The 121,896-nt window shown below is 38.0% G+C and overlaps 1 protein-coding gene across 3 annotated transcripts; it reads left to right on the top strand.

The window, feature by feature from the left end:
* TTC21B (tetratricopeptide repeat domain 21B) lies at window positions 1,723-83,976 on the top strand. Of its 3 annotated transcripts, XM_021074790.1 has the most exons (29): window positions 1,723-1,878; window positions 5,998-6,127; window positions 6,218-6,328; window positions 9,939-10,105; window positions 12,692-12,814; window positions 18,250-18,407; window positions 21,780-21,864; window positions 23,235-23,333; window positions 25,805-25,997; window positions 26,415-26,512; window positions 26,821-27,021; window positions 30,864-30,993; window positions 34,728-34,885; window positions 36,868-37,089; window positions 39,264-39,502; window positions 41,083-41,155; window positions 42,105-42,215; window positions 42,972-43,110; window positions 48,890-48,996; window positions 51,668-51,856; window positions 55,705-55,815; window positions 57,191-57,272; window positions 63,490-63,640; window positions 64,217-64,378; window positions 66,481-66,676; window positions 73,498-73,722; window positions 77,608-77,728; window positions 81,384-81,451; window positions 82,848-83,976. In XM_021074790.1, the coding sequence occupies exons 1-29, from the start codon at window positions 1,858-1,860 to the stop codon at window positions 82,923-82,925; spliced, it is 3,948 nt and encodes a 1,315-aa protein (XP_020930449.1). In that variant the 5' UTR covers window positions 1,723-1,857; the 3' UTR covers window positions 82,926-83,976. The 3 variants fall into 3 exon arrangements, with proteins under 3 accessions (XP_020930449.1, XP_020930450.1, XP_020930451.1); XM_021074791.1 differs by lacking the exon at window positions 51,668-51,856; XM_021074792.1 differs by lacking the exon at window positions 18,250-18,407 and having other exon boundaries at window positions 1,749-1,878.

Here is a 121,896-nt window from a genome sequence, read left to right as displayed (position 1 = left end):
GGAAAAGTGGCTTAATCATCTATTCTTTTAATTATGATCCTCAGATATTTTCTTTCAGGTAAACTCTTAATACCAGAAGTATCAGTTTAAGCTTGTATACTCGGACTGTTGCGGAAACCGCAAAAAACTGTGGCAATGGAAGGAGACAAACAGCACTCAGAGATAGGGAAAAGCAAGGTTTATTCAGCACTGGTGCAGGCTCAGAGGAGTCACCTCCAGAGTCTGAGCACCAGGTCTTTGTTCTCAGTAACTTTTACACACTACAAGGTCTTGATTTTCCCATGTAAGCATCCTGGACCTCCCCCCCCACCCATCCCCAAGCAGACAGTGTTCCTTCCTAAGAAACTGAGCAAGCAAGGTTACAGAAGGAGAACTGATAAGCAATGCTGGGGGTACATGATTAGCAGGGCTGCTGGCTTGGACAGAGGGCACACAGTTGTTACATTATTACAAGAAGGGTGGTATAGTGAGGAACATAGCTGGAAAGGCTTGCAGCTGCCTTCTTAGCCAAGGGGGGGGGGTTGTTCTTTAGTTAAAACTCCATTTCAGGACAAGCACCTTGGTTTGTAGTATTCTGTGTTGCATATCAAGTGTAACATTAATCCACAGGCTTTGAAAATGAGACCAGCAGGCATTACCAGTTGCTTATCACCACAAACATTTAGCTTGACTATGAATGATGGAAACAAACAAAAAATCCCAGTCTTCATGAAAAAAATACATTCCTCTTTGAGTAGAATGCTCTTCTAAGGGAAAGCGGTGAGAAATATTGCCGAGCATTAAAGTCTGTGTTAGTAGTCATCCTCTCCTTCAAGGTTGTTATTACCTAAACTGCTGGCGTGAAAAAAGGTTAATGTTTGTTGATGGCTTAACAAACTTCAAGTCTGATTAAGCGACTACGAATAATATCAACCAAAGTAAGATAATTAGAACTAGGATTGGAATTTGGAATCTATGTAAAAGATTCTACAAAGATTAAACTTTAAATCTTATTTTTAAAATGTCTTTAAGCAGAACTAGGAAATCTCTTAGTTCATTATACGTTAATTTAATTCACTAAAATAACTGAAGAAATCTGTAAGCAACTGAAGGTTACCTGATCAATATAAACACAAACTTTTGTAAAGGGATTAATTTCATTCTTAGTTTAAAATTAGCAGTATTTTTAAAAACTGAAAAAATGTGTTTACTTAATTTGTTCCTCCCATTATCCGGGGTGGGGGAAAAAAGGACTAATTTAATGTGCATTTAAACAACAAACATGGGATTGCAGCAATGCCTGCAAAGATTGGCCCAAGAAGCTTCTCTTTCTGTTAAGAACGCGTGATTTTTCTGCGCCACCTTGTGGCCAAATACAATACTACATGTGAAAGGTAAAGGCTTTTCTCTTGAGAGGGTCAGGCTATCAAACAGCCGCATTGCGGGAACCTGTCTTTACACAAACGTGTAGAAAATGGTGCCTTCCTTTGTAGACTGTAATGGGAAACACTTGTACTTTTTCTATTTCCTTCGTTCTTTAATTCCTTACCCTCGGGCCCGCCCACCCGCGGTCCGCCGAAGGTCGTTTCCCTGTTTGACCTCCCCTTCCATCCCCAACATCCGATCCGGCCTCAACCCCTTCCACGTCCTCTGCGCTCCTCCGGGTCCCCGCCCCCGCCGGGACCCCGCAATCCCTGCAGCGAGGGCCCGCCCCCTCGCGCCGGCAGCCATTGGCGGCGCGACCCCGCCCCCCCCGCCCCTCCCTCCGCGTCCGGAGCGGGTTTGGGCCTGGGCGCCGCGGCTCTGAGCTCCGGTCTTCTCTGCTGGGTAGTGCTGGGCGCTCGCCCAGGAGGCCTGCGGCCAGGCCTCGGGGAAGCCATGGACTCGCAGGGGCTGCAGGTGAGCGGGCAGGACCTGACCGTGTGTTGCTGTAGGGGTGGCGAGGGGTTGGGGGGCTTGGGGAGCGCGCGGGCCGACTTGGCCAGGCCGTTGTTACCCTGCGGCGTATGCAGCCCAGGTTGGCGATCAGAGCCCAGGCCCGGGGCGCAGGCCTGTAACCTGGATCACCTGCTTCCGTCCGCCCCGCCCTGTAATCCTTAGGTCGGGATCAGTCTTCCCCGCGCGCTTCTTTCCGAATTGTCGTTACTGTGTTTGTCCCAGCCTCCCACTCTGTTCATTGTGTTTGCTTTTACTTTTGTACCCTGTTGGCTCGGAAGAGTTGGTCAACATTTGACTCAAAATCCCCCTCCCGGGTGCGGATTTTCTAGGACTTAGAGCATAGTAGTGCCACCCCCACCCCCCACCCCTGTGAGAAGGTAAAAGGAGCACGGAAACAGTATATGAAGTCAATTAAAGACAGAGGCTTGAAAATAGGGGAGTCTTTACTTGAGGGAGATGGTCTTCTCTATTTGTTTATCAATGATTCATCCATTCAGCAAATATTTAACGACTTTCCACTTAAGAAATGATGATTCGAAAGCAATTAAGGGCATGAGATTTAAAAATGAAAGTTACGTTTTAAGATGATATTTATTTAGTCACTGTTTCCCTTGTTCAATCCTGATGGAGGGCTCACTGCGTGTCCACTGGAGCTGGAGATCATGATGAACAGAATGGAATAGTCCCTGTCTTCACAGATTTTATAGCCTGATGCTGGAGAAAACCTTAATTGAATTAATTTAACAAATGTTTATTGAATGCCTCCTGTGTGCCTGGCACTATTCTAAGTCCTGAAGGTAATAAACCCTGCCGTAACAAAGCTAAGAAAAACCCTCCCAAATCTTTCTACATTTGAGTAGGAGGAGTCAGTCAGTAAACAGGTAAATAAAATGTGCACCATATTAATTGCTGATAAGCAGATGGAGGACAACTTGGCAGTAATGGAGAGTGCTGGAGTGTCTTTTGCTTTTTTGCCTGAAGTTTTACATCATCTTCCTGTGAAGACATCCCTCAACCCCTTAAGGATTTTCATCCCCTTAAATACATGCTTTGTACTGCCTGCCATACAAATTAAATAAACTTTTTTTTTTTTTTTTTTGCTTTTTAGGGCCACACCCGAGGCACATGGAAGTTCCCAGGCTAGGGGTACAATTGGAGCTGCTGCAGCTGCCGGCCTACACGACAGCCACAGCAACACTAGATCCTTAACAGACTGAGCAAGGCCAGGGATCGAATCTGCATCCTCATGGTTACTAGTCCGGTTTGTTACCATTGAGCCACAGTGGGAACTCCCCCAAATGAACTTTTTTAACAAAGACTTTCATGCTACAAGCTATTATTTAGCTCCTCATCACTTAGACTAGAGAATCAAGTCACTATGAGGTCCTTCTTGACCCTCGCTTTCTCTCCAATCTCATCATCCAATAATCTGTTTTCTACTTAAAACTCTAGGACAGGAAATGGCAAACTTTCTCTATAAGGGGCCGGTTAGTACATATTCAGGCTTTATGGGCCATAGAGTCTCTGTGGCATCGGATCTGCCATCATTGCATGAAAGCAGCCATAGACAATACTAAAGCAATTGAGTGTGGCTTTGTTCCAATAAAACTTAACTTAGACAAGGGAGTTTGAATTTCATGTAACTTCCACATGTTATACTTTTCTTCTTTGGCTTGTTTGGTTTTGTCCTCAACTGCTTGAACATGAACCAACTGTTCTTGACTTGCTGGCCATATCAAAACAGTCTGGCAGGCCAGACATGGCCCACAGACCATAGTGCACCCATCTCTTCTCTAGCGAACAGGATGACTGAGTCCTCTCTACCCCCACCCCAGCCCCTGTCTCATTGCTCATTTCTTACCTCTGTGTTGTTGCAGTTTCTGAATCATGAAAGAGGAATAGGAAGAGTCTGTATGTGTGGGGAGCAGGAGTTTGCAAAGCGAGTCAGTTCTGAAGTCCTCCCCAAGAATCTTTTCCTTAATTTTACTCTTCCACCCTCCCACACCCCAACCTCGTTCCCTTACATTCCAAAGGCAATTAATAAGTTCTTTCCTGGCATTTACTTTGTTAGACTTCAAATGGTCTTTAGATTTCTAGTCTCAGTTGAAAATTTTAAGCTTTTCTGGGACAGCATCCATATCTCACTCCCCTTCATATTCACAGCACCTAGCCCAGTGCCTGGCACTCATAGGCAGGCAGTGAATGTTTGTTGGACCAAATAGCCTAGCCTGATCCAAGGCAGTGGTTAACAGGTGCAGGAGTATGAGGTAGACTAGAGAAACAGAAGGACCTCCTGACTGATTAGACTTAGGGGGACTGACTATGCAAACAGGAAGAGAGGACTCCTGACTGGTGTCTGGCTTGGGTGGCTGGGCAAATGGAAATAAGAGTTGGAGCTGTGATGAGAGGTCTTGAACAGATATATGGTTTTTATGTCCTCAACATATGGGGTTTGGAGAAACATCCCCCCCCCCGGAGTTTTGGAGTATAATGTCTTAATTAATCCTCACAATGACCTATGAATGATCTAACAGCATTTTACAAATGAGCAAACTGAGGTGCTGTAAGATGAACCAGAAACTTGAAACCAGGTCTTTTCACTGTAAAAATCCATGTCTTTTTTGGTAATACCATCCCACTGCCTTTCTGGAGAGTTAGAGGAGCTTAGTGCTACTAAATGCTGGAGAGATGTCAAGTAAGATGATATTAAAAGTGTCCTTAGTTGTGGCAAACTAAGAGGTCACTTGGAGCCTTAGGGAAGGGGCTCTGGTGGAAAGCTACACTTTACTGAGGTGTGGGGATTGGAATTGGTGTCTGGGTCACGAGCTGAAGTGGCTGCGAAGAGACTGGAGAACAGTAACCGCAGGAGGGAAGCAGAGTGAAAGTTAACAGAGGACATTTGCCTAAATGTTCTAAAGAAGCACATGGACTACAGCCCTCCAGAAACAATAGGCTGTAAAAAGGAGCTGTCATGATACTCATTTTAATACTGTCAGCCCATGCTTCATCTGTATTTCTCACCCCCCGCTGACCAGCTGAAGAGTCCTTTCAGGTAACTGTGGAATGGCCCCGATTTGTTCATGGAGATGAATCAGTTCTGTCACGGTGATGAGGGAAACAGTTTCCCTGTTTGAGTAGGTTAGCAACTAAGCTTTAGATATGATCCAGAGAAAAAATTGTGTAAAGCCTAGATCCATTTAATCAGAACTTCATGTGTCCTGTTTTCTCCCTCATGTAGAAATAATACAATTTTGAAAAAAGCCTAAAGATAGTGATGTCCATTAAGAAAGATCATTAGGGGAGTTCCCTTGTGGCTCAGGCTCAGTGGAAACAATCTGGCTAGTGTCCATGAATGCAGGTTCAATCCCTGGCTTTGCTCATTGGGTTAAGGATCTGGCGTTGACATGAGCTGTGGTATAGATCGCAGACGCGGCTTGGATCTGGTGTGGCTGTGGCTGTGGCATAGGCCAGCAGCTACAGTTCTGATTCGACCCCCTTTCCTGGGAACCTTCATATGCTGCAGATGCAGCCCTAAAAAGACAAAAAAAAAAAAAAATCATTTGTTTTTACTAGCAATTATTTGTTAAAGAACCCAGAAAACAAGATAATCTTTGACAATAAATTTCTGGGTTTAATTGGTGATACTTTGTGATGCTATAAAAATAGAAGCAAAGTTTTTTTTTTTAAGGAACTCTAGTATGGCAATGGAAGCCTCTTGTCTTTTTTATTATTTTATCCCTGCTTTTTTTAAAAAAAAGTATTCCTGTTTTTCTCCCATTTTCTAAAACTTTGAAGAAATTGTGGGCAAGGAAAGAAACAGGTAAAAACAGCCTAACATCAGTATTGTTAAGAAATGGTTAAAAAAAAAGATTGAAATTATTAGAAAACATTGAGTTATGTCAATAATTTTGTATTCATTGTGTTCTTTAGTATTATGTGCTAGCCTTTAACAGTATTTTAAGGAACTTGGAAGAAAAAAATATATTATCTGAGCTTTAGATTATTCAAGATCTTGGGTTATATCTGCTCCTTAGAGTATTTCAGAATGCCTTTTAACATTTGGTCTTTATTTCCTTTTAGACTTTGATTAATTACTATTGTCAAGAAAGATATTTCCACCAAGTGTTACTTGTTGCCAGTGAAGGAATTAAGAGATATGGCAATGACCCAGTCTTCAGGTTTTACCATGCCTATGGTACATTAATGGAAGGTATGTGCTAATTATTAAACATGTCTCATAAGTTTTAAATTCTTATTTTGCACCAAGAACAATTTTTCACTTTGTAATTTTGATTTTTAGGTAAAACTCAAGAAGCACTTCGAGAATTTGAGGCTATTAAAAATAAACAAGATGTATCACTCTGTTCTCTAATTGCACTGATAAATGCTCATAAAAGGAGTCCCAATCCAGGTAGAGTTTTTAAGTACAATGCTTAGACAGTTTTTCCAACTTGACTCATTTTAGTTTTTCTCAGTTACCTTAACATTCAGTCTAATCATGCTGTATTATATACTCTCTGTAGATGCTGTTTATATCCAGACAAGATTGTAAGTTTATCAAGCACAAAAAGTGTGGGTCTGGAGTTCCTGTCGTGGCGCAGTAGAAACAAATCTGACTAATAACCATGAGGTTGTGGGATCAATCCCTGGCCTCTCTCAGTGGGTTAAGGCACCAGCATTGCCATGAGCTGTGGTGTAGGTGGCAGTTGTGGCTCACATCACGCATTGCTGTGGCTGTGGTATAGGCCGGAAACTGCAATTCCGATTAGACCCTTAGCCTGGAAACCTCCATACGCGAGTGCGGCCCTAAAATGCAAAAAAAAAAAAAAAATCTGGGTCTGATATTGCCTTCATATTCCTTATGTCCTATGGTAGAGGTTTCATTAGTATGTGGGGATCATTTGAATGAACATAAAGATGAATGTATTTTAGCAGTGGTTAAATAAACATAAGGACAGTTCAAAAGATGTATATCCATAAATTACCCTGTAACAGCTAACTTTACAACTTAGTGGATACATGCAGTTTCTCTCTTCTACTTTGTCTTAAGCATCTTGAAAGCCCTTACATCCCCGAAAGGGGCTAGCTCTTTAGAAGCTTGGCAGTAAATTTTTATCAGTAGTAGGTCAGAACTATGATTAGATTATAGAAGGAACTTTATGTATAAACCAGCAATGAAAACTGTGTGAACAGCCTTAACATATAGTGTATCTTAATGGATAAGGCAGAAAAACATTAGAATTATAGGTAATAAATAGGAAATAGTAGGAGTTCCAAGGTAGCTCACTAGGTTAAGGATTCTGTGTTATGATTGCTGTAGCTCTGGTTATAGCTATGGTGTGGGTTTGATTCCTGGGCTGGGGACTTCTGCATGCCACAGTAGTGGCCAAAAAAAAAAAAAAAAAGGAAGGAAGAAAAGAAATAGTTTTATATTCATCCACATATATCAGAAACAGCTAATAGCATAATAAATACTCACCTTATTTCAAATAATTAGACAATTACCAAATGCCACAGATTTTTTTTTTAATATTTGAAAACAGTTTTTTTTCCTAAGCAAAGTATCACTTACCTCCTTTACTCATATATTCTTACGCAAATCAATAAAAAGTTATTTAAAACAATATGTTTAGCTCGTAAACAAATCCAATGACTAGATGCTTACTTTCCACAAGGGACTAGTTAGAGAATATAGTTAGAGGATACTAAAGAATTGTAAGAAGTGATCTGTGACATCAAGTGTATAGTCTAGTTGGGAAAGACAACATAAGACCCACCAAGATTAATTATAATGTTACTATTGAATAAAATGATATGAAATAAAACAAATGAATCCATGATTAATTGAAAGTGGCATGAACTATTGATCCATAGTAGGCTGAGAAAGCTTTGTAGAACTGGGGACTTAGTCTTTTCGTAGAGGGCAGCTAGGATTTGAGTACAAAGCCTGCTTGTCGGACAGGAGGAATACATGGAAATGGTTCCAAATTAGGCTTCTCTCTGGAGCCCCTTTCTCTATGCTCCAGCAGGAGTGTGTTTAGCTAGAATAGAGAATGTGCATGGGAGAGCTGAATTCAGTATTAAAAAATTTATACAAAATATTTTCTTCCTCGAATCAAATTTTCCTTTAATTGGTTTTTCCCAGGAGTATTGGTTCTGTTGGAAAATATGATTTCCAGGACGCTAAAGAGAAAGCAGCAGAAGTATAGTTTAGAGACACCCAAGTACTCACTCTGCTTTCCTCCACAGATGATGTTGAGTGAGCGTGAGCCCAGGAGAGGCCCACATGTGTGTCAGTTTTGCCTAGAAAGGGCCTAGATTGTTCTTATGCATTCTTCCTGAATGCTGATAGAAGCCCTGATTATAAAAGGGCTGTAATGCACTAAGAACTTGAATATCTGGCAAGAGCTGGCTTTGTGCAGATGGTGTCACAGCGAACTGATGCCCCTCTAGGGACTTGATGGAAATCTGGGCAGGAAGGTGCAAGGCCTCCTCCTGCCCTGATAAGTTCTGCTTCTGTATCAGGACTCTTTAGTGTAAACTTCTGAAGGTGGTCCAGTGGGTGTGGGTGTGGGGAGCGTGGGGCAGAAGGGATCTCTTGCTAAGCCATCTCTAGCCCTCCAGAATACAGTTTTATTTCCTCAACTCATAAAGTTGCACCTTAGAAATTCCACATTTAAATTTAAATATTGTTAGGGGTAAAAGGAAGAGTCACATAACTCTTCCTTGGTCACCATTTCCAGAAAGGTGGTCCTTTTGGAAATCTCAGCCCTCAATTTGGGCATTTCTTCTTCCTGTTACCTACCTGATCCTCATTCCCATTCAGATGTCTGATTGACATTCGTGTCCTAAACATGTAGGTAACAGATTAAAGCTCTAGAAATAGACCATCTTTTTAAAGGAGCAGTGAAATAGTATTATTAAACTATGTCAGTAGCAGCAATTACATTGCCTTTCACAGGCCTGCAACAGCAGCCTAGCATGTTTAAATATTTTAGAATTGGATTAGGAAGTAGGATAATTTTACTCCTAGTCCTGGATTTGCCCCTAATGATTGTCTTGTTTTAGAATCATTGCTAATTTTTTCAAGTCTTATTTTTTTAAAAAAATAAATGCATCTGTAGCCTTTATGTCTTGAGAATGACATCAGCTATAGAACTCTAGTATGGACACAGTGGTCATTGGCCACAGGTGGCTGCAGAGAACCTGAAATGTGTCTCCTTGAGGACAGGAATTTGAAAATTTTTTTTTTTTTTTTTTGTCTTTTTTGCTATTTCTTTGGGCCGCTCCCACAGCATATGGAGGTTCCCAGGCTAGGGGTCCAATCGGAGCTGTAGCCACCAGCCTACGCCAGAGCCACAGCAACGCGGCATCCAAGCCGTGTCTGCAACCCACACCACAGCTCACGGCAACGCCGGATCATTAACCCACTGAGCAAGGGCAGGGACCGAACCCGCAACCTCATGGTTCCTAGTCGGATTCGTTAACCACTGCGCCACGACGGGAACTCTGGGAATTTGAAATTTAACTCTAATTAATTTAAGTTTAAAACTGATACTTGATTTGGTTATTAGCAAAATTATGTTTAGAATGAATGTATGATTCTCCTTTTTCCAAAATAAATTTTATGAAATCTAAGTATATTTTCAAATGTTCTGAAGAAAATTTAGCATCTTAATTGAGATGTGCTTTGTGTGAAATACATACCAGATTTTAAAGATTTAGTAAGGAAAAAAAAAGAAAGTATCTTCTTAATAATTTTCACATTAATGATGTATTGAAATGAAAGTTAGGATATATTGTGTTAATTAAATGTATTATTAAAGTCAATTATACTTGTTTCTTTTTAATTCCTATGTGGTTAGTAGGAAATTTAAAATTACATGTGTGGCTTGTATTGTATTTCTCTTAGTGCTGCCCTAGAGAGAAAGACTATGTTCTCTCTGTTAATCATCTGACCTATTATAAACTCTTGATTAGAATTTAATTTTCATGTAATTTTTTTTTTTTTCCTCTCCCAGATAGAGAAGCTATTCTGGAATCAGATGCCAGGTTGAAGGAGCAACGTAAAGGAGCTGGACTGAAAGCCTTGTATCATGCAGGCTTATTTTTGTGGCACATTGGTCATCATGATAAGGCGAGAGAGTATATTGACCGAATGATCAAAATGTCAAATGGTAGTAAAGAGGTAGCTGGTTTTCTAATTTTCTTATTTTGTAAAGTTGTGGTTCTCTAAGATTTTTGTGTTAGTGCTATTTATTTGGCTTTTGACAAGGTCCCTCCCTCCCTGGTTGCTTTCCTCTCTTCTTCCTTTTCTTCTTCTTTCCCTCCCATTCTGCTTATTGAACTGCTCTAGAGACATGGCACCATTATTTGCACTGTTAGTAGAAAGACAAGAAATACATAGATAGGACCTTCGTGAGTGGATCATCTAGAAGTGTTCTAGAGCACACACCTAGTTAATACTGTGAGAAAACTGACAAATGGAATGTGAGAGTGTGATTAAATGTGCAAGAAAATAATAGTTAACATTTGTTGCCCATTTACTTTGTGTCAGGCACTATTTTAAGTGCTGAAAGAGAGAGCACATCTATAAATATTAGCAGAATGAAGAAGAATGTCTTGAAGGAAATTGCACTTGGGCTTAAAACCAGAAAGATGGATATAATTTCCATAGGCAAAGATTATGGAAAAGAGAAGTTGATATTCCCAAGGCGGGAAATAATAGATGGAAATGAGAAAAACAAGGAGATTTGTTGGTTCTGGGTACAGTGAGAACCTCACATTCACTGATGGGAATACAAGGTGCAGAGAAGAAGATGGTGGAACCAAAGCTTGGAGAAGTAGATTAGGACAAATTGAAGGATCTTGATGGCTAGGTACAAATATTTGTTTCTAATTTCATGTGCATTGAGGGTCAGTGAATATTTTTAGATGTCAGTGATATTATTAAAGTGCAAACTCAGAAAATTAATTTAACAAAGGTTTACAGGATGAACTGACCTAAGGAGAAACCAGAACACAGCCTCCAAGAGGTAGTACTTCCCAGCAGAAGGTTTTAAGGAAATATTACTCAGTGCGTAGAAATTGGAGAATTATCAAATACAAGACTTTTCAACTTAGGATAAATAGTAGGGGAAAGATGTTGAGGTGACAGATATCAAGCATGTCTCTCTGAGGTTTGAAGCCTGGACAATTCTGAGACCAGTTAACATGAATAGAAAATATCTTGGAATGAGAAGGTAATCTTGGGGGGAGGTAATGCTTTTGGTTTAAGACATGCTATATTTCAAGCTTTGGTGGAACAGTGAATTGGAGACAGTGGATGAGCTTTTGGAAAAAGAAAATATTAGAAGAGGTATTAGACTAGAAATATAGATTGGGAATCTTAGTTGAAATGATTTAAATAAGGATGATCTAATGAATAGAAGTAGTGTTGCTTAAGTATTCTTACCTGTCTTTTCAGGTGAAATACAGCGAAGTAAATATGATCTTAGTTAAAGATTTAGAAGGTTGATTAACCTATAAATTTTTTGACAGAAGGAAAGATTTCATAATTTTTTAATTTGTCATTAAAAGGAAAATACTCATTGTGTATCCATCTTCTTTCTAATCCTATCAACCTTACAACCCATTGGCTCACTAACATTTCTGAAGGTAAACATTCATAGCTTCTTCATTTCTATTTTTTTGTTTGTTTGTTTGTTTGACAGGAAAGTAGGATTTATTGTTCAGCATTAAGGAAGGGATGCCGCCGCCAAGGCTCTCATGAGTGCAGGGCCCCCATTTGTCCAGGGGGCCGCGATTAGGGATGTATTTGACCCCGCAGCCATTGGGGATAAGCCGCTTTTCTGCCACCATGTTTTCAAATTCATCTGCGTTGAACTTAGTGAATCCCCACTTCTTAGAGATATGGATCTTCTGGCGGCCAGGGAACTTGAACTTGGCCCTGTGCAGGGCCTCAGTCACATGCTCCTTGTTCTGCAGCTTGGTGCGGATGGACATGATGACTTGGCCAATGTGGACGTGGGCCACCGTGCCCTGGGGCTTTCCAAAGGCACCACGCATGCCTGTCTGGAGCCTGCACTGGGGACAACATGCCAGTCGTGAATGCCCACTGGAAAGGGCTGTCTCCAAAGTCCCTTAGGGCAGCCTATAAGGCAACAGGCTGCATACACTACCGAGGAGGCTGCTGTTTGCAGCCATTGCACACCGGGCCCCCATGGGGAAAAGAGCACGGTTGGCTTAATTGGCTGCAAAACTTCTTCATTTCTTATTTGCTGAGGTCATTTTATCCTTTCATTTGAAATTCAGCGGTCTAGTCAGAGATGAGGGAGATGGTTGCCAAATTTTCTTAATTTTTAATAAATGTGAAGCAAGGCACTTCCGTTTTTCCATCTTAGTTCATTTTGGTCTGTTTCCTCCAAAAGAGGTAACAAATTGTTATTTATATATTGAATTACATGTTTAACAATTATTAGTAGTGACTTTTTAGCAAAGCCTCAGATTAAAATATTGTTTACTTAATACTGATGGAATATTAGTCAAGCTTCTTAATACTGACTACAGTAGTAATCTTAAAGGCTGAAATTCATAGTAGTCCCTAAGACTAGACCGGCAAATGTTTGAAAGTGATCTTATTGCACAGAGTTTTATTATTTGGTAGAATGAGTCATTACAAGTAAAAATGATGCTACGTTTACCTCCTTCATCAACATTTATTTCTTTCATTTCCAAAAAATGGAAGTATGCTTAGAATTATTCATTTTTACAGGGACAGATTTTGAGAGGATGGCTTGATATTACAAGAGGAAAAGACTCTTATACTAAAAAAGCACTAAGATATTTTGAAGAGGGATTACAAGATGGAAATAATATTTTTGCTCTTCTGGGTAAGGTAAGTTGAAATTAGGTTAATAAAATTTTGTAATGTATCTAAAACCCAGCAAAACTAACCAGCTCAAAAAGATAGTTTTTGTGTTACTTTTTCAACTCTCAACTGTAGGAGGGACTTGCATTTGTATAGGACTATGAACAGAAAACTAGGGGAAGTATTCCTTGCCAAGTTTCTGAATCCTGGATCAGTTTTAGTTGCTTTTGTTGTTGATGTTGCTGGAGGTGGTGGTTCCTATATTATTTACTCACCAGACGTCTACATCTATGGTGTGTCCAAATATGTGAGGCATCACTTGACATACTAGGGACACCCTGAGCAGAATAAAATCTCTTGCTTTTATGGAATTTATGTTCTTTTGGTGGAGACAGACGTCAGTAAACAAAGTCAATTACATAGGGTATTAGGAGGTGATAAGTGCAGTGGAAAAATAAATCAAGGAGAGAGGAAAAAATACAGCTAGATAAGAACTTTTAATTTTAAATGATGTGGTCAGAAAAAGTGACATTTAAACACAGACATATAGGAGGTGAAAGTTAAAGCCCTGTGGGCACCTGAGGAGAACATTACAAATAGACAGGATGAGAGTTGAAATACTTGAGGCATGCTCAAGGCTTTGCTAGGAGTCTTGGAGACTAAAGCGGAATGAGGGAAGGGGAGAGGAGGTGAGGGCTAGAGGGAGAGGAGATGAGTGTCTGGGCAGGTGGGAATGGGAATGGGGATGTGGACAAGGAGAGGCCACCTGATTCTGTAAAGCCTTTGGCTTTTGCTTTGAACCAGATGGATGGACAGCAGGGGAAACAGAAATGACATGGTCTGACTTACACTGGGTGAGGTGATCAAGTGGCATTGTCATTAGAAGTCATCGGTAGGTGGAAATGTTCTTATTTGGACCCTTTCTTCAGTCCTACTGATGCCTTCTAAATAGCTTAAATTAAAAAAAAAAATTATTTCAACCAAAGAAATTAAATTCATATTAGAAAAATAGTCTCTTAAATTAGCAATAATTTGGGGAGATAAAAAAAGAAAAAGAAGAGAAGGTTATTAGTACCTTGGACATTGTGAGTTTCTGTGGATAGTGAACTTGTTCAGATATTCACCACCAGTGCAAATAGTACCTGTGCTGGTTGGCCTTGGGTTTTACCTAATGGCACTTCTAGAGGTTATGGGCATTTAGTAAGTTTTTTTAAAAAGTTTTTCTTGATCATGTCTCCTTCTCTATTCCTTAAAGAAAAGCTAGTTGATAATCTTCTAGGATAGGGCTATTTCAAGTGTTAACATAAGCAGCTTAGGAGGGATTTACCTTTTTCCTTCAATACTCAGGATTGGTTTAAATTCTTTTTCTGATAAAACCCATTCCATTTATGTATTTATTTCTTACTTTATTCAGTAAGAGGCTTGCATTAGCTGAATTCCAACTAGTAATGATATGGACCAAATATATAGCAAATTTAATTTCCTTTAATATGGTATTATGCTGCATTCATGTTTATGTGAAGTGCTCTAAGGAAGTATTAGATGTGGTCTTTTAGCATGAGTTTAGTATTTTATGTTGCCAGCTATTTAGGCAGATTCCAAAGGCATATGGATTTTTTTAAATTATCTGCAGTAATGTTTCTGCCATTATTGTGAACTGTTGAGAAATTTAAATAATTTATTTTTACATAGTGGCATTTTTGGATGGTTCTCATACTTTAATTATATGGGAGTATCATTTCAAGCTGACCACAAGAATGTACTGCAGTTTACTGTACATCAGTTGAGGCTGGATGCTTATTTTGAATGGAGGTATTCCAGGACTAAATTTATTCCTAAAGGAGATTCAGAAGCAAATTTTTAAAAATCTGACATATGGTTATTGAACATAGTATTGGAAGTCCTAGCCACAGCAATCAGACAAACAAAAGAAATAAAAGGCATCCAAATAGGAAAAGAAGAGGTAAAACTGTCACTATATGCAGAAGACATGATACTATATATGGAAAACCCTAAGGACTCAACCCAAAAACTGCTTGAACTGATCGACAAATTCAGCAGAATAGCAGGATATAAGATTAACATTCAGAAATCAGTTGCATATCTGTATACTAACAATGAAACTTTAGAAAAGGAATACTTTTTAAAATTTCACCCCAAAAAAAATCAAATGCCTGAAAATACACCTGACCAAGGAGGTGAGAGATTTATATGCCGAGAACTATAAAACATTAATTAAGGAAATTAAAGAGGAGTAAAGAAATGGAAATATATTCCATGCTCTGAGTTGGAAAAATTAATATTGTAAAAATGGCCATACTACCCAAAGTAATCTACAGATTCAATGCAATCCCTATCAAATTACCCATAATATTTTTCACAGAACTAGAACAAACAGTGCAAAAATTTACATGGAACCACAAAAGACACCAAATTGCCAAAGCAGTCTTGAGGAAAAAAAAACAAGCAGGAGGCATAACTCTCCCAGACTTCAGGCAATATTACAAAGCCACAGTAATCAAGACAGTGTGGTATTGGTACCAAAACAGACATACAGACCAATGGAACAGAAGAGAGAACCCAGAAATAAACCCAGACACCTCCAGTCAGTTAATCTTCGACAAAGGAGAAGAGAATATAAAGTGGGAAAAAAGTCTTTTCAGCAAGTAGTGCTGGGAAAACTGGACAGCTGCATGCAAAATAATGAGACTAGAACACACCCTCATACCATGCACAAAATAAACTCAAAATGGCTTAAAGCCTTAAATGTAAGACAAGACACCATCAAACTCCTGGAAGAGAACATAGGCGAAACATTCTCTGACGTCAACCTTACAATTGTTTTCTCACGTCAGTCTCCCAAAGCAACAGAAATAAAAGCAAAAATAAACCAAGGGGACCTAATCAAACTGACAAGCTTTTTGCACAGCAAAGGAAACCAAAAAGAAAACAAAAAGACAACTTACAGAATGGGAGAAAATAGTTTCAAGCGATGCAACTGACAAGGGCCTAGTCTCTAAGATACACAAACAATTTACACAACTCAACAGCAAAAAAGCCAACAACCCAATGGGAAAATGGGCAAAAGACCTGAACTGACATTTCTACAAAGAAGACACACAGGTGGCCAACAAGCACATGAAAAAATGCTCAGCATCACTGACTATTAGAGAAATGCAAATCAAAACTACCATGAGATACCACCTCACAGCAGTCAGAATGGCCATCATTAATAAGTCCACAAATAACAAATGCTGGAGGGGGTGTAGAGAAAAGGGAACCCTCCTGCACGGTTGGTGGGAATGTAAGCTGGTATAACCACTATGGAGAACAGTTTGGAGATACCTTAGAAAACTATACATAGAACTGCCATATGACCCAGCAATCCCACTCTTGGGCATATATCCAGACAAAACTCTACTTAGAAGAGACACACGCACCCGCATGTTCATTGCAGCACCATTAACAATAGCCAAGACATGGAAACAACCTAAATGTCCATCAACAGAGAACTGGATTAGGAAGAAGTGGTATATGTACACAATGGAATACTACTCAGCCATAAAAAGGAATAAAATTATGCCATTTGCAACAACATGGGTGGAACTAGAGACTCTCATACTGAGTGAAATAAATCAGAAAGACAAAGACAAATACCATATGATTTCACTTATAACTGGAATCCAATATACAGCACAAATGAACATTTCCACAGAAAAGAAAATCATGGACTTGGAGAATAGACTCATGGTTGCCAAGGGGGAGGGGGAGGGGAGGAAGTGGGATGGATTGGGAACTTGGGGTTAATAGATGCAGACTACTGCCTTTGGAATGGATAAGCAATGAGATCCTGCTGTGTAGCACTGGGAATTGTATCTAGTCACTTATAATGAAGCATGATAATGTGAGAAAAAAGAATCTATACATACATGTGTAACTGGGTCACCATGCTGTACACTAGAAAATTGACAGAACACTGTAAACCAGCTGTAATGAAAAAAAAATTAAAATAATTATATATAAAAAAATAAAAAATAAAATGAATATCTTTGTCAAAAAAAATCTGACATATGACAAATATCCCATCATCTGTTCTTAAAGTGCTATAACTATATAGTATTATATTTTCTGACTATGAAAGTAGTACATGGATATTGTAAAAAATTTTCAGAATATATGATATTTGAATTAAAACTTAATTTCACCATTGGAGATCACTAAATAGCTAAATAAACAATCATTGTAAATGATATCCCTTCATGTCAATAAATTTACATAATGATTTTTAATGGCCACCTAAAATTTTATTAACTAAATATGGTATAATTTATTCCTATGTGGAATTATTCTAATTTTTCCTATTATAAATAATTCTGACAAATACGTGCTTCTTTTTGGTCTTATCAATTATTGCCTTATGAAAATTACTATAAGTGGGAGTTTCTCTTGTGGCTCAGCGGTAAAGGAACCAATTACTATCCATGAGGTTGTGGATTCAATCCCTGGCCCCACTCAGTGGGTTAAGGATCCAGTGTTTCCATGAGCTGTGGTGTAGGTCAGACATGACTTGAATCTGGCATTGCTGTGGCTGTGGAGTAGGCTGGCAGCTGCAGTCCAATTTCGACCTCTAGCCTGGGAGCTTCCATATGCTTTGGGTGCCACCCTAAAAAGACAAAATTAAAAAAAAAAAATAACTAGAAGTGAAAATGTGATAGTTCTGAACTTTGTTTTGCTTATTCTTTAAAACTTTATCTTCTTTAACCTGAAAGTAATTTTTTAAAAAAATATACAAAATCTCTTAGTATTAGATGCTACTTGCAAATATCCTGGAAATATTTTATATTCTAAAAGGTAGTTTTTCTGTTGTAAGTAGAAAATTCTTTATTTTATGATGTTTCTAAAAATATTTTAAAATTTTTATGTAATTATATTTCTCAACTACTTAAAAGTGGATTTTAAAACAAGATCACTTAAAATATTTTTATTCTGTGATGTTTTAAAATTTTGTTTTAATAGGAGTTCCCGTCGTGGCTCAGTGGTTAATGAATCTGAATAGGAACCATGAAGTTGTGGGTTCGATCCCTGGCCTTGCTCAGTGGGTTAAGGATCCGGCGTTGCTGTGAACTGTGGTGTAGGTCTCAGACGCAGCTTGGATCCCTCGTTGTTGTGGTTCTGGTGAAGGCCAGCGGCTATAGCTCCGGTTAGACCCCTCGCCTGGGAACCTCCATATGCTGCGGGTGCAGCCCTAGAAAAGTCAAAAAAATAAAATAAAATTTTGTTTTGATAAAAACTTGTTTTTCTGATTATAAAAGTGATAACTATTCCTTACAGAAAAGTCAGAAAACAGAAATATAGAAAATGTTAAACACTAGTATTCTGCCTATTCCAGGATAACTGCTGTGAAAACCTTAGCATTTGCGATCACAGTTTTGATGTCACTTTTTTCTCTTTTCTCCCGTTAGGCACAATGCCTTGAAATGCGCCAGAATTATTCAGGTGCTCTGGAGACTGTGAACCAGATAATCATGAACTTTCCAAGTTTCCTTCCTGCCTTTATAAAGAAAATGAAACTACAACTAGCCTTGAAAGATTGGGACCAGGTGGTTGAGACAGCACAGAGGTTAGGTCAAAAAGGATGATATAAGTATCATGGGATCTGGTTATAATTTCAAGAAAAAAGAAAATCTGTGTGTATTTTTTGGCCACATTCAAAGCATGTGGAAGTTCCTGGGCTAGGGTGGAACCTGAGCCATAGCAGTGACCTGAGCCACAGCTGCAACAACACCAGATTGTTAACCTGCCACAGGATGGTTAACTTTTGAGCCACCAGGAAACCACTGGGGATGTTAGTTCGATCCCTGGCCTTGATTTTTGTGTCAAGGATCCAGCATTGCTGTGAGCTGAGATATAAGTTGCAGACATGGCCCAGATCTCTGTTGCTGTGGCTGTGGTGTGGCTATAGCTCCAATTGAATCCCTAACCTGGACACCCCTATTTGCCACAAGTGGGCCCTCAAAAGCAAAAAAAAAAGAAAAAAGCAATCAGAAAAACCTGAATATATTGATTTACATAAACATCTGAGTAGCTATTCAAAGATAGACATTTTATTTTATTTTATTTTTTATTATTTTTTTAATTTATTTTTCCGCTGTACAGCATGGGGGCCAAGATACACTTACATGTATACATTTTTTTTCCACCCTTTGTTCTGTTACAATATAAGTATCTAGACATAGTTCTCAATGCTACTCAGCAGGATCTCATTGTAAATCCATTCCAAATTGTATCCGATAACCCCAAGCTCCTGATCCCTCCTACTCCCTCCCTCTCCCCCCAGGTGGCCACAAGTCTATTTTCCAGGTCCATGATTTTCTTTTCTGTGGAAATGTTCATTTGTGCTGTATATTGGATTCCAGTTATAAGTGAAATCATATGGTATTTGTCTTTGTCTTTCTGATTTATTTCACTCAGTATGAGAGTCTCTAGTTCCACCCATGTTGTTGCAAATGGCATAATTTTATTCCTTTTTATGGCTGAGTAGTATTCCATTGTGTACATATACCACTTCTTCCTAATCCAGTTCTCTGTTGATGGACATTTAGGTTGTTTCCATGTCTTGGCTATTGTTAATGGTGCTGCAATGAACATGCGGGTGCGTGTGTCTCTTCTAAGTAGAGTTTTGTCTGGATATATGCCCAAGAGTGGGATTGCTGGGTCATATGGCAGTTCTATGTATAGTTTTCTAAGGTATCTCCAAACTGTTCTCCATAGTGGTTATACCAGCTTACATTCCCACCAACCGTGCAGGAGGGTTCCCTTTTCTCTACACCCCCTCCAGCATTTGTTATTTGTGGACTTATTAATGATGGCCATTCTGACTGCTGTGAGGTGGTATCTCATGGTAGTTTTGATTTGCATTTCTCTAATAGTCAGTGATGCTGAGCATTTTTTCATGTGCTTGTTGGCCACCTGTGTGTCTTCTTTGTAGAAATGTCAGTTCAGGTCTTTTGCCCATTTTCCCATTGGGTTGTTGGCTTTTTTGCTGTTGAGTTGTGTAAATTGTTTGTGTATCTTAGAGACTAGGCCCTTGTCAGTTGCATCGCTTGAAACTATTTTCTCCCATTCTGTAAGTTGTCTTTTTGTTTTCTTTTTGGTTTCCTTTGCTGTGCAAAAAGCTTGTCAGTTTGATTAGGTCCCCTTGGTTTATTTTTGCTCAAAGGTAGACATTTTGTATGCGAACAGACGGATGTAATAAGCAGAACAAGTAAGAAATTACATAGTATGTTAGGAAGTTATAAGTGCAATGGAGAAAAAATAAAGACGGAAATAGGTAGTAGAGGAGAGGCTTTGATTTAATGGGCTGGTCTGGAAAGGCCTTTGAGAAGATGGCTTTTGAACAGAGGGAGCCAGCCATGCAGAGTGCAGTCTCCACCTCAGGTGTACACATTTGACATTTTGATAAACACTCCCAAATTGTTAATTATACTTATTTATATTCTCAACAATAGTCTATTGAATGCCCCCATCCCTGCCCTCACCAATTTCGGCTATTATCCATGTGGGGTTTTTTTTAAGACAATTTGGTAGAATAAGGATGGTACCTTATTTTTTTCATTTCCTTGATCATGTTGAGATTGAGCATCTTTATGCTAAAAGCTATTTTATCCCTGTGTACTTACTGTTCCTTTCTTTCTTTTTAACTGGATCTGTTCTTTCCTATACTTCTGAAGGATTTTGATATCTGTTAAGGGAAGTTTTCCACCTTGGTTTTTTTTTTTTTTTTTTTTGATAGTTTTCTTGGCTCTTCTTTTGCAGCTGTCAGAATAACTTATGTTAAAAAAAAACTTATAAGATATTGGGTTGAATTGCATTAAATCTGTAGATTATTTGGGGAGATTTTTTTGACCCTAAATGAGTATTGCCATTAGGGAGCAATGGATGTGCAGCAAAACCCCACAAATCTTGGGGCACCTGCTATAATATGCATTCGTTTCTCACTTCAGTGTGGGTCATCTAGGGTCACTGATCTAGACCAGATTGGCTGGGGCTCTTATTCAAGTTTCAGCTGGGAGGGCATGACACCTCACTGCAGTTTGAACTCTGGTCTGCTCTAAGCGTGTTCTTTCCTGGGCTCAGGCCAAAGAGCACTGGCTACCTAGAGGAAGCCCATCTCATAGTCATAGCAGAGATGCAGAGGACAGGCAGAAGTATGCTATTTCTCTGAAGCCAGCGTGGCCCACTGCCATTCTTGTTCACATCCCAGGGGCCAAGAAGGATGTCCAAGTCTGTAGTCAGGGGTCCATGAAGTACAAGTTAGCATTTGTAGGAGGAACTGCTCAGTTTCATGGCAGAAAGCATGTATGTACTCAGGGAGAATGAAAAATTGGCTCTAATAATTCAGTATGGCACAATGCATGATGAGAAACCTAATGTGTTGCCACATTTGTTCAGTTCCTTTTTTGAATACCCTTGAGTAAAGTTTTATATGAATTTCTATAACTTTTGCATATTTCTTACTAAGTTTGTTTTTTGTTCCTATCAAAAAAAGGATTTTTAAATAATATTTTAAAATTTGTTTTTATTACATTGGAATCTATTTTAATGTTGTGAATTATTTTAATAGATATTTAAATATTCAACCCATCTTTACATTCCTGAATTCTTGTAATAAATCCGTATAGTCAAGGTGAATTATTCCTTTATATTAGCTGTTGGGTATGGTTAACTAGTACTATATTCAGGGTTGCTACTGGATTTAATGAGAGTGGTAGAATCTTTTGCTATCTTTCTTAAATATACTAAAAATAAGGTCAAGAGATTCTTTTTGGTTTAAATAATGAGATTGATATTTTTCATAAAGGAAATGTTATTTTACTAATTAATATTACTTATTTAGACAGTGGAATGGTCTAGACCAGAAAACCAGCATTTCAAGCCATCAAATTAAAAAATGCATAAGTTTATTTCAGCATTAACTGAAATTTTTTTGCAGGATATTGCTTCAAGATAATCAGAATGTGGAAGCACTAAGAATGCTGGCCCTTTACCATTTGTGTAGGGATGGGGATATAGAGAAGGTAAGTTGTATTGTATTATTTATGTTGACTATATTAAATGTATATTTCATTACATACACATGTGCGTGCATGCAAATTAGAGCCTTGAAGTGCTCTTTTAGAATGTATGTCATGGTAATTTTTAGTTGATTTCTAGAAATATACCTTAACAAAGAGGCGGGCTTCTTAAATCACCTAGTAAAGCAAAAACAGTATATAATTAAAATTACCCTGGAAAACTTGTAAAATTATTAATTACAGCATGTGCAGTTTCTTTGTAAAACTCATGTGCAGTAATGTACATGATTAATGTAACATGTGATACTGGGTGTGAAAGAGAACATATACAAAATATAATTCATAGTGTTTTTGCAATTTTATATTGAGTTTGCATAAATTAAATGAATTTAGGATGAAATCCAATGGGACCGTATAAGGCATGTGTTTTTCTAGTAATGCACACATTGACTGTATAGAGAATTGTGGAATGCCAGAATCCAGTCTGAAATAAATAGTATCATAACAAGTATTAGATATAGACTGGTATTTATCTTGGTTAAATTGGTTAATGTGATGGTACCGAGTAAATACTTCAGCAAATACTAGAAGAATCTTAGAAGGAGTAACTCTTCTTTAAATTTTCCAGGCATTGAAATTATTTATGCTAAGTATTGTAATGGTTTTTCTATTCTAGAGAATATTTTATTTTATTTTTGTCTTTTTAGGACTGCACCTGCAACATATGGAAGTTCCCAGGCTAGGGGTTGAATCGGAGCTGTAGCCACTGGCCTGCGCCACAGCCACAGCAACATGGGATCTGAGCCATGTCTGTGACCTACACCACAGCTCATGCCAACGCTAGATCCTTAACCCACTGAACAAGGCCAGGGATCAAACCGGCATCGTCATGGATGTCAGTCAGATTCGTTTCCGCTGATCTACGATGGGAACTCTTATGTTCTAGAGAATATTTTGAATATAAACCAGGCTATACAGGCAGTTTAGGAACTATCTCATATAATATTAATGTTTGTAAATATGTTATCATTCAAATCTCATGTGAATCATGAATTAATTATTGGAGAGGGAACTTGGCAAGTATAGTTAATTGAATACTCTGGGTATCTTTACCCACCTAAAGGTTTCACCATTCAATAACAACTATTAAAGAAACATTTTAAAATGTGATTATTTATTTATAATTGTTGCACTTTTTATAAAAGGACTTTTTATACCTCTTGCAACATAAAAGATTTCATTGGAAGAGGGGAAATTTATAAAAGCAAAGATATTTAAAATATTAATCAAAATATTTATTAGTGTACATGTCATGTATTACGTTCTTTTGTTCTTATTTTACTCTAAGATTAAACTGGATACTTTTGCTTTAGGCTGCCACCAAGCTGGAAAACTTAGGAAATGCACTGGATGCCATGGAACCACAGAATGCTCAGCTTTTTTATAAGATCACAGTAGCCTTCAGCAGAACTGTAAGAGTGCCAACAGAAGTCTGTTATTTGTAGCTGGAAATATAAAATAAGTCACAAAGGTTGAAGCACCAAAGCATGACCTTGATTGAAAATGTGATATGTTTATAAATATGCGATACATTCTTAAGAAAGGTAGATCAGAGGAGATAGTTTCCAACTATCAGAAACCTTCATGGACGAAGTGGCACTTGTGGATCCTTTAAGCATAAGGAAATGCCTTGCAGACAAAGGAAGTGGGAAGTGGTTTATTTTAACCAGAGTGTAGGAGTTATGACTCAGATTGTTCTTTGTGTTTTTGAAGCTATTTGTTTTAAAGTGGGTAATAGAATATTTTTGATGAGGGAAATGGTTGCTATTTTTTATTTATTTATTTATTTATTTATTTTTTTTAGGGCTGCACTCGTGGCATATGGAACTTCCCAAGTTAGGGGTTGAATTGGAGCTGTAGCTGCTGGCCTACACCACAGCCACAGCAATGCCAGATCCTTAGCCCACTGAGCAGGGCTGGGAATCAAACCCACATTCTCATGGATACTAGTCAGGCTCATTACTGCTGAGCCATGATGAGAATGCTTCCTTTTTTTTTTTAATAATAGTAAAGAAATGATTTTATTATGCACACTAAATAAAAAGAAGGTAATCAAGACTGGAATAGAGAGGGTGTTCCAGTCATGGCTCAGTGGTTGTGAACCTGACTAGGATCATGAGGACATGGGTTCCATCCCTGACCTTGCTCAGTGAGTCAAGGATCCGTCATCACCGTTACCGTGAGCCGTGTAGGTTGCAGATGTTGCTCACATCCCACATTGTTGTGGCATAGGCTGGCAGCTGCAGCTCTGATTTGACTTGTAGCTTGGAACTTCCATATACCACAGGTGTGGCCCTAAAAAGACCAAAAAAAAAAAAAAAAAAGAATGGAATAAATATAACAGAATCTTAAAATTGTACAAGAAATGAGAGGATTAAAAGTTAGCTAAATTAGAAAAAATAAAAATAAGGAAAAAGCCACACAAAGTAAGTAAAATAAAATTGAAAGAAAATAATCAAGGATATTAATTGTTAAGTGACATGAATAGTCTGAATTCGTTTATTTAAATACAAAGATCGTCAGATCATGTGAAATTTAGAATAACTGCCCCTCTATCCCCCATTATAAAAATTTGAATTAAGGAGATATTTATCTTTTTTATTTACCTACTTTCAGACATATGGTTCTTATTAGTTGACAACAAATCAGTTTAGTAACAACTCCTAAAAGTTGTTGTGTTCAAGGGTTATTATACATATTCTAACATATTCTAACAGCATTACCATTTCTTGAAATATTTTTGAAGGTTTTTTGGTTTTTTTTTTTAAGAAGATTCTAAGGCATGCTTCTCACTGGTGATACACTTGTCTTTAGAGGTAAAGAAGATACTTATCCTGGTTTTTGATTCAATAATACACAAACACACATCTGTGTATATTTTATATATATGTTTTATGCTATACATATATATTTACACAAACTCACTTATATATATAAAAACTTAAAGAAATGATTGTCTTTTCCCAATTGTAAGGCAATCATGAGGCAGTTGAAAAAAGCTCTAAAAAATATGCTTGTGAAACATCATTAGAAGCAGTATACTTTTTAAGATGGCTGGTTTTTTGTTTTGTTTTGGGTTTTTTTGGCTTTTTAGGGTCATACCCACACATATAGAAGTTCCCAGTCTAGGGGCTGAATCAGCGCTCCAGCTGCTGGCCACAGCTACAGCCATAGCAATGCCACATCCAAGCCACATCTGTGACCTACACCACAGTGCCCGGCAATGCCTGATCCTTTAACCCTTTGAGCAAGGCCAGGGATCAAACCCACATCCTCCTCATGGATGTCAGTTGGATTTGTTTTCGCTGAGCCAGGACAGGAATTCCCAGCTGTTTTTTTTTTTTTTTAAAGCACTACTTAAATTAGGATATTTAAGTTCTTTTTTTTTTTTTTTGTTGTTGTTGTTGTTGTTGTTGTTGTTGTTGTTTCTATTTCTTGGGCCGCTCCCGCGGCATATGGAGGTTCCCAGGCTAGGGGTCCAATCGGAGCTGTAGCCACCGGCCTACGCCAGAGCCACAGCAACGCGGGATCCGAGCCGCGTCTGCAACCTACACCACAGCTCACGGCAACGCCGGATCCTTAACCCACTGAGCAAGGGCAGGGACCGAACCCACAACCTCATGGTTCCTAGTCGGATTCGTTAACCACTGCGCCACGACGGGAACTCCATATTTAAGTTCTAATAGCATATAAACTCTTGCTTGCTGCGTTGTCTAGATAGTAAACAGAGCAGTTTTATTTTTCTTTGGTTATAAAATTATTTTGTTCTACATTTTGCTTCTGTGAAGTACAAATAATGTGTATGTATACACACACACATAAAACTAATTCTCCCATCTGAGTAGAAGTCTTTGGTCTAACTTAATTCTTTTTTTCTTTTTAGTGTGGACGTAGTCAACTCATTCTTCAGAAAACTCAAACATTAGTAGAAAGAGCTTTTAATTTAACTCCTCAGGAATCAGAATTTGCTACAGAACTTGGATACCACCTGGTTTTACAAGGAAAAGTTAAAGAGGCATTGAAGTGGTATAATGCTTCCTTAACACTAGGAGAAAACAATGTCTCTGCACTAATCGGTATGACAGCTTTCTATGAGTATTCCTCATACAGATGCAAGTAATAGTTGCTTTTAATCTCTGCCTTTGAGAAAAGACGTATTTTGCCATGTTCTAAAATTAACCTATTCTCCACTGTTTACAACAGAAGAAAATCATGTACCTTGAAAAATAAAACTTTTACTTCTTAAATAATATCTTGAGAGAATAGATTTTTATGAGATAATTCCCATAAATTATGAATTCCTTAGTAACTGATTTTATATGACTACAAAGCTATTCATTTTGTTTTCTTTCACTCTTTTTCTTCTTCCTGTTTTTTTTTTAATCTAAAACTTCAAGGTATTATGGCCAAAAAAGCCTTATTTAATATTGTTTGTGAAGTGTACATGCCTGAAATGATGTGGACTTTGACTGCTTTTGTTCATTTGGTTTTAGGATGCATTCAGTGTCAGTTGATAGAAGGACAGTTACAGGAGGCAGAGCATCAGCTAGAATTCCTTAGGGAAATTCAGCAGTCTATTGGAAAACCAGCGGTATAGTATTTTATTTTATCAGATGGTAGATCCTAGGTGCTCTTTATAAAATGTGAAATTTTAAATGTCTTAATATTTAGTAATGGTCTTAGAGTACTAAGGTACACTAATTTTATATGTAATTCATTTATTAATTTACCTCCATGTAAAATTAGACTTTATTCTTCCACAAGATTCTAAAAATCCATTCAAGTTAATAAAGTTTGAACAAATATTTCACATAAATAACACTTCATATACATTTGAAGTCTAAGTTGAATTGCCTTATAACTGAATGGGGTCATTTATGAAAACTACTTACTTTTCAGGAATTAACCTATTTACATGCAATTCTTGCTATGAAGAAAAATAAACGACAAGAAGAAGTTATTAATCTGTTAAATGATGCCCTGGATACTCATTTTTCACATTTAGAAGATTTACCCCTTGGCATACAGTATTTTGAGAAGTTAAATCCCGATTTCTTGCTAGAAATTATTACAGACTATTTGAATTTCTGTCCAATGCAGGTAAGTGATTCTGGGACTTAGTCTCAAGGATGCAGCTACATGATGTTTCGTAATATGTGCCAATAAATTGTGTTCCACATGTTAGACTATAATCAGCATCTTAAAATGAAAGTATTTGTATCTGTATTAAGTGAAATAATTTCAATCAAAATATTTGTAGTAATGACTGCTATCAACTAATAAGTATATTGGTTTACAAATACTCATTTGTAATTCATAAAATCTTATAGTCTTGAATTTAAACTATTAGAAGTCATTTAATTCAGTTGCTACGTTGTATTTGAATCTCCTCCATAACTTCTTCAATTAAGTGCTCACCCCATCGCACTCAAAGATGGAGTTCTTATTATATGACTGATTGTTAGACTATATGTCCTATGTTAAGTCAGTCTGTTTTGGAGTTCCTGTTGTGGCTCAGTGGTTAATGAATCCGACTAGGAACCATGAGGTTGCGGGTTCGATCCTTGGCCTTGCTCAGTGGGTTAAGGATCCAGCATTGCTGTGAGCTGTGTGTAGGTCACAGATGCGGCTCAGATCCTGAGTTGCTGTGGCTGTGGTGTAGGCCAGCGGCTATAGCTCCGATTAGCCCCCTAGCCTGGGAACCTCCACATTCTGTGGGAGTGGCCCTAGAAAAGGCAAAAAGACCAAAAAAAAAAAAAAAAAAAAGAAAAGAAAAAGAAAGTCTGCTGTGTGCTTAAAAAAAAAACTCACCCATTTACTGTTCTTCCTTATCTCTCTGGAATGACCTGGAGCAAGTCAAATTACTTAGTCTAGGCAAGGATCATTCCTCATTCATAAAATAGACCTTCAGATTTTGGAAATTAGTTTTGATGTAACTCTAAACAATTCCAGGTTCTCAACCATTCATTTGTTATATGACATAGTTTTAGAACCCTGGTTATGAGCCTGAGGCTATTCTTTATTTTGTCGGCGCCTCATTGAGGTCACTCTTCCTAATATGGATTTGGCCTGCAAGACTTAAGATTAATTCTGGATGTTCATCCAGCTTTTTGTGAATCACATTACATCATCGAACCCTGTTGAATGAACTGTTAACTAAAATCCTTAGATATGTTATTCACTCCAACTTTGGACCCAAGTGTAGGATTCCACATTTAACCCTATGTGGGACATCTCCTCAGAGTTGTTTTCTCCTCAGCTTTATCCCATGACTCCAGATTACTGTATTCTTTTGGATCCTGATCATCATCTAGTTTATGTGGATTTTTCTTGTCAAATATCATCTGCCTTATCTAGCTCCCAGGTAGAACTGAGAAGGGAACCCTGTATTGGGTTACCAGGGAGTTCATTCCGAGTTGATGTAGATCCACTAGTCAACACTCTTTTATTATGGACAGGAAGCAGATGACTTTATTATACACAACTCACAATTCAACACAGTGATAGCGTGATGGGTGCTATCAAATACTTCACTCCTAAAAGCCTAGTTATTAGCATTCTCCCTGATTTACAGCCCCACTAAAAAGGAAATGAGAATAATGACCTTTCCTCACAGAGCCTATGCTGCCTTTCATTGATTATCATGTCCGTTTCAAGACTTTAATATCTATTTTTTCCAACTAACCCCTCTGGAATCACACCTGGCGTTGATCTCAGTCTTAGTCTGAGATACTCATGCAGTATTTAAAATTCATCAACAAAGGCTTGTAGGTACCCAGCACACTATTCAAAGCTGGGGAAATAGTGGCATAAAGACAAACTACAACCCTTGCCTTCTTGAAGCATGAATACTAGCAGAAAGAGACATTATCAATCATATACTGTTAGAACATCACAGAAGAAAATAACAGGGCGGAGAGAGGGAATAGTAATTTTAGATAAGGTGGGCTGGCTAGGCTTCATGAGATGGTAACATTTGAAAAAATGTGAAGGTCATGTGGAAATATGGTAGAGAGTGTTTTAGGCAAATGGAGTGTTATGTGGTGGCCCAGAGGGACACAAGGAGATGAGTGTGGCCACGACAGAGTGAGGAGGTGGGGAGCATTCACCACGAGGTCACAACACAGAAGACCTGTTGTAACTTCTCTGGCTTCAGTTCTGAGAACAGTTGGGAGCCTCTGCAGCACTTCCAGCATGATCCAGTTCAACATTTTTGCAGGATTGTGCTGGTACCTGTGCTGAGACTATATTGTACAAGGAGCAAGAAATAATGTCTTAAGTGGTGGTTGGGTCCTTGGTCCACAGACATCTTATTTTTCCACTATGTAACCTTTAATCAGCATGGTAGAATCTAATTAGCGTTTATAATTCCCAATTTATATTTCAGGGGGAAATATCAGAAAGGCAGACTTGTTTCTCTCTCCAGCTCTGTTCCTACTTCTTTGGCCCTTTTATGTATGGAGTTTTTTAAAAATTAGACAGATGCTGTCTTAGAGATTTGCCATATAAGTCCTAGGTTTTTTCCTATTATTCAGTCTAAAATTACAGTAAAAATGATCGTTGTTTTCCATAAGCAATTCTTAGCAAGTGGTGAAGAACATTATCAGAACCTCACCCTATTGTCTATGCATTCTTTTTTTTTCATTTTTTAAAAATTTTATTGAAGTATAGTTGATTTATAATGTTCTATTAATTTCTACTATACAGCAAAGTGATTCAGTTATACATATACACATATCCATTCCTTGTCAGATTATTTTTCCATATAGGATATCACAGAATATTGACTAGAGTTCTCTGTGTTATATACTTTATTTTCAGTTACAGTGAAAACATAAATATTTTTAAGAATATGCTCTCTATAAAAGAGGCAAAACTAAATGTGAAACTACTATAGAATAATATAAGACAAAGAATGCTGAATTTTACTACATAGGTTATATGTGCTCTAGACATTTCAAGAAGTTGGAGTATTCTAGGCACCAGTATACTCTGAAAATCCTTCTGAGCACACATTTTTTGGTGCCTTAATGTAGTGAGAAGATGTCACACTTTCTTGTTAGTAACAATGGCTTCTTGTAGGAGTGATTGTCAGTAAGAAAGAGAGGCTGTACTCCGGTTAGGAGTCTGTATGTGTGGAGTGTAAGGTTGAGGGGATGGGATAAAGGAAAGAGTAAGGTAAGTAAGTAAGCCAAAGCCAGGAGAGTGAATATTGGATACTTAAACTCTAATAATCACATTTCTAAGTTGTGAGTGGATAACCACTGGACAAAGATTGGTAGACAGCCATTAAAAGAGTAGAAAGGGCTCTACTACTGCTTTAGTTAGTGTATTTATTTGCTATTAATAAAAAGAGCAAAAATTTGGGTGCCTACAGCATGCCAGGTGGAAAAAAGTGGGGAGTATGAAGGTTTGAGACTTTTGGTGTCATATACATTAGTGTGTTCTACATTCAGATTGTACTACAATGACAAAACCTGAATTTTCTAAAATCTGACCTTAAAATATTCTAGAAGGTGGTACAAGTTATTGAATTGAATAAATCAGAGGGCACGTTGAAAGTTGGAACTGCCATTGCCTTGGCTGTCAGTTCCAGCAAGAAACTACCTCTCATTATCTACTCCTTTGAATAGATATAGTTCCTTAGTGAAGCTTTGGAACAGATATGGTCCTTTCACATAATATCAAATGAGTAATTGTATAATAATTTCACAATTATTTTGCTGAGCAAAAGCTGTTATTTAAATAGTTTGTTCATAAATCCCAGGGAGATAAATTAGTATTAGTCTGGTCATAGTAAAGATAAGGGGCAGTAAATTGAATAAGAAAAATTTTAGGAAAATATGTGGGTTTTGCCTTTCACTTTGTAATTAATATGTGTTTATTTTTAGCGGAATAGTGTTATAAACTTATAAAATCATCTACTGATTTGCTTTATTTAGCCTGCAAGTCCTGGGAAGCCTCTTTCTCCATTTCTCAGACGTTGTACCTCAGTCCTAGAGACTATAGTAAGGACTGTACCAGGTCTTCTGCAAGCTGTCTTCCTAATAGCAAAAGTGAAATATCTGTCAGGTAAGATATACATTAAAAGCTTAAAATCACCTTTATATTCTGATGTTGATAAGAACAGATATGAACAAACTAAACACGCCACATATATAGAGAAGAGTCACATATAATCCACATTCTCCATGTGCACAGAGAAGTAATTTTTATCCAAAATAAAACACATGACTTTCTTTACTATTTAATTCTTAAAAGAAAATTACTGTAAACTCTTGTGGGTCAAGTGAATTTCTGGGAAAATACAGTTCTACCGCTTAAAAGTCCATCATGTGGTAGTAGGGCCTGACAAGAAGAGTATATAGTCTTTAATCTTTCCTTTGAAGAGATCATACTCCATAATTGTTGACTCATTGGCATAACCAAATGTGATATTTACCAGGTTTCAGGCCCTTAAGAAATTTATTGATTAATTCCTATTTAGTTTCTTGCTGTACAGAGCTTAAAAAAAATGACCTTAGTTATAACCTTAGCTTTTTAGGACACACACAAACATATATGACTATCATGTGGTATTTATGCATGTACTTTTGCTGGCTGAATGCTATGCAGAGTAAATTATTTTGTAATGTCCTAGAGGGCAGAAGCCAGCTTAAAGATATTCATTCTTGCGTACAGTTACTTCTTATACATAATGGAAAGAATTAAGAGTGACTTTACCAATTTTTTGGTTCTTGGTTTTAACTGTTAAAAAAAAAAGATCTCAAAAGCTTGTTTCACTTCAAAAGTAAATACTGTAGTTGTAAGAAGTGACTCTGTAATACCTTCTTTTGATTGAGTTCTATTGAGCCACACGAGATTTCTACATTCTGCCCAGTTGGAATGGGTGTCACCTACTAGGTCTAGGTGGTCAAACTGGGACTTGGAGTCCTGTGACTACTTTATTAAACACTATTTATTTTCAATTTTGATATAAATCAGTCTCAGTATAGTAATACTTAATTGCCCAAGTCTCTAGGAATGAAAGTCTTGTATATAACCCCATTTAAAAAAATAGAAGCCTGAAATAATGTGAAACAGTGTTGGCACCTGTCTAAATAGCAGTATTCTTGCTAAATTGCCAACTGCAGTGACTTTTGGCACCAACTACCTGGAGTGGACCAAACTTCACAGGTTAGGGGCACAGTGCTGCATCTGTCTACCCTCACATTAGCCAGCAGCCACAAGGTGAGGGATTGCCAGGGCCACCTGCACTTGTGGCTACAAATTTAGGGTTCCTACTCAGGAAAGCGCTGTATTTAGGATTAGAGTGGTATGATAGCAAAGGATATTAATCTGGACCAGCAAAAGGAGGAGATGCAGAGGGTGAGCTCTGGGAGGGCCCCAAATGTGAAGCTTCCATTGTCCTCTCCCTGTGGAGTCAGGACATAACAACTTTCCAACACTGACGCCTGACTACAGCTGTAGGACATTAGCAACCAGGGAAGCTCACCCAAGATTCAGTATCCAGAGTTTTTATTAGGGTTTTATTACATAAGCATGGATTGAATCTTTACCATGTGATCAAACTCAGTCTCTAGATCCCATCGTGCAAGTCAAGCTGGTATATGTGTGGCTCAAAGCCCCACTCCTCTAATCACAGGATTGCTTCCTGGCATAGCCCAGACCCCATCCTGAGTCATGTCAGTAGCATAAACTGTCAGGGCCCACCGTGAGTAACAAAGACATTCCTGTTGCTTGGGAAATTCTGAGCTCTAGAAACTGTCTCCCTGGAACCTGGGATACAGGCCAAATTCTTTTTTTTTTTTTTTTTTTTTGGCAGTCAGATTCTTTATTGCACAAGATCCTGACAAAGGCACAGCTGCAGGACAGAAATTTCTTTCATTTTTAAACCCAAGAGAAGTTGGGCTGTTCTTAGATAAGAATGTGATGTGATCTTTGTTTATATGGGCCTGTTTTTCACACCAATGATAACCCATTTCTCCATTTTTAAATACTTAGTGACCTTCAGAAGTTAACCAGACATATTCTTCCCCATGACCTTTAAAAGGAACAAAAAAGATTACCATCTCAATTATTCATACTGTCTTCACTTTTTCTTCAGTCTCTTATTTGCAACCTAAATTCTTTTCTATGTACTCGCCCGTTAGTAATAACCTCTTTTTTTCAAATTATCTCCTTAATCCTCTTCCTTCCTAAAAGAACATGGGGTAGTAATTTGCATGCAAATTTATTATGTTTAACTTTCCCATTTCCTTTTTTGTCTGCACAGTTCTGAGTGTTGGATTGCAGCACAATGAAGTGAAAATGAACAATGAAAAAGCATGTTTATTATGCTTGATGGCTAATTGACAAATTTTGACACTGTAGTTAATAAGTTACTGTGCTGCCTTAGACAAATTTTTGTTCATTAATTCTCTCTAAGAAAAGTGATTTCTGTTTAAACGGATTTCTGTTAAAAGAAGGTTGAGCCTGTGGGAACTGAAGGCCTGACTGTAAGCTTTATTTTACCTGTTGAGGTGTCAGGTAATGTTACGGAGAGTAACTGAGCAAATGATAACTTAGCATCTTCCTCCCCCCAGCCCCATTCTCCTAGCAGAGTTACATAGGGAACTGGCCTAGCTATACCTGCTTAAGGCCAGTTTATGAGATGGCTAAATGCAAATCAGTGTGGGTTACAGCATGAGAAACTTCTAGCATCTGGAGTCTATGCTGCTATTTCTCTGAAAAGCCTTCTCCTACATTATCTGTAAGCCCAAGGTAGATTCCAATATTCTGTTCTCTTTAATCTTAATCATTTCCTCCTATTTTAAGACTCCCACATGTACTTAAAAACCTATAATAGAATACAGTCTGCAAAAATACTGAGTTGCTAATGATTTACACCTGAAACTAACATAAGATTGTAAATCAACTATACTTCAATTAAAAAAAAAAAAAAAGGAGTTCCCGTCGTGGCGCAGTGGTTACCGAATCCGACTAGGAACCATGAGGTTGCGGGTTCGGTCCCTGCCCTTGCTCAGTGGGTTAACGATCCGGCGTTGCTGTGAGCTGTGGTGTAGGTTGCAGACGCGGCTTGGATCCTGCGTTGCTGTGCCTCTGGCGTAGGCCAGTGGCTACAGCTCTGATTCAACCCCTAGCCTGGGAACCTCCATATGCCGCAGGAGCGGCCCAAGAAATAGCAACAACAACAACAAAAGACAAAAAAAAAAAAAAAAAAAGACAACTCCCAGGTATATAGTGGGTGTGTTTCCAAAACATTTGATATTTCAATTAGTATTTAAAGGCATTTTAAATCTGTAACCCACGTTTCTAAACCTCTGGAATATATCCTTATATCTTTTTTGTTATTTTATGTATGGTAGTAAAATTTCTGGCCAAGAATGATTACTAGACTAAATATTCTTTGTTGGTATTGCACTATAACATTCTAGCTATTTAAGTTTCTGTGTTTTACATAACTTATTTTAATGAAATTGTAAATTAAAATTTTTTTTTTGCCCGGGAAAATAAAGGTACATTTATAGGGCTCTTAGTAACTGTGGTGATTGGATTCTGATCATTTCACATAGTTTTCTTGATTTGCTTCTTGTGGCCAAGGAGTGGCCTGACTTTAGGGGTATTCTTTCATGCAAACTAAAAAGCAGCTGACCAGTGCAGATAGAGGTTAAACTGTGACCCTATGAATTGAGTTCTTTAAGTTCAAACACCAGAACTATCCATAAACTAAATACTTTTTTTCCTTCTTCTCTCGAATTTCTGTCTCTTAGTTGAATTAAAACAGTGCTTTGTTTCCTCATTAGGTGATATTGAAGCGGCTTATAATAACCTGCAGCATTGCCTAGAGCGCAGTCCTTCTTATGCAGATGCTCACCTCCTGATGGCTCAGGTTTATTTGTCTCAGGAAAAATTCAAATTGTGTTCTCAGGCTCTTGAACTTTGTCTGAGCTATGATTTTAAGGTAAGTGTTCCAGGCTCAAGTAGTTAAAAGATATATCACCCTCCTTGAACCTTTAGCAAATGTTTACATATTCAATTATTTTGCATTTTAGTCTGTAATATTTTGCAAATAAAATTTTTAATGGAAAATATTTTGAACTCATGAGCAATAGGAGAAAAAATGGAGGCAACTGTGGTAAAGAATGATAGAGACTTGGTAACAAAAGACCTGGAATTAGTGTCTGGTCTTTTCACTAATATCTCTCTGAACCTCAGTTTTCTTTTCTATAAAGCCAATATAATAATACCCTACAATTATAGTGAACATTAAATGCAATAATGAACTATGTAAAGATAACTGTATCCTTAGAGCATTATGCCAAATATTTTTATGTTTAAGGATTTTATTTTATTGCTTGTTTCTATATTGGACCTTGGTTTTTAATAACTTTTTAAGGTACATCATCAAAGAATGCCTGGTCACTTTGAAAGCTGGTATTTGGTTTGAGGTTAGAAACATGACGTTTCTATCCATGATATTCAGTGTGAACATGCAATATCCCTGAGTCTTATGGAAAATCCCAGGTTTGGGTGCTTCCTCAGCAACCCAGGGTCATAGAGGAGCTCCTCAGACTTTTGCTTTGGTTGGCAGTGTCTTAGACCCTGTGATGTGAGAACCCTTTAGTGCACTGAGGAATTCAGGTTCCACGCATGGTTTGCAGAAGATAATGCCTGCTTCTTAGGATGATAGTTCTCATGATTGGTGGTGCACTGTGACCCCGGTGCCAGTGCCCCACCCTGTGAATCAAAATCTTTGGGAGAAGAACACAAGGTCCAAAGGTAAATGCAATGCCTCGCTGGGGCTCAGGTCCCAGGCTTAGAAGGACTGTAGCCATTAGATGGCTGCCATATCACCTTCTTTTGTGTCCATCTTCTTTGGTCTTCTCTTTGACTCCTTTCTCATTAATTTTATCATTCTTTTTTCTTTTTCTTTTTAAGGCCAGCTGCAGCATATGGAAGTTCCCAGGCTAAGGAAGAATTGGAGCTGCAGCTGCCAGCCTACACCACAGTCATAGCAATGCCAGATCCGAGCCACATCTGTGACCCACACTGCAGCTCGCAGCAGTGCAGGATCCTTAACTCATTGAGCAAGGCCAGGGATTGAGCCCACATCCTCATGGATACTAATCAGGTTCTTAAACCACTGAGCTACAACAGAAACTCCCCATTTTGTCATTCTGTTTTTCTGTATATGCTGTCGATAGCTAAAATAAACAGAGACTTCATTAATATGTATTTTGGAGTAGTATCAAAGGATGAAGTCAAGGTTTAATTAAGATGTTGAAAGCTTTAATCTTCAAAATTGAAAAGAAAGGAGTTCCCACTGTGGCCCAGCAGGTTAAGAACCCAACTAGTGTCCATAAGGATACAAGTTCAGTCCCTGGTCTTGTTCAGTGAGTTAAAGATCTGGTGTTGCCATGAACTATGGTATAAGTTGCAGATGCAGCTTGCATTCCACAATGCTGTGGCTGTGACATGGGCCAGCAGCTGCAGCTCCAATTCGACCCTAGCTTGGGAACTTCCATATGCCGCAGGTGCAGCCCTAAAAAGGAAAAAAGAGAAGAAACTGTGTTTGTAGAAATCTGATAACTTTATATTAGTACTAGAAACTTCAGATAAATTCATTTCCTGAAAATTAAAATAATTACGGAGAATACATTTGCTAGCCTTATAAACTTTTTTGTACCATTTCTCTTCTTTCATGGTCAAAGCACTAATCAGTGTGTCAATTACAGGGACACTAGGTAGTGGCAGGTTACCTGAATTCTGATTTAATTCTGATTTAAGTGATCAGAATGTAAGAGGACAACATAGACCTCAATGCATACAATCAGTGTAGACTGTCCTCAAAGATGCTATTATTTTAATGTTTGATGTATGATAAATTATGTATTTATTGTTGTTAGCATTTCAAGGATGTATTTGTGAATTTTTTTTTTTCAGGTGAGAGAATATCCTTTATATCACTTGATAAAAGCTCAGTCACAAAAGAAAATGGGAGAAATAACAGAAGCAATTAAAACTCTGCGTATGGCAATGAATTTACCAGGGATGAGAACTGGTGCTTCCTCAAAATCAAAATGCACAAAAACTGAAGTTGATGCAAGCCATCGTTTATCAATCTTTCTTGAGTTGGTAGAGGTTCACCGCTTAAATGGAGAACAGGTACATTAAGTTTAATTCAGTGGCTCAGTTATGAACTTTGGTATTTAAGTATATGTAGTATTAGGAAAAGAAAAAGCTAAAATTATTCCCATGGCCACATGATAAAGTTTAGAAAATTTATTTCTCATCACTTGGCACCCCTAATGTTAGATGTAGTTTGCACCTGGATGACTTTATGTGTCAGTGTACTTACATTGGCTACCGTGAAATGTAATAATAAATATATCTGTAATGTTATAATAAGATGTACCATGCTATGTATTTATGTATTAATATAACGCATATAAGGAGTTCCCACCGTGGCACAGCAGAAATGAATCCAACTAGGAACCATGAGGTTGCGGGTTCAATCCATGGCCTTGCCCAGTGGGTTAAGGATCCGGCATTGCCGTGAGCTGTGGTGTAGGTTGCAGACAGGGCTTGGATTTGGCGTTGCTGTGGCTCTGGAGTAGGCCGGTGGCTCTGATTAGACCCCTATAGCCTGGGAACCTCCATATGCCACAGGTGCAGCCCTAGAAAAGACAAAAAGACAAAAAAAATATATCTGTATATAATGTGTATAATAATATAATGTATAATTACCTTGCCTATCATGAAAGGTAATAATAGGACATGAAAGGTAAACTCATAGAACAATCGTAAAATCAAATACTTAAAATACAATTTTTCCCACTGTGGCACAGTGGGTTAAGAATCTGACTGCAGTGGCTCAGGTTGCTGCATAGGCATGGGTTCAGTCCTTGCAATGGTGCACTGGGTTAAAGGATTTGACACTATTGCAGCTACAGCTTGGATTGCTCCCTGGTTGGGAAACTTTCATGTGCCATTAGTGTGGCTATTAAAAAAAAATTAATAAAATAAAAGAATAAACATAGAGGAGTTCCCATTGTGGCTCAGTGGGTTAAGAATCCAACATAGTGCCTGTGAGGCTGTGGGTTAGATCCTTGGCCTGGCTCACTGGGTTAAGGATTTGGCATTGCTGCAGGCTGCAGCATAGGTCACAGGTTTGGCTCAGATCTGGTGTTGCCATAGGTCACAGCTGCAGATCCGATTTGACCCCTAACCCAGGAACTGCCATATGCCACAGAAAAAAAATAAAAAATAAAGATAAATCATTAAAATCAAATAATTTTAAAAAGAATAATACAGATAGAAAACAAGCATGTAATTCTGAGAGAAGGAACCTTGTAGAAGGAATTTAACATCATTTATATCTGTTTTTTAGGTTACAGGAGTTGCTAACCAGTTATTTTCATATTTTACATTTTACTGGGAATTAAGGCTATGTCTGTGATGGAGGATAATGTGAGGAAGAGAATACATATGTATTTGTATTTCTGGGTCACTTTACAGCAGAAATTGACAGAACATTGTAAAGTAACTATAATAGAAAAAATGAAAATATAAAAAATAAATAAGGCTATGTCTAGATACATGCCAAATCTCAAAGAATTTCTATTTCACTGATAAATTGATTCAGTTCTACCATAGATAGTTGATTCTAAGATGCATTTTTTTCACATTTTAACATTTCTTAAATCAGAATGTCTCAGAATCTCTAAAGTTGAGATGAATGAAAACAACATTTTAGATTGGTTGAGGTACAGATTTGGAAATCAGGAAATATATTCACCTGAGGTAATCACAGGGACTAATCTGCCATGTAATGAAGAGCCATGGAGCACAGAAAGTGACTGTGGACTGGATCCCACCAATGATGCACTAATGAACATGGCTACGAGTCAGGCTGCCTGAGTTAGAATTCTGGTTCTATCATTTGTTAACCTCTTAGCTCTCTGTGTCTCATTTTCCTTACTACAAGGCTAGGGTTAATAATAGTAACCTTAGGGGGTTGTGTGAAAATTAAATGGGTTAATACAGCACTGGGTGCAAAGTAAATGTTTATTAAATTACAGTAGCAGCAACACTTGTGTAGTGAATGCTGTTGTGGTAGTTTTGAGAGGACTTTTCAGCTAACAAATATTTACAATGTCATCTGAATTTAGTCTCTGTATTTAGTTTTAAGTATTTGTATTTTTAATAAAAATATCAATATTTCATGAATGTCATAACTGGGCTATATCATGTGTTTGTTCATTCTCTACTAGTAGAAAATCTTCATTTCTAATGTAACTTGTTGAATTTTGGATGTTATTTTAATTTTGTCTTTACAGCATGAGGCGGCCAAAGTTTTACAGGATGCCATCCATGAATTTTCTGGGACATCTGAAGAGCTGCGTGTTACTATTGCTAACGCAGACCTAGCTTTAGCTCAAGGAGATGTGGAGCGGGCTTTAAGCATGCTTCGGAATGTCACTGTGGAACAGCCTTATTTCATAGAGGCTAAAGAAAAAATGGCAGATATCTATCTGAAGCACAGAAAAGAGAAAATGTTATATATCACTTGTTATAGGTAAGTGGTTCTTTCAACTCATTATGTTTTGTATATTTCTCTCCTAAAATTAATCCCTAAGTTTTTCTTTTAACTGCATTTCAGATACTGTACAGATCCTTCCCTTAATGTGTTCCTGCCTCATTCTACTACCACCAACCACAATCACTCTAACCAAGTCTCCTTCTCCCTAAAACAGAAATCCGAGTAATTATGATTATCTCAGCCTGTGGCTGACTCTTGCTGCTCAACTCCTCCCTCATCAGATGTTATTTTTGGACCTGAATCTTCCTGTTTGGGAAGATTCCTGTTTGGGAATCTTCCTGTTTGTGTGTATTCTAATAGCTTAAAAGCATTATGTAATGTAAGAGTTCAGGGGCTCAACAGTCATATTTAATGCTCAACATTGTAGTTAGAAGAAAATTACAGCTTAGTACACACTACACTAAGGTGTGCGTTACAGAAATGACAGGAGTTTTAAAAGTGTCATACACTGAGGCCCTTAGGAGTTGCTGGGATATACAACAGACCTACACAAATGTGTACAGATATACACATATACACAGATATGTGTGCGTTCACACATCATACACAGACATGCTCATATCCTGGCAGGCACAGGTTGCTCTCACTCGTCTCCTCAAAGCAAAAGATAAAGATACAAGCACACACTCCATGTGAGTGAAAATATTTTCATTCTTGAGAACATAGTAAAATATTATGAATTAAGTCGTATTTGTTCATCTATATTTTGTAAATATCAAAGCCCAGAAAGCTGCTGAGATTCTTTGTAGGTGTGAAGTGATTCAGAGAAACTGAGCAGCACCTCCAGTAATAGATGGATGGACTGGAGTTCCTAGATAATATTTTCTGTGATGTTTCTAAGAGGTCAGCACTATTGTCTGTGATGATATAAAAAAGTTTTTAAATGGGGTTGATGTGTTTGGATGCACTATAGTAGTTATAAGCATAGGCTTTTGTTTCAAGTAGATGTCACAAATTAGCTATAGTAAACTCTTAGCATCATCTATAAAATTGTAATAATTTTCTCATAGAGTTTTTGGACCAATTAAATGAGATATTATATATTAAAGACAGCATCACATCATTATTTCAGCAACTTCGGTATTTTGACTTTTAATAGTCTACGTTTTGCAGTTAAAATATAATCAGCAAATATTGAAGTAGAAGATTTTATATTTTTTTAAGGTACCTCATTACATATATATGACTTAGCCATGAATATTGGGGTTCAAGATGCATAGGAGGATAATAAGTGTTTATCATTTCAGAATTAAAGAGAGCAAAACATATATATATTTCTGGATGATGAATGTTTATATTTACTGTGTACCTGTATATACTCTTACTGGCACTTCAGAAAATGGAGAGATATAATAAAAAAAAATGGTTGACCTAGCATAAACAATCTGGGTGTGGGTGGGGTTTTTTTTTTTTTTTTTTTAATGTGACACTATTGGATATGAAGAAGGTACTCTGGAGACTGTTAGTTAATTGAAATAAAGTTTATCTTTTATTTAATTGGTGTAGAAGAAGAAATTTATATTCAATGTACTAAGTAGAGTTGGTCTGATTTCCAGAGAAATTGCTGAAAGGATGCCCAGCCCTCGTTCTTTTCTTCTCCTTGGTGATGCATACATGAATATTCAAGAGGTAAAGTTTCTGATTCTACTGCACTTAGATTTAAAAACTGAAAAAAACAAAACTCTTCTTTATGATTTGTATAACATTCTATTGAAAGGAATTTTTTTTTCCTTCCAATATATTTATCGAGATATACGTGACATACAGCACTCTATAAGTTTTAAGGTGTACAGCATAATGACTTACATAATCATGAAATGATTAGCACAGTACGTTTAGTGACTATCCACCATCCTACATAGCTACAAAATTAAAGAACTAGAAAAACATATTTTTATTTGTGATGAGAACTCTCAGGATTTACTCTTTCAACAGCTTTCTCATATGCACAGCAGGGTTATTTGTATTGATCATGCTGTACATTACATCCCTAAAACTTATTTTATAACCGGAAGTTTGTCCCTTTTAACCACCATCATCCAATTCCTCTCCCCTTGTTTTAATAATGTTTACTTAATATTTGAATATCCAGTCATCACATTAAAAAGGAGACAACCATTTCAATTAAAAAGTTAGTTGTTTTAAATTGAGATCCAAGTATTCAGCACTATCATTTGAAGTAGAGATGATACCAGAAGTAAGGTCAGAGTCATTAAAAGGATGAAGGGAGCTACTGGCTAAGATGGTGTTCTCTTCAAAGGGAAGCAATCCTCTGACCCTCTGGTTCCAGCTTTTATAGTGACTGCCACATGAAAAGTCAAGAAGCTGTCTCATAGTTCTCATGTGACTATGTATGAAGACGTGGGTATATGTGACATGGGTGGGATTATACTAACAAGTTATACTTGTGCTAGTGAGTCACCTCTTTGAAATAGTTAAGGCTTCTAGACTTAATATGTGTCCTTTTAGTCTTGTTAAGTATTCCAAATGTAGAGTTCAATTGTAGAAATGTTCCCATTGAATGCGAGCCAGCTAAGCTGTTATTTTATTGCTTATTTTTTCTATCTGCCAACATTAGCCCGAAGAAGCCATAGTAGCTTATGAGCAAGCATTAAACCAGAACCCAAAGGATGGGACCTTGGCAAGCAAAATTGGGAAAGCGCTTGTCAAAACTCACAACTATTCAAAGGTAAATACTTTAAATTTTGAAATATGTTTGTTGGATCAAATTTGCAAACACTGTTCTACCTGCAACCTCATCATTCCTGGTCAGATTCATTAACCACTGAGCCATGACGGGAACTCCCCATTTGTATCTTAATGGTTGTAAACTCCAGATTTGTCTCTACAAACTGAAATTTGAATTAAAGACTTTCTCAGTGTTTCAGATTCTTCTTTGCTGCATTTTGCAAAGACTGAACCCTAAAGTTTACTTCAGGTTTCATTTTACACCAAAATTCTGCCACCAAAGAAATGATAAACTTACTATTATTTACATCTCTTTCATGATATGACAGAGCATGGTAGATGTACTTTCTCTTGAACCAGATTTGTAAACCATATGCTTTGAGGGGTTTTTTTTTTTAATGGTTGGCTTGTTTTCTAGTAAGGATAATGGATTTTCCTTTAGTTCTTATAATCCTTGTCCTGTTCCTAGTAACTATAGAACAAAAGTACAACAGCTAGCAAAGTATTTACATTCAATAAAGTTCACTAACTTCCGGAATAAAACTCGTAAAGATTTTTGACCAAATACTTTTCTTTAACTACTTGTCACAAGAAATACTAGCCCTTGCATGACATTTGATTCTATAAGAAAAATGGCTTCCTAACCTAGAGTGCAAGTATGTGCATAAGCTGCTTTAAGTCATAATGTATAGAAGTATCTCTGCTTGAATGCCACTCTCATTGCCTCTTTTCCCTAACTGAAATGGATTTTGTTTAGGCAATCACTTATTATGAAGCTGCTCTGAAGAGTGGACAGCAGAATTATCTTTGCTATGACCTGGCTGAGCTCTTACTAAAATTGAAATTGTATGACAAAGCAGAAAAAGTTCTTCAGCATGCTCTAGCGCATGAACCTGGTATGAAAATTTTTCTGATTTGAAAAAATATACTTGAGACATCTTTTTTATTTTTATATTATAGTAATATGAATTTGTATCCTCAGCATGTGAGGTTGGTTGTTCCATTTATCAGAATGTCACTTTACTAAAATATGATATTTAAAAAATCTAAAAACAGATTTATGAAATAGTTAATTAATTGGGTTAAGAAAAGTACTTTCCTAAGTGACATAAAGGATATTTCCTTTACCTGTTTAAATACAAGATGTATTTGCAATTTAAACGTCTTTAATTTTTTTAGAGGTTTTTTTTTTTTTTAAATCAGCACAATTAAAGAATATAATGTGCAAGTCTTCAGTTTCTCCTGTGAATTTTACTTGCCCTGTTATTAAACCTCCCTAGAAGTAACCATTTCTGTATTTTAGTATATGTGTCTTATATATTTATGTATATATCTAAATGTTATCTGCATATTATTTTTTAATATTTTTCCATTATGGTTTATTACAGGATGTTGAATATAATTCTCTCTACTATACAGTAGGATCTTGTTGTTTATCCCCTCTGTGTATAATAGCTTACATCTGCTAACCCCAACCTCCTCCCCCTTGGCAACCACAAGTCTGTTTTGGTCTCACAGAGAGGTTCATTTGTGTCATATTCTAGATTCCACATGTAAGTGATATCATATGGTATTTTGTCTTTCTCTTTCTTACTTAGTATGATAATCTCTAGTTGTATCCATGTTGCTGTGAATGCCATTATTTCACTTTTTTATGGCTGAGTAGTATTTCATTGCTTGTCTGTACCACATTTTCTTTATCCATTCCCCTGTCAGTGGACATTTAGGTTGTTTCCATGTCTTGGCTATTCTAAATAGTGCTGCTGTGAACATAGGGATGCATATATCTTTTTGAATTATAGTTTTATCTGGATATATTCCTAGGAGTGAGATTGCTGGATCATGTGGTAGTTCTATTTTTAGTTTTCTGAGGAACTTCCATACTGTTTTCCATAGTGATTGCACCACTTGCATTCCCACCAACAGTGTAGGAGGGTTCCTCTTTCCCACACCCTCTCCAGAATTTGTTATTTGGAGACTTATTAATGATGGCCATGCTGACCAGTGTGAGGTGGCACCTCACTGTCACTTTGATTTGCATTTCTCTGTTAGTGATGTTGAGTATCTTTTCATGTGCCTGTTGGCCATTTGTATGTCTTCTTTGGAAAATATTTATTTAGGTCTTCTGCTCACTTTTCAATTGTGTTGTCTTTTTGTTGTTGAGTTGTATGAGTTGTTTGTATACCTTGGAGATTATGCCTTGTCAGCTGCATTGTTGGCAGCTATTTTCTCCCATTCCTTAGGTTGTCTTTTTTTTTCTTTTTTTTTTTTATGGTTTCCTTTGTTTTACAAAAGCTGTAAGTTTGATTAGATCCTATTTGTTTATTTTTGTTTTTATTTCTGTTGCCTTGGGAGACTGATATAAGAAAACATTGGTACAATTTATATCAGAGAATGTTTTGCCTATGTTTTCTTCGAGGAGTTTTATGGTGTCATGGTTTATGTTTAAGTCTTTAAGCCATTTTGAGTTTATTTTTGTGTATGGTGTGAGAATGTGTACCAACTTCATTGATCTACATGGAGCTGTTCAGCTTTCCCAACACCACTCACTGAAGAGACTTCTCTCTCCCATTGTATATTCTTGCCTCCTTTGTTGAAGATTGACTGTAAGTGTATGAGTTTATTTCTGGGCTCTCTATTCTGTTCCATTGATCCATGTCTTTTTTTTAACCAATGCCATGCTGTTTTGATTACTGTAGCTTTGCAGTATTGTTTCAAGACTGGGAGGGCCATGCCTCCTGCTTTGTTCTTTTTTTTCAGGATTGCTTTGGCAGTTCTGGGTCTTTTATGGTTCATATACATTTTAGGATTATTGGTTTTAGTTTTGTGAAAAATGTCATGGGTAATTTGATAGGGATTGCATTAAATCTTTAGATTGCTTTGGGTAGTATGGCCATTTTGACAATATTCTTCTGATCCAAGAGCATGGGATGTCTTTCCATTTATTTAAATCATCTTGGATTTCTTTGATTAATGTTTTATTCTTCTCAATATATAAGTCTTTCATCTCCTTGACCAGGTTTATTACTTAAGTATTTTATCTTTGGAGGTATAATTTTAAAGTTTTTTTTTTTTTTAACTCTCCCTCTCTGCTGTTTCATTGTTAGTATAAAGAATTGCACCTGATGATTAACATTAACAATATGTTGATCTTGTATTCTGTTAACTTGCTGAATTCATTTATCAGTTCTAGCAGTTTTTGTATGGAGTCCTTAGGTTTTCTATATATAGTATCATATCATCTGAATATAGCGACAGTTTTACCTCTTTCCTTCCAGTTTGGATACTTTTTCTTTTTCTTATCAGATTGCTGTGGCTAGGACTTCCAAGCATATTGTTTTTAAATGTATCATTCTTGCAGTCTTTTTCACATAGACTATGTTGCAGATATGGTTTGAGGTCAATACATACATGTCATTCTATTGAATAGACTCACAACATTTTATAACTTCATAAGCTATCTAACTTTTCCCCAATTTGTTTTCCATTCTTTTGCTATTATAAACCATGTTAAAATGAGTATCTTTGTATCTCATTCTTTGGTGTACACTTGCTTATATTTCTTAAAAGCACAATAATAAGTTAAAGGTATGTGCACTTAAAATTTAATTGTACACTCGCTTGTTTTTCTTAAAAGCACAATAATAAGTTAAAGGTATGTGCACTTAAAATTTAATTGTATACTTTCAAATTGCCTTCTTATAAATTCATACAAATTTACTTGTTCTGTACTTCTTAATAAAATCTAGTGCTTGCTCATTGCAAAACTTTAAAGATTATAGAAGTAAATGAAAGGTGTGTCCCTCTCCCACTTTGCAAAGAAATCCACATCCTGATCCATCACTCTGCCCCTGTCTTTGTGTGTCTCTCTCACACACAATTAACATAATACTTTTTTCAACCAAAAGTTCCTATTTTAAAAGATAAATCAATTTAGTAATTATTAAATTACAATTAGATATGGTTTACCTTTTTTAAATACTTTATATTGATATAATAAACTCATTCTTTTTTAAATTTTATGTTGGAGGAGTTCCCGTTGTGGTGCAGTGGAAACAAATCCAACTAGGAACCATGAAGTTGCAGTTTCGATCCCTAGCCTCGCTCAGTGGGTTAAGGATCTGGTGTTGCCGTGAGCTGTGGTGTAGGTTGCAGACACGGCTAGGATCTGGCGTTGCTGTGGCTCTGGTGTAGGCCACGGCAACAGCTCAGATTCGACCCCTAACCTGGGAACCTCCGTATGCCATGGGTGTGGCCCTAAAAAAGTAAATAAATAAGTTTTATGTTGGAATATAGTTGTTTTACAATGTTGCGTTATTTCAGGTGTGCAGCAAGGTGATTCAGTTACAAGTATATCCATTCTTTTTCAGATTCTTTGACCCTGTAGGTTATTATAGAATATTGTGTAGAATTCCCTTTGCCATACATTAGATCCTCATTGATTATCTATTTTCTATATAGCAGTGTATATATGTTAGTCCCAAACTCTCCTCTTTACCTTTTCCATCAAAAAGGGGTCATATTATACTTACAGGTCTGCAGTATGCACTTTTTCACTTAAAATAACTTCTCTCCATGTTGACAAATGTAGCACTTTTTAATTTTTTCAGCATAGGCTGTGTATTTTACTGTATGTCGATATCAACTTATTTGAAGAATAAATACACATTTATACGGAAGAAAAGTTGGAAATCTTACTGAGATAGAATCTTTGTGTACCACTGTGTACTGCTTAGAGTTGAATCTTGCTCCATTGTTCTTAAGGGTAAAAATGTCCCAACATTGTATAGTATTAATTATAGAGAAAAGGCCTTTTAATTTGCATTTCTTTGATGATTGATAAAGTTAGGTTTTATTTTATATCTATAGATCTTATTTTCACTAGGAACTTTTCATTCCTACTCATTGTCTTTAATAAAAAATAGGTAAAGGATTAATCTATTATTAATTATTCAGTGTTAATGTTCACGTTAGTTTCTGAGGCAAATAGAATTATCTCCATTTTTAAATTAGCAATCTAATACTCAATTTTCTTGACATTTCCAGGTTCTCCTAGCTGATAAATTGTAGCACCCATGTTCTAATAAACATCTTTAACTTGTCTGAAACTGAATTCCTGATCTGCCTCCCACATCTGTCTCAGTGCAGCCTTCTTTATCTCAGTAATGTCATCTTTCTTTTCAGTTGCGAAGATCCAAAATACTCACCCTTGTCTTTGCTCGTAGGAAATCCTCTTGATTCTACCTTCCGGAGGTATTCAGAATCCTCCTCTGTCTCTCATTATTTCCACTGCTGTCACCCTGTCCAAGCTGCATCATCTCTTAGGTGGATTACAGCAGTTGCCTCCACTGGTCTCCCTGTTTCCATCCACAACCCCACACCCTGACACAGCCTTTCCCCACCCAGCAGCAGAATTGGACCGTTTAAACAACGAAGTCCAATCATGCCTGCCCAAGCTCACCCTTGCCTCCCATTTCAGAGTTAACCAAAGTCTTATAAGGACTTAAATGGCCCTTCCCACCTCTTTGCCGATTTCCTCTGACGTCTCCACCCTCCTCTCACCATTGTCATAACCTCCCTGGTGTTCCTTGTACCATCCTAGAGCTTTTCTTACTTGTAAAATAGCAGTAACAAAACCTGCCTCTCAGGTTGAGGTTTTAAAGAAATAATGTATGTAAACCACTTCAAACAGAGTATGGAACAGACCATGCACTCCATAAAAAGTGGAAGAAACATCTTTTTGTTAATTATCTAGGGTTCTTTTATTACTCTTAGATTACAAAGTAATAATACCAAATATTTAAATAGCACTGTGCACAAGACTTTATTTTAACTGCTTTGCGTATGTTAACTTATTTAATAATTTGCTAACTTTTAAGTTTTACCACCATGCTGAGTGAGGTAGGTACAATTATTTCCCCTATTTTACAGATGAAAGGGAGGCACAGAATGGATAAGTACATTGTTCAACTAGTACCTTATTAGCTAGTAAATGATAAAGTTTAAATTTAAAACCAGACAAGTTGGCATTAAAGTCAGTGTTCTTATTAACTGTAACTGTATTGCTTATTAATGTCTATTATTTATTTTATTTTTTAATGTCTATTATTTAAAAAATAACATTTACCTTCTTAACTGCATGTATCAACTACCCTGTCTTGTTTTTTGATTCAGTATACAACATACAAAAATTCTTATACACCTAAGAATGCAAATTGAAATTCTTATCCGTGTTGTTATATTGTGATCTCTATATGTCTAAGAAAACCCTCTAGTTTTTATCTAGTTCTTTCATTTTTCTTCTAGCCAGTTTTTATGCTAAATCTTTTTTTTTTTCCAATTGGCCATTTTTCAGTTAATTTACTGGACATTTTAAAACTTTATTCACAGTTTTTCAAAATCAAAGTTTAAAAACCTGTAGAGAAATGTAAACATTTTATTTTTTATAATGATTTTTATTTTTTCCATTATAGCTGGTTTACAGTGTTCTGTCAGTTTTCTACTGTACAGTGAGGTGACCCAGTGACACATGCATGTATACATTCTTTTTTAGATCCTGCTATATAGCACTGGGAACTATAACTAGTCACTTATGATGGAGCATGATAATGTGAGATAAACATTTATTTTAAATGAGGTTTTTTTTTTTTCTTAATACTTTTTATTCTTTCATAGTAAATGAACTTTCAGCTCTCATGGAGGATGGACGTTCTCAAGTTCTTCTAGCAAAAGTTTATAGTAAAGTGAACAGACCTGGTGATGCAGTCACTTCGTTACAACAGGTAAACAAACAGCTTTGTTTGGGAGGGTTAAAAGTGGGAAATGGCCACCAGCTGTCACAGGAAATAAGTCAGATAGAAATAATACTTGAATGTCAATGGATCGTACTGTTTAAATATATTATTGCTAATTATTATAAAAATTATGGAAGGTTGATATTCTTAATCCTATTTTATAGCTAAGGAAGCTTGGTTTAATGACTTGTATAAAGTCATAGGACTAGTGTCATAGGATTTGAATTAACTTTTTTTCTTCCACTTTTTTTGTCCGCTTTAATTTCTCTTAATATTTTGTGGTTTTTAATGTAGAAGTTTTACATATCCTTAGATGCATTTAAGTAGCTGATGTGTTTTGATGATTTTTCAATTTTTGGTTTGCTGCAATTTTATCTAATGCACTCTCTGCATCTATCAAGACGGTTTTAAATTTTCTCCAATTTTTTGTCAATATAGTGTATTGATTTTTCAAATGATAAACCACTCATATTCCTAAATAAATGTCACTTTGTTACAATTTTTTTTAAAAAGATATTTCTAGAATTTAAAAATATTTCCTAATATTTTGTCCAGGGTTTGTGCATATATATTCATGAGAAGGATTGTTTCTAACACATGCTATTTCTTTAATGTTTGGAAAAATTCACTATTAACACCCTATGGAATTCCTGTCATGGGTCAGAAGTTAGCGAACCTGACTAGCATCCATGAGGATGCGGTTCCATCCCTGGCCTTGCTCAGTGGGCTAAGGATCCGGCGTTGCCATGAGCTGTGGTGTAGGCTGGCAGCTACAACTCTGACTAGACCCCTAGCCTGGGAACCTCCATATGCTGCGGGTGTGGCCCTAAAAAGGCAAAAGAAAAAAGACATGTACTGATGCAGATCAGTATTAATATCTTATCCTTAATTATTGTTAGTGTTTTACCCCTCTTTTATGTATCACATAAGAGAATTACACCTAACCTGAGGTTAGCTACCATTAGCCACAAGGAAAGTGTAATTTTTGTAAATTTAAACTTTCAAAACATTTTAGAGGTGAATTTGGCTTATTTCATTCCATTATGAATATCATTAAATTCCACCTACCTTGGTTGCATGAGCCCCTGTGTTACACATGCAGACATGTGGAATAACACTAACAAAAAGAACAAACAATATACTATGGCTAGACAATGCCAACAAACCAAAATCAAATTCACATTGCATTTATATGTGATAGCACAAGGATTATTCATCTTTCATAAAATTTGAAGAACCATAGATAGCATTCTGATCTCTAAAAAGATACATCTTTTGAAGGTACAATTAAAACAATTGAATTTCAATATTACAATACAATTCAAATATAATTTGAATAGAAACTTATAAATGCTATCAAAGTTTTTGATATTTTAAATTTAAATATACAAATGTATACATACTTCTATACTTGAACATGCATTAATATAACCAAAATAAAAATTTTGTGAAACACTATTAACCTTTACCACATGCTATATTCATTTCATATTTTCTAATCTATTTCCAAAAGAATGCTTATCATGATGCCCTAGGTTAAAATTATGCTTTGACAAATAATCAGCTTTAGACCATCTTCATCAAATACCAGTTGTTAACCAACATTTCGACAGGAGTCCCCAGAAGGGCTCCCCTTGTATAGCATAATGTGTGGCAGATGGTGGGCATTTACTGTTCATTAAATGAATGCATGAATGCATGAGCAAATGATTTACCTCAAAGGTAAATTTTATTGTGAAGACCTAACACATAAGAGCTCTCTGTCACTCGTTAAAGGAAGGTTTCAGTCTTTCAGAAACCAGATTCATAGGTGGAAAGGCTGATAGTCTTCATTTTAGCAAACTACTCTGCCTTCTTACCCTGAGGAAGAAGGTATCTGCTTCCCTTAGGGGTGTATATGCATAGTGAAGGACCAGATGTACACACCATCAGTGGACTAGCCATTTCCCTGTTGCTAGACATTTGGATTGCTTCCAGTTATTTTGTTTTTGTATTGTTGGGATTTTTTTGTTTGTTTTTATAGCCAATAACAGTTTTTTTTTTCCTTGATAATAAATAACATGTTTCCTTTTTTCCTAAGTGATGTCCTTAGTACCTTCTCAAGAATGGCACAGCTAAAATCGATAGCCTGGTTAGTTTTATGGCATTAGCATGTTTTACTAGGGTGTTCCCCACAAAGACTAGACTGATTTATATGCCATTGGCAATATATGGAGGCACTTAATACCTGAAACCTGGCAATATTTAATTCAATAACTTTTAGATACTATTTTATTAATTTAATTAACAGTTGAAATTTTCATTTATTTAATTAGAGCTTCTAGATAAATTTCTAGATGCTAGAATATAAATATAAATATTTGTTTCATGGTTGCATTTCCCCCTTAGTGAGCTTCCTGTACGTCCTTATGACAGTGGGGAAAGACCCTGTACTTTTATAGTACTTGAGTTGCAAAGATAAGTGCATTCTGGCTCATTTGCAAACAAGTACATTTTTAAGACTTCAATTAAGACGTTTTCTTTGGATCGAGCTTTGTTAGATTGAGGGCCAGTAATGCTTAAATAAATGTGTAAAATTATGCTACTTGTGAGTTATTAAGAACTGCTTAATTTCTTTTCTGTTTTTTTTAAATTCCTTTTTATCCTTTTATTTATCTAGGCTCGAGAATTACAAGCTCGGGTACTAAAACGTGTTCAGATGGAACAGCCAGACGCAGTTCCTGCACAGAAACATTTAGCAGCTGAAATTTGTGCAGAGATTGCAAAACATTCTGTTGCTCAGCGAGACTATGAAAAAGCAATTAAGTTTTATAGAGAGGCTCTTGTTCATTGTGAAACAGATAATAAGGTCAGTACCTTTATAAATTTTAAATAACTTGTATTCCAGATGTCATCTAATTTCCCCAAATATAAACTTCTTACCAGCTTATTTGTAAAGATCTGAAAAGAAATGCAAGATAAAATAGTTTTTAGAAATTCTTCAAAATACGTCATGCCTTAAATTAATAATGCTAGTGTCTAAAAATTATTATGGGTTTGTCACATATGTCCTTTATTATGTCAAGATAGGTTTCCTCTGTGCCCACTTTCATAAATGGTGTTGTTAGCATAAATGGGTGTTGAATTTCATCAAAAGCTTTTTCTGCATTTTTTGAGATAATCATGTGGTTTTTATCCTTCAGTTTGTTAATGTGGCATATCACACTGATGTGCAGATACTGAAAAATCCTTGCATCCTTGGGATAAATGCCACTTGGTCATGGTGTATGATCCTTTTAATGTACTGTTGGATTTGGTTTGCTGGCATTTTGTTGAGGACTTTTATATCTATGTTCAACATTGGTACGGATCTGTAATTTTCTTTTTTTATGGTATCTTTGACTGGTTTTGGTGTCAGGGTGCTGGTGGCCTCATAGAATGAGTTTGGGAGTGTTCCTTCTTCTGCAATTTTTAGAAATAGTTTCAGAAGGATAGCACTTCAAATAATAAGCTTTTAGTTACATTGATCTTTTCTGTTTTTTTCTTCACCTTTATTTCATTTATTTCTACTTTGACCTTTATTTCTTTCCTTCTACTTACTTTGCGTTTTGTTTGTTCTTCTTTCTCTGGTTGCTTTAGTTGTAAGATTATATTGTTTATTTGAGATTTTTCTTGTTTCCTCAGCTAAGCTTGTATTGCTATAAACTTCGTATTAGATCTGCTTTTTCTGTGTCCTGTAGGTTTTGGATTGTCATGGTTTCATTGTCATTTGTCCCTAGGTATTTTTTGATTTCCCTTTGATTTCTTTAATGATTAATTGGTTGTTTAGTGACATATTTTTAGCCTCCACATGTTTGTATTTTTTTCTTGTAGTTGACTTCTAATCTCATAGCACTGTGGTCGGAAAAGAAGCTTGATATGATTTCACTTTTCTTAAATTTACTAAGGCTTGCTTTGTGGCCCAGCATGTGATCTGTCCTGGAGAAGTTCCCTGTGAGCTTGAGAATTTGAGAAAAAAGTGTATTCTGTGGCTTTCTGATGAAATGTTCCATAATAAAATCTTTCTAATTTGTGACATACTATGTGTCTAAAAAAACATCTGGTCTAATATGTCATTTAAGGCCTGTGTTTTTTCTTTTTTTTTTTTTTTTTTTGCTTTTTAGGGCTGCACCCATGACATATGGAGGCTCCCAGGCTAGGGGTCTAATCAGAGCTGTAGCTGATGGTCTACACCACAGCCATAGCAACTCAGGATCCAAGCCACATCTGCAGTCTACACCACAGCTCATGGCAATGCCAGATCCTTAACCCACTGAGCAAGGCCAGGGTTTGAACCCACAACTTCATGGTTCCTAGTTGGATTCATTTCTACTGTGCCATGACAGGAACTCCCAGGCCTGTGTTTTCTAGTTGATTTTCTGTCTGGATGATCTGTCATCCCTTGATGTTATGTGGTGTTAAAGTCCCCCACTATTGTGTTACTATAACAGACATTTCTCCAAAAAAAGACATACAAGATGACCAACAGGTCTATAAAAAGATGCTCAGCATTGCTAATTATTAGAGAAATGCAGATCAGAACTATAATAAGGTATCAACTCACCAGTCAAAATGGCCATCATCAAGAAAATCAACAAATAGTAGATGCTGGAGAGGGTGTGGAGAAGAGGGAAGCCTCCTACACTGTTGGTCATCTTGGGAATGTAAGCTGGTCCAGCTGCTATGGAGAACAATATGGAGGTTCCGTAAAAAACTACAAATAGAACTACCACATGATCAAGCAGTCCCATTCCTGGGCATCTATCTGGAGAAAACCATAACTTGAAAAGGTACATGCACCCCATTCATTGCAGCACTGTTTACAATAGGCAAATCATGGGAGCAACCTAAATGTCCATCAACAAATGAGTGGCTAAAGAAGATATGGTATATACATACAGTGGAATATTAGCCATAAAATAGAATAAAATAATGCCATTGGTAGCATCATGGATGGACCTAGAAATTATCTAGTGAAGTTAGAGAAAGACAAATATCATATATCACTTATATGTGAAATCTAAAAAATGATACAAATGAACTTATTTACAAAATGGAAACAGGCTCACAGACTTCGAAAACAGACTTATAGTTATCAAAGGAGAACAGCGGGGGGAATAAATTAGGAGTTTGGGATTAACATTTAGTAGTTTGGGATATAAATGTACTATATGTAAAATAAATAATCAACAAGAACCTACTATAGAGCATAGGAAGGTATACTCAGTATTCTGTAATCACCTATAAGGGAAAAGAATCTGAAAAAGAATGGTTATTTGGATATGTATAATTGAAGCACTCTGCTGTATACCTGAAACTAACACAACATTGTAAATAAACTATACTCCAATATAAAATAAAAATTAAAGTAAAATGAAATTACGGAACAAGTGATATAAAGTAAATCTGCAAGCTTTTTTTTAATATTCATCTGTGTTTTAATAATCACTTTAAAACAATTTCACAGTCTCAGGTAACTGAATTTAGATGAGTCAATTCAGGTTATTAAACAGCTTTTGTACACTTCTAAATTTCAATTGCTATTTGGTGTTAGATGTATAAAAATCACTAGATTAAACCTCTTAGGCGACACAGCATGAAAAAAATGTAAAAATAATATCAGTGTAGAAAATTTACATACATGGCCAGTTATGTAAACTGTTACACTCAGATCTTGATAGATGATTTTTTTAAAATAGTCTAATAAATGGCAAAATACTTAAATAAGTGATATAGAATAAAAGATACCCATATTTTAGAGTTTAAAGTTTAAGATTGAACTTTTTGAAATTAATACAACTCTTTCAGATGTAAGGCAAAGATAACCTTTATTAAGACATAACTGAACAGTACCGTGGTCAGTGGTGGCTAAAGGGGTTGGAATCATAGTGGTAAATCTGGAGCATACCTTAGAGACAATTTGATTCAAGGTTTTTTTGTTTGTTTGTTTGTTTGTTTGTTTTTAGCAAATGGTAAGACAGATTTAGAGAGGTAGAGGGACTTGGTCATCAAGGGCTAGAATTTTTTTTTTGGTATATGGAAGTTCCTGGGACAGGGATTGAAGCTGCATCTGTGGCAACACTGGATCCTTTAACCCACTTCACCGGCCCAGGGATGGAACCCATACCTCTGTAGTGACCTGAGCTGCTGCAGTCAGATTCTTTTTTCTTTTTTGGGGGGGGGGGCACACCCACAGCATATGGAGGTTCCCAGGCTAGGGGTCCAATTGGGGCTGTAGTCGCTGGCCTCTGCCACAGCAATGCCAGATCCAAGCTGCATCTGAGACCCACACCACAGCTCACGGCAACGCCGGATCCTTAACACATTGAGCAAGGCCAGGGATCAAACCTGCATCCTCATGGATGCTAGTCAGACTCGTTTCCACTGTGCCACAGCAGGAACTCCTTGGACTAGCAACTTACCTGCAGATTTAAGACCAGTGTTCTTTTTACAATGCTTTTTTGTCTCTCTACTTTTCAAACGAGTTATGGCCTGTTCCCTGACACTCTAGGATAAGAGAAACTACAGGTGAGCAAACCTATAGTTTTCTTGCCTGTCATGCTTGGCATTTTTAGTGTATTCACTTTTGGTCAAATATAGTTTAATCCATGCCTAGACATTTTCCTAATTCACTTTTTATTCCAAACAGTTTCTGACTGATCTTGCCCTTCTCTATAGATAATGCTGGAGCTGGCAAGATTATACCTAGCACAGGACGACCCTGAAGCCTGTCTGCGGCACTGTGCCCTGCTCCTCCAGAGTGACCGGGACAATGAAGCCGCCACCATGGTTAGTCCAGGAGACCTCAGTGCTGCTAAGGCAGTTGGGTTTTATATATATATTCCATATGGATGTTTCAAATTTTACCTGATAAAACTAATAGTAGATGAGAGGCCTGGCTTATGTTGGCTTTTGGAAGAAATAACATTTTTAATTTTTTTTTTTTTTTTTTTTTAAAGCCAGTAAGGGAATTTATTGTTTCTCATAGCTGGGAATCACAGGAGGTGGGTCCATTTTCAAAAATAATTGGACATAGGTTTCCACATTTTTTAAAATTATTAGTACCTTTTATCAGTAAAGACCAAGACTTATAAGAATGGAGAACCTAGGTCAGTTCTTTACTTGCCCTTGTGGGCCTAGTTAATTTGTCTTTATAACTAAGAGGATTCTTGGTCAGGAAGAGTTCATGTGGTTAAGCTATAATTTGCTAAAAACTAACTTTTAAGTATTTACTCAAATATGCCTTTAACAGTTTCAGTGGGACTTTTAGAGTTAGAAAAAAATCTTGATGTATCGTTCTAAGATGGTGTGTTTTAGAGTTGTTTTCTTTCTCACTTTTACTGGGGTTGAGGTTTTAACTTTTCAGACAGCTACATAGGTGACAGTTTGTAAGGTTCATTTAGTAATTTTTACAAATGAGTCACTATAACTGAAAAGAAATATAAGAAGTCTCCCTTTTAAAACACATAATAAGAAAATCTCAGTATGTCTTGGTCATTTTTTTTTTAACTATTTTTCTTTTTATTTATTTTATTATTTATTTATTTACTTTTTTGTCTTTTTGCTATTTCTTTGGGCCGCTCCTGAGGCATATGGAGGTTTCTAGGCTAGGGGTCGAATCGGAGCTGTAGCCACCAGCCTACACCACAGCCACAGCAACGCGGGATCCGAGCCGCGTCTGAAACCTACACCACAGCTCACGGCAACGCCAGATCGTTAACCCACTGAGCAAGGGCAGGGACCGAACCCGCAACCTCATGGTTCCTAGTCGGATTCGTTAACCACTGCGCCACGATGGGAACTCCCTTGGTCATTTTAAATTCCTTTGAAATACTTAAGATTTAATAGTGTTTGGGGTTGGGTTTGCTGGTTTGTTTTTTTTTTAATCTTGTTATTTTTGCCAAGTTCAAATTTCTGTTTTTAAAATAATTACTTGAAACATACTTTCTGCTAAAAATACAGTTTTGTGAAGAGAGTGATCTGTTTCATATCCTTGATTATCTTCTGTTACACTGATCTCAGTGCTAATCCGCTTAAGGTGTAGTTGAATTTTAAATGGCTCATATTTTTCATATGTGTTTTTCATAGTGATAAACCCTGTTAGGAAGAATATGCTTTGTAAAACACATGGCAATATTTTTAGAACCGACTTTTACCTTTATAGATGGTGGCAGATATCATGTTCAGAAAACAGGACTATGAACAAGCCGTGTTTCATTTACAGCAGCTTTTAGAACGAAAACCAGGTAAATATCCACTGATTATATTTTCTAATGTAATCAACTCCCTTTCTCCTCTGGCTATTATGCTCCTTGGAAAAAACCCAACCTTGGTTGAATCCAGCAGTCTGCCTATTCCACAGCTGCCCTTGAGCAGGTGAAATGGTTATAAGAGGCAACATCATTGACTGGTCTCACTTTAAATTATTACTGCCGACTCCAAGTGGACCCTTAGGTGCTGCCTGGTAATCCTAGTGTATTTCTCTAATGAACTCACTCACTCCATCTACCTTCTACACTTTCTCCTCGTTCCTCAAACCTCTGACACTCTCCCCCTTTCTTGTCCTCAGCTAGAAACTTTGCCTCCCACATCACTGAGAAACCATGAGCATGTGGAAGAGAAAGTCTCCATCTTCCTATCTCCAGGTCTGCCCAGTCCCCAGCCACTGTCTTCCCCACATCTGCCACTCCACCTGTGCGCCCTGAATGCCTCCTCTCCCCTCCTGAAGGGCTTTGCTCCCCTCCTGTTCTGTGTCCTAACACCATCATTTTCTTCCTAGTCAGCACACAGATATGCTGTGACATCTCCCTGCTTTAAAAACGTCGGTCAGTAAAAACAAGCTCTTAATTCTCCAGTTACTCTCCCCTTCTAAATATCACTCCATTCCTCCATTTCCTTTATAGCAAATTTCCTCTAAGGAATTTCTGTCTATGCTGTCTTCCCTGCCTCCCTGACTCCTGCACCCCTGGGAGGCCGCTTCTGCAGGGTGGCCAGTGACCTTCATGCTGCCAGATCTAGGCCTAATTCTCAGTTCTCTGCTTACCTGGCCTGCCATTGTACTTAGCACAGCTTAATCCCCTTCTTCAGGAAAGACTTCCTTCACTTGTCTTCTGGGATACTGGACTTAGCTGGTTTTCCATATTCCAGCTGACTGCTGTATTTCACTCTCCTTTGTTAGATCCATCTTCTCTTCATCACCTTTAGATGTGAGGATGTTGTATACCTCAGTTCTAAAACCTTTTCTCCTTTTTTTATACCTTCACCCCCTAGGTGACTTCATCCAGGCTTTCTGTCCTATGTCCAGTCCTGACTCCACTGCCTATTTGCAAGAGGTGCTCCAGTTTAACCTGTCCAAAATAGAACAGTGGATCATTTCCTTCCCTCCAAATCTTTTTTTTCCTCCTCTCAGTAAATGGCATTACCATTTATCCATTTTCTCAGGTTCCAAACCTTCTGGCTACCATTGTCTCATCTTTTTCTCATATACCACATCCAATCTGTCAGCACATCCCTGTTAGCTCTACCTTCCGTCAGTCCTGTCACTTTCATCTCCCCTACTGCTGCCACCATGGTGTCAGCAGCCTCATTTCTCACATAATATTGCAGTATTCTCATAACTCATCTGCTTCTACTCACTGTCTCCAAAGAATTTAGAAATGCTTTCAGCTGAAAGTAACAGAGACCCTCCTATCCCAGATTCTAGTGGCCTACATAATTATGGCTTTTATTTTTCTCTTTTAGAAAAGAAATTTAGAAGTAGGTTGTGCCAGGAAAGGCCCAGAGGCTCTTCAGTATCATCAGGAGTTCTTCTACTTTCATTAGATACCGTGTCCAAGATGACTACTTCAGCTCTCGGCATTAATGTTCCTGTATGGGGAAGGTGGGGGTGGAGGTGGGCCAAAGGGCATTGAGGAGGAAGGAACACTCCCATACTCATTCTTTGAGGCCCCCTCATCCTGATACCAAAACCATCGAAGATACCATAAAAAAAGATTACAGACTAATATCACTGATGAACATAGACATGTTGTTCAACAAAATACTAGCAAACCAAATCTAACAATTCATTAAAAAGGATCATATGCCATGATCCAGTGGGATTTATCCCAGGGATGCAAGGAGTTTTCAGTATCCGCAAATCAGCCGGTGTGATATACCACATTAACAAATGAAAGAATAAAAACTGGAGTTCTGGAGTTCCCATCGTGGCGCAGTGGTTAACGAATCCGACTAGGAACCATGAGGTTGCAGGTTCAGTCCCTGGCCTTGCTCAGTGGGTTGAGGGATCCAGCATTGCCATGAGCTGTGGTGTGGGTTGCAGACCACGCTCAATCCCGCGTTGCTGTTGGCTGTGGTGTAGGCTGGCGGCTACAGCTCTGATTAGACCCCTAGCCTGGGAACCTCCATATGCCACGGGAGCAGCCCTAGAAAAGGCAAAATAAAATAAAATAAAATAAAGAATAAAAACCATGTGATCCTCTCAATAGATGCAGAAAAAGCTTTTGATAAAATTCAAATCCATTTATGATAAAAACTCTCCAGAAAGTGGGCACAGAGGGAACCTACCCTAACATAATAAAAGCCGTATATCACAGACCTACAGCTAACATCATACTCAATGATGAAGAGCTGAAAGCATTTCCTCTAAGATGAGGAAAAAGTCAAGAATGCCCACTTTTGCCACTTTCATTCAACATAGTTTTGGAAGTCCTAGCTAGGGCAGTCAGAAGAAAATAAATAAAGGGAAACCAAATTGGAAAGAAGTAGTAAAACTGTCACCACTTGTAGATAACATACTGTACGTAGAAAATCCTAAAGATGCTACTAGAAAACTGTTGAGTTCATCAATGAATTCGGTAAAGCTACAGAATACAAAATTAATACACAGACAACTCTTGCACTTCCATACACTAACAATGAAAGGTCAGAAAGAGAAATTAAGGAAACAATCCCATTTACCATCACATCAAAAAGAATAAAGTACCTAGGAGTAAACCTAACTAAGGAGGCAAAAGATTGGCACTATAAAACTATAAGACAGTGATGAAAGAAATCAAAAATGACAGAGATGGTTAAACCAAAAGACAAGTTAATGTAATTTAATCTATCAGTGGTAATTATAACTTCATAATTACTAATAATGGATACATTTCAGTAATATTGTAAGGTGATAATTATTCAAGAAACTGGCCTCCAAGATTGAATTTAGACAATATCAGCAATATCGTATATCATATACATCAACAATATCATGTAAAAAAATGGGGAGTTCCCATCATGGCTCAGTGGTTAACAAACCTGACTAGCCTTGCTCAGTGGGTTAAGGATCTTGCATTGCCGTGAGCTGTGATGTAGATCGCAGATGTGGCTCAGATCCCTCTTTGCTGTGGCTGTGTCATAAGCCGGCAACTATAGCTCCATTTGGACCCCTAGCCTGGAACCTCCATATGTGAGCGTAGCCCTAAAAAGACAAAAGACAAAAAATAAAAAATTGGGAACCAGAAATTTCAACCTTTACTTCCTTCCTAATCTAGTATAGCTTCTAGATTCTGTGCCTTTTTTATAGGACAGACTAATTCTTTAACAAAATATTTGAAGTTATAGATATTACTGTTAACATTTGTAGGTTTTCTCTTTTTTTTATTTTGCTTTTTTAGGGCCGCACTTGTGGCATATGTAAGTACCATAGGCTAGGGGTCAGTCAGAGCTACTACAGCTGCCAGGCTACACCACAGCCACAGCAATGTGGGATCCATGCCGTGTCTGTGGCCTACACCATAGTTCATGGCAGTGCCCCATCCCCAACTCACTGAAATCCGAGGCCAGGGATCAAACCCACATCCTCATGGATACTTGATAGATTCATTTCCAATGTACCACGACGGGAACTCCAACACTTGTACCTTTTAAAGTTCTTTTGTACTTTTTTTTGGTTTCCATGGCACTCTGAAGGTCAATATCATAATCCTGTTTTAAGAACGCAGGTGATCCTAGTCTCAGAGAATTTGGGCAGTTTTCTTGGATTTGTATAGCTAAAAGGACAAGGCCAGTATTTGAATTCTCTTTCTGAAACCAGATTCTGATCATGCTCTTCTTTTCAGTGATGCCAAAAGGTAGAGAGAACAAAATTTCAAAACCCAAAATCCTAGGTCAAGAAAGGCAATGATGATATCATCAACCTGGATTATTTTGGCATCATTAATAGAATAGCTGCAAAGCCTACAGAGGTTTTGTGTGTGTGTGTGATATTTTCATTTTGCTAAAACGTACATAAAATTTGTCACTTTAGCCTTTCTTAAGTGTATATAGTTCAATGGCATTAAGTGCATTCACATTGTTGTATAATCATCACCATGATCCAGCTCACTAACTTTTTCATCATTCCAAACTGAAAATTCAGTACACTAACTCCCTATTTCCTGCTTCCCCCCAACAGCCTCTGGCAACCACCATCTACTTTCTGCCTCTATGAATTTGCTTCCTCTAGATGCCTTAGATAAGTGGAATCACACAGTACTTGTCCTTTTGTGTCTGGCTTATTGCACTTTATATAATATCTTCAAGGGTTATCCATGTTGTAGCATGTCAGAATTTCCTTCCTTTTAAAGTTGAATAAAATTCCATTATATGTATATACCATATTTTACTTATCTGTTTGTCCAATGATGGACATTTGGGTTGTTTCCACCTTTTGGCTACTATGAACAATGCTGCTGTGAACACCAGTGTGCAAATACTTGATTGAGTCCCTGCTTTGATTTCTTGGGGATATATACCCAGAAATGCAAATGCTGGATTATATGTTGTCTTCTCTTTTATTAGAAAATAGAACCAAAGATAAGTTGCTTTTAGAAGCTTTTGTTTGTGTGTATGTTTTAATTCAGAACATATCAAAGTGATCAGAACAGCTTAAACAAGGACTTTTACAAATTCCCTTCTATGAACCTAGTGCTGAAACTTGTGACCCCAAATACCTAAAACATACAACTAGAGAAGAATAAAATGTGAGCAGTAAATGTAATAGATTGCTATAAATACCACTAAAGGAGTTCCTGTCGTGGCACAGAGGAAATGAATCCGACGAGGAACCATGAGGTGAGGTTGCAGGTTCAATCCCTGGCCTTGCTCAGTGAGTTAAGGATCCGGCGTTGCTGTGAGCTCTGGTGTAGGTTGCAGATGTGGCTCAGATCTGGCACTGCTGTGGCTGTGGTGTAGGCCAGCAGCTACAGCTCCAATTAAACCCCTAGCCTGGGACCCTCCATATGCCGCAGTTGCAGCCCTAAAAAAAAACAAAAACAAAAACAGTAAAATGATTTTGAAGGTCATTTAATGTCCGTTGGGAAATGTTAACTGTATAATGTTGAATCAAAATTAGAATCCCATGGAGTTCCCATCGTGGTGCAGTGGTTAACGAATCCAGCTAGGAACCATGAGGTTATGGGTTTGATCCCTAGCCTTGCTCAGTGGGTTAAGGATCCAGCATTGCCGTGAGCTGTGGTGTAGGTTGCAGGTGTGGCTCGGATCCCACATTGCTGTGGCTCTGGCGTAGGCCAGCGGCTATAGCTCCGATTAGACCCCTAGCCTGGAAACCTCCATGTGCCTCGGGAAGTGGCCCTAGAAAAGGCAAAACAAACAAATAAACAAAACAAAATCAGAATCCCAAGTGTTACTCCAACTTTGTGTATATGTAAGCAACACATTTCTTTGTTAAATACTTACAGATTGATTTTTTTCACTATAATGTATGAAAGGAAATGTACCAAAATGTGGTAATCTCTAGTTGGTAGGAATAAGAGTGACTTTTCTTCCTCCTTTATATTTTTCTGTATTTTTCCCAAATTTTCAAAAGTGTCCATGCATTATTTTTACAATCTTAAAAAGTGTATATTAAAATGATTCTCAAAATGTAGTATCTTAGTGATGAGAAAGAACTGAATAGAACTGGGAGAAGAAGCCTTTCTAGGAGCCTGCCAAGAAATTATACCTGAGACCAAATAACAAAATTAATTATTTTTCCTCAAAAGAAGATAAAATAGGATTAACATATTGGGACTTAGATGTTAAGGTTATAGTATGGTAGCTGGTATCTAGTGTGTTAGGTACATATACACATTAAGGCAAATCTGGAGTAAAGTTCCTAATTGCCTACCCTAAATATTATCATCAAGATGTACTGTTCTCACCCTCTTCCCAGCTGACATAGGAAAGGAGTTCTCAGAGATAGATTTGCCACATGCAATCAGATTGATCCTCTTAAATTTTACATTTAAGAGTTTGAATTATGCAGAGGCTGATTCTAGAAGGCTCTTTAGGTACCTGTAACACTAAGGCGCTCCTTCACTTCTATTTAAATTGTACTTCATCTGAAGCAAACTATACCTTAATGAAGTAGCATTATAACCATCAAAACAAATGCTATAAAATATTGTCTAAAATATTGTCTGAAATATTCTTTGTTCCTAGATAATTATAAGACATTATCTCGTTTAATTGACCTCCTGAGAAGATGTGGAAAACTTGAGGATGTTCCAAGATTTTTCTCAATGGCTGAGAAACGTAACTCCAGAGCAAAACTGGAGCCAGGGTATCAGTATTGTAAAGGACTATATCTCTGGTATATTTATTGGCAAAATTTTTTTCTCATTGTTGACTAAAGTAGAATACACTTTTCTTTGAATTAAAAAATGTCTACATTTTAGGAGTTCCCGTCGTGGTGCAGTGGTTAACGAATCCGACTAGGAACCATGAGGTTGCGGGTTCGGTCCCTGCCCTTGCTCAGTGGGTTAACGATCCGGCATTGCTGTGAGCTGTGGTGTAGGTTGCAGACTCGGCTCGGATCCTAAGTTGCTGTGGCTCTGGCGTAGACTGGTGGCTACAGCTCCGATTCGACCCCTAGCCTGGGAACCTCCACATGCCCTGGGAGCGGCCCTAGATAAAGCAAAACAAAACAAAACCCTCCACATGCCATGGGAGCGGCCCTAGATAAAAGCAAAAACAAAAACAAAATAAATAAGTAAATAAATAATGTCTACATTTTAAAATATGATAGTAGTTTTATTTACTAAATAATAAAAAGTTTACAGTCAGTGATTGAAATAAGTCATTTTTTTTTTTTTAATACCTAACAAGGTATACTGGAGAATATTTACTAAATAAGTCATTTTTTTTTTTTCTTTAAACACCTAATAAGGTATACTGGAGAACCAAATGATGCCCTTCGACATTTTAATAAAGCTCGGAAAGACTGTGACTGGGGTCAAAACGCCCTTTATAATATGATAGAAATCTGTTTAAATCCAGATAATGAAACTGTTGGAGGTGAAGTATTTGAAAATCTGGATAGAGACCTGGGGTGAGTAGTATTTGACAAGTTACGCTTTTGTTTTGAAATACTTGTTAGGGATAATAAGCAAGAAGGATATCTTGTAAAAGAGAACTAAATTCCAGGATAGCACAAATGACAGTTCAGTGAATAAATCCTAGCTAGAATAACTGTCCTCTGAAACAAGCATGAAATACTTTAGAAGGTTTCCTTAATCAGAATAGACATATTATTGAAGACATTCCCGTAGATACTCTGTAGAAAATTGCATGAATTGTAGAGCGTGATTACTTTGGCAGAAATTGTCCACATAGTAACTCCTTAACAAATGGTAGCTATCTGCCAAACCCTGTGCTATATACTTTATATGTACTGCCTTCTTTATTCTCTATAACAGTATCGTGAAATAAGCTCAGAGTTAACTTGTCTAATGTGAAGGAGTTAGAAAATGATGGAGGCAAAATGTAGACTTGAGTCCTGCCTGACCTCAAAGCTCCTGCCATTGGCCACCTTGGTGCACCACTCCTACATGGTTACATTTCTGTCAGCCTGTGTTTGTTGCTTGTCCTTTGCTCAGAATTGGGGAAGGCAGGCTAGGGGTGTATAGGGATGTAAAGGGAATAAAAGAGGTAATTCCTGCCTCAAGAGCATGCAGTTTACCTTTTAGGCCAGACAACATCTGAAACTGTTCAGTCTCCCACAAAACAGAAATGGGTTAAATCAATATTTAAGTGGTTCAGGAATATCATAGAAATCATAGCAGTGCAAAGCAGTCAAAGGGAGATGCCTAGAGGAGTGGGAGAAGTTGGAATCCGTCACTGAAATCTCTCAGCAATCAGGTTCTAAGGCTTGGATTATAAAGACCATTAAAAGATTTAGAGCAGGGAAGAGGCATGTTTATTTTTTGTTTTAGAAAGGTTAAGGTTACATACTTGTATGCAATTATAGGCTGTCCCCATGGAAATCTTCTGCAAGTAGTTAAACCAAACTCAGACTATAAAACTCAGAAGAAAAGGGTCACAGCTGGATGCACAGATTTGGGAGACAGGTACTCAGAGTGGGTAACTGGAACCCCATGAATGGCCTCGTTTTGAGTAGAACATGGTAGCAGAAGTCTGAGAACTTAAGTTTGGGCTTGCTAACATTTAAGGGAACTGGAGGAGGAAGGGGGTCAGGAAAGGCCAGTCATTTTAGTGGAAAGACAATGAAAACTGGGTAACATTACAGAAGCAAAAGGAGGGGAGCTTGCAGGAAGGTTACCAACAGTGTAAACTGTTTTAGAGAAGATAAAAGCCTGAGAAGGTCAATGGTTTTAGTGATAGGCTTTGAGAATTTAATTCTATTTCGTTAATTGATTTATTTATACATTATATCCACGTGTGGGTATGTATATAAGAACACTGCCATTCCACATTCAATTTGTTATTGCACTTGAAATTTACAACCTTTTGACAAATACAGAATTTCTTTTCTGAGAGTCTGATAGGCAACTGGGTAGGAAAAAATTAAGTGTATTTTATATGTCCAGCAAACTTAAATTCAAGTCCCAGGTTCAACATTTATTATCTCTGTGACCTTTGACAAATTACCTGTTGGAGCCTCAGTTTTCACATATATAAAATAGATTCAGCATGACCAAATGAAATAATAAAATAATACAGTGCTTGGCACATACTAAGTGCTTTAACAAGGTTAGTTACTTTCTGCTCCTTTTTAAAAATTAATTTTTAAAAATTGAAGTATAGTTGATTTACAATATTTTATAGTCTCCCTTCTTGCATTTTCTGTGTAGATACACTGCATGATAGTTGTATGATTCTGCTTATCCTAAATTCCTGTTTAGTATTAGCTAAAATGAACACACCACATGTGGATATTATCCAATTTTTTTTTTCAATCTAAAGTGAGTAAATGTTTAATGGTGTTTTATGGAAACTATATTAGTTTTGTTTTTAAAACCGTAACTGTGCTCTACTCTGTATTATGTGTGACATTCTCCAAAAGGATTATTTTTAAATCGGTGAGAAAAATAGACACCAGTGTACCTCATTCTAAGCTCAGTGAATTTTACTTCATGAGTAATAGACCTAAAAGAGTTTTTATAACATTAAGAGAGTTTTTATTGCATACAGTAATTCATCTGAGAAGCAAGAATCTGTGCAGTTAGCAGTGAGAACAGCAGAAAAGCTCCTCAAAGAACTAAAACCTCAGACTGTTGATGGTCACGTACAGCTTCGCATAATGGAAAACTATTGCTTAATGGCCACCAAACAGAAATCTAACGTTGAGCAGGCGTTAAATACCTTCACCGAAATAGCAACATCCGAGGTTAGTAAATTTTCTTTTTCAACCTCACGTTACATTTCCTTGGTAGTATAGAAATACGTATTTTGATTCATTGTTTATTTTCTGAAGATTGACTTCATTATTTACTGTTTTCAAAAGTTAGATGTATATTTTGGTGTAATTTTATATCATGTACTTTTGTTTTCAAAGGAGGCATTGTTAATGTTATTATTTCTCTCTCTATTAGAACAGTGAATTCTTGAGAAAGGAAATCCTGCAAGAGGGCTTTCATTAATTCTGAAGGGAGTGGCTTTATCCTCTGTGTTAGGTGCAGCCTAGGTTAACTTACTAAGTGAAGATAGACACGTGGTTACCTTGATCTCACTTTTTCACTTACATGAACTTAAATTTTTCCAGCTCTAGGGCTAAGGGAGATCAGTACCAACAACTTATAAATCAGTCATGCAAATAATTATGTTGTTATTTAGCAACACAGAAATCACCCCCGAAATAATAATACTATTAATAAGTATTAAATGTTAATATTATTTAATAATAAATCATTTATTATTATTAGATCAAAGGCTTTCTCCTCTTTTCATCCCATTCAAATGCATCCCTCCTCTTTTATCTTCTGTCTTTTATTTTTTTGGGAGGGGCTGCACCCACAGCATATGGAGGTTCCCAGGCTAGGGGTCGAGTCGGAGCAATAGCCGCTGGCTTACGCCACAGGCATAGCAACTCCAGATCCAAGCCATGTCTGCAGCCATTGCCACAGCTCACAGGCAGTGCCAGGTCCTTAACCCACTGAGCGAGGCCAGGGATGGAACATGTGTCCTCATGGATACTAGTCAGATTCATTTCCACTGAGCCACGATGGGAACTCCCTCCCTTTTTACCTTCTGGGTGTTTTTTTTCTTCTCTCACACAGTGGTGTATTTCTCTAATTATTCGTTATTAAGAAAGGAATTCCAGGAGTTCCCGTCGTGGCGCAGTGGTTAACGAATCCGACTAGGAACCATGAGGTTGCGGGTTCGGTCCCTGCCCTTGCTCAGTGGGTTAATGATCCGGCGTTGCCGTGAGCTGTGGTGTAGGTTGCAGACGCGGCTCGGACCCTAAGTTGCTGTGGCTCTGGCGTAGGCCGGTGGCTACAGCTCCGATTCAACCCCTAGCCTGGGAACCTCCATATGCCACGGGAGCGGCCCAAGAAATAGCAACAATAACAACAACAACAACAACAAAAAAAAAAAAAAAAAAAAAAAGAAAGGAATTCCAGGTAGCTACCCCATCAACGGTTGGTAATAGCTAGTTCTAAGCATATACTTGGGATTTCATGCTCTTCTACTCACCAGTGTTGTAGACCGTGGAAGACTCATAATTTGGGGCCTCTCAGAGGATACACAGAAGTGATTCAGAGGTTATAGTGATAATAAAGTACCAAAAAAACCCTACGGTCACCCTTTTCTTCTGCCTCCCAGGACCCTGGAGGGCTTTGGAAAACCTTCAACTCCTATTGGTGTTTGGTTGTAAGTGTCCGTCGTGGCACTTGACGACCACTGTAAGCCACCTTGAGGACAAAACAACCAGGTAGCAGCCACAGAGATTCATCCTTGAGCAGAGCCCTTCTACTGACATTGACATAGTGTTCTCAGGGGTTGTGCTCAGTTGAATTGGCTGTGCGGCAGCAGATGGATAACAGCAGCTGCCTGAACCCGAAATAGGACTGCCCTATAAGTCTAAGAACATCCCTAAGAACATGATGAAGCACCATTTCAAGTAAGGTGTCAGAGCAACTGAATGTTGTGAAGGAACATTCCATCATGTAAGGGGGGGTTAAACTGGGAGGCTTGAAACACAAAGGCAGTAATGTGACATCACAGCTATTTCCTAGAAAGAAATAGTGCCAGTTTTTTTGGGTTTTTTTGTTTGTTTGGTGAGACTGCATGATTTTTTATCATTCTTAGATATGGGATTAGTAATATACTATCCTCAAATCTGTTTACTAACCACACTGTCCAAAGACTGATGGATAAACTGAAGTTTCCTAAATGAATTTTACCTTGGAGTTCCCGTTGTGGCGCAGTGGTTAATGAATCTGACTAGGAACCATGAGGTTGCAGGTTTGATCCCTGGCCTCGCTCAGTGGGTTAAGGATCTGGTTTTGCCGTGAGCTGTGGTGTAGGTCACAGACACAGCTCAGATCCCACATTGCTGTGGCCCTGGCAAAGGCCGGCGGCTACAGCTTTGATTAGACCCCTAGCCTAGGAACCTCCATATGCCGCAAGAGCGGCCCTAGAAAAGGCAAAAAGCCAAAAATAAAATAAAATAAATAAATAAATTTTATCTTGCATTTTTTGCCTTTTAACTCATAGGTTGCATATATTAAGTGCAATGAATATTCATTAAGCAGCTAGGGTGTGCTAAGCACAGGCGGAATCACAAAGATAAACCACATACAGCCCCTTTCTTCAAGTTTTTCATCATCTAGGGAAGGCGAGACAATCATACTGACTGTAGTACAAATCAAAATCTGTTACATTCTATTCTAAAGTTGCAAATAAAAGCGCTGTTGGGATGGGATCAAGATGGGGGAGGAGTAGGACGTGGAGCTCACCTTCTCCCACAAATAACATCAGAAATACATCCACATGTAGAACGATTCTCACAGAACATCTCCTAAACGCTGGCAGACCTCACATTTCCAAAAGGGCAAGAAAATCTCTACATAACTGGGTAGACCAAAGGGAGAAAAAAGAGGAGAGAAAGGAATCAGGACAGGACCAGCACCCCTAGGAGGGAGCTGTGAATGAAGAAAGATTTCTGCACACTGGGAGGCTCCCTGACTGGCTGGAAGATCAGCCTTGAAAGAGGGGGAGCTTCAAAGCCTCAGAGAAGAGCAGCACAGCTGCCGGTCAGAGGAAGAGAAAGCCAAAAGAGAGCCACACAGACCCAGCCTGAGACACTCCTCAACTGGGGTGGGTGAGGTCTATATGCTGAGGCTGAGAGCTCAGACTTGGGGAGAGGACTGGGGCCGGCTGTGTGGAAACAGCCTGAGGGGGTTAGGGTGTGGTAGGCCAGAGCCTAGGAGTGCTGGGGAAGGCCAGGGCTGCTAGAGAGGCAAGGAGTGAGAGAAGAGAAGCAGGACTGCCATAGGAACATCTTTGTCTGAATAAGGGCTCCCAGGTGGCAGGGCACTGCTTGCACAGGCTACAGGAGTGGGCTCAAGCCACTGCTGCCACCTCGGACACCAGAGGTAGGCACAGCCTGCCACTGCCTAGGGTCCCATGACTGGGTGCCTCCTGCCACCCCCACCCCTTTGGGGATTGCCCCTGCCACTGAGGTCCTGAAACTGGGCCCTTCCCATCACCTCTATCTGCTTGGAAATAAGCAGCCCACCATCACTTGCCCCACCTCCTTGGGATGGGCCATGTACCTGCACACCCCCTATTAAGGGGATTATGGCCTACACACACTGAGAAGAGAGGAAAAGCATCCAAATCAAAAACAGCCCTCATGCCAAAAAAAAATATTAAATCACACACAAGCTACCCCAGGATGCTAATGATATAGCAGTGCAAATCAAAACTACAATGAGGTACCACTTCATATCAGTCAGAATGGCCATCATTAACAAGTCTGCAAGTAACAAGTGCTGGAGAGGGTGTGGAGAAAAGGGTACCCTCCACTCTTGGTAGAAAATGTAAATTTGTACAACTGCTATGGAAAACAGTATAGAGTTTCCTCAGAAAACTAAATATAGAACTACCGTATAGCCCAGTAATCCCACTCTGGGCATATATCCAGACAAAACTATAGTTCAGAAAGATCTGGCACCCCTGTGTTCATTGCAGCACTATTCACAATAGCTAAGATATGGAAACAACCTAAATGTCCACCAACAGATGAATTAAAGAGATGTGGTATATATACACAATGGAATATTACTCAGCCATAAAAAAGAATGAAATGTCATCTGAAGCATCATGGATACACTAGAGATTCTCATACTAAGTGAAGTAAGTCAGAAAGAGAAAGACAAATACCATATGATATCACTTTCATGTGGAATCCAAAACATGCACAAATGAACCTATCTATAAAACAGAAACAGACTCACAGACGTAAAAGAACAGACTTGCTGCCAGCAGGGAGTGAGAGGGATGGTCTGGGAATTTGGGCTTAGTAGATGCAACTATTACATTTAGAATGGATAAGCAGTGAGGTCCTACTGTATAGCAAAGGGAACTATATATCCAGTCTCCTAGGATAGACCATGATGGAAAAGAATATTAAAAAAAAAAACATGTGCGTATAACTGAGTCATTTTGCTGTACAGCAGAAATTGGCACATTGTAAACCAACTAATTTTTTTTTAATTTAAAAAATAAAAGTGCTGTAGGAGACAGTGATAAGAGAGCTGGGAGACCCTTTCTGTGGAGAAGAAATGATTTAAGAAGAACCGGAATAGGAGTTCCCATCATGGCTCAGCGGTAACAAACCTGACTAGTATCCGTGAGGACGAAGGTTCAATCCCTGGCCTTGCTCAGTGGGTTAAGGATCAAGTGTTTCCAAGCTGTAGTGTAGGCCACAGACACATCTCAGATCCCAAGTTGCTGTGGCTGTGGTGTAGTTTCCTCAGAAAACTAAATACATGATTGGACCCGTAGCCTGGAACTTCCATGTGCCACGGGTGTGGCCCTAAAAAGACAAAAAAAAAAAAAAAAAAAGGAACTACTGTAATAAATTGCTTTTTCACAAGCAGAGATGGGGAAGTGCCTTGTAAGTTAAGGTAGAAATGTGAACAAAGGTAGGGAGGCTTTAAAGCCTAGAGTATATTCACAGCATTATGCAATGTTCAGATTGAAAAAGAGGTATGTATGTGCCAGGAAGGCATGGGAGAAAACAGTGGAAAATGCATTAAACCCAAACTAAAGTCTTTCCACTTGCTTTCTTCCTGATACCTTGAACTTTTTTTTATGATAGAGCTGTACTGTCTTGTGTAAAGTTGTTGCAGTTTAGAGTGACAGAGAGAGAGAGAAGCTGGCTGAACTTCTTAGGTTGTCTGCACCAGAAAAGGCATCCTGGGTCTAACGCTGGGGTTAGAATGCAGGTTTGCAGTTTTAGAAACCATTCTTTAGTTCACTCAGGAGTGATCAAGCTGTGAGGAATTGATTCATTCTAATCTAACTCAAGGTATGCTGTTTTAAAATCAGAGAGCTTATTTTTAAGTATATAGCGTGGGATATTTTTAGTATGTGGATAAGTCTGGACATTTTTCTAGGAACCTTCTCTTCTTGGGCTGTTCTAGGATCTGACTGACAAATACATGGCAAGTCTCTTTTCTTTCCTCTCTAGCCCACCTGGGATCAGGGTATGGTTCAATAATTGATAATATCCCATACATTTTCAAAATATACTATCTCATTAGTTGGATTTGGCATTCAAATAAAAACCTTTCTGCCATTCCTTAATTAGAACAGATTACATATTGAAAGTTTATTGATAAACATAAAACTAAACCCAGGGAAGTTTTATATTCCTACAAGCTGTGTTCATTAGGCTTTAATGAACTGCCCTTCTCTATTGCAGGGTTGTTTGTGATTTCCAACCGTGATCACTGTTGGACATTGTACCACTCTACTCTCATTTTGTTCCTTAATACTAGTTACCGAAATTTGCTATCCTACACCACACCTTTATTGTAGCCATGATATTATCATTTCTAAATCCCTGTTTCTCATCTTTTATATTTTATATGAAAGCCTTTCTAGTTATAAAAGCATCACAAAAATCCCTCCACTGCAATCTGAGGAGCACTCTTTGTCAGACACATATACATTATTGCTTAGGTGTTAGTTTTCTAGATAAATCACTAATAATCTCCATTTTATACCAATTCTTATTAACTTGTTGATTTCACAGAGTGACATTTTTGATTCTGTCTTAAAGAACATCGTGTTCTTTAATTACTATCAAGGAGCTGCAGATTCCAAATCTAAAAGCATATTTTTAGGCATGAGTTTATTTCACCTAATTTCCAAGTGATTAATTAATTGCATGCATTATTTACAAACATTTCATTGGTCAGACTTTATTGGGAGAAGAGGGTTTTGAACAAAATGAAGAGGGAGAGGGAAAACAGCAATAGAAGTCAATATAGATAAGGAATATCATTTGTAGGTAAATCACTCTATTATTCCTGTATTATAGGTCAAAGAACTAAGGAGCCCAGAATGCCATATCTGAAACACAAATATTCACTGAAATAGCTTTAGTTTTTCTGTATCTGTACAAAACTAAAACAGCTGGTCATCCCCTTAAAGATCAAATTGTCGTAACTGTCTGGAATTGTGTGGTTATGGTACCTGCATTCTCACTGAATTATCTTGACCACATGGTTCATTCGGGTAGCCCGAGGTTACTTGGTATGTTAAATAATGACCACATTACAGTGTTTAAGTGAATCCAGAAATAGAATCCACAGGCTAGTCCCTTCGTTATGTAGCACTTGCTACTCTCCATGTGTTTTTCTTCTAAACATAGGACATTTATGTTTGTGTATCTGGGGGCCTAACTTTTTTGTTTTCTTTTTTTTTTTTTTTTGCTATTTCTTGGGCCGCTCCTGTGGCATATGGAGGTTCCCAGGCTAGGGGTCTAATCGGAGCTGTAGCCACCAGCCTATGCCAGAGCTACAGCAACACGGGATCCGAGCCGCATCTGCAATCTACACCACAGCTCATGGCAACGCCGGATCGTTAACCCACTGAGCAAGGGCAGGGACTGAACCCGCAACCTCATGGTTCCTAGTCGGATTCGTTAACCACTGCGCCACGACGGGAACTCCCTTTTTTGTTTTCTTACAGAAGGATCATATTCCAGCACTTTTGGGAATGGCAACAGCTTATATGATCTTGAAACAAACCCCAAGAGCCCGCAATCAGCTGAAGCGGATTGCAAAAATGAACTGGAATCCTATTGATGCTGAGGACTTTGAGAGGAGTTGGCTGCTGCTTGCTGATATTTATATTCAATCAGCAAAGTACGACATGGCAGAAGAACTGTTAAAACGGTGCCTGCGTCACAATAGGGTAGGTAACTGAAGAGTCAAAAATAACTGCTATCCTTTGTTGTATAAGCTTTCTGTGATAGGTATTTAGAGTATTAGTCCATTTCTAGGGATTTCTGCATATTTCTGGAAAATTAAATGCTTATTCTTACCACAATCAGAAAACATTAATAACAAAAAAGAAGCCATTTGCCCTTGAAAATAAAGAAAAATAGAGATTTATGCAGTTTCAAGTTTCAGCTGTGGTACGCCCTGCTTACAGAAAGTGTTTCTGGAATGTCAAGCATATGCCTGTGATTATCATCTCATCCTAGAGCTAATGAAAATTGCAGAAGAACATTAATTGCGGACGTCTGTCCCTCCAATTAAGAAATATGCTTGATGAATGTACTGCAGCTGCATGTTATTTTCCCATTATTAGAATCCACTCTGCATAATGTATTTTGTGGGGAAAAGTCTTTTTAGCATTTAATTTGATTTGTTTAATAAAAAGTCCTTATCGTTAGGTATAAGATTGGAAAATCTTAAAGTCCTTAAAGATTGTTTTATCCCTTTGGGCATATTGTATTTAAAAAATGGATTACTTGTTTTTCAAAGAGGAGACACGCTCATCTAATACTATTAAGTTAGTTTCTTAGGAATTTTAAAAACCTAAAACATCAAGCCATTTATCAACTTATAGTTCATACATATAATTTAAGTTACATTGGCCTTACAAAACAGAATGTGCATTAATAGATATTTAAAAATCTAAACTGCTAAGTAGCTGACTCTTACATGTCTAATCTTGGATTAAGCAAGATTGCATGTGAATGAAGATTTCCATGCAAATAGAATTTCGATTTGCCAGAACACAGACAGCAGTGCATTGCATGGTTGAACATGACGGCTGCTTTAGAGGTGTCAGCCCTGCTACTTAGGCCTGTCAGTATTGGAAGCAGGAGATTCAGGAAGTAGAGCCTAGAAACTTTGAATTATGCAATTAAAGGATGGAAATCATCCAGATCTAGGGCAGGAAATGTGCAAGATGACGCTAGGCCATCTTGTCATACCAGATGGCAAGGAAGCTATCAGAGATTATTGGAGTCAAGTCAGGGACTCAGGAGCCAACTTGAGGACACTCCCACTAGTTCACATTGAGGCAGTAGATGTCAGAATCAACTGCGGTGTATTACAACACACCAATATGTTTTAAGTCCATGAGTTTACACAGATCCAAAAAAGAACAAAGCTCTAATTGGTCACCACTGATACACAACTATTTCTAAAGCTGACAAATAAAAGGGAAAGAAGTAAGCATTTATCCCGCCTTTTCTTTATGAATCATACTGCTGGGTAATGAAATAGTAGAAAGGATGTTTCTCATTATAGATGTTTTCCAGCTAATAAACAGAATCTCAGTATTTTCCAACCCTGATGACTTAATGAATGGGTATAACATCATAGCATTACGGGCCTCCTGCTGGAAGAACACTCTATCTATGGTGATGGGGCCAGACTGGGGTGACACAAGTGAAACATGCATTTCAGGTCCATTTTTTTTTTTTTTTTTTTTTTTTTTTTTTTTTTTTTGGCTTTTTAGGGCTGAACCAGCGACACATGGAGGTTCCCAGGCTAGGGGTTCAATTGGAGCTATAGCCGCCGGCCTACGTCACAGCAACACAGGATCCTTAACCCACTGAGCGAGGCCAGGGATGGAACCCACATCCTCATGGATACTAGTCGGGTTCGTTATCTGCTGAACCATGACGGTAACTCTTCGGGTCCAAAATTTAAAGGGGCATTTAAAATCTCAGTCATTTTCTTAGTTAACTGATGCTGCTGTAACAAAGTGCCACAGACTGGGTGGCTTATAAACAACATAAGTTTATTTCTCACAGTTCTAGATGCTAGAAGTCCAAGATCAGGAGGCCAGCATGGTTGGGTTCTGGTGAGGGCCCTCTTCCCAGTTGCAAACTATTGAGTTTTCTTTGTGTCTGCACATGGCAGCAAAGGAGGGCAGGAGAGCCCTCTGAGGTCCCTCTTATATGGGCACTAATCCCCTTCAGGAGGGCTCTGCCTTCATGACCTTAATCACCTCTCCAGAGCCTCACCACCAAACACTACCACATTGGAAGTTAGGATTTCAACATAAATTTGGGGGGGACACAAACATTCAGTCCATTGTAGAGATCAAGATAAATGAGATTTAATGCACTTTTTTTAAAAAAATCAAAAAATTAAAATGTGAAACAGGTAGGATCTTTCAGTGCTATGCCAAGCTCTGTTGAAGCCTGAAGCAAAAGGGAAAATGTACACCTTTATTCATGTTTGTTTGTATTTTTTATGGTTAATGGTTTTCATGAAAATAGTAGTAAAATATTTTCTTGCATTAAAATCAGGAAAGTAAACTTGAAGAGAAAATATTCAAACATAAAGTAATGTGAGTTTTAATGCACCTACTTTTCTCTTTTTCAATTTTTTAAAGTTAACATTCCAGAAAAAAAAAATAGCAATTAAAAAATACCCAAAACATGTACACAGCGTTGTGCATTTTTACTTTTTCCTAAGGAGCAGAATGGCTCAGTAGAACACTGATATACGAAGTGAATAGTTTCACTTCTTTCCTCCAAATCAAAACCAGATCCAAACCTCTACATCTAAAATAATTTCCAGGAAATATCAATGACATAGGAATATATTACATAACTGCCACAAAGATGCACTCAACTAAATCTGGGCTGTGGGAAGCTAGGATAAACATTCTTGTTTCTGCTACATTTAATTGCCAGGAAAAAGATGAAGGGGCAACTTTTAGATCAAAAGGAAGTTTATAGAGACATCTCAACCATTCACGGTGTGTGGGCCTTATTTGGATCCTGATCCTGACAAACAAACAAAAAATTACATTAAGACCATTTGAAATTTGAATAGTGACTGGGTATTTGGTGATTTCAAGGACTTGTTATGTTTTAGGTGTGATATGTCTTTTTTTTTTTTCTTTGTTTTGCTACGCCACAGCCACAGCAATGTTGGATCCAAGCTGCAGCTGCATCTGCAAGCTACACCACAGCTCATGGCAATGCTGGATCCTTAACCCAAAGACTGAGGCCAAGGATCGAACCCTTGTCTTTATGGATACTAGTTGGGTTCATTAGTCCTGAGCCAAAATAGGAACTCCATTATGTCCTTATTTTTAAAGAGGCATACTAAAATATCAATGGATGAAATATTAGTATCTGAGGATTTTTTTATCTGGTAATACATAAGGATAAATGTATGCGGTACAGGTGAAACAGTGTTAATCATTAGTTAATTGTTGAATATAAGGGTTCATGGGGTGCATTATATTGTTCTATATCTGTATGTATTGAAATTATTATTATTATTATTTTGTCTTTTTGCCTTTTTTATGGTTGCTTCCACGGCATATGAAGTTTCCAGGCTAGGGGTCTAATCGGAGCTGTAGCCGCTGGTCTACGCCAGAGCCACAGCAACGTGGGATCCCGAGCTGCGTCTGCGACCTACACCACAGCTCACAGCAGCACCAGATCCTTAACCCACTGAGCAGGCCAGGGATCGAACCACAAGCTCATGGTTCCTAGTCGGATTCGTTAATCACTGTGCCACAATGGGAACTCCAGGAAGATTGAAATTATTTAAAATAAAAAATGTACATATATATGTATATGTATAAAACGTGTTCTTCCCTCTCACTCCAGAATCCTGGTTTTGTAGGTTTGGGGTGGGGGCTTGGCATCAGAATCTTTTTTTTACATCCCACAGATGACTTGATTGCATAGCCAAGGTTGAAAACCAGTTTTATGTGTCATTTAAATGAGCTAATATGGTTGACCTGTATCAGCACTCCATAAAATCTTAACTGGACTTAGTTTAAGTTATTGATACAGCTTCTGTTTCTCTTAAGTCTTGCTGCAAAGCTTATGAATATATGGGATACATTATGGAAAAAGAACAAGCATATGCAGATGCTGCCTTAAACTACGAGATGGCATGGAAACATGGCAATCAGGCAAATCCAGCAGTAGGTAAGTTTAAAATTTCAACACTAGGTTTTCACAGAAAACATGGGTTTTATATATAAATCTTCATTTCAATGCATTTGATTTTCTTTTTAAGAACAAAATATACATTAAAGCCCCACATTTTCAGTCCTTCTGAAAATAAGTTTTATATTCATAAAAGATTATGAGCCACTGATAGTTATTAGGTATAGTTTCCTGAGATTCAAACTCAACCTTAGTCACCTTAGAAGGACATCTAATCTAATTCTGCTCTTTTCTCTCCCTTCACCATCTACTGTTTCCAAAATGATAATACTGTGGGGGAAAGTGTTCCATTGTGAAGGAAGTTAGAAAAACATTGCATTAACTCAAGTTCTGCCAGAGACTCCTGTCCCCCCACACTGTGAGGGAGCTCATCCCCATGCTGAATCAGGCTTCGTGGACACCCCCTTGTCTGTTCTCCAGAGCAACCCAGAGAGTCCTTTCCCCCTTGCACATAATGGCCCACCATGTCTCTCCTAAGTTTCCTCCCGCACCATCCCAGGTGCTTGTCCATTCTTCCTGAGACTTCCTTTCACATCTTTCACCCTCCTTGTTGCTGTCCCTTGGAAATAATGGTTTACCAAAATGTGCTTTGAAATACTGGGTGAGATATTAATAGTTATTTCTTTAAAAAAAAAATGAGAGACTTGCATGTGAGATTAGATTCCATGGCCAAATACATTTGAAAAAGGATGTTTATTTGTCCATGTCCCTCTTTACCTGTCGTACCAAAAGTGAAAAAGTTCTTGGAGTTCCCTGGTGGTCTAAGGATCTGGCATTGTCACTGCCATGGCTTGGGTCACTGAGGTGGTGCGGGTTCAATCCTTGGCTCAGGAACATCCGTATACCTCAGGTGCACCCCCCCCCAAAAAAAGCTCTGAAGTATGATTTAAGAATGAATTGTGTGCATAATGAAGCTCTTTTCTTTTTTTTTTTTTTTTAAGGTGTTTAGAGGTTGTTAATCTAACCTAAGACACGGCAGCCGTGTCACAGCAATGACTCAAATTGAACCCTCAGCCAGATAGGTCATCTTTACACTAACTATCAGTTCAGGACTTTCCCTACCTTGTATTTTCCTGAGGCCTGTTATTTGGCTAGACTTGTGTAGAGCACAGGAAGCTAACATTTATTGATAGTACTTTTCCTTCTCAGATATAGTGCTTCTTACTGAATAAAATGTCTGTAAAATGAAAATTCTTTCAAATCCTTAAAGCATGTAGTTTTGATGCTTTATTCCTCAGAAGGAATGCAGTTAGAAGTTCAGTTAGTTAAATGTTATGTTCCTTTGGAAGACCAGCATATAGAGATTCCAGCTCACTAGTTCTTTCATTGTGTCATCTTTGTATTTTATCGATGATTTTTATCAGTTCCTCTGACTTTAGTAGGCATTTCTCTGAGGCTCTCAATTAGTTCTTACAGTTTCTCCCTTAAGATTATCATTGCATTCAATACCCCCAACATGCCTGGCCAAGTTAATGATGGATTTATTTTACTTTTTCATTTGTTGGAAAATCCTTAAAATCATGGTCATGTTCATTCCATAGGATTCAGGCTCGAACACCTTCACTGTGAAAGGCACCAAGAACTGAGATCCACTGAGAAAAGAATACATAATGCTTCTCCTTCACACCTTTTCCCAGACTATCTGACAGTCAGGAGACTGTTCACATTGCTCATGGTCTTGCTTGCTTGCTCTCACAAGCTCATTTCTCTCTCTCTCCCATTTTTTTTCCTGATTATAAGCCTGACAAGTAATAATGCATCTGCCACACACATGTTCTTTGCCATTTCTAGCCCTTTATTTCCTCTCTAAAATTTTGTGACCGGAATCACATTTCTTTTGATATGAAAAGTTTGTGCTTCTAATTGTGTTTACACAGAAAAAAAAAAAAACCTGATGTTTGTGTGGTGCTCTAATATTTTTAAAAGCATTGCACAACAAGTATTTCATTTGATCTTTAAAATTAAACTAAGAGAGAAAAGAGTTATCAACCCTGGTTTTTTTTTGGAAGTGGAAACTTGAAATTGACAGCTCAAGTGACTTGCCTAAGTTCTCAAAGCTAGTCAGGAAGTCAGAAACCAAAGTTGAAGCCCAGGTTTTTTTGGCTCTAGTCTCCATGTGTGACGTGACATCTTAGGTTGTTTTCCTTTTTAAATGCCAAAAACTATTTATTGGTCTATTTTATAATTCCTTTCTAATGATAACAGGCTTTACATCTCTGACATTTATTGTTTTCATCTTGGACAGTTCTAAATGTGTGTGTGTGTGTGTGTGCGTGTTGAATATTATGAATTTTAGTTAATTCCTATTCCTTATTTTTTTGCTACTGTAAGATTACATTAGCCAGTAATTCTTTTCAAACATATCTTGAATTTCTAAAAATTTGCTTTGGTACTTTGATTAAAGTCCAAGAACAGCATTCAGATTTCCCTTTTTCATATTTCTAAATATTTATCAGTTACCTATTTTATATTGGGTATTTATTAATTACATATTATTTTACATTATAGCATATCTTTTTTATTTTTATTTATTTATTTTTTTGGCACATCTGCTGCATGTAGAAGTTCCCAGGCCAGGGATCCAACCTGTGCCACAGCTGCAGCAATGCCACATAACCCACTGTGCCACAAGGGAACTTCCAGTATTTTAAATTTTTTAATTGAATTATAGTTGATTAACAATGTTGTTCATATCTTTTTTACTGAGTCCACTTTTTTTTGTTTTCTCTTTGGTTTGCTTACTAGTGTAGCATTCTTACAGGAGAGCAAGAGTCATTTAAGAATGTCTTAAAACTTTCTTCTGTCACTATTTGAAATGTGACAGCTCAGTGTTAGTACTTGTGCTAACTATTACTCATCACTGATGCAGAAGATCTGACAATTAAGCCACTGTCTCTGAGCCACTCTCCTACTTGCCCTGCCCTCTGCTCATGTACCCCAGGTCCACTTGGTTCCTCTGCACCCTCTACCCCTGGCCTGTACATGTATGGTTCCCTCTGCCTGACAGTGTTCTTGCTTCCCCTCCCATCCCCTGGGCCTACTTTCTGCCTCATCCTTCAGGTGTCAACCTTGCCTGACACCCACCACCTCCCCAACCAGGTTTCTTATGATAGCACTCTAGGCTTGTAGCTGTCTTCGATAGCATTTATCTCCGTTTTGAAATTATTCATGTACTCATGTAATTACTTAAATAATATACTTTCTTTCCTAATAGAAAGTAAACCTTATGGCTATAGGAAGCAGTTTGCCTGACATGTTAAGTGCTAAGTAAATCTGTATTGTACAAATGAATAGCTGTTATTTACTGCCCTATGATGTGTTCTTACTATAATCTGAAACAAATGGGACTTTTCTAGTAAGTTACAAAATCACATTTGTGGGAGGGCCATCTTCTAGCCCAGTAGTACATTCACTGTGCTCCTTCGTTCCAACTCTTTTCTTTCTATCTGTTCTCCTTTACTGTCACTCCACCTGCTATTATATTATCATTTCTCTCTGTCTTAGTACAGTCACCACCTCAGCTAACAGTTCTCTAATACTAGAGTAAGCAAACAAAGGAGGAGGCTCAAAAAGGTAATTCAACAGTGTGCTCTACAAACAGTACTGTATCAGTATTGGTTTTCTGTCTTCACAGGATACAAACTGGCATTTAATTACTTAAAAGCAAAAAGATATGTGGATGCGATCGACGTATGTCACCAGGTAACACCTGAATTTAGATTTCTTAAAGTTTTCCAGATGCACATTTTCCTACTTCTAGTTAATCGCAACAGGTACATGAACAGAGGTAAAGAATGTGGTAAAGAATTTTCCTACTTCTAGTTAATCTCAACAGGTACATGAACAGAGGTAAAGAATGTGGTAAAGAATGTGGTTAAATGACTCATCAAATACATCGGGGAGAAATAATCAGTTTTCAAAGTTTAGGAAACAATAAAGTTTTCTTAAACAAGTTCTTCATTAGGGTTCAAAAAAAATATTTATGACAATTTAAAGAAAGAGCCTAAGTCAAAAAACATTTTAGAATTATTATAGAGTCTCAAAGTCACTGTTCTAAATAATAGTCCTTATGAAGGTTTCCTTAAGTCTGATTATTAGGGGATTAAGATTTATTAATTAAAGATAAGAGGTGTTTTTGTCATTTAGAAATCACTCAGTTATACTCCTGAAATTGACTCCTGACTAAATGATCCCTTACTAAAATGACAAACTCCTTAGGAAAGAATTATGTAAGAGCCTTATCCCAGATACCTGTGTCCGTATCATCATAGTCAATACTTGGCCTCAGTGATTGCTGTTTTATCACTGAGTCTCTGTGTAAGGAAGCATTTCAGATTAAAGTTAAGGTTGTACATTAATGTAAGGTTATACATTAGAATTATTTGTAGAATTTTGACTTTTTAAAAATGAATATTTCCCTTTCCCACACTCAGCAGACCTGGAAATTTCTGTGTTTCACAATCATTTCACATAAATATAATGTGTGCTCCTGGGTTAAAATAACTCTAAGGACTTATTAAATATCATGCATAAATAGCTAAATTTTTTAAAGTATCTTGAATCATTGATACATAATTGTTTTCTATAACCAATCTATTAAGGAAATAATTATATCTGTAAATGAATCATATTGTCACATCTCAGATGTCACCTTTAAAAACTGTTGTTATATTGGGAGTTCCCTTTGTGGCTCATCAGTTAATGATCCTCGACTAAGATCCATGAGGATGCTGGTTCGATCCCTGGCCTCGCTCAGTGGGTTAAGGATCTGGCATTGCCGTGAGCTGTTAGGTAGATCACAGACTCAGCTAGGATCCCACGTGGCTGTGGCTGTGGCGTAGGCCAGCAACTACAGCTCCAATTCAACCCCTACCCTTGGAACTTCCATATGCCGCAGGGGTGGCCCTAAAAAGCAAAAACAAAACAAAACAAGACAAAAAAAACCTGTTCTTATATTTGTAATATTAATATAATGAAAGAAATCTCAACTGTAATGCTGTTTCTAGTACATTTTGTGGCTCCCTGTGTCTTGATAATGAATTAGTTCTTAAATGCTGTCATTTTATTTTGGGTTTTTTTTTTGTGTATGTTTTTGCAGGTTCTCAAAGCACATCCAGCTTACCCCAAAATCAGAAAGGATATACTTGATAAGGCCCGTGCATGTTTAAGACCTTGAAGATTATTTTAACGTAGTTTGTTTAAGCGAGAAAAGAAAAGAACCAGCGTCTTTCCAGTTCTCTGAGCTACTACTTTATAATCGAAGCATGCTTGCTTTCTCCAGCAGAGGCTGCTATTGTATATAAAGAGAAGTGCTGTGTTAAATGTGTGTCTTCAGATGGAGAAGGTAAATGAGAGCTGGTTTATTTGATTGACTATTGATTAAGTGTAGAACTGGTTATCTCTGTAGTAAAGGTTATAACCCATTTCTATAAAGAATATTTTGTTAAAAGTCTAGGTAATTAAGTATCCTGTATCTTTTCTAAGGAATATTAGTTGTTTCAGGAAATGTATTTAAAACACTATTGTTCTCCGTTAAAAATTTTCTTAACATTCTCTGCTATTTTAAAGACTTGAGTAAACTTCCTGGTAATTATTTATGAAAAAGAAAATATATTTTTAATAAAGATTTTATAAATTTATGATTTGTATTCTTCTTGAAACTCAAAAGACACAGCAAAGTTTGCAAAATCAGGGTAAGCCCCCTATGCAGTCTGCAGTGCTAATAAGTATTATTACAGAAAATGTGACTTTCATAGAAAAATATAGTGTGTGTGTTTCCCTCTTTTTTTTTTTTTTAGGGCTGTATGCATGGCTTATGGAGGTTCCCAGGCTAGGGGTCAAATTGGAGCACTGTAACCACTGGCCTACACCACAGCCTCAGCAATGCCAGATCTGAGCCTCGTCTGCAACCTACACCACAGCTCACGGCAACGCCGGATCCCTAACCCACAGAGTGGGACCAGGGATCAAACCTGCGTCCTCATGGATGCCAGTCAGATTCGTTAACTGCTGAGCCATGATGGGAACTCGCCTCCCTTTTCTTTGTTGAACTGATTCCTCCTGCTCTCAATGCCAATGTGATCTTAAGAAATAATCAGTACCTGAAATTAGCTTAAATAGGTAAACCTTTAAAGCAAGATTTAACCTTAACCCAAAGACTGGGTCTTTTGGTGTAACTTCAGACATTGTAACATCTGGTGGTAACAATAAAGTACCAAAAAACCCTACAGACCCCACTGTTCCTTATGTCCTTCCCCACCCCTAGGTGAGCATTCCTACCCTTTTACACTGAACTAAACCTGACCTACATAAACTCAGTTCTTAGCATTATTTTAAACATGTTGTCTACATCTTTTTCAGTTGCCTTTAAAAATGCAATAAACAGTCTTCAATTTTAATTGCATCTTCAATAAACAGTATTTTTTAAAGTCATTTGCTTTTCCTTAAGAACTTCATGTTTATTTCTTTTGAGTTACAGTCTCTTGTTTCTGATCACTTCTCCGGTTTTCCAAAGTCCTTTTAAAATTCTGATTATGTTATAAAATTCTAATCATTCTTTTATTTATGAAATTTCAAGAAAATGCTAAATAGAGCAGTGTGTGTGTGTCTGTGTGTGTCTTTTTAGGGCTGCACCCATGGCATGCGGAGGTTTCCAGGCTAGGGGTCAAATTGGAGTTGTAGCCGCCAGCCTACACCACAGCTACAGCAACACAGGATCATCGGAGCTGCATCTGCGACCTATACAGCTCACGGCAACAGTGGATCCTTAACACACTAAGCAAGGCCAGCATCCTCATGGATGCTAATCAGATTCGTTTCCACTGAGCCACAATGGGAACTCCTAAATAGAGTGTTTATGAAGCATTTCATGTCTGTTAATACATTTTCACAAGTCTTACTACATTTTATCCTCACAACACTATAACATAGATATTATCCCTGCTTTACAGTTCTGGCACCATGACAATCTCTCTGTAATTCAGGGGGTGGGAGAGGAGGGGGGTGTCTTTTTCGACCTGAACTGACATTGTTAAGGACAGCATATAACAGAATACCCTCAGCAGTTTCAGTGAGCCTGCATCATGGAATGCTCGAGTCATGGAAATTAGAGAAAGTAGAACATCTGTTCTCCCAGCAAGATATTTCCAAATCAGTTTTCCTATCTGTAAAGTGAGGAGTTTGTTTTTGTTTCGTAAGCAGCCACTTATTCTACCATTTGTTAAATTCTATTCTAGGAACTTTCCTTGATAGATGGATGTCTTTTAGCTTTCACTCAACTCTCCAGAGAAATAACATTCTTTCAGATGGCAAGATGAGGTTCAAACTAAATGATTTGTCCAAGGTCACAGAAAATTTGTCAGAGCCTGGATTCCATACCAGCCTTTCCTATATGAAGATGCCTTCTACAATTAGACTGTAAGAAAAATTTTCTTACCTGCCTCTGGCTAGCAGATGAAACTGAGTGTTCTATCACAGAGATGGCTAGGTCATGAGGAAAAAGATGGAGTGAGTGGAATGAACACATCTTACAAATGTGGAAACTACCAAAAAGAAGTGTAAGTGTAAGAGGAGCAGTGTAGTATAGCAGTTGAGAGCAAGGATTAGAAGTCAGACCAACCCAGCTTTAAAGATTGGCCTTACTACTTACTAGATCTGAAATCTTTCTCGAGTTTCAAAGGTTCTCTGAGCCTCGGTTTTCTCATCCATAAAGAAGCATAATAGGAGTTCCCGTCGTGGCACAGTGGTTAACGAATCTGACTAGGAACCATGAGGTTGCGGGTTCGGTCCCTGCCCTTGCTCAGTGGGTTGACGATCCGGCATTGCCGTGAGCTGTGGTATAGGTCGCAGACACGGCTCGAATCCCGCGTTGCTGTGGCTCTGGCATAGGCCGGCTAGGTTCCCCTAGTCTGGGAACCTCCATATGCCGCGGGAGCAGCCCAAGAAATAGCAAAAAAAAAGAAGAAGAAGCGTAATAACCTTCCTCAGGTTGTTGTAAGAATTAAATAAGAGAATGTACATAAAACCTATTAATGAATCTGACTCACTTAGGCTCTTAATAGACAATAACTTTACTTATTTATTATAAGCTGAACGAGGTCAAGTAATTGCAACTGAGAAGAACCTTCACAGAAGAAAAGAGACAAAGCAGGCGAAGGTGAGATAGAGAGGACCAGTCAGTTCCCCTAGAAGCATGGCCATACAGGAGTTAGGATTCTGATTCATGCCTGCCTCTCTCCCTCTCCCTCCCTCCGTCTCTCTCCCTCCCCTCTCTTCCTCCCAGCAAACATTAATTTGCACTCTCTACATGCATGTATCTCATTAGACTTCTGCCCTTCCGTCCTCTAGTGGAATTCTCTCCCTATGCTCCTCTCCCTTATCCCCAATTCCTGTGTCCAAGCCTCCCTCTCTAGGCTTTTTCATTCAGGTATCAGTTTATCATCACCTCCTCAGAGACCACGCCCGCATCCAGGGTGTGCTCTCAAGTAGCTATGTCAGTCTGTATCATATCACCCTTAACTAAACTCTCTATTTAACACGTACTAATCTCTGATGTTTTTCACATGCCCAAGATCGCACATCCAGGAAAGCTGGAACTCCAACTGAACAGCAGCTTGAAAGAATTAGTGCCCATGGCATTTTAAACAAGAATTTTGGGCCTAAGGAGGGAAAGGAGAAGGACACAACATGAATGAATTTTCTGTGAATCTGGGATTTGAATAACACCACCGTAATAGAAAGGAAGCAGTTATAATTTCCATGCATTTTGACCTTAGAGCAGCTAGCATGATGAACTGGGTTCTGAAAGGAAATAGCTTTCTTTCCCAGAAGTCAAGAACCTAGAGCAATTCTGGAGGATTTTATGCATGGACAACTGAGGAAGTCAGGTTAAACTTTACACTAGGGTAGATAATGGGCCACTACGGAGACCAAAAACCAGTTAAGACTGACAGGAATTCTCCTAGTTTGGGCCTGGAGATAAGTGAATAGCCTTCTAACGGGATCATGTGCTTTTACATTTCTTTCATTTTGTTTTGTTTTTTGGCCATACCCACAGCATGATCTGGGGCCAAAGATGCTTCTTGTTTTGGGGGGTTTTGGGGGTTTTTTTTTGTTTTTTGTTTTTTGTTTTTTGTCTTTTTGCCTTTTCTAAGGCCACACCCTTGGTGTATGGAGGTTCCCAGACTGGGGTCTAGTCAGAGCTATAGCCGCCGGCCTACGCCAGAGCCACAGCAATGCAGGATCTGAGCCATATCTGCAACCTACACCACAGCTCATGGCAATGCCGGGTCCTTAACCCACTGAGCAAGGCCAGGGTTAGAACATGCAACTTCATGGTTCCTAGTCGGATTCACTAACCACTGAGCCACGACGGGAACTCCTGCTTCTTGTTTTTAATGAAAGATTGACAACAGTGCAAGAAAACCACCACATTCATACTCTCTTGGTGGAACTGAATCTATAGCCTTTCTTGAAGGGTCTTTGGCAGTATGGATTAAGTTTCTGTCCTTTGACTAAGTAATCCCACTTAGAGAAATTTATAGGAGACATTCAGAAATTTTCTGTTTTTTGGTTTAAAAAACTATAAAAGAAAAAAGTCTGGATGTTTTGGTTATTTATTACCAAAACATTCAGCATAAATGAAGTGGTTAAATATATTAGTTTGCCCAATAATGGAGTACTATGTAGTCATCAAAAACTATTTTCAGGAGTTCCTGTTGTGGTACAGTGGAAACAAATCAGACTAGGAACCACGAGGTTTCCAGTTTGATCCCTGGCCTCGGTCAGTGAGTTAAGGATCTGGCGTTGCCAAGAGCTGTGATGTAGATTGCAGATGCGGCTCAGATCCTGCGTTGCTGTGGCATAGGCTGGCAGCTGTAGCTCTGAATGACCCCTATCCTGGGAACCTCCATGTGCCTTGAGTGTGGCCCTAAAAAGCAAAGTAAATAAGTAAATAAATAAAAATCTTTAAAAAAATTTGCAATTCTCAAAATTAAAAAAAAATGTTTTCAAAGATTTTTTTTGTCATTTACTTTTTTTTTTTTTAGGGCCACACCCTCCACATATGAACATTCCCAGGCTAGAGGTCGAATTGCAGCTACAGCAGCCAGCCTACACCACAGCCACAGCCACAGCAGTGCTAGATCTGAGCTGTGTCTGTGACCTATACCACAGCTCAACACTGTTTACTTAACCCACTGGCCCAGGCCAGGAAAGGAATCCACAACCTCATGGATACTAGCTGTGTTTGTTACTGCTGAGCCATAATAGGAGCTCTGCTATTTACTTTTAAAAACTTTTTTCAGAGATATTTTAACTGCTAAGATTCTCACAAAATAATAAATGAAAATGCAGGAAATATAACTGTTCATATAACCTTAATTTGCAAAATAATATAAACAGATGTATATATTGATACACAACTAAATGAAACTCAGTTTTTAACAGTAGTTATATTTTGAGTGATGAAATAGAGAATTTTTCTTTGCCTTTTTTCAAGTTAACTACAATGAACATTTACACTAAAAATAAGGGTGTTTTTCCTCTTTCTTAATAAGAGAATGGCTTTCTCAAACTTGCTTTTTACTGACTGTTTAAAGCTCTTTTGCTGAGCAAAGATGAGTAGGAAAAAAAAACTATACAAACGCTGACGTTCTTTCAGCTCTTAACACCCACCCTTTACTACTAGTGGTTTGTACAAAATGTACAATCTGGTTTATTTCAATTGTCAGAGAAAAACATTCAAGAAGTAGAAGATAGAAAAGGAGTCTGCCAGGAAATGGAAATAGGAGCGTGATGACAGCAGCAGTAATAGGAGAGCACAAGAGTTACTAAGGGAGCTGTAAGTACCTCTTGTCAAAATGAGGGAAGAGCACAGTCCTGCAACTACAGGAAAAGAAAATGGGAACAAAACCAGTTCTCTGCACTTCCCATGATTCTAGTAACAGATTTTAATGAGAACCTACCAAATGTAATTAATCAGAAGCAGAGGAAATAAATGAAATCATACAGGGCCACAACATGCGGTTGTGTAGTGTGAGTCCTGGACAGAGTGACCCAGCCGGGGGGAGCAGAGGAGCGGAAGGCGGCACTCTGTGTCTCACACCCACAACGGCAACCCTTTGGGTAGGAACCCTTATTAGTTTGAACAAAGTGAGGACCTAGAGAAAGGAGAAAAATGTTTGGCTATAATAAGGCTGAGAGAGAGGGAGCAATAGAGTGAAGGCTACAGAGGGATCTGAGAGGGGTTTTGTCTGGCTTTTGTTTTTCAAGACAGGAGCTACTTGAGCATCCTGGAATATTTATGTGGAAAAACCACTAGAGATTTAAGGTATAAAAGAGAGAAGAAGAGAAAGCCAGAGTAGGAAAAGAATGAGGTCCATGGGGTGGTTTAGAAGAATTAGAGTTCAGAGGGATGTGTGATTTTTGGTAAAGGGAGTAAAGAAACAAAATAACTGCAGAAAGAGGAATTGCTTATAAAGTTGGCCTCAGGAGCCTTTATGCTAATTGGCTTCAATAGTTTTACATTAATTAAAACGGACTTTGGCCTAAAGACAGTACCACTCCTTCATATCCATGGAATTTGGGGGCCTCTATTTTCCTTGGGCCCCAAAGTATTTTTCACCTACTTTCAGGTTCCTGGCTGTGGTTGCTGGAAGTCTGCCTGCCAGATTAGAGGGGGGTTACTGTAACATCATAAATCATAGTTATGAGCAAAAAAGTGTTACCCAGCTTTTAATACTCTTCTTAAGAGCCAGATGTTTTCAAGGGAAATGCTTGACTCTACAATTTGCCTTACAGTGCGCATAAATGAATCTGGCACACTGCCCATAAAAGCAATTTGATCCCATAAATGAGGAAAGCTGAGTAATGAGCAAGTTCTAAATGTCTTCCTTCCGAGTGGTATAACCTTAGAATCTATGGCAGTCTTTAAACCAGGCTGTTTTCAAATAGTGTATATGTTATTTTTATCTTTCTTCAAACAAATTCTTTTGGAATGTAAAGGAAACTCTGCTTTAAAAAAAAAAAGGGTATTTTAAGAAGGTAATTGCTATTTCAGTTTCCGCCAAAAGCAGGCTAGTTTTATTTTTAATGGGTAAATGATGTAAGAACCTTTGAAAAAAACAAAAACAAAAACAAGAATTTGAAACACCAAGAACAGGGCTGTGAAGTATTCAATTATATCCTCACTTATAATGGGTAATAGTTCCTGTTTCACAGGTAGGGAATAAACTTTTTGGAAAACACACTAAGCTTAAGAACACTGGAGAAAAAATGTGCTAAAATGCTAAGCAGTTACATACATACTCTCGTCAAATAATTTAAGTTAAATACTTGAAGTTGCTCTAGTCATTGAATGAAAACTCCCTGACATATAGTTTCTTGAAAAGTTTCTGGTCAATTTTTCATATTAAGTCACAAATTGCTAGAGGATGGGGGCGCTGGTATGGGGATTGGGGAAAGCCCAGGATATTGAGAACATCCAAGAGCAAAATTAAAATGATGGAACACAGACAATGCACAAAGGCCAAGGGAAGAAATGGGACTCATGCGGTGTGTCTGGATCCTGATGTCACTTCTCTGTGCTAATCAGAGAATACTACTGTCTCTTGTAAAGTGGAGTATCTTTGTATGTGTGTGTGAGGTTACTAATGTTTTCACAGATTTCTTAAAATGTAAATATTCATTACTTTAGTTCTAATACATATTGTTTTCTCCCTCAAAAAGAAATTTTTCTGTTGGTTTTTTGTTTAGACTTTTCATTTGGAAATCATTTCAAATTTTAAGAAGCCTTATGAATAAGGACAAAGAGCACCCACATACCATTTTCCAAAATAAGTACTAAAACATTGCTAATATTTTACCTTATATGCTTTATCATTTGTGTCTTCTCTGTATATATGCAAATGTCTATATATACCTTTATACACACCTATAGGTAAAATGTTTTTTCCTGAATATTCTGAAAGTTGCATACATCATATACACCTCTATACTCCTAAGTACTTCATTGCATATTTCTTGAGAATAGAGACATTCTCCAATATAATCACGGTACAGTTAAAACATTAGTAAATTCTGCATAGATAAATACTTTTAATCTGCCACTCTTTACTACCAGCTGATCCAAAATATCCTTTATAACATGTTCTCTGTGGGACATCAAGGCCTCTCCAAGGAGGTAAAACTCAAAAAGCCTCTGGGCCGAGGTAAGAATTACCAGACCCTTATTATCCCACCAGTCTCATTGTAATTTTTGCAATGTTCTTAAGGACCTCCCTGCCCCAGCAACTCAGCCTATTCCTTCTTGCTCCTACGAGGAAAGTTTTGTGGCCCATTCCTTACTTAGCCCTTACAGAGGCAATATACAACCCTAACCAACCAGCAACTATATCAGAAGGCTCCATCCTTCCCCGAATTTTTCTACTATATAATTATTTTTTCCCTTGCAACTAATAACCAATGAGTGAGGAGACACTTTTCGATCATACAAATACTCTGCTCCTTCAAAAATTTCCCCTGGATTAGTGTAATTCTTGCTTGATTTAATCTTTGCCATGATAATTACAAATGATATTCTAAAGTCTGCACTTTCTCCACATGTACCACCCAGTCAGCTCCTAACATTTTACTATAAACAAGAGCCTTTCCTTTATTTACTATTGTTCACTTTTTACCTATTTAACTCATCTATTATTTAATATTGTATGTGTTCATGAATTCCTTTATCCCCCAGTGGTTTGTAATTCATAAATGCTTTTACTTATTTTGATGCTCAAATGGTTTCAGATTTGGCCAGCAAGGAGCCACTTCAAGTTGTCTCATTTGGTGCCCTTGTGACTACTCCCATTTTTTTTTAAAGCACTTTCCTACCTTCCTGCATAATAAACTATCCCAGGTTCAATGTCTAATTATAGTACCCAGCCCTAAAGTCAGCCATTTCTCTGAGGACCCCTAGTTCCCTTTAATTGGGCAATGATATTAGAGATCTTAGTGCTAAGTGGTGCTCACTGCCTCTAGGATGAATTGCTTCTAAACCCTTTCAGCAAATAGAAAACATATGCATGTATGTATGTGTGTGCACACATACATGCAGACACAGGTATACATACACACAGAGTGAAACAGGTGTTAGAAATCACAAGAATATACCAACTCCTCCAAATCCAATTGATTACCATGGGGTTCTTTCTTGTATTCCCCTAGTTTTCATTTATATGTTCCTTCTTCCATAGTAAGACCCTGAGTCCCAACAACTTCAACATATTTATTCATGTCTTCAATCCTATACCATGTCTAAAATAGTTTCAAAATTGCTTCACCCAAACACTCATAACAAAAAACAAACCTACCAAAAACAACTCTGGATTTGTCCCCCACTTTTCTTAGGACTATCAATTCTGATAGATTTTAAGGTTGATAAATTTAATGACATATCTAAAAACATTACCATAAGCATTTCCCAATAGTATGAGGCTTTTTTTTTTTTTTTTGCTTTTTTGGGGCTGCATCACAGCATATGGAGGTTCCCAGGCCAGGGGTTGAATTGGAGCTACAGCTTTGGGATCCAAGCCATGTCTGAGACCTACACCACAGCTCACAGCAACGGTGGATCCTTAACCCACTGAGCGAGGCCAGGGATCAAACCCGCAACCTCATTGTTCCTAGTCAGATTCGTATCCACTGCACCACGACGGGAACTTCAGTATGAGGCATTTTAAAAATCAAACTAAATAATTTATTGCTGACAGGAAGATATACCCTGCTCTATAGACAAGCTTTGCAGTTTCCTTCCAAATATTCTTCTACTTGCAAAATAAATACTATCCCTTCCCACACTACCCAGTGTCATATTAATGATGTAGTGACAGGAAGAAGAGGAGGAGACTGGAGTGTGAGCAAAATATCATGTGATGATTGAGATTTGAGACATTTTAAAAAAAATATGTAGTAGATATATATTACCATAAATGGATTTTTTTGTTTGCCTTTAGATACTTTCAGATCTTTTGCTATGATAGTTTACATGGCAGTTATAAACATTTCTAAAAATGTAGTTAGGAAAATTTCCTTCTTAGATTATTCAGAATACTAGTTTCTGGTTTATAGCACCTAACACCATTTTTTCCTCAACCTGCTTTTTCAAACTGCTGCCTTTTTTCATTGAGTGAATCCCGGACTTTACTTGAAAAAGTCAGATTTATTTTCCTTATTCTGTATTTTTGTATTTACATTTTATATCTATTTTCTTGAGTCCTACAGCCTCACAAAATGGTTTTGAATAGCAGAGCTGCAGAGATGATGGGGAGGTCAGCTATGTTAATTTCAAAGCGCCCCAGTCTTCGGTGTGAGGTTGCTTAGCAACCCATCTCTCAGGCCTCCTTTGTGGATGCGGGAAGAGGAAGCAATTCTCCTATGCACTCTCAAGCCGAGATGGTTTTATAAAGTGAAAACCTTTCGCAAAGGGTCCAACACAAACCCCTGTCTCTCCTTTTCTGCCCACTTTGTGCACTTCACACATGATGAGAGAAATATCCACCCTTTGATGCCTTAGATCTGATGATACAGATATAAAGTGGAGCTATACATGCTACAGTCCAACAGTGGAAGTGACCTGTATCCCTGTGTTAAATTGAAGCACATTAATTAAATCGCCCCTCTTCCCTTTCTCTCTTACATGAAAGCACACTCTCCCCTCAAGTCCTAAAAGCCAGTTATATTAAATGAAACTGCAACTGCCTGCTGAGCATCAGTTACCATAGCGATGTGAGGCAGGAGTGCTTTTCTCCTTAGGCACAGGATGGCGGAAGTGTGTTCGACCAGGGACTCAAGCAGCATGCTGACTAGAAATCAGGCATCTGGGAAGAATCCGTCTATTCCCTTTTCTACACACTAACGTGAAGAAAATGACGAACCCCACTGCTTCCCTCAAAGCTATTAGCTTTTTAGATGTGAACTTCAGTGGGTGGCAGAAGTGCCCTACCTTAAGGCATATAGGAGAAGGAAGAACAATGACACATGCCAGTAAAGCCCACGTGAACAGCTGAGCCACAGAGAGACAAGTGCTGTGGAAGGCATGCTGCCCTTTCAGGCATTCTGAAAATACACAGCGCAAGTAACAGCTAGAAATCCATGTGTTTCCACAGTGTAAAAACACTGACGTATAATTTTATGAACATTTATGATCCCTTAACCTTATTTTCTAGGCAGCCGATGCTGTTCAGGAGAACATTATGATTCAGATCAGTGCTCTTTTGTGGAGAGTCTTTAAGATTGATAGTTAAATCGGGTATAATTTAAATGTTTTGTGCCACCCTCACTCGTCTTCAGTTAAGGCTGAGGAGGGAGAGACAATACAGCATAGTGGGCTTTGGATTCAGACAATCTGGCTTAACATCCTCCGCCACTTATCAGCAGTGTGAACTGCAGAAAGTTCCTTATATTCTCTAAGTTCCGATTCCCTAACACATTTAAAATGGGAGTAAAAAAGAAGATGGTTGACATAGAAATAAGAAATAGGAAATAACTGTGAAATAAGAAAATCTATGTAAAGCGCCTGGCCTTAATAAGGATTCAAACACTGATAGCTGCTGTTAGGAACTTGCCTTATCAACCACCCACTGCTTATCAAACACCTGGGCCATGCCCAGCATTGTGCTTGATGCATGAGAGATACTGAGGTCCCATCAAAAGGAGGGCAGCTAAGTTTGGGGGTGTCTACCACTGGTTATCCACCTCTTGGACACTTCAGTTTGGTACATCATTCCCACCAATACTCCTCCATCCACACTGACACGCCTCATGGGGCTGCCTCCAGGGCCCGTTCACAAGGCAGTATCTCACTGCTATTTTACAGCTGAATCCTGCCATTCTGCCCAAACCATGCTACCAGCACCCTCAGTCCCCTTATTCCTCAGACTGAAGATTGCTTTCCACGAGTTAAAATAATGTGTGAACACCAAAGAATGCACTTCCAAAAGATCTGGCAAACTGTTGTCGACAAGGAGACAACATGGAAAGTATACAAACTCCCAAAGTGCCCGTCCTGGGCTCTCTTGTCTGGCTACAGTGCACTTTCTGGTGATCTACCAGCAAATCATTGACATAATTCCTGGAAAGCATAACCTCTCAAAAACTCAGATCATTTAGTCAAACCCCTTTATTTTGGAGATATAAGGAACAGAGCTCAGGGACGTTGATTAATATATCCAATTCATATGCATACACACACATACACATATATACACGCACACACGACACTATATACAAAGACATGCACACACAAATACTCATGTAAATATATGCACATATATAGAGAGAATAAGTTATGTATATTTTTTTCGTGTTTTTCCAAGTCGATTCCAAGCTTCTCATTATTAACAGTGATTACAACTGGCAAGTAACAGAAACCACCATGAGATGGTCTGAGTTATGTGTAAAGTTCCAAGGATCATGAATTCTTACTGATGTCAGCACTGAAGCCAAGAGACAGGAAGCAACTGGAGCCAAGACTGGAGTATGGGCAGAACTGTAGCTGTCTGTTGCTTTCTGTATGTCTGTATTCATCTACACACTCATTTACTCATTCAACAAATACTCACTGAGGACTGAGTCTGTGCCTGGCATTGAACCCTCACCGAACAGACATGTTCTCTGTCTCACAGACTTTCCACTGCTCTTGTGTCACAGGCATAGCCATTGGCCTGGATCCCATCCCACTCTGGTGAGGAGAGAGGCCACCATGTGAAACAGGTCACCTGTGTTTACCCCCGTGGATCAGAATGTTGCCGCGAAGACAACCCCAAAGGCTCCTCTACAAGCATATCATCTGATCCTTTTGTTCTTCTCCCTCCCCAGTACTTAATCTAGCATTAAAAAAAAGAGGTTACTCAGGCACTAGCATAGGTAACTACACAAAAAAAGCACAAATTTCAGTTAAAAAATGTAGAAAATAACTTTTGGCACAGAGAATGTCCTAGGATAAACCATAATAGAAAAGAATATTTTAAAAGAGTAAAAATAACTCAACTATCATTAATGAAATAATTTTCAATGTGGTGGGTTATCTGTTCAAAACCATAATTCTTGGTTGCCAAAAGGGACAGTTTGTGAGGAGTGGGAGGGATGGACTCGAAGGTTGGGACTGGCAGGTGCACAGTGAGATGTATAGAATGATTGGCCAATGGGGACCTGCTATATAGCACAGAGAACTCTACCCACCATTCTGTGATGATCCATGTGGGAAAAGAATCTGAAAGACAATGGATATGTGTATATGTATGACTGAATCACTTTGTTGTACAGCAGAAATAATCACAACCTTGTAAATCGACTATACTTCAATAAAACTTAAAATAAAAAAATAAAACTTTAATAAAACTTAAAAAAAATCATAGCTCTTCTACCTGTTCTTCCTACCAGATGTCTAAAAAGCCAAACCAGGACATATCTAGGGACATACTATTTCAGTGTTAATCAGGAGATTAGTGGAGCCTGTTTTGCCAGGAATTCCAACAACTTGATAGCTGCCTGGGCCAGTACATTTCCAAATCAGGGAGAAAGCTGCTGTAAAGACCCACGCTTCTCCAAATTGACTAGTAAGCTATTTCAGAGTATGTTGATATAGAATAGGACCTTTGACTTTTATATTCCTTCCTCTGTGCAAGATGCCTCTTACATTTACACATTATATTAGTATCATGCAAAAGAAAGCCAATAACCATTACCCAGTTCATGTGAAAGACAAGGAGATGCTGAGAGGGGAATAAATCAGACTGGATCCATTTAGCTCTGAAGGATTCCTTGTTAAGCCATCCCATCAAGTGTCCAGGACATGCCCCCCACCTAACACATTTTTCTTGAGCTCACATATGTCCTGGGGCATTGTGAGGTGAAAGTTTGAAACCAAGCAAAATTTAAGGAAATGAATAAGCATCATTTCTTCAGGGAGAATCCAAACATGATGTTAGCTGCTGGAGTGAAATCTTCAGGCGCAGAAGGCATGTACAGTTAACGGAGCTCCCAGGGGCAGGAGATGCTGATTTGGATAAAAGCTAAGGCTTCCAGGCGATGTCTCTGGTCCTATGAGTAGAACCATAACTTGCTGGCACACACATGGGCACAAATATTATTGAAAAGTTGCTCCAGGTCCCATCTGCCTGGCTATAACCACCTTCCTTTGCCCTTTCCCCTCACCCTCTACTCACTTGCACATGGTGCTTTCCTCTCCCTTATTGTCTTTCCCCATCATAGAACTCCTTCCTTGCCTTGAGTGAAGCCTTGTTCTTTTCTCTTTCTGTTCAAGATATTTTTTTTCTTTTTTTCTTTTTTCTTTTTTTTTTTTTTTTTTTTGTCTTTTTAGGGCCACACACACGGCATATGGAAGTTCCCAGGCTAGGTGTCTAATTGGAGCTGTAGCTGCTGACCTACACCACAGCCACAGCAATACAAGATCCAAGATGAGTTTGCAACCTACACCACAGCTCATGGCAACACCAGATCCTTAACCCACTGAGCGAGGCCAGGGATAGAACCTGCATCCTCATGGTTCCTAGTCGAATTCATTTCTGCTGTGCCATGAGGGGAGCTCCCTGTTCAAGATATTTTCTTGATGCCCTAAATTCTCTCTTTTTAGCTTTTTAGGGCTGAACTTGCAGCATATGGAAGTTCCCAGGCTAGGGGCTGAATCAGAGTTGCAGCTGCTGAGCTACAGCACAGCCACAGCAATGCAGAATCTGAGGTGCATCTGCAACCTATATCACAGCTCTCAGCAATGCCAGATCCTTAACCCACTGAGTGAGGCCAGGGATTGAACCTGCATCCTCATGGATACTAGTTGGGCTCATAACCCATGGAGCCAAAAGAGAAATTCCCCCTAAATTCTCTTATTCTGGCTTCTAGCCAAAATATTTTATCCTCTTTCATATAACTAATCTAAAAAAGAAAATCTTTTCAATATTCAAATCTTTTATAGTAAACATTAATGGCACATCAGACCCAAAATCTAATCAACAAGAAGAACAAAAAAAGTCTATTTTTGCTCAAATACAGGAGGAACTTAAACTTTTAACTCAAGTGAAGCAAGGAAAGAAGAAATTCAAAAAATATTACTAAAGAAGTTCCTGCTGCAGCACAAGGAGATCAGTGGCATCTCTGCTGTGCTGGGATAAAGGTTTGATCCCCAGCCTGGCACAGTGGGTTAAGGATCCAGCATGGCCACAGATGCAGCTTAGGTTGCAACTGCAGTTCAGATCTGACCCCTGACCTAGCAACTCCATGGAGTGGCCAAAAAAGAAGAAGAAGAAAAAAAAAAGACATTACTAAAAAACCAGAAAAGAAAAAAATGTTCTTTGAAGCATTCCTATGTCATGCTGGCCTTCTTACATCAATCATTCCTCTCATTCTTTCACATAGAGAGATGGGTGCTGCCTGTACTGGACTTCCATCTGTCATCAGAGGAACAGGACCATCTGGAGTCAGAAAAATCATCAATCCTTCCACACATCCACGTGTTTTTTTTTTTAATGTAAAAAAATAAAATAAAACTGAAAAGATGTTGTTAAATTCTTCTGGTGGCTCTGATTTCTGTTAGGGATCCATGACAACTCAGAATGAAGTGAGTGTTGCCCTGATGTCAGGGCAAAAACACTACCTTAGGAGCCCGTATTAGTTTCCTATTGTTGTAGTAACAAATCACCACAAACTGAGTGGCTTGAAACAAGACAAATTTATTTCCTTATACTTCTGGAGGTCAGAACTCCAAAAAAGGTCTTATGGGGCTCAAATCAAGGTGGCAGTAGAGCTGTGCTCCTTCTGGAGGCTTAGGGGAGAATTTGCTCCTTGACATGTCTAGCTTCTATCGGCTGCCTGCGATCTTTGGCCCATGGTCACATGGCTGACCTCTATTTCTACCATCACATCTCCTCTAACTTTCCTGTCTCACTCTAAGGACCCTTGTGATTATACTGGGCCCATCTGGAAAGGCAGGATAATCTCCACATCTTGAGATCCTTAACTTGCTCACATCTGCAGAGTCCCTTCTGCCATGTAAGTTAACACGGTCATAGGTTCTGGGGATTAAGATTTTGATATCTTGGCAGGGGTTAGGGGATTTTTCTGACAGCTGCATGGTCTGACATAATTAGAGGCTTACTTCTTGGAAATCAGAAAGCCTGATTAGGCATTTCAGTCAGGAGAATGCATGGGGATTGACTCTGCATTAGACTAACCTCTCTGAGCTTCAACTGTTGCCTCTTTTCTATGGGATGTTTTAGAAGAAACACTCAGGGAGCGAATAATAATAATTAGGAATTTCATCAGGAGCATGCATGGGGATTGTTGGTGTCTGAATCTGACCTTTGACTCTGGTCCCAAGTCCTGGTCCTGGATTCAAGGGTGTTATAATGAGGAGCACTCTGTGTTGGACTAACCTGGGTTCTCATCTCCATCTCTTAGGATCTCTGAGAACCCGAGCATATCCCTCAGCCTCTCTGAGTTTCAATTGTCGTCTCTCTTCTATGGGATGTTTTAGAAGAAACAGACTCTGGGAGAGAGACTTGACTGCAGCAGTGCTCTTAGGAATAACACTGGAAAGGGAATAAACTCACAACAGGCTTCCACTGATCTCACAGGGACTCTTGCTGGGTGACCCTTCAGCCTGGTCTTCCTGGAGAAATAAGCTAGGCATTGGTACCACCTGCCATGGCTTGGACTAGGGTGAGGTGAGAGGCACTCATTTCAAAGACAAAATTTAGTGGTGCCAAAAAACTCAGTAACCACGATAAATAATGTTTCTTTGGAGTTTCCTAGTGGCCTAGTGCTAAGAATCTGGTGTTGTCACTGCTGTAGCATGGGTGTGATCCCCGGCCTGGGACATTATGCATGCCACAGGCACAGCCCAAATATATATATATATATATATATATATATATATATATATATATATATATATATAGCACTATTTTAAAAAATTTAAATTGATGTAAAAATCCACCCTGAACACTGAACATTTTGAATAAAGACAGAATCAGTATGAATGCTGTGCAGTCATATGGTGCCTAGGACAAAAGAAGGCATCAGTCATTACTGATATTGTCTTTATTTAAAATGTTCATATTTTGAGCTTCATGGATTCTTTGCATTTTTTGATTTTTAAAAATAGCACATTAAAATATTTATCTTCGTCTCTGAGTTTTCTGACACTCCATTAGATCTAGCACCCAGGCCTATGCCTCACTTGCTTTACCCTGTGTTGTGTGCAGGCTGCCCCTCCCCTCTCCTCCTGGAGGGAAGATGACCTTAGGCCAAGGATCATTCTTAGAGAGGGACTTAGCTGTTTGCCATCCGCAGCCACACTCCTGGTATCTGGAAAAAGGAATGCCCTGATCCTGAGAAGGAAGATAAGACCTAGCACAGCATCCACTGGCACGATGATGCCTACCTCTAGAAAGATTGCTTTGTCATAGAGTTTTCCCCTCATTGAAATAGAGTCATGCAGCACTTAAAGACTTGCATAGCTACCAAAGGTATTTGCTTCAAGTGCTAGTTAATGTGGTCACAGCCAGACCTTTGTCTAACTTCTTCCTTCCATCTTCCTGACAGCCAACATCTGAGTGCCAGGTACAGATTATTTACTTGGACCTGAGGCTGACATTAATATTACTGTCAAGATACAGCTTTGATCTATGGTTTATTAGCTTTGGTTAGAATTACTGAGTAAATACACCAAAATGAAACTTCTCTATCCCTGGGCCTGACTGGACCCTTACCCCCAGACAGCCTTCTTATGCTGGTCATCACAACCAATGGTGAATAGACATAACTCTTTCATTGTTACAAGAAAAAGAAATACATATAGAGATAGATACAGATATCAAAGTGCAAGTCCTACCAAATGTGAGTGGGTGGTTGAATGTCCTTGGTGAATTTCCCTATAACATACATTGTTCCAAAAATTTGTTAGCCTGACATGAAGTAAAAATACAAACTCTTTGTCTTTATTCAAGAATTAGTGGGTTGTGTCAGAATCCTCTGAAGGTGTTAATGTCTGAAGTCCCTTATCAGCTTCCTCCATGGAGAGGGGTTCTAGCACTTAACATGGTCTCCTACAAAAGATTTCATGATTACTTAATGAGTCACTGTCACTGATGGGAGAATAACATTTACATCTGGTATAGTGAAACATAAAAGGACAAGAAACAGTTACAAACTGTTGACACGGTGCACATGAAACAAAACAGTGGCAAAACACTACACAATTAACTGACATGCGTGTTGACTTTTTTTGGGGGGGGGAAGGCATATGAAAAATATAACTATAGCTTTTTCATGAGCCATATTTCATTAACAGCTATTGAATGGTATTTAGAGAGTGCATCACTGGTAGAAACAACCTTTTTTCAGGCATACTGAGATTTTTAATTTTTATATATTAGCTAAAGGGAAAAGATGATACTTTACTGTATTTTAATAACCCCTGGCCACATTGGGAAGTGAACATTGTTGACACTTTATGCTTCTTGACTTCATATTAGTTCTCTAGGTTTTTTTTCTCCTCCTCCTCCTCCTTCTTTAAATAATTTCACATCCTTTCTAAAGCAAACCTCACATTGATTGTGAAGAAAGAAGCAATAGAATTTCTGGACACTATATGCACTCTTCTGATAATGGACCTCTGCAATGAATCAGTTTTTCTAATTCTGCAGATCATTTAGCAATGTGTACATCCTAAAATGGGTCCTGTAAATGCTCTTTCATCTGCAGGCTTATTATATTTCCTTGAGACATTTTTCTTCGTGGTTTTAACTAACATCTTCTGGGATAGGGTGGTGATACTTTATATTTACTTAAAAAAAAATTCTCCCTGATTACCTATTAAATTCAACAGTCATTTCTTTTTCCTCGTGATAATAATTTCTTTTATGATCTGGAAGTACTTTGAGTTCTTTTTTTTAAGCCGTGTTTTGCTATAATCCTAGTTGATTATACAGTAGCTTCATTGTTGATCAGTCTGTAAGTCTTTGAGGTTTCAACTGTATTATCCAAATCATGATGAGCTTAGTCATGGCCACTGATAAAAACTCCAGCTTTTCAGCTGGTCTTTGGAACATTATTACCTACTGCATTTATCACAATGTTATCAGACAATGGTGCATCTACATGATCTGGTGGAGGTTACACTTCAGAATCACAGACTTGGGATGTCAAAGATTTATTTCCCTCTCTTTCATTAGAGAGAAAATAAAATACAAAACGAACTAAATGACGAGTCTGAATGGCAGTTTCTTTTTGTATTTCCCCCTCTGTAAACTTCTATTTTTTTTATTTTTATTTTATTTTTGGTTTTTAGGGCCACACTTATGGGATATGGACATTCCCAGGCTAGGGGTCAAATTAGAGCTACAGCTGGCCTACATCATAGCAACACAGGGTCCAAGCCAAGTCTGTATCCTACACCATAGCTCATGGCAACACTGGATCCTCGACCCAATAAGGAAGGCCAGGGATCACACCTGCATCCTCACGGATATTACTAGGGTTCGTTTCTGCTGTGCCACAACAGGAACTCCATAACCTTTTAATTTAAATCAAGATAATGTTTAACTAAATGCCCATTCACATTTCATACTTTTAAAAGCAACTCCTGGGGAGTTCCCATCGTGGCGCAGTGGTTAACGAATCCGACTAGGAACCATGAGGTTGCGGGTGTGGTCCCCGCCCTTGCTCAGTGGGTTAACGATCTGGCGTTGCTGTGAGCTGTGGTGTAGGTTGCAGACGCGGCTTGGATCCCGCGTTGCTGTGGCTCTGGCGTAGGCCAGTGGCTACAGCTCTGATTCAACCCCTAGCCTGGGAACCTCCATATGCCGCGGGAGCGGCCCAAAGAAATAACAAAAAGACAAAAAAAATAAAATAAATAAAAGCAACTCCTATACAACAAAGGGGAGAAAATATCAGTATTTTCAGAAGCCTAGGAACAACTTTGAGATCTAGAATATAAAAGTTTCAGACAAGTTGATCTTGTAAGCATTAAATTGAGATAAATTACAAAATAAGTTATGACAACATGGTTTAATTGTTGACATTAAGGTGGAAAACTATAAGAACAATGTTTTGAACTTAATGGACTATAGATATTTACTTATTGTCATATTATGATTTAATAGTGGTTTTCCTCTGGACATGCAAATCAAGTTTTAAAAATTATATTAAAGTTATATTAAAATTTTAATTTTCATTATAGTCCTTCTAATATATGTACATACGTATATCAGATATACATTTATTTCTTCATATCTATTATTGAAAAATTTCTATAGTACCACAGAATGCATCAAGTATGATTCATTTAATTTCTGCCACAAATGGTAAACTGATTTGATTAAATCTGATAGTTTTCTTCATTGAAAACTATCACCTATCACTTTTGGTGATCATGTCTGAATGTAGCTCAGAAATATGCCTAAATGCTTTGTCACTTTCAAAGGAATGGGCTTCTTTGGGGGGAGACTCTCTATTTCATGTAAATTTGTGATATAATACTTGTGGTTTGAGAGCATAATGAAGATGTCAGATTTACACAAAAATATCATTCAGTATGACATCAGGGTTGACTGTACATTATTATTTAATAACATTATAGAATAAAGGTAGGAATTAGAAGATAATCTTCAAGCATTTTTCATTCCTTTCAGCAAAATAACCTGTGAAGTCTTGAAAAAGGATAGACACTGCATTGCAAAATAAACCCAAGGAGAAAACATGGCAAGATGCATACAGATCAAACTGACAAAAATTAAATACAAAGAAAATATATTAAAAGAAATGAAAAAAGCAACAAATAAAATACAAGGGAACCCCCATAAGGATATCAGTTGAGGAGTTCCTGTGGTGGCTCAGAGATAACAAACCCTACTAGTATTCGTGAGGATGCAGGCTAGATCCCTGATCTTGCTCAGTGGGTTTAAGGATCTGGCATTGTGATGAGCTGTGCTGAGGTTGTAGACTTGGCTCAGATCCTGCATTGCTGTGGCTGTAGTGTAGAATGGTAGCTGCAACTCTGATTTGACCCCTAGCCTGGGAACTTCCATATGCCATGGGTATGACCCTAAAAAAGCCCAAAAAAAAAAAAAAAAAAAGAAGAAAAGAAAAAAGAAAAAGAAAAATGATATCAGCTGATTTTTTTCACAGAAACTCTGAAAATCAGAAGGGAGTGGCAAAATATATTTAGGGTGATGAAGGGGAAGAACTTTCAACCAGGACTATTCTACCCAGCAAGGCTCTCATTCAGATATGATAGAGTAATCATAAGCATTTTACAGAGAAGCAAAAGCTGAAAGATTTCAGAACCACCAAACCAGTTTTACAACAATTGCTAAAGTAGTTTCTCTAGGTTGAAAAGAAAAGGCCACAACTAGAAATAGGAAAATTATGGGAAAGCTCAGCAGAAAAGGCAAACATACAGTAAAGGTAGGAAATCATCCACACACAAATATGGTATCAAAACCAGCAATTGTGAGAAGAGACTACAAATACAGGATAATGAAAATGCATTTGAAATTAAGAAACAAGCAACTTAAAACAATTTTGCATATATGCAGAATGCTGTATCAAAACCTTGTGGGAACCACAAACCAAAAAAGTACAATAGACACACACATACTTAAAAAAAAAAAAAAGCAATACAAATACAACATTAAAGACAGTCATCACATTACAAGAGAACAAAAAAGGAAGGGAAGAAAAAAGTCCAACATCAACAAATCCAAATCAATTAAGAAAATGGCAGTAAGTACATGTATATCAATAATTACCCTGAATGTTGAAAGTAAATGAATTAAATGCTCTAACCAAAAGATGTCAACTGGCTGAATGGAAACAAAAAGAAGACTTGTATATTTGCTGTCTACAAGAGACCCACTTCAGATCTAGGGACACATAGAGACTGAAAGTAAGGAGATGAAAGAAGACATTCCATGTAAATGGAAATCAAAAGAGAGCTGGAGAAGCAATACTCATATCAAACAAAATAGACTTTAAAATAAAGAATGTTACAAGAAGAGTTCCTGTCATGGCTCAGTGATTACTGAATCTGACTAGCATCCATGAGGATGCAGGTTCAATCCCTGCCCTTGCTTAGTAGGTTAAGGATCCAGCGTTGCCATGAGCTGTGGTGTAGGTCGCAGATGTGGCTTGGATCCTGCGTTGCTGTGGCTGTGCTGTAGGCCAGCAGCTACAGCTCTGATTCGACCTCTGGCCTGGAACGTCCATATGCTGTGAGTGTGGCCCTAAAAAGCAAAAAAAAAAAAAAAAAAAAAAAAAAAAAAAAAAAAGATTACAAGAGAAAAAGAAGGATAGTACTTAATGATCAAGGGATTAACACTAGAAGATATAATAATTGTATAATTGTTAATATATATGCATCCAACATAGGAGCCCATATTACCATATTATATAAGACAACTGCTAACAGCCATGATAGGAGAAATTGACATTAACACAATAATAGTGGAGGACTTTAACATCCTACTTACAGCAATGGAACGAATATGCAAACAGAAAATCAGTAAGGAAAGACGGGCCTTAAGTGACTCATTAGACCAGATAGAATTAATTGATATTTATAGAACATTCCATCTGAAAGCAGCAGAATACATATTCTTCATAAGAGCACATAGAACTTTCTTTGGGATAGATCACATCTTGGGCCACAAATTAAGTCTTGGTTAATTTAAGAAGACCAAAATCTTATCAAGTATTTTTTTCTGACCACAAAACCATGAGACTAGAAATCAACCACAAGAAAAAAATAGCAAAAAACACAAATAATATGTTAATTTAAAAAAGGATCACTGAAGAAATAAAGGAGGAAATAAAAAAAATACCAAGAGGCAAATGACAATGAAAACACAACAATTCAAAACCTATGGGACATAGCAAAACCTATTCTGAGAGGGAAGTTTATAGCAATACAATCTCACCTCAGGAAACAAGAAAAATCCTAGATAAATACCCTGACCTTACTCCTAAAGCAACTAGAGAAAGAAGAACAAGCAAAATCTTAAAATATTACAAGGAAAGAAATCATAAGAATCAGGGAAGAAGTAATTGAGCTAGAGATGAAGAAAACAGTAGAAAAGGTGGATGAAATTTTAAAAGGTGGTTCTTTTAAAGATTAACAAAATTGATAAAACTTTAGCCAGGTTAATCAAGAAAAAAAGGGAAAGGGCTCAAGTCAATAAAATTAGACATGAAAAAGGAGAAATTAAAACCAACAGTACAGAATTACAGAGACTCACAAGAGACTACTACAAGCAACTATATGCCAATAAAATGGACAACTTAGAAGAAATGGACAAATTATTAAGAAAGTACAACTGGTTCTCCTGTCATGGCTCAGCAGAAACGAATCTGACTATGAGGATGCAGGTTCAATGCCTGGCCTTGCTCAGTGGGTTAAGAATCTGGTGTTTCTCTGAGCTGTGGTATAGGTCACAATGCAGCTCAGATGCTGCATTGCTATGGCTGCGGCATAGGCTGGCAGCTATGGATCTGATTTGACCCCTAGCCTGGGAACCTCCATATGCCACAGGTGCAGCCCTAAAAAAAAAAAGAAAGGTACAACCTTCCAAGTCTGAACCAGGAAGAAATAGAAAATATGAACAGTACAATCACAAGTACTGAAATTGAAAATGCAATTTAAAATTTTCCCCAAAACAGAGCCAGGGCCCAATGGCTTCACAGGCAAATTCTATCACACATTTAGAGAAGAGTTAATACCTATACTTTGGAGACTCTTTCAAAAATTTCAGAGAAAGGAACACTCCTAAACTCATTCTGTGAGGCCACCACTACCCTGATACCAAAACCAGACAAAGACACCACCAAAAAAGAAAACTACAGGCCAATATCATTGTTGAATATAGATGTAAAAATCCTCAACAAAATATTAGTGAACTGAATGCAATACATTAAAAGGCTCATACACCATGATCAAGTGGGACTTATCCCAGGGATGCAAGGATTCTTCAATATCCTCAAATCAATCAATGTGATACACATCAGCAATTGACTAAAAGCTATATTATCACCTTAGTAGATGCAGAAAAAGCTTTTGATAAAATTCAACACCCATTTATGATTAAAAAAAAAAAACTCTCCAGAAAGTGGGCATAAAGGGAAACTACCTCAATGTAATAAAGGCCATCTATGACAAACCCACAGCTAACGTCATTCTCCATGGTGAAAAGCTGAAAGCATTTCTGCTAGGATGAGGAATAAGACAAGAATATCCACTCTCACCACTTTTATTCAACAGGGTTTTGGAAGTCCTAGTTATGGCAATCAGAGAAGAAAAAGAAATAAAAGGAATCTAAGTTGGAAAAGAAGTAAAACTGTCACTGTTTGCAGACAACTTGATACTATACATAGAAAACCCTAAAGATGCTACAAGAAAACAACTAGAGCTCATTAATGAATTCAGCAAAGTTGCAGGATACAAAATTAACACACAGAAATCCTTCACATTCCTATACATGAACAACAAAAAATAAGAAAAATTAAGGCAACAATTTCATTTACCATAACATCAAAGAGAATGAAATACCTAGGAATAAACGTACTTAAGACGGCAAAAGAACTTTACTCTGAAAACTGTAAGACACTGATGAGGGAAATCGAAGATGACACAAACAAATGGAAAGATACACCTTGTTCTTGGATTGGAAGAATAGATACTGTCAAAATGATTATATTACCCAAGGTAATCTACAGATTCAGTGCAAGCCCTATTAAATTACCAATGGCGTTTTTCATCTAACTATAACAAAACAATATATTTATTTGAATGGAAACACAAAAGCCCCCAAATAGCCAACGCAATCTTGAGAAAGAAAAATGGAGCTAGAAGAATCAAGCTCTTAGACTTCAGACTATACTACAAAGTGACAGTTATCAAAACGGTATGGTACTGGGACAAAAACAGAAACATAGATCAGTTGAACAACATAGAAAGACCAGAAATAACATGCACCTATGGTCATTTAGCCTATGACAAAGGAGGCAAGAATATACAATGGAAAAAATATAGTCTCTTCAATAAGAGGTGCTGGGAAAACTGGACAGCTACACATAAAAGAATAAAATTAGAACATTCTCTAACATTATACACAAAAATAAACTCAAAATGTATTAAAGACATAAACATAAGACCCAGGCATTATAAAACTTTTAGAGGAAAACATTGACAGAATACTCTGACATGAATCTCGGCAATATCTTTTTTGATCTACCTCCTAGGGTAACAAAAATAAAAACAAAAATAAATGGGACCTAATTAAACATAAAATCTGTTGAACAAAAAAGGAAATACAACCCACAGAATGGGAGAAAATATTTGCAGACAAAGCAACTGACAAGGAATTAATCTCTGAAATATACAAACATCCCATACAGGTTTATATTAAACAAGCAAACAAACAACTCAATTAAAAAAATGGTCAGAAGATCTAAACAGACATTTCTCCAAAGAAGACAGACAGATAGATAGCCAAAAAGCACATGAAAAGATGTTTAAAATCAGTGAGTATTAGAGAAATGCAAATCAAAATTACAATGAGATATCACCTCACACCAGTCAGAATGGCCATCATCAAAAAGTTTAGAAACAATAAATGCTGGAGGGGGTATGGAGAAAAGGGAACCCACCTACACTGTTGGTGGGGATGTATATTGGTACAACCACTATGGAGAATAGTACAGAGGTTCCTTCAGAAACTAAATGCAATAGTTCATAACATGCCACAGCAGGGTGAGAATCCAGCAGCGTGGGTCACTGCAGAGGTGCAGGTTGATTCCCAGCCCAGTGCAGTGGATTGAAGGATCAGTCGGGCATTGCTGCAACTGTTGTGTGGGTTGCAGCAGTGGCTCAGATTCAATCTCTGGCCTCGGAACTTCCATATGCCATGTATGCAGCCAGAAATTAAAAAAAAAAAAAACACAAAACCTAAATATAGAACTACCATAAGACCTAGCAATCTCACACCTGGGTATCTATCCAGAGAAAACCATAATCCGAAAAGACACATTTACCCCAATGTTCACTGCAGCACTATTTGCAATAGTCAAGACATGGAAGCAACCTAGATGTCCATCAACAGATGATTGGAAAAAGAAGATGTGATAACTATATACAAAGGCATATTACTCAGCAATAAAAAAGAACAAAATAATGTCATTTGCAGCAACATGGATGGACCTAGAAATTATCATACTAAGTGAAGTCAGAGACAAATATCATATGAGATCACTAATATGTGAAATCTAATAAAAATGATACAAAAATTTACAAAAAAGAAAGACTCAAAGATTTAAAAACCAAACTCCTGGTTATCTAAGGGGAAACCATAGGTGGATGGGGCTGATATATACACTCTACTGCTATTTCAGTAACAAGAACCTACTGTATAGCACAGGAATCTATGCAATACTGTGTGATAAACTATATGGGAAAAGAATCTGAAAAAGAATTGATACATTTACATTCATAACTGATTTACTTTGCTGTAACACAACTTAATGTCAGCTATACTCCAATGAAATTTTTAAATTAAAAAATAAAATAAGGAGTTCCCGTCGTGGCGCAGTGGTTAATGAATCCGACTAGGAACCATGAGGTTGCGGGTTTGGTCCCTGCCCTTGCTCAGTGGGTTAGATCCGGCGTTGCCCTGAGCTGTGGTGTAGGTTGCAGACGCGGCTCGGATCCCGCGTTGCTGTGGCTCTGGCGTAGGCCGGTGGCTACAGCTCCGACTCAACCCCTAGCCTGGGAACCTCCATATGCCGCGGGAGCGGCCCAAGAAATAGCAACAACAACAACAACAACAAAGAAAAAAAAAATAAAATAAAAGTTAACAAAAATAAAATACAATTACGTGGGGGAAAAAGACATTATTGGATTAGAAGAGAGTGACTGTAGGAGCCCAGCATGTTGCAGTTGATGCTTTTTAGACCTTGTCAGTGTCACTCTTGTGTTCCTTCTGACTGTGCTAACACAGTAAGAACCACTCACGGATGCATTCAGTTGTTTTCATGCTGTTCATATAATCATTTGACTGAATGGGCAGTGCATGACATGGTGCAGAGCCCAGACCACTCAATCCTTCCTCAGCTCTAACAATGGCACTTCTGTAAAGAGGGATGGTGCCCGATACTTAACAGAGATTAATTAGTGAGAATGCACACCAGTTCAAAAATAGTTTTACCACTGACCTCGTGTAACCAGCCTGAAGAGTTAGTTATGTCTTCTTTCATAGTGGCCAAGGGAAGCCAAGTGATTATTACTATAATTTTTTTTTCACTCTTAAAAATGAGATTAAAATGTTTAACAGTTAGAGCTATTTTGAGGATTACGGGAAGTGAAATTGTGCTCTACTATTCCTAGAGTACTTACTAGGAATATACACATACACTGTATGTGGTGTATGAAAGGATTCTGTTTATAGGCTGACTTTTAGGTACTGTCAGCCATGCTAATAGTTCAATTTCAGAAGATGTCCAAGGAAAACTGGTCACTGTAATTTTTTTTTTTTTTTTTGGCAGTAACATGCAAATTTTTAACTGTTAAATTTACAACAAACACCCCCCCCCAAAAAAAACCCACCAAGAGATCATATTCAGGGTTACAGAAGATGATGGACAATACCATTTTCATACTTTGCTGGTCCAGTATGTATTAATGCTGCCTTTCTGGAGGACAATTTGATAATATGCATTAAAAGTTTTAAAGAGCATGAACAGGGCTAGGCCATCCCAAGACCTGGCTTTGTCCTTGGAAACATGCTCTTCACTGTCCCTTCTCCCATCCCTCCAAACTCTAGAAGCCTTGAAGAGCAATTTTTTTTAAGCCTGGGTATGGTTTTATTTCTTTTATTTTATTTTTTTCTTTTTGTATTTCTTATTTACTATGCTTTCCCATTTACCATGCTGCCCTCTTTTTTTTTCCATTATAGTTGGTTTACAATGTTCCATCAATTTCGACTGTTCAGCCAGTCACACACACACACACACACACACACACACACATATATATACACATATATATATACATTCTTTTTCTCACATTATCCTCCATTATATTTCATCATAAGTGACTAGATCTAGTTCCCTGTGCTATACAGCAGGATCTCATTGCTTATCCACTCCAAATGCAATAGTTTGCATCTGGTCACTGTAATTTTGATAAAATTCCACTGCTAAGTGTGTAAACATATTCTCAAGAATTCATGACACTTACTCTAGATCTGGAGAGTAGCATTCTAATGAGAAAAAAGCCTGTAGCATTCTAATGAGAAAAAGGCCTGGGAAGTTTTGTTATGATTTTTTGGTTTTCGTTTTTGAGAGTTTTATTGCTGTCTCTTCAGATGTAGTAATAGTAGTAGTAGTAGTAGTAGTAGTTTTAACTTCCAATACTAAATTTTGCCGTTGCTACAACTAGGAGCAAATACAATTCAGATTCTGTTAGCCTTTGAAAATTTTGGCATTAGCAGAAGAGAGAAAAGAAAAATTTACTTTGAACTCATTAGTAAAATACAAAAACTGCACAATAAAATAGGTGCTACTAAAATTTTATGTGGTGCTTTTGGTTGATCACCTTGTAAGGTAAAATGAACTATGAACTCCAAATGGAATACATATATCTATTAGTAGACAGAAATAATCACAACAAAAGTCATGACAGTTTGATTTAAAATAATTTTGAATAGAAAGGAGACCACTCTGCTTTTAGAATTTCCCTTGGATATTTTGGACACACACACACCCATACCTGGAAGGAAGGAGAAAATAACTTCTTTCCATGGTTATTACAAAGCCCATCAATTTCCACCCCCACCCCCATAGGAGAGGATGTGACTGAAACAGGCATGGGGATGGCCAAGGAAAGGTGGAACAGCTAAAAAAATAAAAATAAAAAATACTGCAGAGAGAAGTAACAGAAGACAGAAAAGGAAAGTACAACTAAAAAGCACATTTGTATCATAAAGGTGTAGAAGTTTAGGGCTATCATCACTTCCTAAAAGAACAGATAAGTGAAATAATTTATTATTTACCTTGTTTTTTCATTTTCTTCCATCTATCTGCCAGTTATCAAAAGAGGCAAAAAATATTTTCAGCCAAATAATTCAATTTATTGCAGGTCATACAACCTCAAATGTGTAAGCAACGTTGATAATTATATTTAAGGCAAGGACATGTATTCTATATTTTCTGTCTGGTTTGCTTTTGTTTTTTCATTCATTCATTCATTCATTCATTCATGACTTCTGGTTCATCTTGAAATTCATTAATAATTTCTAGATGAAATTATATTCTGAGCCTGATATCTAAGCAACATCTACATGTATGATTGTTTGGGAAGGAATCTATCAACCATTCCTAGTAAGTTATTCCTTGTTAGACAGGGATAAAACAGAACAAAACAAAACAATTCCACTGGTGTGCCCTGCCTTCTTGACCTGGGTCTCCGCCTGGACCTGAGTGTGCATGTTCTACAGTCCTTGGTTAGAAAGGATATGTCTTGAAAGCCCTGTGAAACCCAGGCTGAAGGGCTCCTTTGGCTATTTACACAGAGTAATGATCTACCACAAGATTGCTCTGCTCAAATGGAAAATTTTTGTCAAACAAATTCTCTTCCAGTAAGACAAGACTAATGCACAAGTTCTAACACCTTGCCAAATCATTCGTCATTGTGTTTTCTCCAAGTACAAATCTCAGAAATTACTCACTTTATTTTTAGAAAAAAATTCCCTCTATTCCCCTCAGCTCTTGAGAGTGCATTATCCTAATGTGGCTCCTCTTCCCAATAAAAAGTTGGGTACCCATACTTTTTCACAGAAATATCCCCCGTGAGCCAATAACAATAGGACTTCATTCCACAGCATTTTTAGTTGTCCTTTAGGGATCTCAAGGGCTGAGAAGTGAGTTAAACATACCCTTTAGTTCATCATAAACAACCATTAGGATGCTGAAGACCCCTCACTTGTTTTCCTTCACATGTTTTTTTCAGTTCATTCCTGATTCCACCCACCACCCCATCACACAACCCATTTTCCTGCTTCTCTATGGGCAGCCGTTTTAACAAGTTTGATACGTGTTATTAGAGAGGTAAATAGCTTTGAAAAATACATAAACCTGTTACATATAGGCATGTTTTCATGTATATTGTATTGTAACAACAGATCTCATTCTTTCCCATACTTTTTATTCACTCAATCTTAGGTATTTTTTAAGATGGTGCTATGTATACCAACTCATTGCTTAGAATCACTGCATGTTATTCCATAGCGTATATCCAACACATTTTACTTATCCAGTCCCCTAATGATAGATCTAGATTGACACTCAGCTCCCAGCTTCTGTGGACTAGGTAGCAGAACCTTGTGGTGGGTTTGGGGTATACACATGCTAAATTTCTCCAAATACTACAAATGGATCTCATCAGTTCTAAACAATTACTATCCTGTCAAGGGTTCCCATGTCTACCTAGTACTTGGTGTTTTTGAAAGTTCTAGTTTTTACTACTCTGATGTATAGGAATCATGGACATGGAAGGGTTACCACTCCATCATGGAGTGTGTCTGCCAAACACCACACATGTACATAAACACATAAAGGCAAGATGGGGAACTCTGCTGATTCACATTATGCTCTGTCACCCTTACTTAGAAATTTTGAAACTTTGTCAGTTAGGGAACTATTTTATTCTTTACATTTATTTTTACTCTTAAGTCTTATTCCTGAACATACTTTTTTAAAATTCCACTTTTTTGGAGTTCCCCTTATGTCACAGAAAAATAAATCTGATTAGTATCCATAAGGATGCAGGTTCAATCCCTGGCCTTGCTCGGTGCATTAAGGATCTGGTGTTGCCATGAGCTGTGGTGTAGGTCTCAGACGGGGCTCGCATCCTGTGTTGCCATGGCTGTGGCGTAAGCCAGCAGCTATACCTCCGATTTGACCACTAGCCTGAGAACTTACATATGCTGCAGGTGCAGTCCTAAAAAGAAAAAATAAAATAAAATTCCACTTTTTCATCCCAATTTCTACCTGTTTCTGCTTCCTTTCTTCTATCCTTCTGCAGATTTTTTGTCAGCCCTCTTTATAGTTCCAAACACCATTTTAAATATTGGGGATACAGTGGAGTAAAGAAATACCCAATAAGTCTTCATCTTCACAGAGCTCACAGATTATAAGGAACTAAGAGTATAAACGACAACCACAAAATAACGTCACAAATGTTATCAGACAGAAAGCCCGAACCCGTGCAGAAGAAACAACCAGCCTATTCTGGAGGGGAAGGTAAAACTTCACAGAAAGAGGCAACAACATTTTAGTTAAAAACCTAGAACAGTAGTAAGACAGACTGTGAAAGTGTAGACAGAGCCAAACATTTTTTATGGCCTAAACAGCAAGCAGAATTGCCTGTGTTTTCACCCGCCTGCTTGAAATTATAGTTTAAACTTCAATCAGTTAAGTACATATAAAATTTTAGTGATGCATTAGTAAAAATGAGTCTATGAACAAACCCATAAAAGACTATAATGTTGCTGAACAAAAATTATTAGCTATCAAAACTTAGCCAAAACTCTTAACTTCTCTGTGGCTCAGTTCTTTCATGTGCAAAATGAGTCGGAATGAGTCACTTCTAAGATATTTAGCTGGTTCTAAATTCCATGATCCTAGGAGTCTGTAGGATTGAGAATGGAATTATGTAAAAAGGGATGATGGTGCTGGAAGACACTTTAGGTGAGAATCAAATCCAGGTGGGACCAGTCAGCCCAGGCAAAACCTCCACTAGCAAAATCTATGTGTGAAAGAGCACAAGGCTCCCCCTTCTGGTGGATGTGAAGCTGACAGTATTAATGGCCTCAACCTAACATGAACACAGATTGAGACTTGAACCCATGTGCGGGGACTCGAACACTGCCAAAACCCAGATTGGGACTTGAACGCAAGGTTTTAAATCAGAGTCACTCACCCTGTGTCTGGACTCACCGAGATTCAGGTTCTTCATGTCTCCATGCAGAAGGAATTCAGCAAGAGACAAAGTGATAGGCAAGAAATAGATTAGGGTAGGACGCTTGTGAGAAATGCAAGTGGGCAGGCAAGGAAGCTCTGCCCCAAGGATCCGGTGGGCTACAGATTTTATCAGCCAAGAGGAGGGGGGTTGGAAAAGCCCACCTCTTCCTTTCTGGGAGCAGTAGCTCCTCCTCAGTTTCAGGTAAGGCATATATTCAAATCTACAGAAAGGTGGTCCTCAAACTCTTGCCCTTGGTCTGAATATGAAGGTAGGCCTCATCCCATCGCCCACCCAAAGACCTGAGACAATTCTCAAGGCTCCACTAATGAAGCAAACCTGCCTTGTTCTGATGGCTTTTTTTGAGCAATTTATTTACTTCTAGAGATCTTGCAATGTCCCCTAAGTTTCTTTCTTTAAATATGGTCCTTTATCGGGACTTCTACAACTACCTGTGTCTACTCCATACCTATCAGATGCATTACAAAATGTGACCCTTCTTCAAGGCAGGGCTGTTCAAGGGCAGTGAGCGACAGATTCAGGGCCTCAGATGTCCTTGGACTGAGCACTAATAGTATATGATGGTACTGTGTCCAGTGTTATTTCTGATCCAGTTAGGACCATTCAAAGCTCCAGCTTCACAAGAAATCTGAAATGTGGTAAAAGAGGATTTTTTTTTTTTTTTTTTTTTTTTTTTTTTGGTCTTTTTAGGGCTGCACCTGCAGCATATGGAAGTTCCAGGCTAGGGGTTGAATCAGAGTTGTAGCTGCCAGCTTATGCCACAGCCACAGCAACGCCAGATCTGAGCTGCATATTTGACCTACACCGCAGCTCAGGGCAATGCCAGATCCTTAACTCCCTGATCAAGGCCAGGGATCGAACTCGCATCCTTATAGGTACTAATAGAGTTCATTACTGCTGAGCCACAACGGGAACTCTTATTTTTAACATTATTTACCCGGGCACCTAACATTTTTGAAAGTAGAACTATGTGTTTGGGTATTTAAATCATTTTCCCCTCAGTCTTTTTTCAGGCTCTGGTGTAATTACACTTAAGACATTTTAGGGAATGGCAAACTTATCGGATTTACAAGGAGAAGGCTATCATCTATGAAAGTAAATTTATCATTTTCCCCTTCTGAGTGACAGCTCCTATCACAGCTATTCCTCTGCCCCAGAAGCCCCCATCAGCATCAGTCAGCTCCCTTCCTGAAATCCCAGATAACCCTGTCAGCTCCCCCAGAGGCCTGCCACTCACCACACCCTGTGATTCATCTCCCCAAGGGCAGGCTGTGGCACTGGTTGCCTAGTAGCTATTGAGAAGTAATTAGGCCCATTTAAATCCCCACTGGTCTCAAATGCCCAGTGAGCCCCACCCAGCAGGTGTCTCTCTTTCCTACAAGGGTTCATTTAGGTTCCCAAATGCCCTAGAAGCTAAATGTCTTCTTTGCTGCCTCACCAGCTGGCAGATGGATGGACTGGAGTTTTTTGTTCAGTTTTGGCACTGAACTGGGTAGTCACCTCTGGGCAGATCCTGGGCAGAACCAATCTGAGTCTGACAATCCTTCCAGAACATGACACCAGCCTCCACCATAACATAGAGCCCAGCTGGAGTCTTTAAGATGAAAGTATAAGATGAAGAATATTATATATAATGAGTAATGTTTTACCTGTATAGGGGATAAGAACCAGTTCGCTGACAATAGCAATTTAATGAGACTGGAGTCAGAGAGATGGTCAACTTTAATTATCATTATTCTCAATTTTTAATGGCTAATATTTATATTGATTAATCATTCACTGTGTGCCAGACCTATTGCTAAACACTTTTCTGAATGATCTACTGAAACCCTTTCAACACCAAGAAGTTGCTACCTCTATTATTTAAAGAACAGTCCCCTTTGTTTTATAAATACTTTTATAATAATTAATTAGAAAAAATGTCTAAATGATTTCCTACAAGGTGTTTAAAAATGAGATAAATGGATATGTATTGTCATGGAAAGATGTTCAAAAGATATTCTAAATTGGAAAAATTTTAAAAAAGAATGCAAAATTTTTTTTTGCAGTTTTGAAATTCTTATAAAAATAGTTCCATCTTTCTTAAAAGAGAAATTGTACATCTATATGATTGTTCAAAAAAAGATTTACTCACAAGGAATTGTTAACTAAAGTGTTAATGTAGTTAATACTAAAGAATGGCATGGAAAAGAGTAGGAAGGGAGGGACTCTCTCCTTTTAATTCATTCAAGTCTTTGTAATTGTGTGTGTGTGTGTGTGTGTGTGTGTGTGTGTATCTTTTTAGGGCCACACCCGAGACATATGGAAGTTCCCAGGCTAGGGGTCAAATCAGAGTTGCAACTGCAGAGTCACAGCAACTCAGGATCTGAGCTGCAACTGCAGCCTTCACTGCAGCTCACGACAACACCAGATCCTTAACCCAATGAGCAAGGGCAGGGATCGGACTCAAGTCTCCATGGATACTAGTCGGGTTCTTAACCTGTTGAGCCATAACTGAAACTCTCTGTAATTTAACTTCAATTTAAGTCTTTGTAATTTAACTTCAAACACTACATTGACTTTTGTAGTAGAGAATCCTTTTTTTTTTTTTTTTTTTTTTTTTTGGCTGCACCCAAGGCATTTGGACATTCCCAGGCCAGGGATCGAATCCTTACCACTGCAGTAATAACACCAGATACTTAACCAACTGTGGGATGAGAGAATTTCTGTAATAGAGGATTTTTTTTAAGGTAAAAGTAATTGAAAAAAAAAAGGCCATAGTTTTGTCAGGTTTGAAGCATTTTCTTCATACTACCCAAGTGAATATTTCATCAAAGCTTTATTTATTTATTTGTCTTTTCTAGGGACACACCCACAGCATATGGAAGTTCCCAGGCTAGGGGTCTAATTGGAGCTGTAGCTGCCAGCCGACACCATAGCTCACAGCAACACCGGATCCTTAACCCACTGAGCGAGGCCAGAGATCGAACCCACAACCTCATGGTTCCTGGTCAGATTCATTAACCACTGAGCCATGACGGGAACTCCCTCATCAAAGCTTTAAAGCAATGATATAATGCCAAGCCTATAAATATCCACAATTGACTAAAGTCATCTAAAGGTAATGAAAGTAAAGAAGTCTGTATATACTTTTTAATTGGCCTAAACAGGTTGACCCAAGTAGAGTTAGCTAGCAGTTATCTAATTACCTGTAATAATAGTAATGATAATTATGATCAATATTTATACAGTGATTTTTAATCTGATGGTTAAAATCAGATTAAAATTCCTATTCCTGGAGTTTCCACTGTGGTGCAGAGATGAATGGTGTCTTGAGATGCAGGTTCAATCCCAGGCCCCCGCACAGTGGGTTAAGTATCTGGCATTGCTGCAGCTGCAACTGAGGTTGCAACTGCAGTTCAGATCTGATCCTGAGCTTGGAAACTCCATGTCGCAGGGTGGCCTCAAAAAATCATGTTCCCTTGCATCTGGCAGTCATATATTGAATATTGGCAAAGCCCTTTGCCAGGCACTATAGAAATTACTTGACATATAGAGTTTCCACTGTGGTGCAGAGATGAATGGTGTCTTGAGATGCAGGTTCAATCCCAGGCCCCCGCACAGTGGGTTAAGTATCTGGCATTGCTGCAGCTGCAACTGAGGTTGCAACTGCAGTTCAGATCTGATCCTGAGCTTGGAAACTCCATGTCGCAGGGTGGCCTCAAAAAATCATGTTCCCTTGCATCTGGCAGTCATATATTGAATATTGGCAAAGCCCTTTGCCAGGCACTATAGAAATTACTTGACATATGCCATTCCATTTAATCCTGAAAACAGCCCCATGGATTAAGTATGTATTAGGTTCAGCAACAAGTGTCAGAAAATAAACAACAACAATAACTCAAAATAGAAATGCATTTCTTCCTTCTCTAAAAGCCTGGGCAAATGATCCAGGGCATTTGATGTGATAATCATAAGGGACACAGGCTCCCACTCTTGTTCAGCTTTCCTCAGTACACAGCTTCCATCTCCCTGTTCAAGATGACTGCTCCAACTCCACTCATCATACTGAACTCCAGCCTGCCAAAAGGAAAAAAGGGCATTCTCCCTCTTTTAAGGGTAGTTCCTGGAAGTTTCAGAAATGACTTCTATTTTCACCCCTTTGGCTAGAAATTGAACGCATAAACACATCTCACTGCAGGGGACACTATAAATGTGGACTTTATTTGGGGCATCCTGGTATTTAGTAACTGTTGAAGGGTCTTCACTGATCAAGATGGGAGGAATGGACATTGGGGTAAAACTAATAGTTTCAGTCACGGTATGCTATCATTCTCATTCTACAAATGAAGTACAGAGAAGTTAATAAATACGCCCGAAGTTACAGTCCCAGTAGAGTTGTTTCACTGATGCCCATGTTCTTTCCACCACGCCACAGTATCCCTTGTAACTCAGTTAATCTATTTCTCAACATAGTTAGGATTCAATTAATCAGATAAAAACATTTTTTAACCAAAAGGCCAACTAGGAAAGTTTTGTTTTGGGTCTGAATATCATTTGCTGCATTATTCTGCTCACCTGGAATAAACAAATACTCCGTGAATGACTACTTTTGGTCAAAACATAGTCTAAAAACAGGATTTCCAGAATGAATTATAATATTTCCATCTCAAGAATTCCCTTCGTGACTCAGCGGTTAACTAACCCAAATAGGATCCATGAGGATGGGGGTTCAATCCCTGGCCTCACTCAGTGGGTTAAGGATCCGGTGTTGCCATGAGCTGTGGTACAGGTTGAAGATGCGGCTTGGATTCCACGTTGCTATGGCTGTGGTGTAGGCTGGCAGCTGTAGCTCCCATTCGATCTGTAGCCTGGGAACTTCCACATGCCATGGGTGCGGCCCTAAAAACAAACAAAAATAATAATGATAATATTTCCATCTAATATTTGTAAAAGTGACATCAGGAAAGCATAGCAAGGAAATCCTTGAATAAAGAGAAATGGCCCCCATTATACCTATCAAGAACACTGGCTTGTACTTTAACATTAGAAACTATGACATATACCAGATTGCATTAAATTACATAAAGGGATGAATGACACTGGTTTAATGAGAACTGCAATAACATGGTAATGCAGTTATCTAATTAAATGTGTCTTAGGACCAAGCAGAACTCAAGATTTCTATCCAGCTACAACTGCATTGTCTATTGAGCACCTGAAACATAGCCAGTGCAACTTGAGAAGTGCCTTATGTGTAAGACACATATAGAATTTTGAAGGCTTAGTAAAACGTAATATAAAATAACTCGAATAATTTTACATTGACTACAGGTGGAAAGGATATTTTAGATATTTGGAATAAATAAAATCTACCATTGAATTTAATTTCACCTGTTTCTTTTTTACTGTTTAAAACATGGCTACTAGAAAATTTTCTTGCTTGCATTTGAGGCTCACACTATAAATCTTTTAGAGAAATGGTTTATACAAACAGTGGTGAAGAAGAAGGACAAGGACAGAGGGTCTCTACTAATGTCCAAGAGGAAAAGAAAGTCTTGGTCTGGAGCGCACTGAATTTTCCAGTGACCAGTGAGTAGCACTCTGTTTCTGAGTAGCAATATTTCAACAGGATTTCTAAAGCTTTAGTTAAAATCCTCTGGAAAATAATTCCTTAACCATCCCTTTCTCCTTAGGCCTAGGAGATAGAAAACCATCTGAAGACTAATTGGGCTTCCTAGATCATCCACTATGGGAAGGAATGGGAGATAAATGCAAGTAAATGTACTGATGTGGAATCAGTTATTATGCTTTTAACTGCAAAACAATGGAAAAACTGATTTCAGCAGTAAGAAAACATATTATCTTAACGCGAGGGCCAGAGATAAGGCAGTCTCTGGGTGATCAGATCTCTGCTCCATTTCACTGTAGGTTTCTCAGGCTCTGCCTTCATAGGTGTGTTGGCTTTACCTCCAAATTATGTTTAATAATATAACAAATCAATGGCTTCATTCCTTCTTATTCTATTTAATCCTTACTGCTTTCTTCATTAAAAATTCCCAAAACATAATCACATGAACATTTCCACAGGCTTTTGCTGGCATTCATTTACCGAGCACCTGCGATGCGCCAGGCATAACACAGTTCTGGCTCCTACCGAGCTTGCTGTCTCCCTCATTAGAGAAAACAGACAAATGCATACAAATCATATCCTTAATGTTGTCAAGTGGTAGAGCTCATCAACATGCTTAAAGTTACTCATGACCCAAACACACTTTTAAAAGTTTCCATCTTTGAGAACCAATAGCCAAATTGGGTGAAAGAGCCAGAGTGGTTTCCTGACAGGAAACTTGTATCAACAGGTGCTTCCATTCTCCAGTGATTTATATCCCTGGATGACTAATACTTGCAACTATATAGTGAGTTTTGCCTAAGGACTCTATCAATAGAGGAGAGTAAGGCTTTAATACTACATGAACTTTTGTTTTCCTTTCTGACTAAAGGGGCTCCTTAGGGCTTTACTCTAAGAAGAAGGTCAGGTTAAGCCACCTGAGTTTACTGCCGTAACATCGTTTCTCAAAACACACCAGTAGCCCCTGAGTGGTGAGGAGCTCCAGGGAGAAACGAATCATCTTATCCTTTTTTTTTTCTTTTTAGGGTCACACCTGTGGCATATGGACGTTCCTAGGCTAGGGGTCAAATTGGAACTGCAGCTGCCTGCCTACACCACAGCCACAGAAACACTAGATCTGAACCTAATCTGCAACATACATCATAGCTCATAGCAATGCCGGATCCTTAACCCACTGAGTGAGGCCAGGGATTGAACCCGAATCCTCATGAATACTAATTGAGTTCTTAACCCGCTAAGCCACAACAGGAACTACCCATTCATCCTTTGAACCAGGGAAACATTTGTCAGATGTTATCATAAGCGCTTTAGAGCCCTTGCAAACTGAACTTGACAGTACTTGGTTCAAGTTTCTGACATAGTGATTTGGGATGTGTTATCTCGCAGATGATCAGGTTCTTAGTGGAAGGTATCGCCAACTCTGTGAAATCAGTTTTATTTTGTCTTAATATC

This window comes from Sus scrofa, chromosome 15 (genome assembly GCF_000003025.6).
Source record: "Sus scrofa isolate TJ Tabasco breed Duroc chromosome 15, Sscrofa11.1, whole genome shotgun sequence".
Lineage (NCBI taxonomy): Eukaryota > Metazoa > Chordata > Mammalia > Artiodactyla > Suidae > Sus > Sus scrofa.
The sequence above is the reverse complement of the archived record's forward strand: the minus strand, read 5'-3'. Positions and strand labels throughout refer to the sequence as shown.

What these genes read in the sequence shown, in the direction of transcription:
- TTC21B (XM_021074790.1), top strand. Translation starts at nt 1,858, where the DNA reads ATGGACTCGCAGGGGCTGCAG. An exon ending in GGGATGGGGATATAGAGAAG is followed by an intron (nt 21,865 to 23,234) that starts GTAAGTTGTATT and finishes CTTTTGCTTTAG; the next exon opens with GCTGCCACCAAGCTGGAAAA. An exon ending in TGCTCTAGCGCATGAACCTG is followed by an intron (nt 43,111 to 48,889) that starts GTATGAAAATTT and finishes ATTCTTTCATAG; the next exon opens with TAAATGAACTTTCAGCTCTC.